This window comes from Lepus europaeus, chromosome 5 (assembly GCF_033115175.1).
Source record: "Lepus europaeus isolate LE1 chromosome 5, mLepTim1.pri, whole genome shotgun sequence".
Taxonomy (NCBI): domain Eukaryota; kingdom Metazoa; phylum Chordata; class Mammalia; order Lagomorpha; family Leporidae; genus Lepus; species Lepus europaeus.
Window position 1 is genome coordinate 152481459 of NC_084831.1, and position 142092 is coordinate 152623550.

Consider the following 142092-nt stretch of genomic DNA (forward strand, 5'->3'; position numbering starts at 1 on the left):
GGACGAAAGTGAGGTTAGCTCCGGGTGGAAGGTGACCGAGGCGACTCCAGCCCAGGCAGCCTGGCTCCAGGGAACCGGCCCGCAAGTGCTGTGCCTGAGGGGGGCGCTACAGAGCCTGCATACCGTCTCCAGACGCGCTGGGCGGACGGACTAAAAGATGGTGAGTGGCAGCCACGGTCAGCCATGTCCACTAGGGCCGCATGAGTGGTGTGCAACTAGACTGCTTTATTTACTGGCCATTTGTATGGAGGACCCGCGATGACTATGCTCGGTACTCCCTAGCCCTAGGGCAGCTCCTTGAATAATGGAGTGCAACAACGTGCGTGCTGGGGTTGGGGGGACAGAGGGGTTCCATTTCCCGGGGGCTCAAGATGAGAGCTTTGGGAAGAGACAGAGGAAAGACCTGGGCTGTGCTTGTCACGGTCTTCCGCACGCTGCCACGCCCTTCTCCACCCTGTGTGTGTTTTTAACCTGGGTGCCGAGAGGTAGCACTGTGCAATGGCAGCGGCCTCGGTGGGAGGCTGGTCTAACCCAGCCCAGCTCTCAGGCAGAAGGCTGGCCAGGGTAAGGCTCCTACTTGCATTGTTGTGTCTGTCGTACAAGCCACCACCCCCATGCTTTACAAACAAACCCAGGCGGCACAGCTGGAGAGCCAGCCAGTCCGCCCCCTCGGCCACAGAGTGGCAGTCTCTGCTTTGGCACCTGTTCCCCCACCCCCCCCCCCCCCATCTGCTGAGGTCTGCAGGCAGGAGCTGCGAGCCCAGGGAGGCCAGTGCAGAGTCCTGGCCGCGGCCGCCTCCCACTGGCTTTTCCCAGCTCGCTGGTGCACCTGGTGTGGTTCCCACGAGAGCGGCGGCTGGGAGCCACGGTGCCCCTCCCGTAGCGCGCAGGTCCCCCCTCGGCCCAGTCTTGGTCTGGGCCCTCACGGCAGGAAGTAGTGAATTCTCTGGGAAACAGACTTGCAGCCCTGGGCCGAGAAGCGCTGCTCCTCCTTGGGGACGTAGACCATGAGCCGGGCGACTCTGTCCAGGGCCTCCTCCGTGTACGCGAGCCCTTGGCTCAGGAAAGCGTCGCGCGCGCATAGCCGCACATGGTCGAACTCCAGGGGCAGGAAGGGGACGAAGGCGTCAATCAGGTTTTCCTTCACCAGGCGGCTGGCGCCGAAGCCGCTGTCTGAAACCAAGACGCAGAGTTACGTGCGGGCGCTGGACCCCGGGCCCAGGCATGATCTTGGTCTCCTGCCTGCTCCCGGGCTGGTGGCTGCGAGGGCCAGGAACTGTGCAGCTGTGTGCATCCCCTGCAGGCAGGGCGGCCAGGAGGTGGAGCACGCCTGGGGCCGAGCCTGGGGCCTCAGCAGCCATGCTCGTATTCTGAGCAGCTCGGGCTGACCATGTGGGCTCCTTGTGACCACCCGTGCCTGCACCCCTCTGGCTCCCTCCAGCCCTGGGTCACTCACCCGTGGACGCCGCGACCTCGGCCCGGAGCTGGGGCTCCAGCTGCTCCGTCGTGATCTCCTCCCGGGCCCTGCCAGCCTGGAGCCACCCCAGGACCAGCTCGTTGATGACATTGCCCCCAAGGTTACTGAGAGAGACAGGAAGCGCCCGTTAACAACTCGGCTTTAAATCGAGCTTCCCAGAGCGTTACGGAAAGGACGGGGACGAGGCACGCTCTTCCCTCCCGGGAGCTGCTGTCGCAGCCCAGAGGCCACAGCCACACAGTAAGTCACGGCTGTGCTTTGCCGGCCACAGTCCTGTCCTTACTGCCACCTGCAAAACAGCGCCTGCGAGGGCTGCCGCCAGGGGGCGCGCTGCCTGCCCGGGCTGCTGTGTGCGGTGAGGGGCAACGTGGCCCCAGCCCCCTTCGTGGGAGCCAGGGGAGAGACCACAGTGCCTGGCTTTAGTAAGAGGAAAAGACACGCTGCAGAAGGGGGAAGGAGAGAGCGGCCCCCTACCCCCCTTCCTCCCGGCCCGAAGCAGCTGGATAACATGGGGAGAGCTGTCTCACTGCCTCATGGCCCACCCGAGCGTACAGCGAGGGACGGGAGAGGGAACCAGCACCTGCGCTTCAAACAGAGACCTTTCCCTGTGTAATAGCAGCCGGTACCGGACACGCCCCATGGTCCCTCGTCCCAGAGACCACCCCACCACCATCCCCCCAACCCCTGGAGGTAGCAGGTGCGTAAGCTCTGGGAGTGCCAGGCCCTCCGCGATGAGCCCCAGCACCAGATAAAGCCCAGAGACTCCCAGCACGGACCCCTGGGGCTGAGACTCAGGGGCGGCCTGACAGTGTCACCGATGCTGGAACTAAATCCAGCACCGGGCAGACCCTAACGGTGCTCTTGGCCCCGGGCCGCCACCTGCAGCACCCACGGCCCCAGTTGATAGATTCCTGACAGCACAGTGGCTGCTCAGTGACCCCGGGCCTGAGTCCACCCCAGTAGCAAGCAGTCCCTGTACTGCACTGTCCCCTGGCCGTAGGAAGCGGCTGCCCAGGATGAACCAGCCCCTTCTCCAGTTCATTCTGAAGAACATGCCCACTGCAGGTCTGGGGCAAACAGGCACGGGACCCCAGCAGTAACACACCACAGCAGGCGCGTGGCACGCACTGACAGGGCGCCGCTTAGTGCCGAAACAGCAAAAGTGAGAACCCAAGACTGCTTAGGATTTCTGCGACACCCACCCTGCATCCGAGTGTCTGGCTTTGCACCCTGGCTCCACCCCCGATTCCAGCTTCCTGCTCACGTGCGCCTGGGAGGCAGCAGGCGATGGCTCAAGTAGTTGGGTCCCTGCCCCCCACACGGGAGACATGGATTGAGGCCTGGGCTCCTGACTTGGGCCTACCCCAACTATTGTAGGCATCTGGGCAGTCACCTACCAGAAGTAAAATGTAATGAGAATGTTGGAGGGATTGGTGTGTGGTGGAGCAGGGTGAGCTGCCGCCGGCTCCCCTAGCTGAGTGCCGGTTCGAGTCCCAGCTGTTCTGTGTCTGATCCAGCGCCCTGCTAATGCTCCAGGGAAGGCGGCAGCAGATGACCCAAGGTGCTTTGTCCCCTGCCACCCCTGGGGAAAACCAGATGGAGTTCCTGGCTTCAGCCTGGCCCAGCCCCGATGGTTGTGGCCATTTTGGGAGTGAAGCAATGGCTGGAAGATCGATCTCTGTCACACTTTCAATAAATCTTAAAATATTTTTAAGCTCTATTTTTAGGAAATACCTGTCAAACTCGGTGAGCGGCAAGAGAACGTAGAAAAACGACTCTACTCACTCACAGAGACGGGGTTAATCTGAAAATCAAACCTTTCAGAAAGGAACACTAAGCAAAAAACTTCCAAGTATGGTAGAAGGTACCAAAACAAAATAGGTCAAAGGGAAGAGAGGAGGAGTGAGTTCCAGGCAGGCTATCTGGACAGACACAGCTGGAGGGGAAGAAACGAACCAAGAATGCAGACGGCTGGAGGGGAGTCGGGGAGTGGGTTCAGAGCAGGTATCTCTTACTGAGGGGCAAGAGGGCAAGAAGAAAAGCATGTTCCAAGAGAATATCGGGCCGGGGCCGGCGCTGTGGCGTAGCGGGTAAAGCCACCGCCCGCAGTGCCAGCATCCCACATGGGCGCTGGTGCAAGTCCTGGCTGTTCCACTTCCAATCCAGCTCCCTGCTATAGCCTGGGATAGCAGTAGAAGATGGCCCAAGTCCTTGGGTCCCTGCATCCACATGGGAGACCCGGAGGAAGCTCCTGGCTTCAGCTCAGCTCTGTCCGTTGCAGTCATTTGGGGACTGAACAGGTGGATGGAAGATCCATCTCTCTCTCTCCCTCTCTGGCTCTACCCTCCTCTGTAACTCTTTCAAATAATAATAAAAAAAATACCCAGAGGAAGTTTTCAAACTGATAGACACATGAGTCATAAGAAAACAAGAGAGGTAGAAAACTCACTGGTATGAGCAACAATACAAGTTCATAGTGATCTAAAATACAGCAACCATGATGCATAAGCCATTTAGTTAGAATACTCACTATGTTAAAAGACAGGCATTCTAGAAAAATATGAAATAGGACATCAAAAATTCAAAATCTGGGGACTGCAAGTGTACAGTTGATTTGTATTTCTCTACTTTTCATTTCTGTCTTTAAAAATAAGAGGATCATCATTTTAAAGATCCATTATTATTTATATAAAAGGCAGAGTGGGGACCAGTGTTGTGGTGGAGTGGGTTAAGCTGCCACGCGCAGTGCCGGCATCCCATATGGGCGCTGGCTCAAGTCCTGGCTGCTCCTCTTCCGATCCAGCTCTCTGCTGTGGCCTGGGAAAGCAGGAGAAGATGGCCCAAGTGCTTGGGCCCTGCACCCCTGTGGGAGACCCGGAGGAAGCTCCTGGCTCTGGCTTCAGCCTGGCCCAGCTTTGACTGTTGCTGCCATTTGGGGAGTGAACCAGCAGATGAAAAATTTCTTTCTCTGTTGCTCTGCTTTTCAAATTAAAAAAAAAAAAAAAAAAAAAAGGCAGAGTGACAGGGAGAGAAAAACCTTCCACCTGCTGGTTCATTTCCCAAATGCCTGCAGCAACCAGGGTTGGGCCAGACTGACGCAAGGAGTCGAACTCCATCTGGGTTTCCCCACGTGGGTGGCAGGAACTCAAGCATCTGGGTCATCTTCATCTGCTTCCATCCAAGACGTGTTAGCAAGAAGCTGGATTGGGAGTGGAGTAGCTGGGGACTTGAGTCAGCACTTAGATATAGGGTACAGGTGTCTCCAGCAGTAGTTTAACCTGTTACACCACATGCCTGCCCCTCTCTTCCACCTTTAGAATCAACGTCAAGTTGCTGTCAGTCTAAATAGTTTGTGATAACCACAAGCAGAAATTGCAATAGACTTTGCTTGTTTTGACTCTTAGCCAAAATATAGAACTAGGCCGGCGCTGTGGCTCACTTGGCTAATCCTCCGCCTATGGCGCCGGTAACCCAGGTTCTAGTCCCAGTTGGGGCACCAGATTCTGTCCCGGTTGCTCCTCTTCCAGTCCAGCTCTCTGCTGTGGCCCGGGAGGGTGGCCCAGGTGTTTGGGTCCCTGCACCCACGTGGGAGACCAGGAGGAGGTACCTGGCTTCGGATCGGTGCAGCGCCGGCCGTGGCAGCCACTGGGGGAGTAAACCAGCAGAAGGAAGACCTTTCTCTTTGTCTCTTTCACTGTCTAACTCTGCCTGGCCAAAAAAGTAAAAAATAAAATAAAATAAAACGAAAAACACAGAACTAGAGAAAAATCACAAAGCAGCAGAAGATGGCCCAAGTCCTTGGGCCCCTGCAACTGGGAGGAAGCTCCTGGCTCCTGGCTTTGGATTGGCACAGCTCTGCCAGTTGCAGCCAATTGGGGAATGAACCAGCGGACGGAAGACCTCTCTCTCTTTGCTTCTCCTTCTCTCTCTGTGTAACTCTGCCTTTCACATAAATCAATCTGAAAAAAATAGTGGCAAAATAGCAACAGTAAAACCTTACCTTAAATGTCAACAGATTAATTCTCCAATTAAAAGGCACAGCCGGAATGGAGTTAAAAAAAAAAAAACCTCAACTATTTGCTGCTTATAAGAAACTTCACCTCTAAAGACACACAGACTGAAAGTAGAAGAATGGGGCTCGGGCTGTGGCGTGGCAGCAAGCCACGGGGACACCAGTATCCCATATGGGCACAGGTTCCAGTCCCAGCTGCTCCACTTCCTGGCCAGCTCTCTGCTGTGGCCTGGGAAAGCAGTAGAAGATGGCCCAGGTCCTTGGGCCCTGCACCCATGTGGGAGACCCAGAAGAAGCTCCTGGCTCTGGCCTGGCACAGCCCTGGTGGTTGCTGCCATCTAGGGAGTAAACCAGAGGACAGAGGATTAATCTCTGTCGCTCCCCCCCCCCCTCAGTAACTCTTTCAAATAAATAACTGATTTTTAAGATCAAACAAAAAACTCTGTCCTGGATAATCAATGGGTCAAGGAAGAAATTGAGAAAAAATTTTAAATTCCTTAGATGAAAACATATAAAAACCTATGGGGTAGAACAAGAACATTATTAAGAGAGAAGTTTATAGCAATTTAGTAGACTAATGAAACAAGGCAGAAATAGATTAAAAATAAACACACACACACACACAAAATGAAAAGACTTGATTCTTTGAAGTAATAAAATTGAGAAACCCTTTCCTTGACTAAGAAAAAAATGTTTCAAGTAAATAAAACCAGACCTGAAAAGGGCGATCTTAAAACTAATACCATAGAAATACAGAGTATTATGAAGGAATTATGAATAATTATACACCAACCTAGGACAGATACACCGTATCAAGATGAAATCATAAAGAAATAGAATGTCTAGGCAGACCAGTAATGGGTAGGAAGGTTGGATAAGGAATTAGAGAGTCTCCATTGTAGAACAGCCAGTGGCTGCACTACTCAATTCTATCAAATGTATCAAGTACAATTAACACCTGGTCTTCTAAGTTATTCCCAAAAGCTGAGACGGTAGGATATTCTTTCAAACTTTGTATGAGGCTGGCACAACCCTGACATCAAAACCAGACGAGAAAACAGAGGACCGCTGCAGCCAAGTGTCCTGGGCGAAAAGCGAGCAAACGGAAGCCAGCAGCACGGTCACGTGGATTCAATCAAGAATGCAAGGATGGTTTAACAAATCCAAGTAAGCGTGCTATCCCACATCAACACTATGAAGGTCAGAAACCACATGGATGCAGAAACACCCAACGTCTGGTCACGATGAAGATTCTCAACAAGCTAGGTGCAGAAGGAATGGAACGCAGGCCATAAACAACACGTAGATGGCTAGCATACTGACTGGGGGAAGCTGAAGGATTTTTCTCTAGGATCTGCATTTCACTATTCAACATAATAAAGTATAATAAAATACTATCCAACGTAATACTAGGAGTCCTAACCATGGCAATTAGAGGGCATTCACATCATAAGGGGGAAGCACAGTGGGCACAGCACCTGCCTGCAACGCCAGTGTCCTGTAGGGGCACCCATTTGGTCCCAGCTGCCCCTCTAATGGATCCAGCTCTCTGCTAACGCACCTGGGAAGGCAGTGGAGGATGGCCCATGTGCTTGGGCCCCTGCACCCATGTGGGAGACCCAAAGCAGATGGAAGACTTCACTGTCTCTCCCTCGGTCTGTAATTCTACCTTGTAAGTAAATAAAATCTTAAAAAAAGAGAAAGTAAAGTTCTTACTGTTTGCAAATGACATGCATTTATATATATATATATATATATATATATGAAACTGCAAAGATTCCACCAAGAAACTATTACAATGAATAAACAAATTCAGCAAAATTGTAGGAAACAGCCAACATATAAAAATCATTAGCACTGTCATATGCCAGTAGCAAATGGTCTGAAAAAGTAATCAAGAAATTAATCTCACTTCCAGTAGCTCCAAAAACAATACTTAGGAATAAAATTAACCACAGAGGTGAAAGATATCTACAATGAAAACTATAAAACACTGCTAGAAGAAATTGAAGAGGACACACAGAAATGGAAAGATACCCCATGTTCATGGATGAAAAGAATCAATATTGTTACAATGTTCAATATCACCCAAACTGATGTATAGGTTCAATGCAATCCCTATCACAATACCAATGGCATTTTTCATAGACCTAGAAAAAAATACTACTCAAATTTGTATGAAATGACAAAAAGACCGTGAACAGCCAAGCCAATCAGTGAAAAGAACAATACAGGCGGCATCACACGAATTGGTTTTAAAACATACTAGAGGATCAGACGCTTTAGCCTGCTGGTTAAGATGCCTACGTGCCACATTGCAGACCTGGGTTTAACACTGCCCCCAGCTCCGGACTCTAGTGTCCTACAGATGCAGATTCTGGGAGGCCACAGTGATGGCTCAAGGAATCGAGTGCCTGACATACTGGTGGGAAACCTGGATTGAGTTCCTGCTACTAGCTTCACCCAACTCAGTCCCGACCATTGTAGGCACCTGGGGGGTGAACCAGTGGATGAGAGCTCGCTCTCTCTCTTGTGTGTGTGTGTGTCTCTACTCTGGCTAATTAAAAAAAAAATGTTTAAAATATATTAGACGTAACAGCAAAGATGCTATTTGATATGCCCATGCCCCACATCAGCGTGCCCGGGTTTGAGTCCTGGCCCATTCCTGATTCCAGATTCCTTCTCACGCACACTCTGGGGAAGTAGCAAGTGATGCCTCAAGTACCGTGTCCCTGCCACTCATGTGGGAGACACAGACTGAGTTCCTGGCTCCTGGCTGTGGCCTAGTCCAGGCCCCACTGTGACTGGCATTTGGGGAGTTAATCAATGGATGGGAGATCTCTATCTCTTTCTGCCTCTGCCTTTCAAATAAGGAAATTTAAATATATATATGTATATATATATATGTGTGTGTGTGTTTATGTGTGTGTGTGTGTTTATGTGTGTGTGTGTGTGTGTTTTCTTTAAGAGTCAGAGTTACAGAGACAGGGAGAGATCTTCCATCTGCTGGTTCACTCCCCAGATGGCTGCGAGAGCCAGGCCTGGGCCAGCCCAAAGCCAGGAGCTTCTTCTGGGTCTCCCACATGGGTGCAGGGGCCCAGGGACTTGGGCCATCCTCCGCTGCCTTCCAAGGCACATAAGCAGGGAGATGGGTCAGAAGTGGAGCAGCCAGGACACGAAGTGGTGCCCATCTGGGGATGCCAGCACGGCAGGTGATGGCTTTACCTGCTACACTACAACGCCAGCCCGCAAATAAGTTAATTTTTAAATATGAAAAAAATAAAATACATTAGAAAGCTCAGGCATTAAGACAGCATTGTGGCCGGCGCCACGGCTCACTAGGCTAATCCTCCGCCTTGCGGCACCAGCACACCGGGTTCTAGTCCCAGTCGGGGCGCTGGATTCTGTCCCGGTTGCCCCTCTTCCAGGCAACCTCTCTGCTGTAGCCAGGGAGTGCAGTGGAGGATGGCCCAAGCGCTTGGGCCCTGCACCCCAAGGGAGACCAGGATAAGCACCTGGCTCCTGCCATTGGATCAGCGCGGTGCGCCGGCCGCAGCGTGCCAGCCACGGTGGCCATTGGAGGGTGAACCAACGGCAAAGGAAGACCTTTCTCTGTCTCTCTCTCTCACTGTCCACTCTGCCTGTCAAAAACAAAAAAGACAGCATTGTACTGGCATAAACACACACACATAGGCCAACAGAACAGAACAGAGACTGGAAGTGACCACACATGGGCTGAGCCAACTGTTATAAGAACACCCATAGGTGTAGGACAGACTTGTCCATAAACGGTGCTGGGAAAACAGCTAGCCACACATGGAAGACTGAGCTTAGAGCCTAGCACCGGGTACACACATCAGCCCAAAATATATTCAAGACCCAAGTATAAGGCCTGGAACAAAGGGAGGGAAACAGCCAAAATGCTACGGGACTTTGGGACGGGCAAGGAATTTTTTGTTTTATCAGATCCCAAAAAGCAACGACAGTGATGTCATCAAACCCGAAGTCGTCTGTGGAACCAAGGAAGCAGAGTGAAGAGGGAACGTGGAGAATGGGAGACGACATGTGCAGGTGTACAGCTGACAAAGATCCCAACCAGAACACAGATGGAACTCAACAGCAAAAAACAACTAATCCAGTTTAAAAACAGGCAGTCTATCTAAACTGACATTTTTCTTTTTTATAATTTTTTTAAAGATTTATTTTATTTATTTGAAACAGAGTTAGAGAGGTCTTTAATCCACTGGTTCACTCTCCAGATGGCCACAACAGCCAGAGCTGCACCGATCCAAAGCCAGGAGCCAGGAGCTTCTTCTGAGACTCCCATGTTGGTGCAGGGGCCCAAGGACTTGGGCCATCTTCCACTGCTTTCCCAGGCCATAGCAGAGAGCTGGATCAGAAGAGGAACAGCTGGGCCTAGAACCAGCGCCCACATAGGATGCCGGCGCTGCAGGCCAGGGCTTTAACCTGCTGCACCACAGCACCAGCCCCTAAACTGACATTTTTCAAAGTCATAAAAATGGCCAGCAAGTACATTAAAAAATGCTCGTTTCTAGCACTGTGATGCAACAGGTTAAAGTCTTGGCCTGCAGTGCAGGCATCCCATAGGGGTGCTGGTTCAAGTCCTGGCTGCTCCACTTCCAATACAGCTCTCTGCTATGGCCTGGTAAAGCAGTAGAAGATGGCCCAAGTCCTTGGTCTCCCATGTGGGAGACCTGGAGGAAGCTCCTGGCTCCTGGCTTTGGGTTGGTGCAGCTCCAGCCGTTGCGGCCATCTGGGGAGTGAACCAACAGGTGGAGGACCTCTCTCTCTGTCTCTACCTCTCTCTGTCACTCTGCCTTTTTTTTTCTTCAAGATTTATTTTATTTATTTGAAAGAGTGACAGAAAGAGGTAGAGACAGAGAGAGAGGGGTCTTCCATCCGCTGGGTCACACCCCAGATGGCCGCAACGGCCAGAGCTGTGCTAATCTGAAGTCAGGAGCCAGGAGCCAGGAGCTTCCTCCAGGTCTCCCATTTGAGTGCAGGGGCCCAAGGACTTGGGCCATCCTCCACTGCTTTCCCAGGCCATAGCAGAGAGCTGGATCAGAAGAGGAGCAGCCGGGACTAGAACCGGCACCCATATGGGATGCTGGCACTTCGGGCCAGGGCTTTAACCCACTGTGCCACAATGCTGGCCCCAAATCAATAAAATAAATCAATTAAAAAATGATTTAAAAAATGCTCAATATCACTACTCAACAGGAAAATGCACATCAAAACTACAGTGAACCCCACTCCAGTCAGACTGGCTATCATCATTAAAGAGGCTAAAGATGGAGCTGGTGTTGTGGTAAAGTGGGTTAAACACCCACCTGCAGTGCCAGCCTCCCATATGGGCCCTGGTTTGAGTCCCAGCTGTTCCACTTCTAATCCAGCTCCCTGCTACTGTGACTGGGAAGACGGCCCAAGGCTTGGGCTCCTGCACTCCTGTGGGAGACCCATAAGATGCTCCTGGCTTCAATCTCACCCACCCCTGGCCATTGTGGCCAAGTGGGGGGTGAACCAGCAGATGGAAGACCTGTCTTTCACTTTCTGTAACTGCCGAATGAATGAATGAATGAATGAATATTGTTTAAGAAACAAAAGAAGCCGAAGGTCGGCAGCGTTCAGCCACTGGCTCTAGTACACGCATGTGAACCAGAGATTGTTGCAGAGGGAACAGGTCTATAGTCCCCACAGTCTTTGAGCCTGGTTGGGAGAGGTGGCTGGTGGCTAACTGCAGAGGCAGTAGCACCTGCAGCCTCCCAGAGTCAAAACGCCAAGGCAGCTCCGCCTCTCTGCTGATGGACAGACTGGCAGGGTGGAGAGGCACCTCTGGCCCCGGCGACTGTGCAACTATTGTGTACTGAGACCTGGGAGACTGGCAGTCACACGAGAAAGGGGAGGGTGCAGCTGGGTAGCAAGCTCTACCACATCCAACTTGGACGTTACCCTGGAAACCTGTCCCACCCTAGAACTCCCAGGCCACGCCCACCACCACCTCCTGGTACTCGCCGAAAAAGTAGACACTGACTGTGCCACAGAGGCTGAGCCCCAGGAAAACGGCACCAGAAGAAAAATCAAAACAAAACAACTCCACAGACACCTAAAAACAGAGCCAGAAATGGAGGAAACAAGAGTAAGGAACACAAGAACGTTCAGTATTAGAATGTGAAGATGAAGAGACTGAGGAAATAGCAGAAATGGAATTCAAAAAATTATTCATATGATTACTCAAAAGCAAAGAGAACCACATTTGCAAACTAAAAATAACCATGACATGAATGAAATTTTTCCACATGAAATTTCTGAAGAGAAATCAAAATGAAATATTAGAAATGAAGAATTCAATACACCAAATAAAAAACGTGGTGGAAGTCTTAACAGCAGACCCAGCAAGGCAGAGAAAGAATATCTGAACTAGAAGACAAATCATTGGAAATCTTAGAGAAAAAAAAAAAACAAGAAGAAAATAGAAAACTTAAAAACAGTTTTGGAGACCTATGGGATACTATTAAATGACTCAACATATGAGTCTTAGGGGTTTCTGAGGGTGCAGAGAGAGTGGACTAGAAAACCTATTTAGTGAAATAATAACAGAAAACTTCCCTATTTGGAGGAAGAAAGGGATATCTGCCGGCGCCGTGGCTCAACAGGCTAATCCTCCGCCTAGCAGCACCAGCACACTGGGTTCTAGTCCCGGTCGGGGCACCAGATTCTGTCCCGGTTGCCCCTCTTCCAGGCCAGCTCTCTGCTGTGGCCCGGGAGTGCAGTGGAGGATGGCTCAAGTGCTTGGGTCCCTGCACCCCATGGGAGACAGGAGAAGCACCTGGCTCCTGGCTTCGGATCAGCGCGGTGCGCTGGCCACAGTGCGCCAGCCGCGGTGGCGGCCATTGGAGGGTAAACCAATGGCAAAGGAAGACCTTTCTTTCTCTCTCTCACGGTCCACTCTGCCTGTCAAAAATAAAAAAAAATAAATAAATAAAAAAGAAAGGGCTATCCAAGTAGAGGAAGCACATAGAAACCCTAACAGACGAGAAAAGATCTTCACGCCATACTGTAGTCAAACTCTCCATAGTAAAACATAAAGATTCTAAAATGTTTATGAGAGAAATGCCACATTACTTTCAGAGGATCTCTAATTAGACTCACGGTTGACTTCTCACCAGAAACTCTACAGGCTATAAGGGAATGGCAAGATATAGACCAAGTCATAAAAGAAAAACTGTCAACCCAGAATACTAGAACCTGCAAAGCTCACATTCATGAATGAAGGTGAAATAAAGACCTTCCATAACAAACAGAAACTGAAAGAATTTGTCACCACTTGTCCAGCCTTACAAAAGATGCTTAGGGGAGTGCTACACACAGAAACACAGAAAAATAGCCATCATTACAAAAGAATGAGATGGCAGAAAACCCCCCAGTAGAAGCACAAAAGAAATCCAAAGTAAACAGTAGGAATATCTAGGGAAAAATGGCAGAGCCAAGTCATTACTTATCATAGTCACCTTGAATGTAAATGGCCTCTACTCTCCAGCTAAAAGATACAGCCTGGCGGAAGGGATTTAAAAACAAGACCCATCTATTTGCTGCTTACAAGAAACACGTCTCCTCAAGAAAGATACATGCAGACTGAAAGTGGAAGGATGAAAAAGACAGTCCATGCTAACAGAAACCAAAAAAGAGCTGGTGTTGCCATCCTAATACCAGATAAATTAGACTTTAACACTATGCACTACTAGACTTTAGCACTATGTAATGATTAAGGGATCAATTCAATAAGAGGATGCGATCATAATAAATGTATACACACACAACCACAGGACTCCTGGCTATTTAAAAGAAACATTAATGGACCTAAAGGAAGACAGAGACTCCAATACAATACTAACAGGGGTCTTCAATATCCCACTCTCAACAATGGACAGATCAACCACACAGCAAATCACCAAGGAAACAAAAGAGTTAATTGGCACTGCAGACCAAATGAGGCTAACAAATATCTACAGAACTTGTCACCCCACAGTGGCACAATACACACTCTTCTCGTTAGTGCATGGAACTTTCTCTAGGATAGACCACAGGCTAGGCCACAAAGCAAGTCTCAGCAAATTCAAAAAAATTTAAATCATTTGATATATCTTCTCTACCAGAATGGAATGAAGCTGGAAATCAACAACTCAAGAACCTCTGGATCATACAGAAACACATGGAGACTGAAAAACATGCTCTTGGGGCCCAGCGCCGTGGCTCACTTGGCTAATCCTCTGCCTGCGGCGCCAGCTTCCCACATGGGCGCCGGGTTCTAGTCCCAGTTGCTCCTCTTCCAGTCCAGCTCTCTGCTGTGGCCCGGGAAGGCAGTGGAGGATGGTCCAGGTGCTTGGGCCCTGCACCCGCATGGGAGACTAGGAGAAGCACCTGGCTCCTGGCTTCGGATAGGCGCAGCGCACCAGCCGTAGCAGCCATTTGAGGGGGTGAACCAACGGAAGCAAGACCTCTCTCTCTCTCTCTCTCTCTCTCTCTCTGTAACTCTACCTGTCAAATAAATAAAAAATGAAAAACATGCTCTTGAACGAACAATAGGTCAGAGAAAAAAATCAAAAAAATTTCTAGAAACAAAGATGACAACACATCATATGAAAATTTAAGGGATACAGCAAAAGCAGTGCTGAGAGGGGATTTTATAGCAACTGGTGCCTACATGAAGAAACTGGAAAGGCACCAAATAAATGAGCTGTCAGTGCATCTCAAGGACCTAGAAAAACAACAAGCCAAACCCAAAACTAGTAGGAGGAAATAAATAACTAGAAGTAGAGAATAAACAAATTTGAAACAAAAAAAAAATACAAGAAAAAGAGTGAAATGAAAAGCTGATTTTTTGAAAAAATAAAATTGATTAAATAACCAAAAAAATGGGAAAAGACCCAAATCACTAAAATCAGAGATGAAAAAGAAAATGTAACAACAGACACCACAGAAATAAAATGAATCATCATTACTACAAAGAGCTGTTTGCCAACAAATTAGGAAACCTAGAAGAAATGATAAATTCCTAGAAAAATACAATCTACCAAAACTGAGTCACGAAGGTACAGAGAACCTAAACAGACCCATAACCAAGACGGAAATGGGATCAGTGATAAAGGCCCTCCCAACAAAGAAAAGCCCAGGACCGGATGGCTTCACGGCTGAATTCTACCAGACATGTAAGAACTAACTCCAATTCTTGTCAAGCTACTCAAAACAACTGAAAGGGAAGAAATCCTCCCAAACTCCTTTTATGAAGCCCGCATCACCTTAACACCTAAACCTGGAAAAGATGCAACAGAGAAAGGGAACTAGACCCCAATATCCCTGATGAACACAGATGCAAAAATCCTCCCCAAAATTCTAGCTAACTCATCAGAAAGATCACTCATCTGGACCAAATGGGATTTATCCCTGGTACACAGGGATGGTTCAACATTCACAAATCAATGTGATACATCACATTAACAAATTTAGGAACAAAAACCATATGGTTACCTCAATCGATGCAGAGAAAGCATTTGATAAAATACAACACCTTTTCATGAAGAGAACCTTAAGCAAACTGGGTATAGAAGGAACATTCATCAACACAATCAGGCAATTTAGGACAAACCCACGGCCAGCATCCTACTGAATGGGAAAAAGCTGGAAGCGTTCCCACTGAGATCTGGTACCAGACAGGGATGCCCACTCTCATCAGTGCTATCCAGTGGAGTCCTGGAAGTTTTAGCCAGAGCCATTAGGCAAGACAAAGAAATCAAAGAGATACACACTGGAAAAGAGGAAATCAAACAGATGACATGATCCTCTATGTAGAGGATCCCAAAGACTCCACGGAGAGACTATTGGAACTCCTAGAAGAGTTTGGTAAAGTGGCAAGGATACAAAATCAACACAGAAAAATCAACAGCCTTTGTATACACAGACAACATCATGGCTGAGAAAGAGCTTTTAAGATCAGTCCCATTCACAATAGCTCCAAAAAGAATCAAATACTTTGGAATAAATTTAACTAAGGATGTCAAAGATCTCTATGATGAAAATTACAAAAGACTAAAGAAAGAAATGGAAGACATTAAAAAATGGAAACTCTACCATGTTCATGCATTGGAAGAATCAACATCATCAAAATGTCTATATTACCAAAAGCAATTTATAGATTCAGTGTGATCCCAATCAAAATACCAATGACATTCTTTGCAGATCTAGAGAAAACTATGCTGAAATTCATATGAAAACACAGGAGACTCCGAATAGCTAAAGCAATGTTATACAACAAAAACAAAATTAAAGGCATCACAATACCCGATTTCAAGACATACTACAGGGCAGTTATAATCAAAACAGCCTGGCCCTGGCACAAAAAGAGATGGATGGGGCCAGCGTTGTGGCACAGTGGGTTAGAGCCCCGGCCTGTGGCTCAGGCATCCCACATGGGCACCGGTTTGAGTCCTAGCTGCTCCTCTTCCAAGCCAGCTCTCTGCTACGGCCTAGGAAAGCAGTAGAGAATGGCCCAAGTCCTTAGGTCCCTGCACTCATGTGGGAAGACCGGGAAGAAGCTCCTGGCTCTGGATCAGTTCAGCTCTGGCCATTGCAGTCATTTGGGGAGTGAACCAGCAGATGGAAGACCTCTCGCTGTGGTTCTACCTCTCTCTGTAACTGTCTTTCAAATAAATAAAATAAATCTTAAAAAAAAAAAAAAACAGATAGATAGACCAATGGAACAGAATAGAAATGCCAGAATCAATCCATGCATGTATAGCAAACTTATCTTTGATAGAGGAGCTAAAATCAACCCATGGACAAGGACAGCGTCTCTAACAAATGGTGCTGGGAAAACTCGATCTCCATGCGCAGAAGTAGGAAACCAGACTCCTACCTTACAACTCACACAAAAAGCCACTCAAGATGGATCGAAGACCTAAATCTATGGCCCGGTACCACCAAATCATTAGAGAACATGGGGGAACTCTACAAGACATTGACATTAGGCAAAGACCTCTTGGAAAAGACCCCAGAAGTACAGGTAATCAAAGCCAAAATTGATCAATGGGATTATATCAAGCTGAGAAGCTTCTGTACAGCAAAACAAAACAAAACAACAAAGTGGAGAGATAACCAACAAAATGGGAAAAAATATTTGCCAATACACAACTGATAAAGGGTTAACATCCAGAATATGTAAAGAGCTCAAGAAATTCAACAACAAAACAAACAGTCCAGTAAAGAAATGAACAAAGGACTTAAACAACAAAAACAGGCATTTTTTCATAAGAGGAAATTCAAATGGCCTAGACCCTTGTGAAATGCTCAGGATCACTAACCGTAAGAGAAATGCAAACCAAAACCACAACAAGGCTTCACCACACTCTAGTGAGAATGGCTCGCGGACAGAAATCATCAAACAACAAACGCTGGCAAGAACGTGGGGAAAACGTACCCTAATCCACTGTTGGTGAGGATGTAAATTGGTGTGGAAGACAGTATGGAGACACCTCAGAAATCTGAATATAGACCTCCATGTGACCCAGCCATCCCAATCCTGGGAATCAGTATATGAGAGAGTTACCTGAATCCCCAATTTTAACTGCAGCACAAGTCACAATAGCTAAGATATGTAAACAACCTGGATGTCCATCAACTGTTGACTGGATAAAGAAATGATGGCATATACACACTATGGAGCACTATTCAGCCGTAAAAACAAATAAAACGCTGTCTTTCGCAACAAGCTTGTCGCAAATGAAAACCATCATATTTAGTGAAATAAGCCAGTCCCACAAAGACAGATAAGTTTTCCCTGATCCACTGTAACTAACAGAGTACTTGTCTGGACTAAAACAGACATCCTGAGATTCCATGATTGTTTATAGTCTTTGTCTCTTCCATAGAGGAACAGTGTTTTGTTCTGTGTTTTTTTCCTTCCTACTATTTGTTGAGCTCTATTACTTAATGCAGGGTTCACTACATGATCATTAAGTGTACTGAAAACAAGCGTGGTAAAGGGTAGGAGTGGGAATCCGAGAGGGAGGGGGAGGAGGGGCTGGAGCGGGGAGGAGTCCCACCAAGTTCCTAAATCTGTATACACGAAATACATGAAACTTGTACAACTTAAATAAAATAAAATAAAAGGCCAGAGACAACAAGGGCTGGCAAAGACGAGGGAAGAAGGGAACGGCCGCCTAGGTTGTTGAGAACGGAGCACAGCCATTGTGGGGAACAGTCCAGGGACCAAGCCACAGCCCTGCACGGGAACCAGGAGACAGCCACGTTACCGCAGCCCATCCACAACACCCAAGACCTGGAAACAACCTGTGTCCACCCACCGAGGCCTGGACAACGCGCCACAAATCACAACAGAGCCTCTTCAGCCACAAAAGGCAACGCTATCTTGTCATTTGGGCCCACACGGACGGAACTGGAGGTCATTACGTCATGCGAAAGATGGCAAGTCCCACGTGATCTCATTCATCCATGGGACGTAAAACAGCGACCCCATAGAAGCCGACAGCAGAATGGTTCACGCAAACCACGTCAGAGTCAGGTTCTACTGATTCTAGATGGTGATGATGCACTGTTTATGTCTGAAAAAAGCCGAAGGACTTTGAGAGTGTTCACAATGAAGCGAACTTAAATGTGGGAGGAGACAGGTGCGTTTGCCCCGATTTGAACAGCACACGGATCAGCACATCACATGGCGCCCCACGGGAACAAGGACAATGCTCATGTCACTTCTAAAAAGAAAGCCTGACATAAGATTTCGTTCAGGAGGCTCCCCGGACAGGAGCCTGGGCCGGGCACGGCAGGTGGGGCGCGGGGCCGGCAGCACTGTGGGGGTTTGCCTCTGGCTGCTGGCTGCTCCCCTCCCCACCATGACACAGGGGAGAGGAAAGCTTGGTCCTCACACTCCGGAGTGATTTTCACTTCCTGTGGGCTCTCCAGGGTTGGCGATAGCTTCAGGCAGCTGGAATAGTGAGCTGGAAGCACGGCAAAGAGGAAGGAGGATGGGCTGAGGAGATGAAACCATGGCGCCCCTACTGAGTCGGCCAGGGGCTGGTGCTGTTGCACAGCAGGTAAAGCCACCGCCTGCAGTGCCGGCATCCCATATGGACGCCAGTTCGAGTCCCGGCTGCTCCACTTCCCATCCAGCTCTCTGCTATGGCCTGGGAAAGCAGTGGAGGATGGCCCAAGTCCTTGGGCCCCTGCACCCACGTGGGAGACCTGGAAGAAGCTCCTGGCTCCTGGCTTTGGGTTGGTGCAGCTCCAGCCATTGTGGCCATCTGGGGAGTGAACCAGCAGATGGAAGACCTCTCTCTCTCTCTCTCTCCTTTCTCTGTGTAACTCTGGCTTTCAAATAAATAAATAAATCTTAAAAAAAAAAAAAAAAGCCAGGATTGGGGTGACAGAGACCTGAGGCTGGAGTGCCCCCTGCAAGGACCCCTCCCCCTGCCCCAGCTCCCTGCGCACGGCTCTTCCACCCCACCCACTGCACTCATCCCCTGCCCCCTTCAACAGCCCCAGCCCTGGCCCATCCCCTAGCTCTGCACATGCTCTTGCCCAGGCCCTGCAGAATGGGGGGGTCCATCAGCAGAACAGCGGGGGGAGACAGGTGGCGAGTAAGGAGTGCGGACCCCACACCTCCATCTCTGTCCTCACGAAGCCCTGAGTGCCTTTGACACGGCTGTGAGCACCTGGTGCATCCTGCGCCCGGATTCTATGGGGCTCCCGGGACCCAGAAGGGGAGCCGAGCCGGTGCTCTCGCAGCCTGCACAGCAGGCAGGGAGAGGCGGGGGTGGGGTGCGTCCTTCCTGGCTGAGCCGGGACTGCTGCGTGGTCCAGTGCCGCCTTCCCGGGGGGCTGGAATCTGCCCCCAGCTGCAGGGTTCCTGCAGGAGCAGGGCAGGTGCCGGGGGAGGGGCTGCCGCAGGGCCGCTGGGCTCCCAGTGACCCCGGCTCAGGCGAGACAGGAGATGGCCCCAAGCGACAGGGGCAGGCAGCCGCGTGTACACTGGCACGGGCTGTGGGGCCGGCCATCACGGGGAGGGGGAGCCGAGTGGGGCTCAGCCACCCAGGCCAGGGGCAACCACGGACTAAATGGATGTCTGCGTGTTTGTCAGCACCACCTCCAAGCCCCCTCCCTAGGGTGTCCCTGTCCCCTCCCCCAGCCAGCGCCTCCTCCTGTGCTGTTCCGGCTCTGCCTCACCAGGACATAACCTAGGCGCTCTCTCTCTCCACCACCCGCCCCTCCGTCCTCCTGGCCTCGCAGGACACCCGCGGCACGCTGGCCCCTTCCGGAGCCGGTGGTCACCAATGGCCCCCAGGAACACAGCCAGCCGCCGAGCACCTAGGCTTGCCCACAGAACACAGACTCCGTCATCCCTCTCCTGCGCCCGTTTGCAAAGACAGCTGGAGCAGATGACCCACAAGGCCCCGCGTGCAGTCGACAAACAGACCCTGGACGTTCCCGTGAATGGTTTACGTCCGGAGTTCTCTGACCGCCCTGCAGCCTGCCTGTCCCCCTCTCGCCGCCAGCTCGAAGCTCTTGGCTTCACAGCCCCAGCGGCAAGAGGACAAGCGGCTCTGATCTCTGGAGCTGCACGCGGTACAAATGGACGAGAGCTGCCCACGCTGATTTTTCCAGTAACCAGCCAGTGGCCCCTCGTGGCTCCAGCCCCAGATTAAGAACCTGCTCTGACCGTCACCCCCAGCTTTGGCTGCCGCCTCCTGCCTGCTCCTGCCATCCCACGCCACCAGGGGCAGGCCTGCAAAGCCCCGGGTGCATCATTTCACACAGGAGGCTTAGGGATGTTTTAGGATTAAACCCGGGCCTCACCCTAGGTCGCACTGACCTGTTGGACCAGCTGTGCTTTCCTTTCAAACACAAGAATCCTCCAGGGGGCCAGAGCTGTGGTAGGGTAGGCTAACCCTCCCCCTCGGTGCCGGCATCCCATATGGGCGCTGGTTCAAGTCCTAGCTGCTCTACTTCCGATCCAGCTCTCTGCTATGGCCTGGGAAAGCAGAAGATGGCCCAAGTGCTTGGGCCCCTGCACCCATGTGGGAGACCCGGAAGAAGCTCCTGCATTCGGATAGGCCCAGCTCCAGCTGTTGCAGCCATTTGGGGAGTGAACCAGCAGGTAGATCTCTCTCTCTCTCTCCCTAACTCTGCTTCTCAAATAAATAAATAAAGCTTAAAAAAGAAAAATCCTCCGGGCTGGTGCTGTAGCATAGTGGGTAAAGCCGCAGCCTGCAGCACTGGCATCCCATATGGGCACCGGTTCAATTCCCGGCTGCTCCACTTCCGTCCGATCCAGCTCCCTGCTAATGTGCGTGAGAAGGCAGCAGCAGATGGCCCAAGTGCTTGGACTCCTGCCACCTCAATGAAGCTCCTGGCTCCTGGTTTTGGCCTGGCCCAGCCCCAGCTGATGTGGGCACCTGGGGAGTGAACCAGTGGATGGAAGACCCCCGCCCCCTTCTGTAACTCTTTCAAATAAAATAAATCTATAATTTTTTTTTTAAAAAAGAAAGCCCACCACAGAGGGGCAATGAATTGGAGCTCAGCGTAGAAGTCCAGTCCAGAGACTCAGCGGTCTCCCCCAACCCATCAGAATACCTGTGACCCTCAGGGTCTGGGGGCAGCCACTTTGGGGCACCTGGGCCCGGAGTGGGAGGGGGGAGCATTGGTAGTCTCGGATGTGCATGGCCTGGGGTGGACTAGTGGACTACGACAACGCGACCTGGCGCAGGCCCACAGCGGAGTCCCTGGACCCCGAGGCCACATGTTTGTACATGGTCTTTCACGCCCGTCCCAGTTACACGGCTTCCTCCTCGAGGGCTCAGAGGCTCCCAAGGAGCAGACACGGCCTCTCCCCAGCAGACTCGGCCTGGGGAGGACCGTCCCAGGCCCTGCCCACACATCCTGAGACCTGAGAGCACACATTCCAGCGAGGCTGGGTCACTGGGGAAAGGGCAGGGCTGGCGTGGGGACAGCCCACAAAGCCTGAATACTACCAAGGCAAATATTTGCCCAGAGATGGCAGGGTCACCAGGTCACGCTGGGCAGCTGTGACCCAGACAAGGGTGTGGGTTTCCCAAGCGAAGCAGCAGGTGGGAGAGGCCAGCGGGGTGCAGAGTTGGGAGGAGGGGGCACGAGGGGAAGAAGACGCACAGGTGCAGAAGTAGAAGGGGTCTCTGCAAACGTGGGGGGCACCCCGAGCCGCTATCCCCATGCTGCACCCCCTCTGAGCAGTGGTTCAGAGGGGCCCCCAAACTCCCACCCATCAGCACCACACGGGAGGGCAGCAGTGGGGGAGCCAGGGGGTCACCTCCATTCAGCCACCTCTGCCTTTGGGCTCCTCCACTGAACTGGCTGCCCAGGGGCTCTGCCTTGGACAGTGGCCAGCAGCCCAGGGACAGGACTGAAGCCCGAAGCTCTGTTGTCCTCACCTACGGAAGGTGAGCACTCCGGTCAGGCCAGAAGGGAGCGCTCTGGTCCCTTGGGACCACTCTGGGCCACCCCGAGTCTCCCCCCCACACACCTGTATACACAGCAGGAGGCACCTGCCATGAGCACGTGGGAACCCAGCCCACCACTGTTCACACCTGCTCCGTGCACGCCAGGGCCACACCTGCCTTCTGATTGCCCTGAGCGGAACACTCTACACGTGCAACGTCCCCTAGAGACGGCGCTGAAGAAGTTCAAGTTCACATGCCCCAAAGCGTGGCCAGAACGACAGAAGCCCGGGAAGCCACAGCCAAGTCCCCAGGGGCAGACCCAGCGCAGCAGGTGCTCAGAGACGCACCCGTGCTCACTCGAGGTCAAGGTCAAGGCCGGCCACTTGCTTCAAGGCCTCCCGAGGCTGCAGGAGGAACCGGCTGCGCTGGCACTCAGAGTGGTGCTCCCTCCCCGAGCAGGCTCCTGTGCCTGGGGGTCTCAGCGACCCTAAGAGAACCCCTCCATCGCCCGCCCGCTGCCCCTCGGAGCTCACCTGAGAAAAACAAAGATGCTCCTCGGTGGCCTGGCGCTGGGGTCCTCGGGCGCCCGGCGCTCCAGGTGTGGCCCCAGGAGCTCCAGCAGCTCGGGGTGCAGCTTCTCAGCCTCATCGAAGATGAACAGGGTCTGGCCACAGCGCTGCTGAGTCTCCCGGATCTGGCCCATCAGCTGCTCCTACACGGGATGCCAGGAGCTACTGCGGGCCTAGGCGCACCTTCCCACCCGCCCAGCTTTCCCAGAGCATGCGCAAGAAACTCCTCGGGCGTGCGCTCCACGCCGGGGCAGGACGAGGACCCACGCATCTAACAAGCTTCCCAGGTGATTCTCCTGCGTCCCGGGCCTCCCCCAGCCCGGTTGTCAGAGCGGCCAGGGAGGGGAGGGCCAGCTCTCCTCTGGCCCTAAGCAGGTGCCACCTGCAGCGTGCAGGATTCGGGCTATACCAGGCGGGGGAAGCTGGCATCCCCAGCAGTGCCGCCACAGCTGAAGCCCACAGTTCTTCCTGGGAAGGCCCAGCTGAGCAGCCACTTGCTGGTAGGACAGCTGGGACTCAGGTCACCGAGTTCTCGCCCTCCAGGGCCACAGGGAAACCGCCAGGTGACCCGGCAGTCTGTGTCCTCAGGGGTTACACAGTCCTTCCGGTTGGCACACTTCAAGTACCAGGCGGAAAGCCAAAGCCAGGTGTCGTCACCTTGGCAAAGTCGGGAGGAGGGGCTGATCATCTGGCCGACTTTAAGGACTTGTCTCTGGGGCCGTGGTTAAGCTGTGCCCGCAACACCGGCATCCCACAGCAGAGTGCTGGCTGCAGTCCCCACTGCTCTACTTTTGGTCCAGCTCCCTGCTGATGTACCTGGGAAAGCAGCGGACAATGGCCCCAGTGCGTGGGCCCCTGCCACCCACATGGGAGACCCAGCTGGAGTTCCAGGCTCCTGGCTTCCATCCGGGGAGTGAACCAGCAGATGGAAGATCTCTCAATCTCTCTCTAACTCTGCCTTTCAAACAAATAAAAAAATCTTAAAAAAAAAAAGGACGGGCAGCGCTGTGGCATAGTAGGTTAATCCTCCACCTGTGGCGCCAGTTCTAGTCCCGGCTGCTCCACTTCCGATCCAGCTCTCTGCTGTGGCCTGGGAAGGCAGTATAAGATGGCCCAAGTCCTTGGGCCTCTGCACACTTGTGGGAGACCCGGAAGAAGCTCCTGGCTCCTGGCTTCGGATCGGCGCAGCTCCAAATGCAGCCATTTGGGAAGTGAACCTTGCTGTCTCTCCCTCTCTCTGTAACACTCTATCTCAAATAAATAAATCAATCTTAAAAAAAAAAAAAAAAAAAAAGATGGAGCTCAGGAGTGGTGTGGGACAAATCAGTCTTTCCCTGAGACACCGAGGGCCTCCTGGGTGAGTGCATGGAGCAGGCGTCTCTGTCCCAGGGGAGCCTCCCCCCAGCCCTGCAAGGAATGGCTGCTCTCAAGGGCCCACTCCCGGCTCGGCGGGCCTCACCTTGTACAGGTCCACGTACTTGGGGTGCGGGAAGTGGACTGTGGCGATGAGCATCCTGACACAGGCGCTCCTCTGCCCATCTCGATACAGGTTCTCAGCCAGCATCCGGGCCACGAAGTTCTTGCCGGTGCCCGACCAGCCGTGGAAGGACAGCGCCAGGGCCTTGTCGGGCCGGGGCACTTCCAGGTAGCCCTTCACTGTGCGCAGGACCAGCTCCCGGGCCAGATGCTGGCCGTGCAGCCGTCCACTCAGGTCCGAATCTAAGCCTGGGGAGAGCAGGCCACGTGAGCCACACCCTCAGCAGCTCCCTCCTCCCCCCCAGCACCCCTGGACTCCTCCAAGGGGGTCAGCTGTTCACTCTGGCTGCCTCACAATGACAGGCCACGGGCAGGACTTCGGGGCTATTCTCAGAAGAGTTTGAACCCAAGGAGGGGCAGGTGTCTGGGGCTGTGGCTAGGTCCCTGCTTGGGATTCTCGTACATCCCCTATCTAGGGCCTGGGTGTAAATCCTGCCTCCACTTCCCACTACTGTGCACCCTGGGAAACAGAGGGTGATGGCTCAAGTACGTGGGTCCCCACCACCCACGTGGGACACCTGGATGGAGAGAGAAAAAGATTGAACTCCGCCAGGGTTGCAATTTAGCAAACATTGTTGAGAGCTGCTGTGGGACACGCCAAGCCCTCTGCCAGGCCTTACTTCCTCTTGGCATAAGGACAGGAGGGCTGTGTGGCCTGCTGGGGTGAGGGCCAGGCCGAGGACAAGTGACCCTGGGAGAGGCCTGCCCCGAGTCTGGCAGCCAGGGGGAGGCGAGACAAGGAGCCCAGCACAGGTGCACCTGTGCCCCAGCCAGAGCAATTTGGACATCCAAGCCCCCAGGGGAACAATGGGCATGCTTTGGGCAAAGCTCACCAGTCGGCTGACCGCCCACATCTTATCCTGAGTTGGCAGAAATCCTGACCCGTACCAGTTGATATTTTGTTCTGAGCCACACCATGGCCCCTAGATACACTGTTGTCATTGACATTAAATGACCATTTCTGTGGTTGTTAAAGATTTATTTTATTTGAAAGAGAGAGTTCGAGAGAGACAGAGAGTGAACCGCTGGTTCACTCCTCAAATGACTCCAATGGCTGGGGCTAGACCAGGCTAAAGCCAGGAGCCTGGAACACCATCCGGGTCTCCCACATGGGTCCAGAGGCCCAAGCACTTGGGCCATCCTCTGCTGCTTTCCCAGCTGCATTAGCAGGGAGCTGTTTTAGGAGTGGAGCAGCCAGGACCGAACTGGTGTCCTTGTGGGATGCTGGCAACACAGGTGGCGGCTTTACTCTGTTGTGCCGCAGCACCGGCCCAAATGACCTTTTTTCCCCCAAATAACCTTTATTTAGGGTGGCCCTCACTTAAATAAGAGACTGCTAGGAGTACACAGTTAGTCTAACGGTTACGACACCTGCGTCCACATGGAGGGCCCTGCTCAATCCCTCGTTCTAGTTCCTGATTAACTTCCTGCTAGTTCAGCCCTGGGAGACAGAGCTGATGGCTTGCTCTCTCTTCTCTAAAATAAATTTTAAAAAAAAGTTCTAGGCAAGAAACTTCCCCCTGGAAAAAGAGGAACCTTTTGCACAAGACTGAACCGATGGTTGCTTATCAGAATAAGAGCCAAGATGCAAATCAGCTGTCCTATGCAAATTAAACCACCTGAACTTAAATAAAACATGGGAAGAGGGCAGGTGCCGTGGTTCAGATGCCATCTGGGATGCCTGCAGGTGTCTGGGTTTCAGTCGCAGCTCTGCTTCCGACTCCAGCTTCCTGCCTGTGTACACCCAGGGAGGCAGCAGGTGATGGATGCAATAATTGAATCTCCGATGCCCAGGTGGGAGACCTGGATTGAATTCCTTCCTCTTGGGCATCTGGGGAGTGAACCAGCAGATGCGAGTTCTCTTTGCCTCTCAAATAATAAAGTAAAAACAGATATAGGGGCCAGCACTGTGGCACAGTGGGTTAACTCCCTGGCCTAAAGCGCTGGCATCCCATATGGGCACCGGTTCGAGACCCAGTTGCTCCTCTTCTGATCCAGCTCTCTGCTATGGCCTGGGGAAGCAGTAGAAGATGGCCCAAGTCCTTGGGCTCCTGCACCCACGTGGGAGACCCGGAAGAAGCTCCTGGCTCCGGATCGGCACAGCTCCGACCATTGCGGCCAATTGGGGAGTGAACCATCGGATGGAAGACCTCTCTCTCTTTCTCTCTCTCTCTGTGTAACTCTGACTTTCGAATAAATAATCTTTATATATATATATATATATTTTTTTTAAAACATGGGAGGGAGGCTGTTTAGTTGTGATGGACACGCAGCTGGATTGGAGGGGAGAAGGCACAGGTTCGCTGGTAAGGGCATTTTCAACCCAAGTGACGGCTAGTATTCTGAACTGGTTCATAATCAGAAACAACTTCCTGTTTCTCTCAGGGTGGAGAGCCGCAAGGCATCCTCACTGATTCCGGATAAGCCAGGAAAGCCACGTTTGCTGACTGAGGTCAGAAAGGGACACATCAGGCCGGCGCTGTAGCGCAGAGGGTTAACGCCCTGGCCTGAAGTGCCGGCATCCCACATGGGCGTTGGTTCTAGTCCCGGCTGCTCCTCTTCCACAGCTCTCTGCTGTGGCCTGGGAAACCAGCAGAAGATGGCTCAGGTCCTTGGGCCCCTGCACCCACGTGGGAGACCCGGAAGAAGCTCCTGGCTTCAGATCGGCGCAGCTCCAACCATTGTGGTCAATTGGGGAGTGAACCAGCAAATGCAAGACCTCTCTCTCTGTCTCTACCTCTCTCTATAACTCTCTTTCAAATAAATAAATCTTTAAAATATATATATAAATAAAGGGACACTTCTCATCAGAACCCAGGCTGCCAATCAGTGGTCTCACCTGATACTCCAACCACCCTCTGAGGGTGGCGTTCCCAGGTACGGGGAGATGAGGTGCTCTGGCCTGACCCTGAAAGGTTACCGGCTACAGACTCATCCCTGCCAAAACTCCCAGCACGTCCCTGCACACAGTAGGGGCTTAATAGATGCCAGCTCTTCCTCTTCCATGCCCCCAGGGATGGCAGGACGCAGCGAGGGAACAGGTGGCTGGGGTGGAACCAGTCAGTCCGGGTGACAACCCAGTCTGCCCTCCACCCAGCTATTTCCTCTCCAGCCCGTGCCCTAGCTGGGGGGCGGGGTAGCAATTGCTGCTGGAGGGTGCTTGGCCCAGAGGATGGATGGGCGCCTGCACCCTCACATTTCCGCTGGTCTCCCCAGCTCCCTGAGGTCACAGGGGTCCCACCTGTGAAGTTGTTGGAGATCCTGCAGTCCCCGGTGTCGCAGCAGGTCTGGACGCTGCAGTACCACGTGGCCAGGATCTCCAGGTACTGCTGGCCCAACACAGGGAGGCTCCAGCCTGGAAAAGGAGCTGCTGTGAGATGGGGGGACGGGACCCCCTGGCCCATGACCGGGAGGCGACCACCCTGCCAGCCGGTGTGCCGAAGCCAGACCCCCAAGTCAGCTCCCGGGCGCAGCGCGAGCGCACACCCGGCCTCCCGAGGCCGCAGCCGGGCAGGCACCGTCGCGTCCATGGCTTCGAAGCCATCAAGGCGGACGACGAGCAGCACCTTAGCCCCCGGGCGCCAGGTCTGCCGGGGTCACGGCCGGCCGGGGGTCCGGAGGGGCTGCGACTCCGCTGGGCTCCGGCCGGGGCCTGGCACCGGCTCTTACCCGGGGGCGCCGCGGCAGCCTCGGCCTCCTCGCAGTCGCCGGGCCACACGCGGCAGCTGAAGAGCGCCCAGTACCGCCTGGAGAGGGCCCGGGCCGCCCCCAGCCGCTCGGGCAGGCGCTGGAGGCCCCGCCAGAGCCACGCCGAGCCCGGCTCCTCCGCGGCGCCGGGGCCCTCGGGCGCGCCGGGCAGCGCCAGCAGCAGAAGCAGCAGCACCTGCGGGAGGCCTCGGCCGAGCGGGCGCCGCGGGCCGCCAGGCATGGCCGGGCCGGGGAGCAGTGAGCGCCGGCCGGGCGGGGCGCGCACTTCCCGGGCGGGCGCGGGCGGCGATTGGTGCGCGGGGCACAGGGCTATTCCGGGGTGGTGCCGCTGCCCTGGGGCAGGCTAGGCGAGCTGGCGCCGGGGGTGGCCCCTGCCGGGCCCCCGCTGCCCCTCTGGGGCTCATCGGACGCGCCATGCCTGTGAGCGCACGGGATCCGGCTGGCTGGGCCCGGGGCGCAGCTCGGACCCTGTCTGGGCGTGGCCGGGCGGCTGCCCTGCGCATGGGGAAGCCCGGGCTCCACGGCTGCAGCAGCTGAGCTCCACGCCGGCTACTCGGCTTTGGAAACCCCGGAGTCACGGGGAAATCACAAGGTTTCCCGTCAGTGAGACTCTGTTATGGGGAAACTGTTAGCTCGGTTCTTTGTCTCACTCGGAATTAGAATTCCCTAGCGGACAAGCAGAGAGATTCAAAGGTTTAGTAAGAGTCAAAGGCCCCCAGCCAGAGCCACATGGAGGTGGGCTTCCAAGAGAGGGAACCCCCAAAGGACCTGTAGCACTGGGGTTTTTAAGTACAATTTCAGAGGGGAAAAAAAACAAACTTGACAATCAGACTTGAATACCCATCAAAAGACCTGATTTGCAATTCCTTACCCTATCTGGCTTGCACTGGAGCAAACAAAAACCCTCCAGAAGGGTGGGCTAGGTGACTTGCTTTCACAATAAGCTGTGAGCTCAGGAAGATGGACATCACCAACCCCTTGCTATGCTCATGGAGCATGTGGAGGGCGGCCTGTTTGTTCCCCCCTTTTTGGGGGGAAAGAAGCAAGTATTTTACTCCCCAAATTCCATCGGGACTGATAGCTTTGGGACCCACAAGGAGGGAAGGCCTACACTTCCGGGAATGGAGAGGCCTACTTCCGGGGAAGAAAGTCCTTGTCAAGGTCCCTGCGGGTGCCTGAAGGTCAACCAACGAGGGTCAGACCCGCCTCAACCGTTAACCCCCATGCCCTGAATCTGTAAAAGGAGCTCTCCCAATCTCTGACATGCGACTTCCCCGGCCCCCCGCTCTGTTGCTCTGTTGGGACCAGGGAACCTCGCCCAGGAGCGGAACCCAATAAAAGCCTGTGAATGAATCGATCCGTCTGCCTGGGAAGATCTGTTACGCGCCGGATACCTTACAGGGACCACCCGACTACCTGTTTATCCAGAATTCTATCTCGTGAAAAGGAAGTTAGGGTGGCACTGTGAGCACTTTCTTGACTGGGCCTGCCGCTTGCTCGTGCAAGCCCAGCGGAAGCTACAGGCAAAGGACTTCAGGGCCTCCTTGCCTTGGAGTCCCTTATCTTAAAAAAAAAAAAAATCATTAAAAAGGCAGAGTGACCGAGAGAGAGATCTTCATCCGCTGGTACACTTCCCAAAGGGCCACCACTGGGGCTGGAGTCAGGAAGTCCACCCAGGTCTCCCCCATGGGTGGCAGGGACCACTTGGGGCCATCTTCCGCTGCTCTCCCAGGCCCGTTAGCAGGGAGCTGGATTGGAAGCAGAGCAGCCTGGATTTGAACCCGTACGGGACGCCTGTGTCCCAAGTGGCGGCTTCACCTGCTCCGCCACAAGGCTGGTCCGCACAGTGCCTTTTTCCAGAACGCGGAGCGTGGGACAAGACTGTCAGAAAATCGTCAGTTACTGACGTCAAGGGCCGGCGTGTCCTAGACGGGCACAGCTGATGCAGGGCACGTGCCTCAGGACCTCTAGTGGCTTTAAGGGTGGGTGCGCCAGCCGGTCAGAGGCATCCTAGGGCCAGGTCTCACAAGCACCACCGGCTCATGTGACTCGTAGCTTGCAGTCACGTGCAGGGAGCAGCACAGTTATCCCTGTTAACAGGGCTAACGTCTCAGTGGTGGCCTCGGATTCACCCGTCGCTCCTACAGCTAACAGCCTCGTTTTACGTATGTATTTATTTTTCTGGGATCTCAGAGGCCTGCACGCACTTAGCCTCTCATCCCTCAGCTCCGAACTCCAGGATTCACTGCCTTTACTCCCCGGGAGGTCTGGGACCCCAGTGACAGCGGCCCAGCCCCCTGCTCGGTGCACTGCAATACCTAGTCTTTTCTACCCGCCTCATGCAATTCATTGATTGGCTTCCTGCACGCTGGGTTAAACAGCAGCTCCTCCCGTCGGATACGGCTGGGTAGGCAGCAGCTAGCGAGCGGCAAAGGGCTGAGGACTGCCAACGCCTAAGCCGCCTGCACAGAACTGTTACCGCCTGTGCGATCCAACATGGCTGAGGGTTCTTTCAGCACACCTGCTCCTCTCCATGCAGCTAAGCCCTGCCTTCCACCTGGAACTTCCTGGAGATCAGGATCACTGCATGCAGCCCCCCCCCCCCACCTATTTTTAACATTCAAGCACCACCCCTTATCCTACGGGTAGGGACAGTTTTCTCTATTGAGGTTGTATCAAGTCTTGGTACTATCCCTTTGCCTTTTTCTTAAGATTTATTTTATTTATCTGAAAGGTAGAGTTACAGAGAGGTAGAGACAGAGAGAGAGAGGTCTTCCATCCGCAGGTTCACTGCCCAAATGGTCACACTGGCTAGAGCTGAGCCGATCTGAAGCCAGGAGCCAGGAGCTTTTTCCAGGTCTCCCACGTGGGTGCAGGGGCCCAAGTACTTGCGCCATCCTCCGTTGCTTTCCCAGGCGAATTATCAGGGAGCTGGATCAGAAGTGGAGCAGCCAGGACTTGAACCAGGGCCCACATGGGATGCTGGTGCTGCAGGCTAGGCCTTTAACCAGCTGCATCACAGCACCGCACCCCTCCCTTTGCCTTTTAATAAATTCTGCTGTCCTCCTTGCTTTCATCTACGTCTCCTGGGTGTGTTCCTACACACAGGAAGACAAGAACCTAAGTCTAGACGGGCTGCCTGACCCTTAGGGCATACTTCAGGGGTCCCAGTGGTCACCACGGTCTCTTCTTCACATCTGGCGACGTAGGGATAGGGGAATATCGGCAGGGATAGGTGTGCTCCGGGAAGAACCTGGCTTTGTTCTCCCACTCCTCCGATTAAGGCCTCCCACTCGGCAACCCGGCTCTTTCCTTATTTGTGTAGTAAAAGAAATCAAGCATCAGGTCGCACTCGCCTGCCCCCATAATGCCAGGTCCACCCCACCATCAGCCCCTAATTTACAACCTCCTTTGTTCAGACCACCACAGAAACCCCACTAGCGCCTCTGCCAGGACGTCCTGAGAGTTCAGCTGAATGTTATTTATGTATATTGCGCCTTAGCCACTCGCAGCGATGTCAGAGTTAAACCCTGGGATGGGAGCGTGCTTAGCAGGTAGACACCTATGTCCGACCTCATGGTGCCGGGGTTCAATGCCTGGCTCCAGGCCCTGCCTCCAGCTTCCTGCAGGTGTAGACCCTGGGAGGCAGCCGTGATGGCTCAGGCAGCTGTGGGAGACCTAGACTGAGTTCCCCAGCTCCCAGGTTCAGCCCTGGCCCGGCCCCAGCTGTTCAAGGCCAGAGGGCTTCCCCTCTCAACCTCTCCCTCTATCTGCCTCTCGATTTTCTTTTCAGTTTGTAGAAAATGGAATTAGAAGGACATGTGTGTTTCCACAAACTAAACAACACAAGGAGCCCACACCGTCCAGGGCAGCAGCCATGGCACAGGCGCACACTCTGTGCACCCAAGGTCACGGACGCCCTCAGGACAGAGACGTAAGCTATGAACACACCACTATGCTGATCTGCAAGTTGAAGACACGAACTCGGTCACCAACAGAGCATGAATGGCAACCCAGCATACCGAAGAGTCGCAGGGCCCTACCGTCCCATCTGTGTGACCTTGGGTGTGACTCAGCTGCCCTGGGCCTGCTTCCTCAACTATAAAATGGGTAACACAGTCACCTCAGAGGTGGTGCACTGCACACACACGTGTTTATATTTTATATCCTTGGGCGACCTTGGATGGCTATCGTTTGTGTACAGGTGAACTTATGGTAATGAAATTACTAATAATGAGCCGCGTCACCGTGTACGTGGAAGGCCAGCGGCAGTGAAATCTGTGGACTGGGCATGACGGACTGGGCTGGAATGAGGAAGTCTCTCGCAGGCAGAATGAACTGCACCTGGCCGCGGCTCTGCTGAGCCTGTCCTTCAAGTTCAACTCTGATACAACGACCCAGCGTGAAGCCACAGGAGCTGGACACGGCCAGGACTCCAAGCTGCTGGTGCTTCAGCTGTGACATTCCCCTGCCTGAACAAGCTAATGTCAACTCAACAACTCAATCCGCCCAATGAATTATGGATCTGGAAACAAAAGTGCTAATAGGGAAAAAAGCTTATGAAAGCCACACCAGTTCAACCACTTTGTTGGGAGAAGTCTCTCTCCTGGGAGCAGTCACGGACGACTAACTGCTAATGTCTATAGCACTCCGACGTGGACTTAGCACTTCATGGTAATGGGTACTTGGGAAGTTCTTACACAGCCAACGTGATCTCAAGGAAATGTTTCCCTGATATAAATTTCTTTTTCCCCACCAAAGTCAGTTCCACAGAGAAACGACAAAGCCAAACACCAGTCTCTCATTTCAATAAACTCCAGCTTTGGAGGCTGCTGGTTGTAAGCCTCCCAGGAGCAGGATCCTCTTGGGTGATGGGGACATCTAGAGGCTGACTGTGAAAACTACAGGCAGCTACTCCAGTGTGGTCCAAGGACCCACAGCACTGGTACCTCCCAGGAACTTGTTAGAAATGCAAAACTCTTGGGCCTACTGAGTCGTGCAAACCTGCGTGTTAACGAGTCTTCCTAAGGGAGAATGGGCACACGGCACCTTCACTGAGGTCACACAGGCAGGTCCTAGCTTTACAAGGCATCTTCCCGGCCCCGCTGAAGGCAGGCGGAACCATCTGCTGTGAAAACAATCCTTGGGCAAAACTCAGAACCAACGAATGCACAAACAGACCTTGCATGTAAAAGGACGAGCTCTGAAAATGTGACGTGTGCTTCCCAGCGCCTCCCTGCCCCGGGCTCCCTTAACACCTGTGCCACCTCTCCCTCCTCAGGGTCGGTCCTGCCTACCACTCCCCCGCCGCCCCGGCCCATGACTCGGCGCCACTGTCGTCAAATTACATCGCTCTGGCAATGGTGCCTCTCCGGCAGTCCTCTGTCACCAGGGCCAGCCTACAGGCCCTGAGAGGGGACAGCTACCACCGCCCTGGCGGCACCCACAGTCACAGCACGCTCGGCCGTCTCACGTGCTGAGACTCACCCCACTCACGGAAACCCAGGGCGTAGACCCACTGCCGTCTGGTTTACAAAGTAAGGGCTGTGAAATCTGTGTCACAGGGAGCGCCACCCTCCCCACCAACAACCGCTTTCTTCAAGCTGACACGAGTCCTTCAGACTCTCTTGAAAAGCCGACGGACGCCGCAATCTCGCCCGGAAAAGGACTTCTAGATGGTGAGTCGGCGAGGAGTGCACACGGCTCTACCTTCCCACACATATCCAAGTGCACGAAAAAACTGGCACAAATATGCTGCCAACCACGTAGAAAGCTTTAGCATTTTGCCGTTTCCGGGTTGCGATTTATGATGCTGAGTTTCCATTTTAAAAGTTAAAAACTTGGGACCAGCAAAGTGATGTGGAGGGTAAAGCCGCTGCCCGCCGTGCCGGCATCACATATGGGCACTGGTTCCTGTCCTGGCTTCTCCACTCCGATCCAGCCCCCTGCTTATGGCTGGGAAAGCAGTGGGTATCTGCACCCAGTGGGAGACCTGGATGGAGTTCCTGGCCCAGCCCTTGGCCACTGTGGCCCCCTGGGCAATGAACCAGCAGATGGAAGCTCTCCCGTCTCTCCCGGTTAGTCTTTCAAATAATAATCTAAAAAAAAAAGTTACATGTGGGTGTTGTGAGAACTGTAGTAAAGTAACTGAACTTCTCTTCCTACCTCCAGTTGTATGCTGACAAGCGCTCCAGGATTCAAAATTCTTTACCACTAAGCAGCTACAAGGGGCCGGTGTGGTGGCGCAGGTTACACCACCACTCACGACCCGGCTGCTTCCAATGCTGCTCCCTGCTAAGGAGCCTGGGCAGCAGCGGATGACGGTCCAAGTACGTCCGTCCCTGCCACTCCTGTGGGAGACCTGGAGGGAGTTCCTGGACCCTTGCTGCAACCTGCCCCAGCCCCAGCCGTCGAGGGCATTTGGGGAGTGAACCAGCAGATGGAAGATTTCCGTTGCTTGGTCTTTCGATCAGTTCTGGAGGGCGGGGGGAAGCAGCTATGAGCTTGGAGTGAACTGCTACATACGGAGGACGCTGTGGGAGGTTTTGGTAGGGTACGACCGGGGAGAGTTCAAGGTCTCCTCCCTCGAATACTGTGACGCAATCCCCGTGGGAGTGCGTGCAATATGCAGTCTTCTGCCCCTGAGAACACAGGTAGAATGAGGCGTCCCACCCTTCCGATGGCTCTGTTACCACGAGCAAGCCACGCAGGGCGAATAGGATGACCAATCAGGTCTTTGGGTGGGTCTGTCCCTGCCTTGTAACTGAACGTCACACTGACAAGTTTTCTTCTTCCCCAAAATTGTGCTTAAAAACCCCAGAACCACCAAAAACCTTTGGGTTTTGCCTCTTGAAGCCCCCTCCATGCCACTCTGGCTGGAGGTCTCTAACTTAGATAAATCTTGCTTTTAAACCCTAAAAAAACAAACAAACAAAAAAACCATAGGAAACTAGAATGGGCAACAGTGGGAATACCCTGAGAAGCAGAGAGAGGGTGGGGTGGAGACGGAGAGGAAGAGATACACCCGTGTTTATTAAAATCTTTATTCGTTTTTGTCAGAATCGGAACCCCTGGAACACATTAGAAATTTAGGGTCACATTTGTCCCCTCTGGGGTCTCACCAAGTCCAACCTCTGCTTGTGCAGAAGCTCCCAGAGGGAGTCCTTGGCGGATCAGAACAGAGGGCAGTGGTTCCTACACTCCCCGTAAGCAAATAAGTTAGCTTCCCAGTAAGCTCTTCCCAGTCCCCCGACATTCTGTTCGTGAGGAGCGCCTCGGTTCTCAAAACCCGGTGGCAGCACAGCGTCCAGCCCCTACCTTTCCACCGAGACGGTGCAGTCGAGGGAGGACGGCTGCCGCCCCGGAGAAGCGGCTCCGCAGTCGGGCCCAGCCGGCTCGCGGGCCAGGGCTGGCGCAGTGGGCTCACTCCAGGCGTGTCTGCGGGATGCACCGTCGTTCTGTCCCTCAGGGTCCGCGCCCAGGGACTGAGAAGAGAGCCTCTTACCAGCGACGTAAGGTCAGTGTTTCCCTGTGTCAAAATAAATACATTTTTCCCGCGAGAACACATACATGACTATATACACACACGCGCCTTTAGTGCTGCTGCCTGCGGCCCCGGCAGGCTGCTTTACCCTCAAAACAGAATACAGGGAGCACACACAAGAGAGGCTGCAGGGGAGGCCAGGGCTTGCCTTCGTTTCTTTAAAGAACAGAGGGATTTCTTTAGAAAACAACGCTGCTATCCGGTGACACTGAGCAACTGTTTCGGATGGGATTCAACTTGCCCAAAACGATGCGCAAAGGAATCCACCTGAAGTTTCTTCTTTAACTTCAACTTCCCTTGACATTAACCCCGGCACAAACAGGGAGAAATGCCTTACTGACACATCACTGGACAATCCTCTGAGCAAGGACGACGCCATTGTCTGGAATTCCTTGTGCCCCTCCCGGCCCACACTGCAGCCTCAAACCAGCCAACAGCTTTAGAAGGAAACCCCTGTAACTAACCTTCCTTGTCCAAGTGTCAGAGCTGACCCCTACCCTCCAACGACCTGCCTGTGATGGCCTTAGATCCTGATGACTAACTCACAGAGGACAGGATCACAGAACGTTGTAAAAAGGTGTCTTCCCTCTTTTTCCAAATAGAACTCTGTGTCTGTGAATTTTTAGGGTTATCAGCTTTCCTCCCCCCAAGATTTGCCTACATAGAGTCTTCCAGCTTAAGCCAATTCTGACTGAAGACATACATTTCTACGTCCAGCATCGTGCCGCACCACTCTAACTTTAACCACTTTTAGCATCATCAGTTAGGACGCTGTAGGGACATGAACGATATAAATTTTCTGCAAATGCGCTGAGGAAATGAGGAGACATTTTGCAAGGCAGAGCGTTCCCTCCTGCCTTTAGCTTAGCAGCATCGGCCGCTTGCAGGGTGATGAAGGGAGTTCCCAGTTGGAGGACACTGGTTCACTTCAGCGTGGCATTCCGAAGGCCTTAGGTCTGAAAGGCCACCAGGCCCTACCGAGTTCAGCGAGCACTTACTAGGGAGAGCAGAGCCGCCGTCTCTCCTCTCCTCCGGCCACCCAGCAGCTGGTCCCCAGCACTCTGCAGTAACCACTACCCTAGATGTGCTTGAACTGAACTGTGTGTGCTGATCGCTATCAGCTCATCTCAGAAATTAAAGGAAAAAAAGTTTAATTTCATGCTGCTTAAAGTAGTTACAGGCTACTCATTTTTCTTTCAAAGTGAGAAAATTGGGGCCCAAGTGTTAGTGCTGTTTTTGAAGGGGTGGCTGCCTACAACTGGTCTCCCACGGCTGGCACAAACAAGGAGGGCAGAGATCACAGGCAGCCGGACAGGCAGCCTGCCCAAGTCTTACTTCAGTCGGCTTTGGTAGCCTGGGAGAGGTTTGCTTGCTTTAGGCAAAAAGAAAAAGAAATGAGTTTCCCTAAGAGATTCACGTTGGGCCCTAACAATGTTTTCTTGAGATAAATTTTTGGGTGAATTTGGGTTCAACTGTGGAAAGAGCAGCGGAAGCAGATGCAAAGTCATGTTTGGTGTTTCTACACCGCTAAGATCTGGAACAGAACCTGTTTTTCGCCAGCTGAATCGCTTCCATCCTGGTTCTACCAAGTGGATCTCTCCTCCCCTTCCTAAATGACTGCTCAGTCACAGAAAGCTGACCACCCTCCTGCTTGTGCCTCCCCTCCGATTCTATCCAGTTCTACCCCTTCGACAGAGCATGCTGTTCTGGCTCGACAGAACCCAGGTTTTATTTGCCACCGCTCCATAGGAGGCAGTAAGCTTTCCAATTTGACTTGTTAAAAAAAAAAAAAAAAAAAAAAGATGCAAGAGATTGCAAAGTGTTTCCATGAAACCCACAGGCGTGGACACAGAACTGCCAAGGTCAAACTAACAACACACACTCCAATCCCAGAGCAGTTCCCGCATCCGCCTATCCCCACGCCACACCTCGGTTTGTCCTTTGCCACGGAGCGAGGACTGACCAGCGCTGAGGCCCACTGCTGGGCGGGGTGATGCAGGGGCCGGCAGGCGGTGACTCGGCCAGAAGCTCGCCGTGCTCCGCCCCCTGTGCTCTCTGCCGCCGCTTGTACTGCACAGATGCCACAGATGCCCAAGGCCACCCTGACCCCGGCACGGAACTTGCTGCTGGCCACGTCCAATCCGTCTCGGCCCACGTGGAATTGATTGTGCTCTTTCTCTATCTTTGTATAAAGAAGTTTCCACTTGTTTCGTGTGGAGGATTACAAGTGGGAGAGAGGCATCCTGTCTTCCACCAGCACAGTGTCCATGCCAAACTGGTCAGTGCACTGCTTCACGGTGGCCAAGATGCTGAGGAGCCGCTGGTCCATGGCGTCCAGGTGAGGCTCGGACAGCACTGGGGAGATGGGGTCGTGCGCCATGGCAGACTGTAAGGCAGACTTCAGCACGCCATTCTTCAGGTAGTTCAGTCTGTTCCAGGTGGAAACCCGAACGCTGGAACAAAGGTTCACGACACGTTACACAGACCTCACCTCAGATGGGCTAAAACAACAGAGAAATCTACGTAAAGTATTCTAAGTCAAACAAAACTGTTTTCAGCTACGTCTCTACTACGAGTAGCCACACTGCTACAGTTTGGTATTTGGGGGAGGAGGGTGATTAATCAGACACATATATACATATTTGCGCATGGTCACTGTAGTGTTATTTATGATGCAAAATGTGAAACTACCTGAGTGTGCAACAGTCAGTTGGCAAATACTTAAATTATAGTTCACCCACTCAAAGGAAGCCCGGGAAGCCGGTAATAACCGGTCTGAAGGGCAGATGTCGTGCACAGTAGTCACGCTGCCACGTAGAACGCTGCCGTCCGTATCCAAGTGCCTGGAAGAGTCTGCTACACCTTGACCCAGCTTCCTGCTAATGCACCTGGGAGGCAGCAGACGATGGCCCCAGCACTTAGGTCTCTGCCATCCACGAGAGGGACATGGAGGGAGCTGCTGGCTTCCAGCTGGCCCACCCCGGATGCTGCAGGCAGTCAGAAGTGAGCCAGCAGAGAGAAGAGCCCTTGGTCTCATTCTCTGTCACTCTGCCTTCCAAAAAAATATAAGTGAATAAACATTTTTAAAAACCAGTTTTGGAGCTAGCACTGTGGCATAGTGGGTAAAGCCACCGCCTGCGATGCCAGCATCTCATATGGGTACCAGGTCGAGTACTGGCTGCTTCACTTCTGATCCAGCTCCCTGCTAATGGTCTGGGAAAGCAGTAGAAGATGGCCCAAATGCTTGGACCCCTGCACCCCTGTGGGAGACCCAGATGGAACTCCTCACTCCTGGCTTCGGTCTGGTCCAGCCCTGGCAGTTTGGCCCATTTGGGAAGTAAACCAGCAGATGGAAGATCTCTCTCTCTCTCTAATTGTGTATGTGTGTGTGTGTGTGTGTCTTCCTTTCTCCGTAACTCTGCCTTTCAAATAAAATAAAATAAAGTTTTAAAAAAATTTAAAAAGACACACAGCACCCTGTTTTGAGGAGCAGGCACCAGCTAGTTCATGCTGAACTGTAACTGCCACTCCATGGTGTTAAGAGGTGTTGAGAGGTGGGATCTTAAGAGATGGTTAGGCCAGGAGGCTGGCTCTGCCCTCATAGGTGGAATTGGTGCTCCTGCGCCAAGGCCAGCTCAGTGCCCCCTGTGCTCGCTCTCTCGCTCGCTCTTTCTCTCTGCCTTTCTGCCTCCCACCTTGTGATGATGTAGCAGCAACGCCTTCATCAGACGCCAGCTCCTTGGTCCCGGACGTCCTGGCCTCCAGAACTGTGAGCCCGTACATTCCCGTTCATTTTAAATGACCCATTCTGGATATTCGGACAGAGGCACAAACACCAGCCATGGCCGTTGCTGGGGCACAGTGGGTTAGGCTGCCACCTGTGAAGCCAGCACCCCATACAGGCGCCAGTTCACGTCCCAGCTGCTCCACTTCCCATCCAGCTCCCTACTAATGCACCTGGGAAAGCAGCAGAAGATGGCACAAGCGTTTGGGCCACTGCCACCCATGAGAGAGACCTGGGTGAAGCTCCTGGCTCCTGACTTTGGTATGACCCAGCCCTGGCTTTTGTGGCCATTTGGGGAGTGAACCGGTGGACAGAGGATCTCTCCCTTTCTCTCTCTGTACTCTGCCTTTCAAATAAAAATAAGTGAATTTATATATATATATATATATATATAGATAGATAGATATACATATATATGTAGATATATATAGATAGATGTAGATATATATAGATAGATATATGTATATCTATATCTATATATCTATATATATATATAAACACCAACTGAAGGTAAAAAATCTCTTACCTTCCTGAGGGCTCTGTGGAAAGGACTAGGTATGCGGAAATGTCTGACTCTGCAAGAGGGAGCCTGTTCTGCAACTATCTAAGAAGTAAGGAAGGAGCCGGCGCTGTGGCGCAGCGGGTTAACACCCTGGCCTGCAGCGCTGGCTTCCCATATGGGTGCCGATTCGAGAACCGGCTGCTCCACTTTCCATCCAGCTCTCTGTTATGGCCTGGGAAAGCAGTAGAGAATGGCCCAAGTCCTTGGGCCCCTGCACACACGTGGGAGACCTGGAAGAAGCTCCTGGCTCCTGGCTTCAGATCAGCGCGGCTCCGGCTGTTGCGGCCAATTGGGGAGTGAACCAGAGGATGGAAGACCTCCCTCTCTCTCTGTCTCTCTCTCCCTCTCTCTGCCTCTCCTCTCTCTGTGTGACTCTGACATTCAAATAAATAAATCTTAAAAAAAAAAAAAAAAAAGGAAGATCCATCTTTGCATCAAGCATTCTGAAAACTGCTACAAAGCCCAGAACATCGGAGCTTCCTGTGTGACCGAGTTATTGCTTACTGCACATCAGCTCCAAATTCACTCTTACACAGACACTGCCTCACACAGACACTGCCACACACAGACACTGCCACACACAGACACTCTGCAAGAACAGAATTCCTCTAAGCACGTCCCCTCCTGAGCTTTCCAAGTAGAGGATGCTGGAGGGACACGACAAGAGGAAGGTGCAGAGAGCTTCCGGCCCCGACAGTAGGTCTGTGGTGTGGAGGCAGGTCATCCAGTGGAGCTCTTACCAGCCACAGTCCCAGGAGGTGCAGGCCCTGGGAGATCCTCAAGCCTCAGGGTGGCCTGGTAATAACATCCTACAGCCTTCTCAACAGGGAGATGCGAGCCTAAAAGGCCGTTTGCCCAGGCCGTACCCCAAGTCCCTCTGCAGAGCCCCAGGCAGCCTTGCCTGGAGCCCAGAGGATTCCGAGCGAGTACCTAAGCTCTCCGACCATGACAGTATCTGCTGAGTGACCGAACCCCACCTGCAAACTCCTCTTATCTTCTCCGTCCTGGGGACCAGACCCTACCTTCTCCACTGAGGCCCAGACTCTAGCCTCGGGTAATCCCCTTCACCCCTGGTTTTCTTTTCTTCTTCTTTTGTTTTTTCAAAGATTTTGTTTACTTATTTGAAAGGTGGAGTTTCAGGCAGAGAGAGAGAGAGAAAGATCTTCCATCTGCTGGTTCACTCCCCAAATGGCCACAGTGGCTGGAGCTGGTCTGATCCAAAGCCAAGAGCTTCTTCCGGGTTTCCCATGTGGGTGCAGGGGCCCAAGGACTTGGGCCATCTTCTACTGCTATCCCAGGCCATAGCAGAGAGCTGGATCGGAAGAGGAGCAGCCGGGGCTCAAACCGGTGCCCACATGGGATGCCAGCTCTGTAGGCGACGGCTTTACCCACTACACCACAGCGCCACTCCTCCTGGTTTTCTTTTAGACCCCTCTTAGGTTAGAATTTAGTAATTCTTTAGATATTAAACTTTCCTATATAATATGCTACGCCTCTTCTGTTTATTGATTGGACCAGACTGTTAACACTGACGATCAAAACAAAAACATTTTCCTTCAAAGATACACAGAATTATTTAATTGTATGTATCACTGCTTTCCAATATTAATGAGGACAATTAAGGGTTGCCTGGGTAAACTCTTAATTTCTTCAGAATTTTGCTGCTATCTTAAAAAGAAAAGAAACCCATTTCTAGGAGGGGAAGTCTCACGTGGTGTTCGTGGGAGTTGAACAGTCCTAAGTGGCGCTCCTGGCTTGCTTTGTTTTTCTGTGCACTCCAGAAAGGTGGGCCCCAGCTTTCCTGATGTGCATGTTTAAAAGTACAGTATGAGGGGCAGGAGTTCGGCACAGCACGGAAGATGCTGCGTGGGATGCCAGCATCTCCATCAGAGTGCCTTGTTCAGGTCCCGGTTCACGTTCCGGCTCCTCCCCTTCCAGTCTGGCCTCCTACTGACAAGCACCCTGAAGAGGCAGCTGACAGCCCCAGGACCTGGGTCCCTGACACCCAACTGGACACCTGAACGGAATTCCAGACTCCCTGCTTCGGCCTGGCCTGACCCCAGCTGTTGTGGGCATCTGGGGAGTGAACCAGTGGATGGAAGATCTCTCTGCCTCTCAAAGAATAATAAAATCAAATTAACTTTAAATTATATTTAAAAAATTCCACCGAGAATGATGGTCTGAGAAGCTGGTCCTTACAGCCTTCTTTATTTCATTTTCTTGACTTACTTTTCAATTTCTTTCTCTAATACGGACTTTAAAAAAATTAACTATTATACCTTGGGAAAAAGTTACTTTCGATTTAGACAATTTCAAACCAAGACGTGCAAATTCCAGGTGGTGTGTGATAGGTGAGAGGAAAACCAGATGCAGCAACCAAGGTCGCAGGTTTTACTGGAAGATTTTTTTTGGTAGGAAGATGGGGGATAATCAATGTTAAATCAAATATGGGTAAGTATTACCGAAAGATTACAAACTTCTACCCATACAGGATTCAACACTGCCTCTGGGCTGTGGTTCCCTGCCTCCGTCTCAGGGTCTCCAGGGGCTCTGGTTGGAGCAGGGTAAGAAGCAGTCCCAGCACCAGCAGGGTCTAAGGCCAAGGAAATGGCCGTGCGCTCCCCGAGCCTGGGCAGGCCCCGTATTTTCTGTGCATAACTTACATGCAGCACTGATAGAGAGGGGCAAGGATGCTTCTCTCATCCAGCGAAGGGTTCCCAAAGCTGAAAATTAAATCAAGACGCAGTCAGTCAGAGGGAAGTGCCAGTGCCCCCCTAGCAGCAACACAACAGCCAATTCTCTACCAAACCCAAACATGATCCTGGACAAAGTCAGGCTCTAGCAGCTCCAGAAACTTACAATCAGAAACACCAATCAGATTTAGAATCCCTCCAGCCGACACTGAAGCATCAAACAGCAAACCCCCTCCGCTTCCAGGACCCCTTGCCTGCCAACATACTGCAAGGTGCGCACTTCACCACGGTGGCCTGTGGCGTTCCCAGAGCAAGGGAGACCCTGAGGACCCCAAACCTGAACGGCCTCAGGGCAGGAGGACAACAAAGGTTTCCCTGCCAGCAGGGAGCTATTACTAGAAAAACAAGTCAGGCACGTTCTTCTCCTAAACTACCAATATCCCAGTCTCTAAAAGTAAGCTTTCAGACAAGATTCAACTTGGAAAAATCGCTCAGGGACCAGATACAAAAATGATCTCAGCGGTAATTCAGTCAGAATAGGAGAGCTGAAGTGGCTCCCGTTCTTTCCCTGGAAGCTCACCTTAGCAGCTAAGGACTCTGGGAGCCCTTGGTGCCACGCCGATGCTCCACTAAGAAAAGGCAAAGGCAAACGCCATGTCTGAATATTTGTGTCCCCAAAACATTAACATGCCGAGACCCAGTCACCTCACGGCAGTACTGGGAGTGGAGCCTTGGGAAGTGCGTACGTCACGACGGCAGACTCTCTGCCAGCATTAGAGCCTACAGAGGAGGCCAGAGGAAGCTTGTCCACCTTTTCCACCATGTGAGGACACGGAGAAGGCATGTTCATGAGAAACGGGCCCTCACTGGACACCGAGTCTGCCAGCGCCTTGTTCTTGGACTCAGGTCTCCAGAACTGCCTGCAGTTCGCCCACTGTTCAGAAATCACTGTCTGAGGTGCTCTGTTGTGGACCCGGCATGGACTAAAACAGTGACGATTCTGATACACACGTGGGACATCATGTGTACTGCAGCACATCGGATCTTCTTCTCTAAGAAAGATCCTTTTTCACAAGCAAAGTTGAAGGTTTTCAGGAACACACGCACTACTGTCCACCACCTGCTCTGCTGTGACAGGGTGGAGGGATGCTGCTGGAGCACAAGGTGCCTGAGGTTCAGTACAAGACGGTGGCACCTTCTGCGAGTGCTGCCCAAGCATTCTGTGCTGAGGAGCTGTCTCGGCTGATTCCGGGCAGCCAAGGTTGACACAGGGCCTTCTGCCTGGCCAGTTTGGGGCACTAAGGAATCACTATTTAGCAAACACTTATTAAGAACAGCAAAACATGTGATAATGAATTGGCCACCACGTAGAATGCAGAAGACAAAATGGAAACACGATGTGCTCTCCAAATAGCTCAGGCTTAAATAAACAAGGATATTCTATTTATTCAAAAATAAATCAAGTTCTGGGGTTGGTACTATAGCGTAGAAGGTTTGACCTTATGCAGTGCCAGCATCCCCTAAGGGTGCCAATTTGAGTACCGGCTGCTCCACTTCCAATCTCTGTTAATGGCCTGCAAAAGCAGTGGAGGATAGTCCAAGTCCTTGGGCCCCTGCACCCATGTGGGAGACCTGGAAGAAACTCCTGGCTCTGTCCTGGCCCAGCCCTAGCCACTGCAGCCATTTGGGAAGTAAACCAGTGGATGGAAGATCTCTCTCTCTCTCCCTCTGCCTTTCAAATAAATAAATCTTAAAAAAAAAAAAAAGTCTGTCTTATTTAAGATAAAAGCAGTTTGTCTTTATATGTAATCAGTAAGTGCCCACTCTTCTTTCCAAGGGTAGCAGAAGTCTTGGTCTAACCTGCCATAAAACTAGCAAAACATCCTATCAAGTGAATTAACATTTAAAAATGGACAGAATAGATTTAACTGGAAAACAGTTTCATGTTCTACTAAATCTGTACTTGTCAAGATTCTAAACATCATGGCTAAGAAAGAATGATGACTGTCGTGACAAATTAAAAACCCAGGTTTCCAGTCGTCTCTGAAGAGGACAAGTTCTACATTTTTCAAAGTCCTGAGACCCTTGCGGAGAGAGGAAAGGACTCCCGGGGAGAAGGAAGGCCGCCTCTTCTCGGCTGCGCCCTGGTGCCGTCCGTGACCTCCCAGAACGTGTCCTCACACAGAGGGCCGTCCGTGACCTCCCAGAATGTGTCCTCACACAGAGGGCCGTCCGTGACCTCCCAGAACGTGTCCTCACACAGAGCCGTCCGTGACCTCCCAGAACGTGTCCTCACACACAGAGCCGTCCGTGACCTCCCAGAACGTGTCCTCACACAGAGCCGTCCGTGACCTCCCAGAATGTGTCCTCACACAGAGGGCCGTCCGTGACCTCCCAGAACGTGTCCTCACACAGAGAGCCGTCCGTGACCTCCCAGAATGTGTCCTCACACAGAGCCGTCCGTGACCTCCCAGAACGTGTCCTCACGCAGAGGGCCGTCCGTGACCTCCCAGAACGTGTCCTCACACAGAGGGCCGTCCGTGACCTCCCAGAACGTGTCCTCACACAGAGGGCCGTCCGTGACCTCCCAGAACGTGTCCTCACACAGAGGGCCGTCCGTGACCTCCCAGAACGTGTCCTCACACAGAGCCGTCCGTGACCTCCCAGATTGTGTCCTCACACAGAGCCGTCCGTGACCTCCCAGAACGTGTCCTCACACAGAGCCGTCCGTGACCTCCCAGAACGTGTCCTCACACAGAGCCGTCCGTGACCTCCCAGAACGTGTCCTCACACAGAGCCGTCCGTGACCTCCCAGAACGTGTCCTCACACACACACAGAGCCGTCCGTGACCTCCCAGAACGTGTCCTCACACAGAGGGCCGTCCGTGACCTCCCAGAATGTGTCCTCACACAGAGGGCCGTCCATGACCTCCCAGAACGTGTCCTCACACAGAGGGCAGTCCGTGACCTCCCAGAACGTGTCCTCACACAGAGCCGTCCGTGACCTCCCAGAACGTGTCCTCACACAGAGCCGTCCGTGACCTCCCAGAACGTGTCCTCACACAGAGCCGTCCGTGACCTCCCAGAACGTGTCCTCACACAGAGCCGTCCGTGACCTCCCAGAACGTGTCCTCACACAGAGGGCCATCCGTGACCTCCCAGAACGTGTCCTCACACAGAGCCGTCCGTGACCTCCCAGAATGTGTCCTCACACAGAGGGCCGTCCGTGACCTCCCAGAACGTGTCCTCACACACACACAGAGCCGTCCGTGACCTCCCAGAACGTGTCCTCACACAGAGCCGTCCGTGACCTCCCAGAACGTGTCCTCACACAGAGCCGTCCGTGACCTCCCAGAACGTGTCCTCACACACACACAGAGCCGTCCGTGACCTCCCAGAACGTGTCCTCACACAGAGGGCCGTCCGTGACCTCCCAGAATGTGTCCTCACACAGAGGGCCGTCCATGACCTCCCAGAACGTGTCCTCACACAGAGGGCAGTCCGTGACCTCCCAGAACGTGTCCTCACACAGAGCCGTCCGTGACCTCCCAGAACGTGTCCTCACACAGAGCCGTCCGTGACCTCCCAGAACGTGTCCTCACACAGAGGGCAGTCCGTGACCTCCCAGAACGTGTCCTCACACACACACAGAGCCGTCCGTGACCTCCCAGAATGTGTCCTCACGCAGAGGGCAGTCCGTGACCTCCCAGAACGTGTACTCACACAGAGCCGTCCGTGACCTCCCAGAACGTGTCCTCACACAGAGGGCCGTCCGTCACCTCCCAGAACGTGTCCTCACACACACACAGAGGGCCGTCCGTCACCTCCCAGAACGTGTCCTCACACACACACAGAGGGCCGTCCGTCACCTCCCAGAATGTGTCCTCACACAGAGAGCCATCCGTGACCTCCCAGAACGTGTCCTCACACACACACAGAGGGCCGTCCGTGTCCTCCCAGAACGTGTCCTCACACAGAGCCGTCCGTGACCTCCCAGAACGTGTCCTCACACAGAGCCGTCCGTGACCTCCCAGAATGTGTCCTCACACAGAGGGCCGTCCGTGACCTCCCAGAATGTGTCCTCACATAGAGGGCCGTCCATGACCTCCCAGAACGTGTCCTCACGCAGAGGGCAGTCCGTGACCTCCCAGAACGTGTCCTCACACAGAGGGCCGTCCGTGACCTCCCAGAACGTGTCCTCACACAGAGCCGTCCGTGACCTCCCAGAACGTGTCCTCACACAGAGGGCCGTCCGTGACCTCCCAGAACGTGTCCTCACGCAGAGGGCAGTCCGTGACCTCCCAGAACGTGTCCTCACACAGAGGGCCATCCGTGACCTCCCAGAACGTGTCCTCACATAGAGCCGTCCGTGACCTCCCAGAATGTGTCCTCACACAGAGCCGTCTGTGACCTTCCAGAACGTGTCCTCACACACACACAGAGGGCCGTCCGTGACCGCCCAGAACGTGTCCTCACACAGAGCCGTCCGTGACCTCCCAGAACGTGTCCTCACACAGAGCCGTCCGTGACCTCCCAGAATGTGTCCTCACACAGAGGGCCGTCCGTGACCTCCCAGAGCGTGTCCTCACATAGAGGGCTGTCCGTGACCTCCTAGAACGTGTCCTCACACAGAGAGCCACCGTGACCTCCCAGAACGTGTCCTCAGAGAGCCCCACCTGCCAAGGCGGCGCCGCCGGCCTTACCTTTTGGCATTGTCGAGAAGGATAAGCATACTAGCGCCCTCGTCGTCCTGAAAGCTCTCGTAGTGATGGCGGTCGGCATTGCCAATCAGGTAATCAAAGATGGCTGTGTCAATGATGTCCAGGAGGCGCGGGCCAGAGTCGTAAGGGGACGTCTTCTTCACAGCATCACAGTAGCTCTCATCGTATTCCCACCTGGAGGCCAGCGGCACCAACAGCGTGACTGAGTGCCCACGTTTTACCTGGCACTGTTACAAGGCCAAGATACAGCCCCTGCCCAGTGAGTCTGGCCCCACCCTGCCCTTCTTTTCATTCCTGCACGGAGCTTCGGGCTCCCATAGGCTTGGCACCTGGCCTGGCTCTGGGGAGGGTTAAGAAGTGGCTCACGGCAGCATTACCTGGCCAATTTGCCTTCTCGATAGGTTCTGCCCCATGGGTGTCTGTGTTTCTGCAGAGGCCACACGTCCGGAAGCCACAGGGTCACAGACCCTTCCATCATGTCTCCGTCGGCACAGGCTGGCTCAGTTTCTCGGCAGTAGTAACACTTCCCATAGAAACAAGTATTGTTCCCTGAAGGACGAAAAGACACGTTCAAGGAACAAAGGCGATTCCCAAATTCTCCCCAAGCACTCTAGAGGAGAGCAGCTACGTAAACAGGGACTGCGAGAACAAAGATCTTCAACTTCATCATATCTCTAACAGTTACTCTCCTGTACAGGTGATGAAGTACACGTTGAAAACCTGTAAGAAGTGCCAACGAGTCATATTCTAAGAAGTACACCCCCTTTTCCTTCTGTGTCCTTGTGTCCTCGTCTTCCTTTACAATGCTGATTCTGGTCAGAACGTCCAGGGTGGGGGGGGATGAGGCCCGTACTGCTGCTTTTCCCAGGCCATTAGAAGGGGGCTGGGTCAGAAGTGCGGCAGCCAGAACTTTAACCCAGTGCCCTATGGGAAGCCAGCGTGGCGGACGGCACCTTAACCCGTTACACCGCAATGCCGGCCTGGGAGATACGGACATTTTAAGAAAGCCTTAGACAGTAATGAGACAGTCACACCTGTAACCTGCTCTCAAACGGCTCAGCGGTGTTACCGGGGAGGGAGCTGCAGGCCTCTGGAGACTGGTAAATTTAAATGACTTCAAAATAGAAAAAATTTTAAGTAAAAAATATTAAATGATAAATAATGCTTCTGTTTGTCCCCCTACCCCTGTGAAATAGTCATCAGATAAGCTAACTCCCTGTACCTAGAATATCCCACACACTCCTTAGTGCTATTTGTCCCCCTATCCCTGTGAAATACAGTCATCAGATAAGCTAACTCCCTGTACCTAAGATATCTCACACACTCCTCTAGTGACTGCTTTATATTCTTATGAGTGGGTTCCTTCAGAAAACTAGCAAGATTCCAACTTATTCCTATTTCCAGCCTCTGGCGCAGTACACAATCAACAGAACCTAACCAACCACACGGCTACTCACAGAGCTGATCACCCCACTTTTCTTCACTGTAGCAACTCTCTTAGATCAAGAACTGAACTAGCCGAAAGATATACACATTTATAATGTTTACATTCATCAAAATATAACATTATAAATTTTATCCGATGCCACCAAAATAATGGAAGATCTTTTAGAATGTAACTAGACAGAATTTTTTTGGAAAGGCAAACAGGAGAAAGAGAGAGAGATGTCTCTCATCTGCTGGCTCACTCCCACAAATGCCTGCGTGGGAGATATTGAAGAAACTTCTGGCTCCTGTCTTCGGATCGGCCCAGCTCCAGCCTTTTGGTTTCTGCCGTGGGTGCAGGGGCCCAAGCACTTGGGTCATCTTCCACTGCTTTCCCAGGAGCATTAGCAGAGAGCTGGATCAGAAGTGGAGCAGCTGGGACTGGAACCAGAGCCTGTATGAGATGCGGGTGTACAGGCTGTGGCTTAACCTGCTGTGTCACAGAGCCACCCTTCATGCGCTCTTGGCTATGGTCTCCTGAGCAGGTCCCGCTCTGCCCCCACTTCCATCACCTCGCTCATGTCTGTTCCCCACCTGTGGCAGCGTTAACTCGGGCCTGAGAACTGAACAGAAATAAAGCTGCTTCTTTATTTTCAATAACCTTAACCTGAAATTTAACACTCTTTTCCATCAGAATGGCAGGGAACAGACTACAGTATTAGCATTGCCTGTGACTGCCATCAAAGGAAGTCACAGATATTTCATACTTTATTATTATAATTATTTGCAGATATCCCTAAATACCTAACTTATAATTCTTTTTTTTTTTTTTTGAAAAAAGATGTATTTATTTATTTGAACTACAGTTACAAAAGGAGAGAAGGAGAGTCAAAGAGAGAGATCTTCCATCTACTAGTTCACTCCCCAGATGGCTACAATGACTGGGGCTGGGCCAGGCTGAAGCCAAGAGCCAAGAGCTTCTTCTGGGTCTCCCACATGGGTGCAGGGACCCAAGCACTCGCACCATCCTCCACTGTTTTCCCAAGTGCATTAGCAGGGGGGAGCTGGATCAGAAGTGGAACAGCCAGAACTCAAACTGGTGCCATATGGGATGCTGGCACTGCAGGCTGTGGCTTAAGCTGTTGTGCCACGACGCCAGCCGTCTAACTTATACTTCTAGTCTGAAATTATCCAGATCTCTGCTAGAACTTACTTAATGTGTGAAGTAACAAAGCACATGTTATTATATCATAAATTTCCCTTTTCCAAATTCTGATAAGGAAAGTATATAACATTATTGGCTTCATTTCATTTTATGTATTTAAAAACATTATTTTGAGAAAGGCTCCATAAGCTTACCCAGACTGCCAAAGTAGTCTATAGCACAAACAATGCTGAGCCCAAGCCTAGAACGTTCACTTCCATCAGGGACTGCGACCCTCCCTTTGAGACTGGATTAACATATCTGAAAATATTCACATCACTTTCACCAGTGAAGCCCTCACCACTCTAGTGTCTGGCTCCCCCATTAGACAAAATCCCTTGAGGACAGGAAGGTCAGTCAGCACCTAGTTCACAGCCTGGGATACAGAAGTGAAACCAACTTGTGTTGAATAAATGACTATATATCAAAGAACATAAGCAGATGAAAAATTGGGGGCCTTAGAATCTGGGTTTGAGCCCTGGCTCACAGTTAGCAGCTCTGTGACTCCGGGAAGCTCCTTTAACTTTTCAAAGCCTCCTTTCTCAGGTATATGAAATGTGGGTAATACCTCCCTTACGCATTACTAACAAGAGGATCAATTAAGATAACAATGTGGAAGTGCTTTGTTAAGTTCAAGGGCTACGTATCATTATACCAAATTACTTAGTTTAAAAACTTTTTTAAAATGTGGGGCCGGCACTGTGGCATAGTGGGTAAAGCTGCCGCCTGCAGTGCCGGCATCCCATATGGGCGCTGGTTCAAGTCCTAGCTGCTCTACTTCCGATCCAGCTCTCTGCTGTGGCCCAGGAAGGCAGTGGAGGATGGCCCAAGTCCTTGGACTCCTGCACCCACATGGGAGACCCGGAAGAAGCTCCTGGCTCCTGGCTTCGGATCAGCATAGCTCTGGCTGTTGCGGCCAGCTGGGGAGTGAACCAGTGGATAGAAGACTTCTCTCTTTCTGCCTTTGCCTCTGCCTCTCTTTTCTAAGAGAATACTATTCCTTTCAAATAAATAAATAAATATTTTTAAAAATTTTAAAAAATGTATAAGGGGCTGCTGTTGTGGCAAAGCAGGTTAAGCTGCTGCCTGAGGCACTGGCATCCCATATGGGTGCCAGTTCCAGTCCCGGGTACTCTGCTTCCGATCCAGCTCCCTGCTAACGCACCTGGGAAAGCAGTGGAAGATGGCACAAATGCTTGGGCCCCTGCACCCATGTGGGAGACCGGGAAGAAGCTCCTGGCTTTGGCCTGGCCCAGCCCTGGCTGCTGAGGCCATTTGGGGAGTGAGCCAGAGGAAGGAGGTTCTCTCTCTGCCTCTGCCACACCTTCTCTGTAATCTGCCTTTCAAATAAGTAATTTTTAAAAAAGTATCAAGAAAATGAGAAGACAAGTCACAGAGTGGGAGAAAGTGTTTGCAAAAGACACATCTGACAAAGGACTATCACCCTAAATATGCCAAGAACTCTGAAATTCGAACAATCGGGGCGGGCGTTTGGTCTGTTATGAAATTGACTGGGATGTCTGCATCCCACGCCGGAGTCCCTGCTTCACTACCCGCCCCAGCTTCCTGGTAATGTGCACCCTGGGAGGCGGCAGGGACGGCTCAGTGGTTGGGTCTCTGCCTCGCACATGGTGATCTGCATCGAGCTCTTGCCTCCAGCTATGGCTTGGCTCGGCCTGGCTAGTACAGACATTGGGGGAGCCCTCTGTCTGCCTCTCAAAAGAAAACCAGAAAAAAATTAAAGAAATAAAAAAAACCAAACTCAACAGTAAGAAAACTGGCAACCTGAAGATTTTTAGGGCAGTGAAAATAGTCTGTGATACTATAATGAAGTATACCTGCCGTTATGTATCTGAGCACACGCACAGGAATGTGCAACATTGAGTGAACCCAAACTCAACTGTAGAGTTTGGGTGACTATGATCCGTCTCAGTTAACGACGACACCACTCTGATGTGGGCTGTTGATAACGGGGGGGGGCCAGGCCTGTGTGGGGACAGGAGGCATTTGGGAAATTCCTGCACTTTCCTTCAATTTTGCTGTGAATCTAGAAAAACAGAGCACCACCACCACCAAAGGTTGCACTGGTATTTATCATTAACAGAAACCTCACTTCCAGCCAAACCTCTCCACCCGCCTATGCTGGAGGAGTACCCAGAAACCGGTCCTCCCCCAATGCACCGACCTGTGTGACTCTCAGACCTTCCTACCTGGCTCCCTTTACTACTGCCTATCATTCCGCCCAGCGTCCTCCCTCTCTGCTGCCTGGGTAACTTGTTCTGATTCCTCGATATTTAGCCCAAGTGCTAAGAACTTCCTCTACAAACATTTCTCTGGCCTCTCTGTGCCCTACACTTTACACAGGGTACGAGAGTGAACTTTCTGGAAGTCCTTGAAGAGCAGGGACCCTGCCTTGTTCTTCCTGTTTTCTCTCCCGCCCTTCCCTCCCTCCATCCCATCACCTGCCAGAAACTCAAGGCTGCCAAGCATAAAACTGAACAACCGAAGGTGACTGAAAAAATAACAGAGACACCGTATGCCTCTGGTTATCTGTAAGAAAGGCACGGCCTGAGCACTGCAAGTTTAAATTCTGAATGCTGAATCCCACACAAGTCCTTTAAATATTCAGTTTTACCCCATTCTAAATGTAAATCCTTTCACTCTAGCAGAAAGCAAGGTGAAGTTCACCTTGCAATGTCTGTTTCGACAGTCACACCACCATGTACAGCGCTGTGTCACTGAAAATGAGTCACTATGAAAAGGCTGAGACAAGGGACCACAGGATCCCTGCATTCTTCTCATGCCTGTGAGGAGAACAGGACCGAGGAGTTCGGGTCAGGTCCCTTATCTCAGAGGGGATCATGGAAAACAGAGGCCAGAGGCACCATGGCCAGTCTGCGCAGTGAGCTACGGGCTGGCCCCTGCAGAGGTGAGAGGCACTGCAGATCTTCCAGGCCCAGTGCGCGGCTACAGGGGAATCTCTGACCCTTTTACAGAACTGCCTTAGGGTTTCCTCAGTTCTCAGAAGACAGGAAGACAGTTCCAAGAAAGCACACTTGTATAAAAAAGTCCCCAGGAAAATGAACGGTATGCGAGACAGCAACTGATTTCGGCCAAGTTCTGAGTCTGGGGATTAGCAGAAGGGGCCAGCAGAAGGCAATGCAGTGCCAGCCTGCTTGCCCTGGCAGCCACTGACTTTCCAGGCCAACAGAGTGCGCGCCGGGAAACCTGCTCTGCCCTTCCCTCTACCTCTACAGCCACTTCCCTCTGCAACCTGGACCCTCAAAGTCAGAAGCCAGCTAGTCAGTGAGGGCCTCCCCCCTCCCCCGGCGGTGAACTGCTCCCCAGCTAACCTGTAACCTCACCTGCAGTGAGGAAGGTGCTCAGCAGCTGCTCCGTGGCCACAGGCTTGATCTCTGTCCGCAGATTGACAAACCTGCCAACCACCAACGGCGCTCGGCGGAAACCCAGGATCCTGGATGGAAGGTTGAAAACAAGGGGAAAATCTCCAGGGATATATTTTAAGCAACAGTCTCAAAATTATGGTTAATCATTTAAAACGTGTACAGGTATTGCAGCAAGGCAAGTAAACGTCATTTCTTAGAGGTGCAACCATTTAGGAGTTCAACGTTAGGATGTGGAAAATCCACCGTGCACGTCAGCAGAAACAATGAAGCAAATCTGGCAAAACAGGAACCACTGTTAAATCTAGGAATCGGGCACATGGGCTCACTGTACTATTCTCTCCACTTTCATTAGACATTTTCATAATATAAATGAAAAAATCAATATTAACAAAGCATTAGAAAAAATGGGCCTCAACACAAACACGGGTTCGCAGCTCTGCACAAAACAGCACACTACACAATGACACAGACTGATCTGAAGGAAGAAACCCTCGGTGTGACTTAAAAACACACACATTTGAAGATTGGTCTCTCACTCTAATGGTTTGAAAGCACTACCTCACAGTTACAAACGATCACTTTTAAATGAATTTTCATGGCTAAAAAATACACACAGAAGAAAATTTGGAGGGCCAGAGTCTGGAACACCCAGAAAATTTATAGTGAAGAAATAAAGATCATCTATAACCACACAGAAATAACTGCTGGCATCTGGCATATAAGCATTTTTTAAAAAATTTAGTTATTGGCTGGAACTGTGGCGTAGCAGGTAAAGCTGCATTCCATATGGGAGCTGGTTCGGGACCCGGCTGCTCCACTTCCGATCCAGCTCTCTGCTGTGGCCTGGGAAAGCAGTGGAAGATGGCCCAGGTACTTAGGACCCTGCATCTGCGTGGGAGACCTGGATGAGTCTCCTGACTCCTGGTTTCGGATCAGCACAGCTCTGGCTGTTGCGGCCAACTGGGGAATGAACCAGTGGATGGAAGACCTCTCTCTCTCTCTCTTTTAAAAAATTTATTTATTTGAAAATCAGAGCTACAACAAGAGAGAGAGAGAGACAGATCTTCCATTTGCTGGTTCACTTCCCAGATGGCTGCAAGAGCCAGGGCTGGGCTAGGCCAAAGCCAGGAGCCAGGAGCCAGGCACCAGGTGCCAAGAGCTTCATCCAGGTCTCCTTCATAGGTACATGGGCCCCAAGCACCTGGGCATTCTCTGCTGCTTTCCCAGACACAACAGCAGAGAGCTGGATAGGAAGTGGAGCAACTGGGACACAAAATGGTACCCATAGCAGATGCCGGCATCATAGGTGACTGCTCAGGCCACGACACTGGCCCCCAGGAAGTCTTTAAAGATGGCTATCTTGCAGAGCAGTGCTCCATATCAGAGTACCTGGGTTCAATGCCAGCCTCCGGCCCCTGACTCTAGCTACCTACTAAGTGCAGACACTCAGAGGCAGCAGTAACGGCTCAGTAGGGTTCCTGCCCCCAAGTGGGAGACCTGGATTGGGTTCCCAGCTCCCAGTGTAGCCCAGCCATCATGGGCATCTGGAGTAAACTAGTAAACTAGTGGGTGCAAGCTCTGTTCTCTCTCTTTGCCTCTCAATAAATAAATAAAAATTTTTAACAAAATGAAAACGACCATGTAGTAAGTTATCCATTGCTTATAGCTGCTGATTCTGCCCTACACCTAACTGCAGCAAAGCCACACTAGCAAGGAAATCAATAGATCTGTCAAAACAACATAAAAATTGAGAGAGAAACCCCACAAGAGAAGGGGATTAAGTCTGACTGTAATAAAGAACAACCCAGAGCAGCAAAGTGTCAGGGACCACGGATGGAAAACAATGTTGAGGGGCTGGCGCTGTGGCATAGCAGGTAAAGCTGCCGCCTGTAGCGCCGGCATCCCAAACGGGTGCCGGTTCATGTCCTGGCTGTTCCACTTCCATCCAGCTCTCTGCTGTGGCCTGGGAAAGCAGCAGAAGATGGCCCAAGCCCTTGGGCCCCTGCACCCACGTGGGAGACTCAGAAGAAGCTCCTGGCTCCTGGCTTCGGATCAGAGCAGCTGCGGCCGTTGCGGCCATCTGGGGAGTAAACCATCTGAGGGAAGACCTCTCTCTTTCTCTCTCTCTCTCTGCCTCTCCTTCTCTCTCTGTGTAACTCTGACTTTCAAATAAATAAATAAATCTTAAAAAAAAAGAAAAAGAATGTTGAGAAGTATTTTTTCTCCCTGCTGACTACTGCTAGGTCAAAGAACAGTCACTTGAGCGCTGAGAGTCAGTGTTATGGTGGCACCTGAGCCCAGCTACAGTGGCAGTTAACAAATGAGGGAGGGGGACTGGCTGGAGGGTGTCATACTTGGAGGGAGGGAGGGAGGGAGGGACTTCTCAGTACCAGACCTCTGAAGCTCAAGTCATAAGCACTACGTAATTCACATCACAAGTAATTATTTTTGTATAAAGAATACTTCACTCTATAGTTAGCCACAGGTGTTCTGCTATGTAGAGCTAAAGTTTGCCAGCAACTGAGGAAATATAAAATAACAACTGGATAGCATTTACATATATTATGCTAACAAAAACTAGAGTGTTGGATACTATAAAAAACTGAGCTAGAAATGGAAAAATCAGGATCTTCATGTCCAAGTGGTGTCCAACAAACTGAAAACAGGATAGGGTTGAGGCTGAAGAAAATAGGCAAACAGGAACCAAGGTCTCGGAAAGCCTGGTTCCAGTCACTGAGGGCAGGGCTTTTCCAAGGTATGAAGAGGCAGCAAAAATCCATGGCACTGTAAGGCCAAGACACTGCTCAGGACACCAGCAACCCCCACCAGAGTTCCTGGGAGCCCTAACTCTGTCTGGCCCCAGCGCCCTCCTGAGCCGTACCCCGGCAAGCAGCAGGTGATGGCACAAGGGGTTGGTCCCTGCTACCCAGATTCAGTTCCTGACTCCCAGCTTTGGCCTGGCCAAGCCACTGCCTGCACAGCAGATGGGAGACTCCACCCTCCTACCTCAAACAAGTAAAATAAATAATTTTAAAAACTCCTGGGTATTTTAAACATCTATTTAACCATGTCCTTATCAGTAGTCTGCTACCAGTTTTTCACTACTCAAAGTGTTACAGCTAAAATGGTTGCACATATACCTTTGAATTTTTACTTCTTTAGGGTAATTCCTAGAAATATCTTACATATGTGCATAAAAATGCAGTTACTTGGCCGGCGCCACGGCTCACTAGGCTAATCCTCTGCCTTGCGGCGCCGGCACACAGGGTTCTAGTCCAGGTCGGGGTGCCGGATTCTGTCCCGGTTGCCCCTCTTCCAGGCCAGCTCTCTGCTGTGGCCAGGGAGTGCAGTGGAGGATGGCCCAAGTGCTTGGGCCCTGCACCCCATGGGAGACCAGAAGCACCTGGCTCCTGCCATCGGATCACCACGGTGCGCTGGCCGCAGCGCGCCAGCCGCGATGGCCATTGGAGGGTGAACCAACGGCAAAGGAAGAACTTTCTCTCTGTCTCTCTCTCTCACCGTCCACTCTGCCTGTCAAAAATAAATAAATAAATAAATAAATAAATAAATGCAGTTACTTGTTCAAAGGTTAGGAACATTAAGGTTTCTGATACGTAATAGAGTTAACAGGAAGACTGAACCAATTAACAATGCCATAGCATTGATTTATTATTTATTTTATTTTATTTATTTATTTTTTTTACAGGCAGAGTGGACAGTGAGAGAGAGAGAGACAGAGAGAACGGTCTTCCTTTGCCGTTGGTTCACCCTCCAATGGCCGTCGCGGCCGGCACACTGTGCTGATCCGAAGGCAGGAGCCAGGGGCTTCTCCTGGTCTCCCATGGGGTGCAGGGCCCAAGCACTTGGGCCATCCTCCACTGCATTCCTAGGCCACAGCAGAGAGCTGGACTGGAAGAGGGGCAACCGGGATAGGATCCGGCGCCCCAACTGGGACTAGAACCCAGTGTTCCGGCGCCGCAAGGCGGAGGATTAGCCTGTTAAGCCACGGCGCCGGCCATGATGTTATAATATATATCCAATGGCCCTTGGTGGAAAGTTTCCCCAGTTTAGCAGGCCACAAGTCCTCTTCAAGAGAGATTTTCAAGAGAAAACAAAATGAACCCAGCATGGTGATCGCACATACCTGTCCAAATGAAAGGCTGCCACCTCTGCGTTGTGCCTATCGTAACCGGCGTATGGTTCCCCCTCCACCACATGGTCTCGGCTGTACCTGCAAAGGGAGCGGGAAGCACACACAGACGTGAGCTACGGCGGTGCGGAGGGAATGGCAGCAGGCGCAGATTATAGACTGCGGCCAGCCCGATGCTGTCCTACAGACGCCTTTTCTGCGGGCCCTTGGCACAGCTGCGGCTCTGCAGGAATCACCGGTGGGCGGCGTGAAGGCGAGGTGGAGACGGAGACCAGAACTCTCCAGGTGCCTCAGCAACATCCCATGAATAAACATGGGAGATGTCATTTTTACCCCTCTAAAGGGCTTTTAATGTAGCTTTTAAACCCAATTACAAGGTCATTTTCTAGATGATAAGGATCATTTTTGTACCGCCAACAGTGTTAAGGTACAGTTGGTACTTAATAAATGCCTACTAAATTGTTTACTAAACTGAAGTGAGGCAATGAAGGAAAACGTGCTATAAAAACTTCTGCTTACCAGATGGCTGTGCTAAGGTTCAGAACAGAAGTTTCAGTTTCTTGGGAAAACAAGTCTTGATATTCCTCAGTTTTTGTAATGTGAAGGAAAGGATAGTTTGAAAAAAATTCCCATTCTAGTTTTATCGTAAGTTTATAATGAGCAGTGGAAGGAAATCCTAGACTGGCATCGACCACTGAGTGGGCTCTGCCATTACCCGACAGAGTCACCTGGAGAAAACCCCTCTCTTCTCTGGGTCTCAGATTCTTTTTCTATTTATTTATTTATTTGAAAGGCAGAGTTAAAGAGAGAGAGAGAGAGAGACAGAGAGAGTGGAAGAGATCTTCCACCTGCTGGTTCACTCCCCAAATGGTGGAGATGGGCAGGCCAGGGTCAGGCCAAAGCCGGAGCCAGAAGCTCTATCTGGGTCTCCCACGCAGGTGGCAGGAAGACTTTTCTCTCTGTCTCTCTCTCTTTCACTAACTCTGTCAAATAAATTAAGAAAAAAAAAAAACCATAATTTAGGGGCATTGTGGCACAGTGGGTTAAGCTACCTCTTGGGCTGCCTACCTCTCATACCGGATTGCCTGGGATGGAGTCCCACCTCCACTTCCCATCTAACTTCCTGATAATACACCCGGGAGGCAGCAGATGATGGCACAAATACTTGGGTTCCTGGATGGAATTCCTGGCTCCTGATTTGGCCTCTCCCAGCCCTTGCCATTGGGAAGTAAACCAGCAGATTTACTCTGTCGCTGTCCCTCTCTTTCTGAGTCACTCTACCTTTCAAATATTTTTTTTTAAAGATACAACTTAAGTCTGCTAATTGTAAAGAGGAAAAAACCAAACCAAACCTCAGTCCACCTGTGATGTCCACTGCTCAGCTGTATTTCTTGAATGAAAGGAGACCTACTGGGCTGTACAAGGGAACCATGGAACAGAAATAAACCAAGACGGAAGCCAGAGGAGCAGCTCCACTGAGGACATGTAGGGTGAAGTGAAAACAATATAGAAGAAGGGGTCTTTGGGGCCGGCACAGTGGTGCAGCGGGTTAAAGCCCTGGCCTGAAGCACCAGCATCCCATATGGGTGCCAGTTCTAGTCCCAGCTGCTCCACTTCCGATTCAGCTCTCTGCTGTGGTCTGGGATAGGTAGCAGAAGATGGCCCAAGTCCTTGGGCTCCTGCACCCGCGTGGGAGACCTGGAGGAAGCTCCTGGCTCCTGGCTTTGGATCGGCACAGCTCTGGCCGTTGCGGCCATCTAGGGAGTGAACCAGCGGATGGAAGACCTCTCTGTCTGTCTCTACCTCTCTCTGTAACTCTTTCAAATAAATAAAATAAATCTTTAAAGACCTTAGGATACAAAGGAAAATCATGTACAGAAAATGTATCTTCAAAGCAAAACAATACGGTATTCGTGGTAGAAGACAGCCATCATCATCTGGTTGGGTACCAGTTTCTTCTTAGCACAGCCAGTATCTTCAGATGTAGTCTAATTCCTAGCGCAAAGCCTAGGCTTTCCAGGCTTATACTAGCTACCTCTAAATTAAAGGCGATTTTTAAATACTGCAGCAAAAACGAACAGAACTCCAGCATCTTCCCCCCACTGCAGGGGTGGGCTCTCTGTGAAGCGGAGGGCAGTCCTTGTCTGTTCCGGGCTCAGGACTTCAGGGAAACCACGGAGGACAGCGTGAGGATGATGGGCTGAATGCTACCTTCAGGGCGGCGTTAGAGATTTCCAGTACAGCTAAAGGCTGCTCAGAGTGAAACGTAAAACCCTACACGAGTCTGGAACTCTGGACGTGGGCTGGAGCGGGAGGGAGGGAAGGAAAGGAACGCGGTGAGAATCACCATCACTGAACGGCACCGCAGTCAGGTCTGAACCCTCAGCTCACGCTACGGCTGTGTGGAAATACGGAAAGCCAGGATTCTGGATCTCCTTCTCGCCTGTAACACAAGCAGCCGGCTAGAGAATGTTCATGGACCCTTTGAGCACATCCTAAGATCATTCATGCACTTCTACCTACTCCTAGGACCCTGACTCCTTGCTCCTTTTCCACCATAACTCCAGTTTTTGCCTGTGAAAATCAATTTACTTCCAGGACAGACTTGGCTACATTGGAAAAGAATAATTTTTATAAGGTAAGATAAACTGTGTTAATAAAAGTGTAGAGGCCAGCGCCATGGCGCAGTAGGTTAATCTTCCGCTTGCAGTGCCAGCATCCCATATGGGTGCCGGTTCTAGTCCCGGATGCTTCTCTTCCTATCCAGCTCTCTGCTATGGCCCGAGAAACCAGTAGAAGATGGCCCAAGTGCTTGGGCCCTGCACCCGCGTGGGACACCTGGAGGAAGCACCTGGCTTTGGATCGGCGTAGCTCTGGCCGTTGTGGCCATTTGGGGAGTGAATCTACAGAAGGAAGACCTCTCACTGTCTGTAATTCTACCTCTCAAATAAATAAAATCTTAAATAAAATAAAAGCGTCACTGCGCCCCTATGTATGTCACTCCCTATACATACCGTCTACCTCTGAGAGCAGGACGTGGACAGCCAGGCTGCAAAAGCGCTGCAACCACAAGTGGCTATCACAGGAAGGCGCTGTCTTAGCTGGGGAGTGAGGTCACAGATCCTCCTCTTGGCGAACTGATTCATGCTAAGGCACCCACGGAGCAGCAAAACTCACACAGTAACTGCCAATAAGTCAGCCCCAACCTCTGGTGAAGGACATCGGAGTCTGACCACGGACATTAATCTGCACTTACACCAGGACTAAGCAGCCTCTGAGGCCCTGGGGGTCAGAATAGCATTGTGCTGGGTGTTACGGACTGGAATCAATTTCCGACATCCAGCTTCCCCAGCCTGGAACGGTGCCTGATACAACACAGCACAGGTCAGTGTGTGCGTGCTAAGAGTGAACACCCACTGACTGCAGGGGCCTGTCCGCCCTGCTGGGGTGAGGAGAATACCCTGGAGCTGAGAGTGGGCAGAGGTATTCAGGAGACGTGGGGTGGGGCCAGTTTGACACAAAGAGCAAACGCAGGTTAAAGCCAGGTAGAGAGATGAGGCCCGCCGGTGAGGGGCCTGACCATCAGGCCCTGGAGTGAGCAGTGGGAAGTCCCTAGATGTTTTGAAGCTGGGGGCACCATGGTTTTCAGGACGGTCTAGAAAGGGCAGGAAATGGAGAGGCTGCAGTGGTACTAAGAGATCTGAAAGGAAGCAAGTAGTGACTAAGGTTTAGGCACCATCTGTCGCTACTTCCCGTACGCATCAGTCGGGCTTCTCCTTCCTCCTCCTCCTGTACCTTTTCCAAACACCAAAAGCCTACCCACAGAGCACCCAGTCTACCACCGCACCTCTCAGGAATAGTTGCCATGTGACACTGCAGCTGTCCCACCTCACCCTAAGCTCCCGACCTACAAGCGGGAAGTGCTGGTTCAACTTCCAACCCAGCTTCCTGCTAATGGCCCCGGCAAGGCAGCAGATGATGATCCAAGTACTCGGGCCCCTGCCACTCATGGGGGAGACCAGGATGGAGCTCCTGGCTTAGGTCTGGACCAGCCCTCAACTGTTGTGGCCTTGTGTGGGAGTGAACCACTGGATGGAAGATCTCCACCACTCTGCCTTTCAAATAAACAAATCTTAAAAAGAAAGAAACAAGAGACACTACCACATTCCTGTTAGAATGACCACCATCCAAACACTGACATCAAATCCTGGTGAGGAAGTGGAGCACCAGGAACTCTCACTCAGAGGGGGCTGCAGTGTAAAAGGGCACAGCCACTCTGCAAGAGGCTTTGGCCGGTTCTTACAGAACTACACAGGCTCTTACCACATGACTGGCCCATCGGGCTTCTTTGGTATTTCCTCAAACACCAAAGCTGAAACCATGTCCACACACAACCTGCTCATGGATGTCTAACACAGCTTTATTCACAACTGCCAAAATGTGGGGGCAACCCAGAGATCCTTCAGTAAATGAAGTGATGACCTGTGGCCATCTAGACAATGGGCTGTTATTCAGTGACAGCCATTAACAACCATCATTGTGTCAATACCACACTAACAGAAGATGTTAAACAACAGGGGAGGCTAGGGGGAGGTAGGAGAATTCTCTGTACTTTCCTCTCAACTTTTTGGGAAACCTAAAACTGCTCCCCAAAATATTAATCAATAAAACAAAACCAAGAAACAAAAACCCGGGCAACAGAATCAGTGCTTCGGCACAGAAAGGGCCTTTGTCGTCCATCCCAGCTTCAGGTGACATCTCCTCCACAGCACCCGCACGTGCAGGAGTTACCCAAGAACTGTACATTTTTGGTGACAGGGTACTTACGCCCTACCCAGTCCGTTTTGTGTCTCTGCCACATGGCACACGGTAGAGGCCTGATAAACCAGGAGTCAGGACAGCTCTCCCAAATAGCTCAGTCTCATAGGGAAAGAAGATGGGTCCTATAAACCCCTCTTACTGAAAGCAGCACAGGACGCTGGGAGCCAGCAGGGAGCCAGGCAGACTTCCCTGGTCTACCTCTCATTTTACGGGAAAGAAAACCAAGAGCAGTGGGTGAACACTCTGATACAAACCCCAACCCAGAGGCAGGCAGAGCTTCCACGATGAAGACTTACCGCTTAGGTTTGAACACAACCTTCTGGCCTCCTTCAAGGATCAGTAAGGCCTTCAGCTGTGTCCCCTTATAACCCACGTCAGCTTTAATGATTTTCTTGGTGGCCATGGCATGCATGATTGCCCCAAGCTCTGGTGTCTCTTCCGGGTACACTTCCCGGGGAACCACCCACTGGGCTGCAATCTCCCAGGGGGACTGCAAGGTGTGGTCCAGCTTGGGTGTCAGCTCCACCCGCAAGCCAGCCATCATTCGGTGAAAAGCCCTCTGGTCCTCCCGGTTGGCAGCTGATGTGTCTAAGTTGTCAATCAGGAAGACTTTGGTGAAGATAAAGATGACGAGGAGAACTGCTAACAGCACGACGCGCTGCTTCAGCTTCATGTTGACCTCGTTTCCCTCTCGCTGACCCCTCTCTCGCCCACTAGCTAGGAGAGTAGGTGCTGACGGCTAGCAAGGAGATTCCATGATTGCACACGCACCAGTCCGTCCGTTTCTTCACGGAAGCACCTCCCACACTTCCTGCAAACCCAAGTAGAAAGCAAAATTTGATCAGAGATTCTGTCCAACCACCCTTGAATCTTTTACAAAGCTCCAATACATTACTTACCCTTTTAAGCCTTGCTAAATTTTAAGCTTGAGAAGATGCAATAATTTAAAATTAACTACTCTGTAGACGGACCCAGCAAGTAAGCATCAGGACACCGAAAATCTTCCAGCAAATATCCCTGTTTTAATTGGGATGCAGAGCAATCTAGGAGCCATTTGGCTGGCTACTCATACACAGTAACCAAAACAACATATTAAGAGAGAAAGATTAAGATAGGCATATTTATTAGCTTTCTATTTTACCTTTTAAAACCCACAAAGGTTTTAAAACCACTAGTGCTTTGTAATTTTCCAGTAATTACCTTCTCCAAATATGCTTTATGACACCTTGCAAGATAGAAGTCCTAAAAATGCCAAAAAGCATGTAGAGGAGAATAACTCCTTCTCCGATCCAAACACCCAGAAACCTTGGACACGTCTATAAGCTACTCACGTACTGAAACACAACACCCTGACACATATCTCTACTTGACCAGTCCTCTAGTAATTATTTTTCAAAATTAAAATCCCTATAAAACACTGATAACCAAATCCGTGTAAATTAGGTAAGTGAAAAACATGCCCCACATCATCTGGTTACGAGTAGAACGTGACCAGAAGACGAATGAAAGCTGGCCCTACAGCAACACTGCTAGGCTGCAACGGTAAGGTGAACAAGGCCATTCCGCCACAGGCCTAAGGCAGCGCTGCTTCCAGGGCGGAAGTGACCACGCCCCGGGTAATTCTAGAACTAGAAGATTCCAAACACAAGATTTTTGCAAGGGTGTCAAGAACATACAATTCGGTCTCATTTGCATGCTGAGGCTTTGGCTCCCCCCATGCACAGGGCCACTTAAAAACACGTTCACGCTTGCTTTGCTCTATGTACAGCATCAAGGTAAGATGACAAGAAGATATAACAGGGTGCTGCTTCACTCCCCAGTTCATTTAACAACTCAAACCATTAATCGGAGACACAAAACCAATACAGAAGACAGGGCAAACAATTCAGGCTGAGACACTCCCACCCAAACTTGAGGCTGCTCCCTTGCTGACAGCTGCAAACATATTAGAATCCAGATTCAGAGCAAAGATGTGTTCCAAGGGCAACAGCTGGCCACATTGAAGTGCATTCTCGATGATTCTACTCTTTTCCTAGCCATTTTCATGAAGGAAGCAGAAGCTGAGAGTTAAACTCAAATTCTAATTATCCCAGCCACCTGCTTTGCTTCATCATCACCTCCCGGGGAGGACAGAACACTGTTAGTGGAAACAAAGACAATTCAAGTGCATTTAAAACATAATTGTGATGGTATTAAATTTGGTGTGGAACCCAGTAAAACAGTTCCCTGTGAATACTGATAACAACACTGTTCCAAGAGTCAATTCGGAAATTTTTGCTAGTCTTAAGCCACAGAATTTTTTCAATTAGTTGTTGAACGGTACACATCTCAGACTGTGGGGCTAAAGGCTGTGGGGAAGTATAGCCGTAGCAGCACTCACTTCCTGAACCCCTCAGGTGCACTACAATTCTGGTTCAAAGGTTGGCTTACCAGGCATCCTTCAGGACTAAAGTCTGGTTAACCCACAAACTCCTAATGACGTTCACTTCCATTAGAATGAAGATAATCCTCTCTCATGCTATATAAACACATCCTATCCAAACATTTAGCACAAAGGTTGAAGGTTAAAGCTGTGGGTTTGCTTAATTACCGCTGCAATAGGAAGTTGTAGCAGCTCCAAAACTCAAACGGTACAATCCTGCAACCCTAGCTTGTGTGCTTTAAGTTTGGAAATTTCATCACCTTTGGAAGAACACATGCATCAGTCCAGAGCCTCAAACAACCCACTTAGCTAGGCTAAAAGTTGGTATCGAAGGAATTCAGGGGATCAGTCGTTATCTTATCTCACTATTTACCTCTCCTAGCAAGGGCAGGTTGAAAAAGAGGCGGAAGGAGTTCTCCTGTTTGTGATGAGTCACCACATCCTGGTAAGCGCCAGGCAGACCAGGATCTGGCACTGGTCTTTTACAACTGCCTTTCACCACCACAGCCGTGAGCTGACTTCCACCATTCGTGCCCTCCTATCAGGACAGAGCCCAAACCAACTGCTTGGGCCTCCTGGTTCTCCTACCCAGTCTGGAGGGTGCAGCCACAATCAGATTCTCGCCACTCAGCCACCTCTGGCCACACGTTCTTGAGCACAGCACCACAGCACGGCAGTCCCCGCTTCTCCTAAAACGCACCAGCTGAACGTGCTCCGTCCTCCCGAGGGGGAGCTGCCTCCGCCTCTGTCACTACTCCCACTCAGCTCCCTCAAACTTCCTCTTTGTCTTACCCTTTCTTCTGGTCCTTTCAAGGCCAGCTTCAAGGCCATTCTGGTCTCTCCTCACCCTCCACAGTGACTTCTCCTTCCTTCTGACTGGTGCGTAACTGCACTCTGCCTCGGCCGGAACCTCCCTGTACGCAGTTCTTCACTCCGCTCTCGGAATGAGGCTCCGAGGCTCCGGAGAATGATGCCCTTTGTCCCCTCACCTGCAGAAGACGCAAGAACATTCCAGACTCCACGCTCTACTGCTGCTCTTCTCACTTTAGACAAGCAGCCCACTGTATACTCTGAAAACCAACGCAAGACCACTGTTCACGAAACCCTCACCAGCTTTGCCAGAGTGCGCCTGCTCTGTTTCCCCGCCTCCTGTAAATGCTTCAAACACGCAGCTCTGTCCAGTTACATGACGGTCATTTATTTTAATGTTTCTGTTACGTGCAACAGCCCATCTCAAAGAACAAATAGATTCAAAGTAGTATCCTAACTCAAAAAATGTGACATATACACAAGGCAGTGCATGTGTTAACAGTCCTCACATGAACAGCTGCCATAAACTCTCAGACTGGAGTTCTGGAAAGGAGACCTTTTTAAGGAATTTTCCCACCGAAGCCTGGTTTCACGCTCAGCTGCACCAGCCACATGGGGCCTGCTACAGAGGCTCATTTACTGTTGTTCTTCATACAACAGTATGTGGATGCGCCACCACTCTGCTTGCTTGATAAGTGTTTCTTAAGGACAAATATATGACAGTAAGGCTGTCTTGGAAGAAGAGACATGGCACACAAACGAGTGAGGGCCTGGTAGAAAGTCCTGTTCTAGAATCTGGCGGATGCTGGAGAACACATGTAGACAAGCATGCTGGTGCAGAGGTCTCTAAGCCATGTCAGCACTATCTTCCTTCCTGCGGGGTCTGACAAGCCACCAGTGAGGTTCTATGCCCCATGAGTACAGTGTCCTGATTCAGTTGACACCTTACCCAAGTCCTGCCACTTCGGAGGTTACAGAGAAGAAATCTCAAACTTTGCTCATAGCTACAGAAAGTTTCAAAGTAGGCAAAAATTTTGCATCTCAATCAATAGTTAAAACAGGTTTTTTTTTTTTTTAAAAGATGTTATTCATTTGAAAAGCAGAGAATGAGAGACAGAGAATGTGCTATCAATCTTCCATCTGTTAGTTCATTCCCACAAGTGGTTGCAGCGGCAGGGGCTGGACCTGGCCGAAGCCAGGAGCTGCATCTGGGTCTTCCACGTGGGTACAAGGGCCCAAGGACTTGGGCCATCTTCCACTGTTCTCCCAGCATTAGCAGCGAGATGGATCAGAAGTGGAGCAGTCAGATTTTGAACCAGCACCCACATGGGATGACAGCATTACAGGTGGTAGCTTGACCTGTTATGCCACAACGCCAGTCCCAAAACAGATTCTTAACATGTAAGAATGTGAAATGCCCTGTGGGTGTGAAGCTTCAGTACAAACATTTCATGCAGAGGACCAGCGACAGAGATATGCTGCAAAGGCGGTGGGACTTACTAAACACTGGTGAACAAGGGAGTATCACAGACATTTCCGAGGAGGGACAGGACTTAGCCTCGTGTTTAAGACACCCACACTTATATCAGAGTCCTTGGGATTAGATTCCCAGCTCCAGCTTCTGACTCCAGCTTCCTGATAATGCAGACCCCGGGAGGCAGGGCTCATGGAAGTGGGTCCCTGTCACCCACATGGGAGACACGGACTGCGTGCCTGGCTCCTGGCTTCAGTCCTAGTCACCATGGCTATTTGGGCAATGAACCAATGGATGGGACTTCTCTGTGTCGGTCTCTCTGTCGCTCCCCCACCCCCCAAAAAAAAAGTTTATAGAAAAATGGAATTAAAACACAAGCTAGGGGCTGGCATATGGGTAAAGACAATGCCTGCAATGTTGGCATCCCATATGAGCCCCAGTTCAGGTCCGGTTGCTCCACTTCTGATCCAGTTCCCTGCTAACAGTCTGGGAAAAGCAGCAGAAGATGGCCCAAGCCTGGAGACCCCTGTACCCATGTGGGTGACCCAGATAAAGCTCCTGGCTCCTGGCTTCAGGCTGGCCTCGTCCTGGTTGTTGTGGTCATATGGGGAGTGAACCAGCGAATGGAAGCTCTCTCTCTTTCTCTTTTTCCCTCTTTCTCTATAACTCTCACTTTCAAAATAAATAAATCTTTAAAAACAAAAAAAGAGAGAGCAAGCGAGCACTAGGATTATTTCAGTGCAAATATTTTTGAAATCCATGCATAGTTTTTCACAATATGCATGCATTTCAAATTTTTTTGTACCAAAAAAAGCTCATCTTTTATTTATTTTTTATTTTTTATTTTTTTGACAGGCAAAGTGGACAGTGAGAGAAAGAGACAGAGAGAAAGGTCTTGGCCGGCGCCATGGCTCAACAGGTTAATCCTCCGCCTTGCGGCGCCGGCACACCGGGTTCTAGTCCCGGTCGGGGCACCGATCCTGTCCCGGTTGCCCCTCTTCCAGCCCAGCTCTCTGCTGTGGCCAGGGAGTGCAGTGGAGGATGGCCCAAGTTCTTGGGCTCTGCACCCCATGGGAGACCAGGATAAGCACCTGGCTCCTGCCATCGGAACAGCGCGGTGCGCCGGCCGCAGCGCACTACCGCGGCGGCCATTGGAGGGTGAACCAACGGCAAAAGGAAGACCTTTCTCTCTGTCTCTCTCTCACTGTCCACTCTACCTGTCAAAAATAAAAAAAAAAATAAAAATAAAAAAAGAAAGGTCTTCCTTTTTCCATTGGTTCACCCCACAATGGCCACTGCAGCCAGCGCACCGTGCTGATCTGAAGCCAGGAGCCAGGTGCTTCCCCTGGTCTCCCATGTGGGTGCAGGGCCAAGCACTTGGGCCATCCTCTACTGCACTCCGGGCCATAGCAGAAGGCTGGATAGGAAGAGGAGCAACCGGGACAGAATCCGGCGCCCCAACCAGGACTAGAACCCGGTGGGCCAGCGCCGCAGGAGGAGGATTAGCCTATTGAGCCACGGCGTCGGCCAAGCTCATCTTTTAATTACATTTTTTCATCAGTGTTCTGAAGTACCCTCGTATAATCATATTTATATATTCAATCTTTCCTGACAAGAAACTGTAAGGACCCTTATCGTAAACTTCTTCTCTGGTAACTGCTGGTTTTAGTAAAACTCTGAAGATCTGGTACATGTAAGAAGAGGTGGGAAGGCCGGCGCCGCGGCTCACTAGGCTAATCCTCCGCCTTGCGGCGCCAGCACGCCGGGTTCTAGTCCCGGTCGGGGCACCAATCCTGTCCCAGTTGCCCCTCTTCCAGGCCAGCTCTCTGCTGTGGCCAGGGAGTGCAGAGGAGGATGGTCCAAAGTCCTTGGGCCCTGCACCCCATGGGAGACCAGGATAAGCCCCTGGCTCCTGCCATCGGATCAGCGCAGTGCGCCGGCCGCAGCGCGCCTACCGCGGCGGCCATTGGAGGGTGAACCAACGGCAAAAGGAAGACCTTTCTCTCTGTCTCTCTCTCACTGTCCACTCTGCCTGTCAATAAAAAAAAAAAAAAAAAAAGAAGAGGTGGGACCCGAATTTAATTAATTTTTGTTGTTGTTGACTGTCTACAAAGGAAGATACCAACAATTCCCCCCATCACCCATCAAGAGCTAGAGTCTAGAATTCCTCCCAGTCTGGACCGGCTCTGTAGCTCTGAGAAAGAGGATGCTGTGGAAGCAACTGTTTGCCAGTGCTGGGCAAACACCTTAAGAAATCTGGCAGATGCTGACTGAACTCTATTGGGACCTAGCCACCACATGGAGCCACATCATCAAATGAGTGACCTACACGGAGACAGAGGCCTGGCCAGCCTGTCGCTGTTCTGGCCACCCCTTGTTAAGCAAAGCTGTCAAGGGCACTCTGGTTCTAGTTGAGCTATCAGCTGAACACAGACACACACATGACCCGGGTCTATACCATGTGGGCAGGAACCAAACAGCTGAAATCAGCTGACCTGTAGGAAATAACAGGGCTGGCATCGTGGCTCAGTGGGTTAAGTCACCTGCAGTGCCAGCATCCCATATCGCAGTACCAGTTCAAGTCCCAGCTGCTCTGCTTCTGATCCAGCTCCTTGCTATTACACCTAAGAAAGCAGTGGAAGGTGGCCAAACTGCTTGGATCCGGCCACCCACGTGGGAGACCTGCATGGAGTTCATGGCTCCTGGCTTCAGCTTGGACCAGCTCTGCTTGTTCCTGACATTTGGGGAATGAACCAGATGATAGAAGGGCTCTCATTCTGTCTCTTCCTCTCTATTGCTCTGCTTCTCAAAATAAATAAATCTTTAAAAAAAAAAGGGGGGGGGGGGGCGCGGCGCTGTGGCACAGCAGGTAAAACTGCTGCCTGCAGTGCCGGCATCCCGTACGGGTGCTGGTTTGAGTCCCAGCTGCTCCACTTTTTAATCCCGCTCTCTGCTATGGCCTGGGAAAGCAGAAAATGGCCTAAGTCCTTGGGCCCCTGCACCCACATGAGAGGCCCAGAAAAAGCTCCTGGCTCCTGGCTCCAGATGGGCGCAGCTCCAGCTGTTGCAGCCAATTGGGGAGTGAACCAGTGGATAGAAGACCTCTCTCTCTCTGCCTCTCCTTCTCTCTTTGTGTAATTCTTTCAAATAAAAAAATAAATCTTAAAAAAAGAAAAAAATTAACAAATCATTATCTTAGGCCTCTGTATTTTGGGGTAACTTATAAAGCCCAACATTTTCACATCTGTCCTACCCCTATCGACTCTTTCGGGGGTGCCAGGGGGAAGGGTATAGGGTAATAAATTATGTGATTAAAATCAATTCTCTCAGGGAGGGAGGACATTAAGTTAGCTACTAGGTAGAAATAAACGTTGAACTGATGAATCATTAGGTCCTATTTGTAAGCCACTATTAACACCTTCTGTGGGGCAGCGTACTCACTGTGAGGGTTATATACCATTTCTATTTCTTTTCTGCCATCACTGTTGATGTTTAGGAAGACACACAATTAAGAAAGTCACTTAAAAGTAACACAAAGAGGAACAGATTCTTAATTAGGCTTCTACTAAAATCCACTTACATACTTTAGGATCCTCACGCGTGAGGCTAACCTCACGCATTTGCAGGACCGTACACACCCCGTTTACAAAGCCTAACCTTTGTATTTCAATCAAAGTCTAAACATCAGCAAAAATCGCAACCCTTTGGCACACACCCTTTCACCCTGGGCTAAGTGTGACACACGGCCCTTTCTGATTGGCAGTAACAGCAGAGCACGGTGCTGCACTGTCATCAGCCGATAGGCGCGCACAGCCCTCGCCTCCCACAAGTCAGTGTGGTCTCTCCTGATGGTTAGCGGTCGTGACTGTCAGTAAAATCAAGAGCATTCAGAAACCTTCCCACTTACCATTGTGCCCTGCCATCCAGGAAGTCAAAACCATTATCCTGAACAGTAGCAAGTGTTACTGCTGGCACAAATGCACACATCACCCAGAAAACCGGCCCACTCCTGCTCGGCCGCCTGCTGCCGGCCACAGCGGCACATTATTCTCCCTTTTCACCTTCAAATGGGGGTCTTCAACTAAAAATAAAAACTAATTCCCCATAATGTCATGAAAGAGCACCCACAGACACTGCTCCTTCCTCTGCTGCAGAAACAGTGTCTCAGTGCACCCTCTTACACTAAACACACGCGCTCCCGAGCAGGAGTTAGGAGCTCTGGGTTCACTAAGCCTGGGCCTGAATGCCTGCCTTACCACCCAATAAGGGACCTGCAGAGGACACTAGCCCCAAGCTCTCTGCGCCTCAGTCTCTGCATTAGAGAAATGGAACAAGCACGCTAACGCACAGGGTTGTTGAAAATGAAGGCGTGCTCCACGGAGGACACTCACGTCAGGGACTGGACAACCCACACACGGTCAGTACAATCGCTTGTTGGTCACTATCGCCATGTCAAACACCCAAAGGGGACCTCCTGAGCAGAGAAAGAATGACACAGAAAACGACGCTCACTGGAGTCAGTATCCTGGAATATTGTCTTCTCAGTCACATACACAGTGGCTAAATACCCACACTGCATCACTAAGCTTGCCAGCAGGGAGTAGTTCTGTATCCCCGAACCACAGCCTTTTCTAAATCAGACTGTAAAAGCAGAGATTTGAGTATCATGTGACACCAAAGACTGAGGCCATGTCACCAATCTGACCAACCTACTTCTCTTCTCCGCAAAATTTGTTCTGCCACTTCCAATGTAATTGAAACAGACGGGAAAGATAGACTTTCTTTTTTTTTTTTCTTAAGGCTGAAATAATACAACTTTCCCAACAGTCTTCAGTTTGAAAAATTAGTTCTGGGTCCAGCACTGTGATATAGCAGGTAAAGCTGCCACCTGCAACACGGGCATCCCATATGGGTACTCACTGGAGTTCTGGTTGCTCCACTTCCAATCCAGTTCCCTGCTGATGTGCCTGGGAAAGCAGTGGAAGATGGCCCAAGTCCCTGGGCCCCTGCACCCACATGGGAGACCTGGGAGAAGTTCTAGACTCCTGGCTTCAGCCTGGCCCAGACCCTGCCTTTATAACCATTTGGGGAGTGAACTAGCAGATGGAAGACATCTCTCTTTGTGTCTTTCCTTCTCTTTTTGCAACTCTGCATTTCAAATAAACAAGCAAGTCTTAAAAAAGAAAGAGGCCAGCGCCGTGGCTCACTTTGTTAATCCTCTGCCTGTGGCGCCATCATCCCATATGGCACCAGGTTCTAGTCCCGGTTGCTCCTCTTCCATTCTAGCTCTCTGCTGTGGCCCGGGAAGGCAGTGGAGGATGGCCCAAGTGCTTGGGTCCCTGCACCCGCGTGGGAGACCAGGAAGGGTACCTGGCTCCTGGCTTTGGATCAGCACAGCGCCGGCCATAGTGGCCATTTGGGGGGGTGAACCAACAGAAGGAAGATCTTTCTCTCTGTCTCTCTCTCTCTGTTTAACTCTGTCTAACAAAAAGAGAGAGAGAGAGAGAGAGAAAGATTAGTTCTGTTTTTTTTTTTTTGCTAAATGCATATTCACTTTTTATCTTTTTTTTTTTTTTAAGATTTATTTTATTTATTTGAAAGACAAGAGTTACACAAAGAGGGAGAGAGAAAGAGAGAGAGAGAGGTCTTCCATCTGTTGGTTCACTCTCCAAATGGCCAGAGCTGAGCTGATCCCAAGCCAGGAGCTTCTTCAGGGTCTCCCACATGGATTCAGGGGCCCAAGAACTTGGGCCATCTCCCACTGATTTCCCAGGCCATCAGCACAGAGCTGTACTGGAAGTAGAGCAGCCGGGACTCAAACTGGTGCCCATATGGGATGCTGGTGCCGTAAGCGGATACTTAATCTACTACATCACAGTACCGGCCCAGTTCATTATTTTCAAGGACAACTTGGTATGTCCTCAAGAACTAAGATAAGCCTTAAGAGTACCTTAAAGTTACAGGTATAGAAAATCAAATTCCCATATAGTCCAAATTAGTCCTAGCGTTAAATTTCCCTTACTGTTTCCATTTTCACTTAAACTTTTATTCCTATAGTATCTGTAACTCAGATTCCCTATGTGAACTCCTCTAACAGTTCCCTGTGAAGGAAGCCAACTAAAATAATCACTAGACATTAATGGAGCCTTAATGTAGCCTTTCTTCCTGTGTGTGGGAGCAAAAATGAAACCGGCAAAAGTATTCCTTTGAAAATTACTGGATTTCTGCAACCTGTCCTATTTAAACTTTGATTTAAGGCAACCCTTTCAACCTCTTCCTCGAAAAAGGAAAGGGAAAACATTTTAGCATATAACCACTAGCAGGATTTGTCCTAAAAAAAAATGAACACAGGCAGTGTTCCCTGATCTACACACTTTGTGGAAACGCATACGAATCTGCATGAATCTAATGAAGATTCCCAAGTTCCAGGTACTCCATCACTCAACCATCTGTATGGAAGCACTACTTCATTCCCCGATCACACAGAAATATGAAACTTCAAATAACTGACATTTGCCTTCAGCTCTTCATATACTTTGCATCTTTACTGTCCAATTCACTACAGTTCTTAGAGTGGCATATAAGTTTATGTAACAACAGCTCTGTACGCCTGTACCCTTATGTCCTAGGATGCGTCAAGCTGACAGCCACAGGAAATCACTCTCAGAAATAACAGAACCTCAAACAGGCCTGTGCTGAAACACCAGCCAAGGGGCGCCAGCCATGGCCCTGTGTTACAGTATGAACACACAAACAGAGCGCCATAGCTGCCTCTCCTATTCTGAGAGTTCTCAGGACAGGGAACACGTGTTGCTGTGACCTCCAACTACTGTAGTGCAGTGTTGGGCATGTGAGAGACACGGGATAAACGTCTGCTGAGTAAAAAGGACAAAGAACAAGGGAGAAAGATCTCGATGGTTTTTGAACTGGCAACTCCTTGGCTTAAAGATGGCTTCTCTTACACAGGGGAAATAAGATAAGATAGCTAAAAATGTTAAGATAGTTATCGTACAGTGAAAACTGCAGAAATATCGACTACATATCCCGACTTAACACACCCGATTTTAACGCATGGTCTCCTGGATATCCTGCTTCCACATGTCAAGGCCACTGCTATTGCTAGCCTGGTTCATGATTCTGGCTGAGACAGGAGTAAAGACAACCTGGAAACACAAGAGGAAAAATGGAGATGGTCCAAGACACTGCCCCAGAATGAGACAAGACAGAGCTGGAACCAGATCGTCAAGTATGACTGGCAATGTTTTCTGAAACAAGAACCAGCACTAGTACATCCATGGTATTTTCTTTTACCTACAGGAACACAAACGCACTTGTATGACATGCATGTTCACTATCTACAAGAAACAAGAAATGAACTAAAAAACTCTCTGGACAGTCCAAACAGTGGCTACCGAGGTCACGCACTAATACCCAGAGAAGAGCTGGCAGAAGCTAAGTCTAGTTAGTTAGCTGTTCCGTACTCAATTCCAGAACACAGAGTGATGAAGCTGAGAGCTTGCAGAGGACAGCAGCCGACAGTAACAGCACAACAGCGTAGCCTTCCCACCACGGAGCAGAGAGACAGACCGAATACCAAAGGCAGGTTCAACAATTCCGAAAGCATGGGGGCGAGCAGCCTACATTTTCAATCACCTCAAAACCGCACTGGACCACTGGCAGTGAGGGACACCAATAATAACTTTTTATTATTTAAAAGGAAACAAACAAACAAACAAATATATATATAATTCATTATAAAATTCTTTCCCCAAAAAAATATAGCTAAAATGGGAATTTTCCACCCTGTGTAATTCTGTATTTGCCAGCAACACTACATGTGTGAGGAGACAGTGCCATACCCATAAAGCAGACAGTTGACAGCACAGTGGGGTGGACTTCACTGCCTTCCCTGAACTTGGGGCTGTCCTCCTTACACATTTCGTCACTTCGTATTCCTGACCTCCGTCTGCAATGTACCTAAGTTAGCACCCTTGCCTCTAGTGGGGGTGTGACCTCAAACACGCACCAAAGCCTGAGGTCTCCCTTCTGCATCGCCCACTTTCCATCTCATGCTGGGGTGCCCGATGCGCCTCCCAGACTCAAGGCAGACACAGGCCTTGCTGCTTCTGGTTTTGGTGAGAGACAAGATCGGAGGTGAGATCTCTGTGTCAGTCTCTTCGGGGCAGCTCTGGTAGTCCTGCCGACACCGGAAGTTGGCCAGAGGCTGGCTTCTACTGCACGCTCAGTCCTCTTCTGTACCTCAGGCCCATGCTAAAGAAGTCATCCGTCCCTGGGATTGCACACGCAGCCAAGGTCGGAAGAGAGGGAGGCTTCTATTTAGGTGTACACGGAGAAGCTGCTGGAGGACTTCGGAGGGATAACGCCCGTCTCCCACCCCTAGTGTCAGGGACGGGGACAGTCAGGGTCAGTACTCCAGGCACAGGCATTACCAAGGACACCGAATTTTTCAGCTAATACAGAAACACTGCCTACCAATCCAACTGTTCTGAGAGCGTAGCCAGAGCAGACGGAGAAGCAAGGCCAGGACACACCTGGCCCGGGCCTGTGGAGGCTGCTCCCAGGCTGCAGGTGGCTACACCACCATCCGATCCCAGAACTGGATCCCAAGGCAGCTCCAGCAAGTAAAAGATGCCCTTCACAGAATATTGAAACATGAACAGGAATATTTTTCTTGGCTTTTATTTTCTTGTGACAAAGAGGAACGAAACAGTTTATAGTACGTGTACTAGAATACTTTTGCTTTCCTCATACTGTTTTCCTTCCTTCATTCCGCCAGCAAATATTTCCTGCACACCTGCTAAGCACTAGGCACCGTTAAGTGTAGAGAGAAAAGTACACCGATGACAACTACTGGGCCTCACTGTAACTGTATTCTCCACCTCCATCCGCAAAGCCACCGGGCACTAGGCTCAGGGACCTGACATCCGCTTCGGAAGACTGTCTCCTTTACTGTTTGCGTCTAGGACCACAGACGGCAAAGAGCAGCCTCCTGCTTCTATTCTGAGATCGTAGCAATCACCAAGTGGCCATGACTGTGGTTAGCTATTTTAAAAAGTTCGCAGTTCAGGAGCCGCAGGATCCAGCTTCAGGGTTCACAGCACTGAACTGACAGCCACACCACGTAAGGGAAACTTCAATCTGCCCTGACAGCGAAGGAAACAAGGAAAATCTCCCTCAAAATTCAAAATTCAGAGCTGTGCCAAAGAGCTGGAATCTGCGAATGGAAGTCAAAAGAATGGACCAACAGGCAAGACTTAGCCACTTCACATAGAGAATCCTGTGATATAAAGTATTATGGAAAATGAAATACATCAACTGTGATGTGTCTGTTCCCAGGAAGAAAAGCAGGGCCCGTGTTCTCCTTCCTTCACCAAAATGCGGCTAGGGCTCTTGGCAGATCCGTGTGTGCCATTTTCATCAGGCAACAGAGATGGAAAGCCGCCAATCCCACCGGTTCCTGGTCATCTCTTACTATCACCCGTATCGACCACTGCGCTTTATTGTGGTGAGACTGATTGCTGGCCGTGCCCTTGGCCTCTCCTTTGACAAGCAACTTCCAATGTGGAAGGGCCTCCTGTCCACGGACTTCACTGGGTGGTTCTAGAAGCCACACTTCCACATCTTCAGAAACTTAGAAAAGTTCCTGGCGAAATACAGAACATTAATTTTAAATGGATCTTAGAAGGGCTCTGAGCGCAGGCATAGGATTTAGCGCCTTCAACATCTGCACCTCAGTTTCTCAGACGCGTTGGGCCATCCGCATCCTACATCAAGCTCCCGGGTTTGAGTCTCGGCTCCTCCCCTTCAGACCCGGCTTCCAGCTAAGGCTCCCCTGGGAGGGCAGCAGGTGACGGCTCAAGTGCTGGGGTCCCTGCCACCCACCTGGGAGACCCAGAACAGGATCCCAGCTCCTGCCTTCCACCTGGCCCGGCAATGTTTCCCATACACGTGCGCGCCGGGATCTGGAGCCCACAACTTTGAAGAAATCACCCCGGGGTCAAACTGACCCATGGTGCTCAACCCAAGGATGATAGGCCATGGTTAATAATCGTCACTTCGCCGGGTTCCAGACGTACACACAGTCCTGCAGTGTAAAAGCCAACACGGCGCCACACGGCGACTTTCCGAGGGGAGCAATCACACCTCCAGGAGGAGGCCGGCTGGGCGGGGGCCACGCTGACCCGGGGCCCCAGCCCCCAGGCGCGGCAGCAGGCGTCGTCGCTCTTTTCCCAAAACCATCAACTCCCGGCCCACCCCCCCCATCACGGAGACCCGGACCCTGGCGCCCCCTCCCCGCCTACCCGGGGAGCCCGGCCGCTGCGAGCGCATCTCCTGTCAGCCCGCGCGACCAAGGACGCGGCGTGACAGGCGCCCCACGAGTCATCCACGGCCACGCTCCGGCTCTGGCACACCCGGAAACGGAATCCGCGGGCGCGGCCCCACTTCACGACCCCAGCGCTTCCTCAGGCGCCCCCACCGCGGGCCCCCGGGCGCCGCCGTCCGCGCCTCCCGCCTCGGGCCTGCAGGTCACTCGCGGCGGCCCCGGGTGTGGGGGGCGCCCGGCCGGACACGGGGGCGCCCCCGCGGCTCCCTCACGTCGACCTCCGGCGGCGCCCGCGTCCCCTCAGCCGCAACCCCCGGCGGGCACGCGCCGCGAAGGGCCCCGCGCAGGGCAGCGGGGAGGCGCCGCGCTCCGGGCCCGCCCGCCCGCACTTTCCCGCCCGCCGGGGGCCCGCGCCCTCCTCCGCCCCCCACGCCGCTCACCTGTCGGGCCCTAGGCTCGCTCCATGGCCGCCCGCACGGTGCGGTGCGGCGCGGCCCCGGCCGCCCCCGCCGCCTCCGGGGAGGGGCAGCCCCACGCCGCGCTCACCGCCCCCAGCCGCCGCCGCCGCCGCCACTGCGGCTCCCGCCCACCCCCGCTCCGGCCATTCCCTGGCCACCTCTCCCCGCGCACAGCCGGCCGTCCCACACCCGCCCCCCCCCGCCTCCGCAGGCCGCGGCTGTTGGTACGGTCCTAGCGTAACGCCTTCCCCGGGGCCAATCCGAGGGCTCGCTCGGCGCGGCCCCGCCCCACTGTGGGCGGGCCCTACCGGACTCGCTCCGGACCGCCCCCTTAACTCCTTTGGTTCCGGCCGGCCCAGCTTAACTCTATCGGCGCCGGCTCTTATTTCCGCTCCTGCCTGCCTGCTGCGCTGCTCCATCCCGTTGCCATAAACCGGCCTCTGGCTTCGTCTCTCTTGCCCTCGCTTTTTCTTTGCTGCTTTTTCTGGACAGAGAAGCAGCCAGGCAGCAGGACTGGCGTTTGCAATGCTCCAGGTCAAGGAGATGGAAGGTCCTCCCTAAGTTGTCCTGCTTGGAGACAGTGGGTCCCTGCCTTGCCCCACACTGGCCAGCGTTCCCAGCACGGAGCCAAAGCGCTCTTGCTCCGGACCAGAGCGCAGCTCCCTGCCAGTACGGTTCAGTGAGTGGAAAGCTCAGATGCCCAGCACCCAGCAGGCTCCGGGTAACCTAGGAAAGCGCCTCCCTCCCCTTGGCTCGCTCACTTTTTACCCTGGCTAGGGTTTAACAAACGCACCCGTGCATTCATTCACCCTATACTAAGCTGGGACTTAGCTGCCCTGCCCCTGAAATGGACAGCAGGCTGCCCGAGGAGCTAAGACAAGTGATGGGGAAAGGTTGACACCTTAAGGACCCAGCTGACCGTCTCCAGGCCACCTGGTCCATTTCAACAGCAAAGGGTGGCAGGCCACGTGGCCAGCCCAGCAAGGTCAGAGGTCATCATGGGACTACATATACTGGTGAGGGTTAAATTCGGAAAGGTAGGGGAAAGTCCTCCCAGATGGCTGGGTGTCGTCGGTTGCTATCGGAGTGTGTATTTAGTGAGCACTTACTTTCAGGAGATCCTGGAGAAATTCCTGGGCTAGACACCCACCCAGAGCAGTCTGGCTGGGAGGCAGAGCTAATCCCGCAGGAAGCACTAGTCACCGCATGCAGGAGGCGTCTGCCAGCCTTGCACTGATGTCGCTGAGCCGGTTTGAGGGTCGCTGTGAGAGCGCGGGATCTGGGATTGCTGGGAGGCGATGGTGTGAGAATCTACGCCATTTCTGCACACAGGTATGTGGTGGGGTGCCGGCGGCTAATCTCCCTGAGGCTTATTCTCTGCGGCAATAGACCGCAAAGCACCCATGGGCGCCCCCTCGAAGAGGCTTTCTTCCAAAGGACTCCTTTCTTCCCTGGAACTCGACCGTGAGGGTGGGCTCTCCATGTGTCACTGCTAGGGAAAAGGCCGGCTCGTTCTGCAGCCTCGGCTTCCGGAACAGAGGATCCCCCTGTGTTGAAGGGCTTTGGGGCCGGCGCTGTGGTGTAGTGGGCTAAGTCTCCACCTGCGGTGCCAGCATCCCATATGGACCCTGGTTCGAGTCCTGGCTGTTCCACTTCCCATCCAGCTCTCTGCTATGGCCTGGGAAAGCAGTAGAAGATGGCCAAGTCCTTGGGCTCCTGCACCCATGTTGGAGACCCAGAAGAAGCTCCTGGCTCCTGGCTTTGGATCGGCACAGCTACGGCTGTTGCAGCCATTTGGGGAGTGAACCAACAGATGGAAACATTTTCTACCTCACGAGTAAATAAAAAAATTCTTAAACAAAAGACTTTCACAGAAGGGAGTCCATGGCCTCTCTGGACAAACCAACCCTGTGTTAAACTTCACATCCAGGCCGGCGCCGTGGCTTAACAGGCTAATCCTCCGCCTTGCGGTGCCGGCACACCGGGTTCTAGTCCTGGTTAGGGCGCCGGATTCTGTCCCGGTTGCCCCTCTTCCAGGCCAGCTCTCTGCTATGGCCCAGGAAGGCAGTGGAGGATGGCCCAAGTCCTTGGGCCCTGCACCTGCATGGGAGACCAGGAGAAGCACCTGGCTCCTGGCTTCGGATCAGCACAATGCGCCGGCCGCAGCGGCCATTGGAGGGTGAACCAACGGCAAAAAGGAAGACCTTTCTCTCTGTCTCTCTCTCTCACTATCCACTCTACCTGTCAAAATAAATTAAAAAAAAAAAAAACAAAAACAAAAACAAAAAAAACTTCACATCCATGGCACACACACTTCTTCTTCCCCTGCCATCAAACACGGCAAGGCCGTGGGGCTCAGGGTCAGGCTTTCTGACAGCCCCAAGTCATCCTGCCCCAGGTTCCCTTCGCCAAGATCCATCGCCCAGCCACAGCACCACCCGACCAATCAACAGCCCATCCAGTCTCAGTGTTGTGAGAGCTGCAACCATTCAAGACGGGAATTTACATGACTGTCACAAAGGAAGCAGCTGCGAGGAACACTCTGGGTCCAGGAAGCCAGCGTGGGCTGGGACCAGGAAGGGAGGGTTGAGGTGAGCCAGACACAGGAGGGAGAAGACAGCAACCGCAGGCTCACAGCGCTCTGTGAACCGGAGGCCTGGGACTGCCCGGTCTCCCAGCCAGGCAGACACCTAGAACACCTGGTCCCCAGCCTGCGCCAGGGCCCCGTCAGGCCGATCTGAGTGCTTTGCCAAGATGCCGGGACACTCCTTGCTCCCCTCTCGTCCTGCCCAGGGGCTCCAGGTGCCTCTCCTCCCCTCCCTCCCCAAAGACATAGGACATGACTGTGTTCCTCCTGTGGAGTGCCCCTTGCAAAATACCTTCTCTGCACTGATGGGTGGAAGCCATGCATCCTCCTCCAGCCAAGGAAGTAGATGTCAGCTGGTTATTAGCTTGGGGTGGGGGCGGCAGGGGGACACTCCCACAGGATCCAACAGCACCTCTCAGCCTGGCCTCCAGGCCCATGCTCTGCTGGTTCCTTATCTTCTGCCCCCTCGAGGTCACTTGCTCTCCTCCTCCTGCCCCAGAGGTGTGATCCTCCGGACCCCCACCTGTAAAAGTGCCGGATGTGCGTCTCTGTCAATGCCACCTGTTCAACAGCCTTTCCAATCCGTGGTTCTGAGGCCCGCGCTCTGTGCCTGCCTCTCCAGTGGCAGGGTCTGTCTGGAACTTTTGTGGGGGGGTGTCTGACCCTGTTCCCCTGGACCTTAAAGGCTTTGACAACAGTGTGGCCTCCCGCTGTGCAGGGGACATGGCAGGCAAACAACCCTGGAAAGAGAAGTGGGAGGAGAACGGGGTTTTGTGCTGGCTGGGAGGCGGCACCAGAGGCTCATAGCTTGGCCCCGTATCAGTGTCAGCATTTTCCCTAAGCTGGTTCAGAATCCCCGACTCTGGGCTGAAGCCCCAGGACCCCAGTGGCAGCCGTGCAATCCCAAGGCCAGTACTGTCTCCCAGTGCCTGCATCCAGGCAGGCCACACACACATACAAGCTCTTAACCCAATGATGGGGCCTCCCGAAACTAGGTGAATTTGACGTCCAGCCAGGTGGGCACAGCCCAAGGGAAGGTGCCGTAGCCAGGACAGGGACAGAGAAGGACAGTGAGTGAAGGGGCGCACCCGTCCCTCCATCCTGGCCCGGGGCCTGTACCTGCGGTAGCTGCCTCCCAGGCAGGTGTGTGCTCCGGGCACAGCTAAGTCTGCGTTTCTTTCCCAAAAGGGGGCACATTCCTTTCTTTCATTTTGCCACAGCTCTGTGGCTCTCCCCTGCTTACAGCACCGAGTACCCTCTTAACCCTGCGCGTGGCACCTCTGTCCACGCCGTGCGAACCAGCCATGCCTGTCCCAGGGACAGCATGACAAAACACAGACACAGCACACAGCTCCCAGCCCGGACACGCCGGCTCTGTGTTCCGAAAGTAGTAGAAAACTTCCCAAAGTTTTTTCCTTTCAAGCAATTTTTTGCATTAAAAATATTTATTTATTTGAAAGAGTTATAGAGAGAGAGACACACACACACATACACATACACACACACAGAGAGAGAGACAGAGAGAGAGAGAGAGAGAGAGAGAGATCTCCCATCTGCTGGTTCACTACTCAAATGGCTGCAATGACAGGGGCTGGGCCAGGGCAAAGCCAGAAGCTCCAGGTCGCCCACGTGGGTGCAGGGGCCCAGGCACTTGGGCCATCTTCCATTGCCTTCCCCGGGCCATAGCAGGGAGCTAGATCAGAAGCGGAGCAGCCAGGACTCTCACAGGCGCTTACATGGGATGCCAGTGTCTCAGGCCGTGGCTTAACCACAAAGCCAGCCCCTCTAGTATATTTTTTTAAAGAGCAGCTTTTATTGGGATATAACTTGCATACCAGGAAACTCATTTGCTTATAATGTACAATTTGGGGCCAGCACAATGGCTAGCAGGTAGAGCCACCGCCTGTGATGCCAGCATCCCATAAGGGCGCTGGTTCAAGTCCTGGCTGCTCCACTTCTAAACCAGCTCCCTGATAATGTCTGGAAAAAGCAGCAGAAGATGGTCCAAAGGTCATCCCACATGGGAGACCTGTATAAAGCTCCTAGCTTCTGGCTTCTGGCTGGCCGAGCCCTGACCATTGGCGGCTAAATGGGAAGTGAATCAGTGGACAGGAGATCTCTCTTTCTACCTCTCTCTCTTTCTGCAGCTCTGCCTTTCAAATAAATCAATAATATTTTTAAAAAATAAAGTACAATTCAATGCCTTTAAGGGCACCTCAAAAAGTTCATCGGGAATAGAATTAAAAGATGATTACTTCAGTGCAAGAAATGTGAAATTTATGCATATTTTTCATAATATATATTTTCCATGATTTTTGAAGATCCCTTCCATGCACTGATTTCAAGATTTTTTGCACAAAAATGAATGTATCTTCTAAACAATTTATTTTCATTTTACTTTTAAGGGAGAGAGAGAGAGAGCGCTTTCATCCACTGGTTCATTCCCCAAATGTTCCCAGTATCCAGAGCTGGTCCAGACCAGAGGGAGATTCAAACTGAGTTCTGAGCTCCTGGTTTCAACCTGGCCCAGTCCTGGCTATTGTGGGCATTTGGGGAGTGAGCTAGCACATGGGAGATCTCTTTCTATCTATGCCTATCAAATAAATAAAATTTTAGGGCCTAGCGCCGTGGCTCACTTGGTTAATCCTCCACCTGCGTCGCCGGCATCCCATATGGGCACCAGGTTCTAGTCCCGGTTGCTCCTCTTCCAGTCCAGCTCTCTGCTGTGGTCTGGGAAGGCAGTGGAGGAGGGCCCAAGTGCTTGGGCCCCTGCACCCGCGTGGGAGACCCGGAAGAGGCACCTGGCTCCTGGCTTCGGATCAGAGCAGATCTGGCTGTGGCAGCCTTCTGGGGAGTGAACCAATGGAAGGAAGACCTTTCTCTCTGTCTCTCTCTCTCAGTGTCTATAACTCTGTCAAAAAAAAATTAACACACATTAAGACTGGGGCTGGCGCTGTGGCATAGCAGGTAAAGCTGCCACCTGTAGTGCCAGCATCCCATATGGGCGCTGGTTTGGGGTCCGGCTGCTTCACTTCTGATCCAGCTCCCTGCTAATGCACCTGGGAAAGCAGGGGAAGATGGCCCAAGTGCCTGGGCTCTGCACCCATGTGGAGATAGGGAAGAAGCTTCTGGCTCCTGGCTTCCGATTGGCCCAGCTCCCGCAGTTATGGCCATTTGGGGGAGTGAACCAGCAGATGGAAGGTCTGTCTCTCTCTGTCTCTCCCTCTTTTTTTCTCTGTAACTTTGCCCTTCAAAAAATAAATGAATCTTTAAAAAAAAATGTTAAGGGGGAAAGTTCAGCTTCTTGAAACACTAAAAATGCAGTGGAATTATGGCTCTCAAAACTGTTAAATGTATGCATATAGTAATTTTCAAAAAAGATTTGTTTATTTAAATTTGAAAGAGTTACACAGAGAGGAAAGGAGAGGCAGAGAGAGAGAGAGAGAGAGAGAGGTCTTCCATTTGCTGGTTCACTGCCCAGTTGGCCGCATAACGGCTGGAGCTGCACCGATCTGAAGCCAGGAGCCAGGAGCTTCTTGCGGGTCTCCCACATGGGTGCAGGGGCCCAAGGACTTGGGCCATCTTCTACTGCTTTCCCAGGCTACAGCAGAAAGCTGGATTGGAAGTGGAGCAGCCAGGGCTCGAACTGTTGCCCATATGGGATGCTGGCACTGCAGGCGGCAGCTTTACCTACTGTGCCACACTGCTGGACCCTGCATATAATAATTTAATTAATCACTCCAAGTTGTGCCCTTTCTTCAACAAGTGTCCATGCCATATATTTGCACATTTTCCACTTTGTTATGTTTTTCTCTAATGCTACATATGGTTCTTAATGGGTTGGGCAGAGACAATATTTTTTGTGGATCGCAGAGCGTTAATTCCCACAAAACAGTAATTTGGTAATATACGTAGGATGGTGCTGCCTGCACATGGGTAGTTAATGTATCTTTTTTTTTTTAATGTGATGGCAGCTCTTTACATTTTTTTTTAAAGATTTATTTTATTTATTTGAAAGATAGAGTTACAGAGAGAGGTAGAGACAGAGAGAGAGGTCTTCCATCCACTGGTTCACTCCCCAGATGGCTGCAACAGCCAGAGCTGAGCCAATCCGAAGCCAGGAGCCAGGAGCTTCTTCCGGGTCTCCCATGTGGGTGCAGGGGCCCAAGCCCTTGGGCCATCTTCTACTGCTATCTATCCCAGGCCACAGCAGAGAGCTGGATCAGAAGTGGAGCAGCTGGGACTCGAACCGGCACCCAATAACTTTTATTGATATAATGCACGAAGGTGTTGCATTAATTACTGTGTGAAATAACTGCAATCATATGGAGGTTCTGGGTTCTTCGAGCTTCTCTTTGCTCATGCTCCAGCTCAAAAAGCCCGGGGGCTTCCCGCCTCGATGGAGACGGTGGTGGGCAGTCCAGCAGAGCGCTCTCTGAGGCTGCCTCAGGGCTCACCCGGGGATGGACTCCCACTGCAGCGCTGGGGCCGGCTGCCAATGAAGTTTTACGCCAGCTGATGGCTCCAGTGGCAGCTGGGTCCCTGTCATCCACGCGGGAGACGGGGATCAAGTTCCTGGCCCTTGACTTTAGCCTGGCGCAGCCCCAACTGTTGCAGAGATGTGTGGAGTCAACCAGGAGACGGGAGCCTTCTCTTTCCCTCTCTCTTCTTCTCCCTTTCCTTCTGTCTCTCATACAAGTAAATGAATGAATGCTCTTTTAAAAGATAAAAAGCTATTTTGCTGTGTAAATTTTTTATAACCCAATGCATAGTTTTTTAATAATAATATACATTTCCCATGGAGTTTTTTGAAGACCACTGGTATACATAGATTTCAAAATTTTTTACGCCAAATGAACTTATGTTTTCATTCCATTTCCCTGAACTAAAATGGCCCTCGGTCCTGTGGCTCGTGACCCCATCCTGTGCACTCAGAACTGTGGGACCCCTCACTGCCATGCCTTAGGTGCCCCCAGGGGCTCATGGGAGACGTGGGGGGGCATGACACCCGGGCAGGGAGCACAGGGGCCCCACAGAGGGAGCATGCAAGGAGTTTCAGGGACGTTAGCGGTGCCTTGGCAGAAAGGCCAATAGGGGGCTGCCGTGTCTGCCATGAGAGGGGTGGGGAGAGACAGGTGCTCCCCCCCGTGCGTCCACCACATGCTGCTTCTCATTTAGTGCAAGTCCCTCTCACCCAGACCACAGGCACCTGCTGTTCTCATGTACCCTCCTCACCGCACCTCCGACCCGTGCCCTGTGCTGCCCACTGTGGCTCCTCTCCTCCAGCCACGCCCCCGCCCCCAAGCAAGCCCCTGCTTGTGTCCAGGAGCCACACGTTCCCCCTGTCACATAAACCTGACAGCGGTTAGGTTTATGTGACAATTTGACTGGGCCATGCGGTGCCAGCTATATGGCTAAATGTTGTTTCTGGGTGAGGATGCTTCTGGAAAAGTATTTTTAAAACATGATCAATTTTATTTATTTGAGAGGCAGAGGAAGAGAAAGAGAGAGCAAGAGAGAGTACTCCCATCAGCTGGTTTATTCCCCAACTGCTTGCAATGTCCTGGCCTGGGCCAGGCAGAAGTCAGGAGCCAGGAATTCAAGCCAGGTCTCCTGCATGGTGGCAGGGACCTAGGTACCTAGCCATCACTTACTGCCCCCCTGGGAAACTGGAGTCAGCGGCCGGAGGCAGGTATTGAACCCAGGTACTACAATGTGGGAGGCAGCATCTCAAGCAGTGCCTTGGCCGCTAGGTCAAATGCCTGCCCCAAGTTCAGCATCTGTCTTTGTGCACCGAGGGGAGCAGGTTGGCCTCTACAGTGTGTGTGGGCGTGATCCAGTGTACTGAGCATCTCAAGGGGACAATACTACCCCTTATATGGGGTAGTATGTACAATATAGCTTCTACACGATCTCTCCTTTACTTTAAATCATTTCAATTGGCCAGCATTGTGGCACAGCAGGTAAAACTGATTCGAGTCCCAGCTGCTCCACTTCTGATCCAGCTCTTTGCTAATGTGCCTGGGAAAGCAGTAGAAGGTGGCCCAAGTGCTTGGGTCCCTGTACCCACGTGGGAGAGCTGGAAAAATGGCTCCTGACCCAGCTCTGGCCATTGTAGCCAACTGGAGGAGTGAACCAGTAGATGGAAGACCTCTCTCTCTCTTTCTCTCTGTTTAATTCTGCCTTTCAAACAAGTAAAATAAATATTTAAAAAAATCTCTAGATTACTTATAATCACTAATACAATATAAATGCTATGTAAATAGTTAACTATGCTATATTGTTTAGGGAATAACAATGATAGGAAAAAATGTATGTTTTCAGGATGGAGGGAATTTTTTTATGCATGTCTCCCATCTGTGAGTGGTTGAATCTTTGGATATGGACACTATAAAAGCCACAGCTGGCTGAGACGGGGCACCTTCTGAGTTCGTCCTTAGAGGGCGCCAGAGAGTCACTGCAGGAGAAGTGGCTTTTCCTATTGGCTCTGACTTCTCTTCTTCAAGGGTCTGCGCTCAGGGCCTCCAGCACCTGACGGGGCAGCGGCCAGGGCTTCCCCCAGCACCGGCCTTCCTGCCCCTGGCGAGTGTCTCCCTAGCATCCTAGAGAGGGGAGTCTCTTTAAAAAAAGGTGTGGGTTTTAGGATTGTTTAGAATTGGAATTGTCGGGGGCAGGGACCCCACTTGGGCCATCACCGGCTGCCTCCTTAGGGAGCTGGACTCAGAAGTGAAGCTGGGACTGGAACCCAGGCCCTCTGTTCCCTGTGGGGTGTGGGCGTCTTGACCACTGAGCCAAACGCCCCGCCTGGGGGTGGATTTTGCGCATGTTTAGAGACTTCCAGCAAGTTCTGGCACTTTGGCACCACGGCCCGACCAGGACTGTGCTGTCTTGGGCCGTGTCTGCAGCTCAGCAGGGTTTCCTGGGCCCTGGATCTCAGCCTATAGAGGTGCTGGCCGCTCCTTCCACCTGCAGTTCTTGCATCCTGCAGCGTGCCCATCACCTTTTACTAATGCCTCCTTACTCCAACCACCACGATCGTCAGCAGTGCCTGATACTAGACAGTCTCTGTTCAAATCACTGTGTTTTCCCCATTCCTGGTACTCCCCTGATTAATACTCTTTTTCTGACAACCTTTATCGGCCTTAGTTCTTTTTAGTTTATAGTCGTTTTTCTTATTTCACTTGTGTCGTCTTCTGTTGATGTTATTTCAATCCAAAAATCTCTGCTGGTGGACAATAGCTCCTTTGTAAAAATTTGAGCCTGTTAGCTATTCTAACAGCTTCACCTTCTCTGGCAAGTCTCTTCTGAGAACTTCCTGGCTCACCCCCACACTCTCGCTTGCCCTTTATGCCACGTACGACCCCCCAACCTGGGCTCTGCCTTCCACGTTGTGTTGGGAGTCTCCTTGGACTCCCTCCTGTTGGATCCCTCATCCACGCGCTCCATGCATTTTTTCATTTTGGCTTCTCCTCCCTGCCTTTGCAGGTGTATGCCTTATGAAAATATCCTTTGGGATGGGCATCTGGCCTGGCCATTGAGACGTTTTATCCCGTATCACAGCGCTTGGGTTCCATTCTTGGCTTCAGCTCCTGGCTCCAGCTTCCTGCTAGTGTAGACGCTGGGAGGCCATGGTGATGACTTGAGTAACTGGGTTCCTGCCACCCACGTGGGAGACCTGGATTGAGTTCCTGGCTCCCAGCTTTGGCCCAGGACCATTGTGGCATTTGGGAAGTGAGTCAGTGAATGTGAGCTCCCTCCCTCCCTCCCTCCCTCCCTCCCTCCCTCCCTCTCTCTCTCGCCCTCTCCATCTCCGTCTCTCCCTCTCTTTCCTCCCCTCAGTCCCACTCCATCTCAAATAAGACTTTTCTAAAAATTAAAAAATATATATCATTTGAAATCCGAGGTACAGGTTCAGGTTTATGTTTATTTAGTCTTACTTTAAAGCACGTTTTTATTTACTTGTTATACCTTATAAAGAATACACATATATTAATATCACTGCTAAGATTCCAGCAGAGAGCTTAAAAATAAGGAAAAAAATCCTTTAGTTGTTGTACTGGGGTTTTGTATGGTACCATCCCTTTCCTGAACTCAATGTGTAGATCTTGTTGAAATCTACTTTTTATTTTTATATCAGGAACAACTTCCCATATTATTACATCTTCTCGTATGCTTAATTATTACGTAGTCATTTACACCTATTACATATTCTTTCACACATATTCTCGACATTTTCTTTAAGTCACTACAACATTTTAATGGAGTTTTGGTATTCTATAGCACAGACCTCATAAATCCTCAGACAGTTCCTCGAAGTGCATATCATGAGAAATCCGTACATGGACTTCAGACATGTCCTGGGCCCAAATAAACTCGTGCTAACTTGTTGTCACGTGTCTGGACAGGACGTAGTTTCAGGCAGTGAGAAGACTCCCATTTGAAAAGGGCTCTCATCAGAACACCAGGAGTTCTGCCTAAACTGGAGCCAGGGGAAACATCAGATTTCTAGGGAAGCTTGGGTGGAAGAATCATGAAATCGTTGACATTTTACAAAAAGTTCATGGGGACAATGCTCTATAGAAGTCAGCAATTTGTAAATGGGGTGGGGGGGAGACATGTTGAAGGTGAAGCCCACCCCCCCCCCCCCATGTCAGTCTGCAAGGAATCCCCTCACCTTGCTCACAGCCTCCTGAGGAGGAGGGCCGACGATTAAACAGCAGCCGGCACCAGAGCCGTCCCGGCCGGCACAGCTGACGCCATGCTGACCGCTGCTCTCTGGTTACCCAAGCTGTCGTGCCCAGATCAGCTTCCTTGGAATGACAGGATGGCGTGGGACACAAAGACCATCGCAGCGATGGTCAGCAAGAGCTGGAAGTGGTCCCGTGAAAGCGGAAGCAGACCGGTCAAGAGCAAGGTCATGGCGATGGGTTTTTTTGGGCCGCTCGATGGCTTTCTGGAAAGCCAAAGAAGGAGGAAGGTGCAAAGCACTAGCAGGAAAGTGTCCACGTCCAGACAGCTTCCCAGAGTGGCCCCCACCGTCACAGTGCGCCTGCTCGTTTCTTTCATCCAAGAACAGCGACTCTGCATGAGCTTAACAGGTGTCATTACATTCGCACCTTATGGTCTTGGTTTGACTTAAAGTCCTTGACTTCTTTCCTTTCCTTTTTTTTTTTTTTTTTTTTTTTTGACAGGCAGAGTTAGACAGTGAGAGAGAGAGACAGAGAGAAAGGTCTTCCTTCCATTGGTTCACCCCCCAAATGGCCGCCAAGGCCGACGCGCTGCACAGATCCAAAGCCAGGAGCCAGGTGCTTCCTCCTGATCTCCCATGCGGGTACAGGAGCCCAAGCATTTGGGCCATCCTCCACTGCCCTCCCAGGCCACAGCAGAGAGCTGGACTGGAAGAGGAGCAACCGAGATAGAACTGGTGCCCCAACCGGGACTAGAACCTGGAGTACCAGGGCCGCAGGTGGAGAATTAGCCTAGTGAGCCATGGCGCCAGCCTCTTTCCTTGCCTAAACTTAAAACATCTCTAATGGCATGCATTTTTCTTCGGTGAATAATGTAATATAAAAGAAGGCTGCACTGATATGAAATGCCAAGGGCTTCAGTTCTATGGAGATGGACTGAACAACTGGTGCCATCGAGTGTCTTGAACTTGATGGATTCTATGTTGAGAAATAAAGTTTCTCTTTTAATTTCATTCTTCTACACACTTTTTAAAGTCCCTTTGAATGACAACATATGTAGCTCGTTTCCTTTTATGGGATATACAGGTGGTTAGTGTGGACTTGCTGTTGAAGAAGCTTTTTTTTTTTTTTTTAAATATTACTTATTTGAAAGAGTTACAGAGAAAGAAGGAGACACACACACACACACACAAAGAAAAAGACAGAGAGAGAGAGAGAGAGAGAGAGAGAGAATCATTCATCTATAAGTTCACTCCCCCAGATGGCTACAATGGCCAGGGCTGATCAAGGCTACAGGCAGGAGCCAGGAGCTTCTTCCGGGTCTCCCATGTGGGTGTAGGGGCCCGCGGACTTGGGCCATCCTCCACTGCCCTCCCGGGCCACAGCAGAGAGCTCGATCGGAAGTGGAGCAGCCAGGACTTGAATGAGGGCTGGTATAGGATGCCGGTGTCACGGGTGCCGCCCCCTGCAAGAACTTTTATGAAGGGCAGACCTGCTCAGTGGAGGCAAAGGTAACCTCCCAGGACCCCAGGACCCAGAGGCAGCTTGTCACGTGAACAGCACAGCTCCCCTCCATGTCTTCTGCACGATCCATACACGGAATGGCCTATGTGTTAACCACACAGCTGCCCAGGGCAGAGCACCCTGCTGCCATCTTAGCTAGCTGCCTGCCAATCAGCCACTCACCCACAAAAAGGCCCGGTGGATTGTTTCCAGGCCATCTACAGTCTCTCTCTCTCTCTCTCCCTCCCTCCCTCCCTTCTCCTCTTTTTCGTATTTGCCTCCTATTTCTGCCTTGGATCTGTGCATTGAGTCTGTGACTGGCGTCCTTGTCTCCGAGTGAACAGTGTGCTGAAGATGAATGGGGTGCGCCTGCGCCAGCCCGGGACACCGCCACCCACACTGCTTACCCTGGATTACTTTCTTTGGGTGGATCAGGCGCCACCGAGCTTCTGGTGGGCACTGTTGGCTCCGGCACATAAGGCGAAGGGAGGCAGCTCTCAGCACCTCAGGTTATAAAACGCACCAAAGAATGACATCATAACCCACACAGAAACAGAGAGTGCTCAGTGCAAGGCTAGGGCTGGGGGAAACTCCCCCGGCAAGTGAACATAATTTCAGCACCTCCAGCCTGTAACCCCACTCCATGCACAAAAACAGACAGGCGATTCATAAGCAGATGCAAGGCTTTCAACACCCCACGGTCTGTAGCTAGCACGGAAAGCAGAGTCCCAAGTCCAGCCCTTCACACAGTGCCTCTCCTTGTCCTTTCTCAAAGCTCCCAGAGACCAAGGCAACAGCCCCCTCCCGAGTGGAAACCCACAGGACCGAGGCTGCCCCGGGACAGTGCGCGTCTGTGAGCCGGTTGGCAGCACCGGGCTTGGTCGCCGGCCGACCACACCTTTGCCTGCTGCTGCAGGCCCGGGCCTGGGGAGGGGGGGGATCGCTGACCTCCAGGGGGCGCTAGGGGCTGAGCTTTGGGACTAGCCTTCCATTGTGGGATGCACACTGGAGTCTTCATGTCCAGGGTGCATTCCACCCACGGTCCCTGCCACGCCTGGGACGACACAGGGTGTCACGCTGGCCCAGGCCAGCAGGGAGAAGCCACCGGGTCGCAGAATCCCAATCCGGGCTTTCACGCCACTTGCTTGATGGACAAGCACCTACCCAACGGCTGTGGGTGCCAACTCGGCCACTCGGACAGAGGCGGCTTAGGAGAGCCCACGTTTTTGGCAGCTAGATGCAAGCAGTGTTTTCTTAGATTGCACGCTGCAGACTGTACATAGAGCAACGTTTTCCAAGGATGCTTCTCCTCCAGTACATCTCCCCTTCCCAGAGGGGATGAATGCCAAGACCCTCAGGGGCTGGGTGGAAGCAGAGAGAGAGAACTGAACCCCACGTACGTGGTACCCTGCATTTTCCTGTATGCCCTGAGCATTGCCACCACCTCCTACCAGCACTCACCTGCGCTTGCGTGTGTTCCGGGCTGGGCTCCCCTGCTCCTTGGGCCCAGTGTTAAGTAAAACAGGGGTTACTTGGACAAGCATTGCAATCCCACAGCGGTTGATGAGATAACCAAGATGGCTACTGAGCGGCAGGGGAGCAGGGTGTCTGGCATGGACACACGGGTCAAGGGGCGGGACAGAGACTTCATCATGCTCCTCTGAACGGCACACGATTTAAAATTTATGAACTGGTGGGGTGAGCGTTTGGCACAGAGGCTAAGACTGCTCAGGACACTGACACGCTGTATCACACTGCCTGGATTCGAGTCCCAGCTTTGCTTCCAATTCGCGTGGGAGCCATGGGCCGGGTCCTGGGCTCCTGGTCTCAGCCTTGCCCAGCCCTGGCTGTTGCAGTCATTTGGAGGGTGAACCAGCAGATAGAGCTCTGTCTCTGTTTTTCAGATTTAAAAAAAGTTTTTCAGACGGCCCTTGGCTGGGGGAACAGAAATGGTGGAGAGCAGAAACTTCATGTAAGGCAGGGGGACCACGAAACGGGCGGGAGCCTGAGAACTTGTCAGTTTCCCGTGTCGCTGCCTGAAACTGTTTTTCTGACTTTACTATTCCTGAAGGCGGTCCGGTGGGCACTGAGAGAGACAGGGAGAGCAGCAGCTCCTCCCCGGCCAGCCCCGGGCTGCCTCTAGCAGGCAGAGAGTGGCACGTAGCACCGTGAGCACGAAGCGGGCAAGCACAGGTGCAGGCCAGGTGGCGGGTGCTGTGCCCTGGACCCTGTGTGTGCTCATCCTCTGAACCCACAGGGTGTGACGTCCTCTGTCCTCCGTCCTCCAGTCCTCCGTTAGGGTTGCCTGATAAAGCACAGGCCCCTGGGTCAGATTTCAGCTTCATGCAAACATTGGACAGGTGTTTTTTTTTTTTTTTTTTTTTTTTTAAGTAGGAGCAAAGCTCATACACTATTTTTACTTGCTCAGTCTGGCCAGCCTACCTAGGAGGGACCATGAAGGCAGGCCAGGGCTCCCTCAGCCCTCTGCTTAAGTGGCATCCTCACAAGGAAGCCTCCCTGGCCGTCTTCTTAAACTTTCATTATTTGGGAGAGAGAAAGAGATAGACAAACAGAGCTCCCATCTGCTGCCCGCAATGCCCAGGGCTGGGCCAGGCAGAAGCCAGGAGCTGGGAACACAGTCCACGTCTCTGATGTGGGTGGCAGGGACCCACGCACTGGAGCTGTGCTCCTATCTCCCTAGGTGTGGATTAGCAGAAAAGTGGAATCAAGAGAGGAGGCAGGTGCTCCCGTACAGGAGACGGGCATCGATCGTAATCGCTAGGCCAGTGCCCTCCCCTCCATGGCCCTTCCCCTTGAAATCCCAGGATGCATCTGTGTGATTATAGCCTGTCTCACCCAGGGCTGTGCAGGCCCCTCAGGGCCAGGGTCCTTATCTATGCCATTGTCTGTCCTAGGTGAGCCGCAAGTGTCTACCGATGGAGTGTGTGTTCCTGGGGCAGATGGAGAGGCTATGGCATGGCCAGGGACAATGTTATGGAGGAGGTAGCATTGGAGTAGGACCTTAAAGAAAATTACAGTGGGTTGCTAGGTGGACAGAGGGCTGAGAAGGAAGCTCCAGGCAGAGGGATGGGTGTGAGCAGTCGTGGAAGAGTGGGAGAGCAGGTGGCCGGGTTGAACGGGAAGGTGGGGATGTGTCTGCACAGAGCTGTGGATTGGGAACAGCAGCAGGGGCCTGGCCTCAAAGCTTCGTGTGCACCCACCAAGCTGGGGTGGGGAGCCCAGGGAGAAGGCAGAATTAGAGAAGTGTGGGATCAGGCAGAGAGGGTGGCTGGAGGCTCTCTCCGCCCCAGGACAGCTCAGCGGGGAGGCTGAGGGTCTGAACCAGGCCATGACAGTGTGGGGAAGGGCAGGCCAGCAGTGGGTTTGTAGGAGAACCAGTGAGACCAGCGTATCCCAAGGGCTGGGAGACGAGGCCCAAGAGGCTGCCTGTTGGGGTAGAGGGTGGGATTTTAGTAAGACTGAACACCCCAGGAGGGCGGGCAAGGCCTTGGGGGGTGGGGGTCCAGGCAAGCAGCGTGTGCATATGAGCCAAGGGTGATTAATTTATTTACTTGAAAGGCAGAGTTACAGGGAGAGGGAGAGGGAAAATGAGAGGAAAGGAGAGGGGAGAGAGAGATCTTCCATCTCTGGTTCACTCCCCAAATGGATGTAATGATTAGGGCTGGGCCCCAACTGGTACTCACATGGGATGCCGGCATTGCAGGAGGAGGCTTAACCTGCTGTGCCACAGCACTGCCGTGCTCCTGTGGAGGCCTGGTGGGCATTCTGTGGGACCAGGCTAACCACCCGGGAAGGCTCGGCCCCACGCTTCCCTCCATGGGTGTGACACGTGGAGCAGCTCGATGTTTCGGCAGGGGGGTGGAGGCAAGCTCCAAGGGTTAAAAAGCAAGCACATGGAGATGGACAGGGAGGTAAGTGTCTCACAGGGCATGTCACTCCTGGGCCACGAGAACAGTAGGGTAAGAACTTGAGCTCACAGGGGCAGGCATTTGTCACGGTGGCTTAGACGCCAGCTGGGTGCCATCAGAGTACTGGGTTTGGTTCCCAGCACGGCGCCTGACCCCAGCTTCCTGGTAACGCACACCCTGCAAGGCTGCAGTGACGGCTCAAGCACTCAGTCCCTGCCCTCCCTCCGTGTGGGAGACCCATGGCGAGTTCCTGGCTCCAGGCTGCTGTGGGTATAACCAGAGGACAGAATCTCTATCTGTTCATACAGGAGCTCAGAGGAGAGGCTAGTCAACAAGGAGGGGCAGGGTGTGGGTGTGGCTCTTATGTTTCAAAAAATCTCATTTGCATACAGTGAAATGAGCTTTTGGTGCACTTTATACCCATGTGACTGCTGGAAACCACCAGGGGGCAGCACACGGAACAGTTCTATCATTGTTCTCTGTGGGTGGTTCCTTTGTGTCCTGACCTTTCCCTCATCCGTGAACTGTGATAGCTACTGATCTGCTCTCTGCTCTGTAATGCTATCTTTTCCAGGATGTCACAAACATGGAGTCATGCAGTACAAAGCATTTTGGGAGTGTTCTGCAGTCAGGAGAACACATTTGAGATTTGTCCACCTGGTGCGCAGATCAATAGCTCATTCCTTCTCATTACTGAGTAGCATGCCATTGTGCGGAAGAAACAGTTTACCCCTCACCCACTGAAAAACATCTGGGTTATTTCCAGCCTGGGGCGAGTGTGAACAATGCTGGTATAAGAGTGTTTCAATATATTGATTCATTCCTGAAACGGACATTTGAGATGAACCCAGTATTTTTACAAGAAATTTTAAATGTCATCTTCACTTTTTAATTTATTTATGTTCCTTTTTATTTGAAAGGCAGCAAGATGGATAAAGAGATAGATGGAGAGAGATAGATGGAGAGAGCTGGCCCAGGCTGAAGCCAGGAGCCTGGAACTCCATCCAGGCCTTCCACATGGGTAACAGGGGCCCAACAGCTTGATCCATCATCTGCTGCCTCCCAGGGTACTGTTTGGTAAAAAGCTGGCCTGGAAGCAAAGCCAGGACTCAAGCCATGCTTTCTAATATGGGGAAGCAGTACCTTAACCTCGGTGCCAAATACCCACTCCTGAATCCAGTTTTTGGCTATTAGGAATAAAACTGCTATGAACATTCTTTTCTATAGGTTTCTATACATTTCTGGTGGACCCAGCACCCATTTCTCTTGGGTATATACCTAGGAACAGAATGGGTGGCTATGTTTAGCTATAGTAGATACTTCCACAGTTTTCCAACTGTGTCCAATTTTAGGTCCAGCAGCAACATGGCAGGTGTACAATAGCTGTGCATCCCAACACTTGAGTCCAGAGCGCTGTATTGTCAATTCTTTTCATGTTAGCTCTTGTGGTCAAAGTCTAGTGGTCTCTCATCATGGTATTAATCTTCATTTCCCTGCTGAATAATGCTGTTGGGCATCTTTTTATATGGTTATTGGCCAGATCCAGCCTCATGGACAAGGATCAGCAAAGGCTGTGAGGAGGATGGTGCTGGCCTAGGTGTGGGCTCCCGTGTGTGCTGGCCGACGGTGTGCATTCCTGTGTGTGCTGGCTGTGGTGTGCGTTCCCGTGTGTTTGCACTTCCGCTTCTCCCCCCACACCCACACACTCACACACACGAGCCTGCTGTGGGGAGCAGAGCGGACACCATGCCTCCCACTCGGTGATTTCTCCGACATGGACTCACGCGTGCTTGTCCAACAGTGCACTAGAGACCCGGCCTACAGAAATGGGGAAGCTGCTGGACTAAGCCTGTGGCCTAGTGGACTCAGCTGGCCACCTTCAGACACAGGCTCACAGCACATACACAGTTTGCCCCTCCAGGTCAAGGACGCGCCATCCTAGACCTCAGTCCTTTCCGACTGTCGCCCACAGCGGTTCTGAACTTGCCGTGACACATCTCACTTCCCGGAATCTCTAGCTCTCCTCACTGCAGCTCAGCTGGCTTTGGTGAACCTGTTTGTAGCTTCAGCCTCTGGTCCTGCTTGGTAGGGACATGAGGCCTGGAGTCTTGCTCCTTGGGGCTGACCCAAGCCTATCTCTATCACATACATGGGTCTGGTGAGCCATCTCTGTGGGTAAACTCACTGGCTTCCCTGGGAGCTTGCTCCTCCCATGGTATTTTCCATGCCTTTGAGTGGCACCAACACGGACCCCATTGTTCAAGCCAGAAAACCCAAGGGATGCTTCTCTCCTCCCTGGAGTGTCACAGCAGCCCTGGGCTACAGAACACAGGGGTGGACGTGGGAGTGCAAAGGAGGCACCCATGACGCCTGGGCTCTTGCAGTTGCCTCGCACTGTCACTGTGCTAATGCCCAGGGTCCTACCAAGATAGCACCAAAGCCTCCAGCCTTTTTTTCTTAGCAAGTAACTTGGTGGCTTTATTCCTCCATCTTTAGGGGCCTTGGCATCAGCAACCAGATGGGAAGTCTACAGTGAAGTCAAACTGATTCTGCTCCAGCCACAGCTCCGGAAGCTCATTGGCCCGGTCCAGTCCCAGTCCCTCCACATCAGCATCTCCTCATCCACTGGGCCAGAATCCATGACAGCAGGGCTCTGGGCACCGGCATCAGCAGGAGAGTGACTCCACTCCTCCTGCCTGAGCCTCACAGCCCCAGTTTTGCAGGGCCCCTGCCTCCCCAGGTTGGCCCGGAGTGGTGGCAGCCACCCTATGATACTGGCTAGCAAGTGAGGGACGGGGTGCACATTGAAGGGTAGGGGCTTAGAGGGAGGGGTGGCAGTAGGAGAACCCACTGGAAATGGGGATCCCGAGGAACCAGTGGGAGCCCCACTGGCCTTGGTTCCATTTGAGCCCCCCCCCCCCTGGGGTAGTGCAGGATGGCCACTGCTTTGTGATCTTTCACTCCCAGGTCAGAGTAGGCCTGCAAGTTCATCTCAGGGTGGGCACCCTCCTTCACAGGTGAGGCGCCACCCCTGACACCCAGTGCAGGCCTTGACATAGGTGGCATTTCAGAGCCTTGGCAGAGCTGGATAAACCGGCCCAAGGTGGTACTGCCAGCTGGAGCCGTTGTGCCAAGGTCACAGTACTAGAAAAGTGGTAGAAGCAGAGATTCGCAGCCAGGTCTGTCTGCCTCCAAGTCTGGCGCTCCGCGAGGCAGGACTCCCACCTCCAGCCTACCTCACCCCGTTAGTCCCCCTGGGACGGAGCCGAGCTATGTCACCATCCCTTCCACTACCCCACGCCTTCTCTTTTTGGGAATCCTTGGACAAGACAACATCCTTCCACCTTCTCTCACTGCCAAAAGAAAAAAAAAAAAAAAAAAGCACTGTGTCTTTGATTTGATCAGCAGACATAAGCTTCCATCCCTACCGGCCCATGTCGTGGCGTTTTTTTGGGACAGAAGTGACTAAATGGCCAAAAATCTGAAGTTCAGACAAAGAACTAATATTTGATGATTAAATGAGTGAACTTCTACTATCTAGGTGCCAACAGCTTTGACTCACACACCCATTCATCCTTCTCCCTTACACTTCGAAGCCTGAATTTGTTTCAATGTAACCATTTAAATTGGTTTTCTCCAGCACCATTGTGGTGCAGTGAGTAGAGCCACTGCCTGCAACACCAGCATCCCAAATATGGGTGCCTGTTCATGTCCTGGTTGCTCCATTTCCAATCCAGCTCCCTGCTCATGTGCCTGGGAAAAGCAGTGTCACCCATGTCATCTATACGGGAGACCCAGATGAAGCTCCTGGCTCTTGGCTTTGGCTTGGCCCAGCCCTGTCTACTGTGGCCATTTAGGGAATGAATAAGTGGATGGAAGACCTCTCTCTCTCTCTCTCTCTCTCTCTCTCTCTCTCTCTCTCTCTCTCCATCGCTCTATGTATCTCTGACTTTCAAATTTTTTTAAAAAATTAAAAGAACATTCCCAAACAGCTGTATAGGGAAAAGATACACTCCTTTAGACAAGGGGGAAATAGCAGAAAAAGAGCGGGGGGAGTGCATTCTCAGGGGGAGAGCTGGGAGAAATTTGAGTGGAAACTCTACAGAAGGAAGAAGGATGCTGTGGATCGGTGTGGAAGGTGCGGAAGTGCAGCAGCGAGTGTGGACGCCACACACGACCCCCGCAGAGCGAGTGTGGACGCCACACACGACCCCCGCAGAGCGAGTGTGGACGCCACACACAACCCCTGCAGAGCAAGTGTGGATGCCACACATGACCCCCGCAGCTGGGAAGTGGAGGACACGCTAGCTTTGGGTGCATGGAGCTCTCTCTAGGACAGATCATATGCTAAAGCCATAAAGCAAATCTCAATGAATTGAAAAAAGTTGAAATCATACCATGCATCTTCTCTGACCACAATGGAATGAAGCTGGAAATGAACAACTCAAGAATCTCTAGAGCATATGCAAACACATGGAGACTGAACAACACGCTCCTGAATGAACAGTGGGTCACAGAGCAATCAAAAGGGAAATAAAAAATTCTTGGAAATGAATGAAGCTGGTAACACAACACATCCAAAGTTATGGAATACTGCAAAAGTGGTGTGAAGAGGGAAGTTTATAGCAATTGGTGCCAACATCAAGAAATTGGAAAGGGATCAAATAAATGAGCTATTAATGCAACTCAAAAACCTAGAAAAACAAAAGCAGGGCTGGTGCTGTGGCACAGCTGGTAAAGCCGTCATCTGCCAGGCTGGCATCCCATATGGGCACCAGTTGGTGTCCTGGTTGCTCCACTTCCTTGGCCCCTGCGCTCATGTGGGACACCTGGTAGAAGATCCTGGCTCCCGACTTTGGAGCGGCACAGCTCTGGTTGTTACAGCTATTTGGGGAGCAGACCCACGGATGGAAGACCCCTCTCTCTCTCCCTGTCTGCCTCTACCTCTCTGTGATCTGCCTTTTAAATAAATGTCTTGTTTTTTTAAAAAAAGTATCACTGATAAATATAGATGCAAAAGTTCTCAAAAAAATACTAGGTAATTGAATCCAACAACACATTAGAAAGATCATTCACCTGGACCAAGTGGGATTTATTCCTGGTATGTAGCGATGGTTCAACATACACAAATCAATAAATGTGATACATCACATTAACAAATTAAAGAGTAAAACCCATATTGTAGCCGGCGCTGCAGGCTCACTAGGCTAATCCTCCGCCTTCGGCGCCGGCACACCGGGTTCTAGTCCCGGTCAGGGCGCTGGATTCTGTCCCGGTTGCCCCTCTTCCAGGCCAGCTCTCTGCTGTGGCCCAGGAGTGCAGTGGAGGATGGCCCAAGTGCTTGGACCCTGCACCCACATGGGAGACCAGGAGAGGCACCTGGCTCCTGCCTTCGGATCAGCGCGGTGCGCCGGCTGCAGCGCGCCTACCGCAGCAGCCATTGAAGGGTGAACCAACGGTAAAGGAAGACCTTTCTCTCTGTCTCTCTCTCTCTCTCACTGTCCACTCTGCCTGTCAAAAAAAGTATAATAAAAACACATATTGTTATCTCAATAGATGCAGAGAAACATTTGATAAAATACATCATCCTGAGGCCAGCACTGTGGTGTAGCAGGTTAAAGTCCCAGCCTGCAGCGCCGGCATACTACATGGGCCCTGGTTCGAGTCCCAGCTGCTCCACTTCTGATCCAGCTCTCTGCTATATGGCCTGGGAAAGCAGTGGAAAATGGCCCAAGTCCTTGGGCCCCTGCACCCACATGGGAGACCCAGAAGAAGCTCCTGGCTTCAGATCAGCTCAGCTCTAGCTGTTGTGGCCATTTAGGGAGTGAGCCAGTGGGTGGAAGACTTCTCTCTGGTTCTACCTCTATCTGTAACTGACTTTCAAATAAATAAAATAAATCTTTAAAAAATCATTGTTTCATGATGAAAACTTTAAGCAAATTGGGAGTAAAAGGACTATTCCTGAACACAATCAAGGCAATTTATGTCAAACCCACAGCCAGCATCTTATTGAAAGGGAAAAAGTTGAAGCATTTCTACAAAGATCTCAAATCAGACAGGAATGCCCACTCTCATCACTGCTATTCAATATAGTCCTGGAAGTTTTAGCCAGAGCCATTAGGGAAAAAAAAAAAAAAAAGAAATCAAAGGGATACAAATTGGAAAGGAGGAAGTTAAATTATCCCTATTTGCAGATAATGTGATTCTATTTATAGGGGAACCAAAAGATTATGGGAATTCATAAAAGAGTTTGGAGAAATTGCAGGATATAAAATTAACATACAAAAATCAATAGACTTTGTATACATAGACAATGCCACAGCTGAGAAAGAACTTCTAAGATCAATCCCAGTCACAATAGCTACCAAAAAAATACCTTGGGATAATTTTAACCAAGAAGGTAAAGATCTCTATGATGAAAATTTAAAAACATTAAAGAAAGAAATAGAAGAAGACACAAAATAAATGGAAAAATCTTCCATGTTTGTGGATTAGAAGGATTAACATAATCAAAATGTCCATATTACTAAAGCAACATACAGGTTCAATGTGATCCCCATCAAAATACCAACAACATTCTTCTCAGATCTAGAAAAAAAGATGCTAAAATTCATGTGGAAACATGAGATCCTGAACAGCTAAAGCAATCTTAAACAACAAAAACAAAGTCAGAGACATCACAATACCAGATTTAAGACATACTACAGGGCAGTTATAATCAAAACAGCCTGGTACTGGCATAAAAATACACATGTAGACCACTGGAACACAGCAGAAACCTCAGAAACCGATCCACAAAGCTACAGCTAATTCTTGGCAAAGGCTAAATTCAGTCCCTGGAGAAAGGACAGTGTCTCCAACAAATGGTCATGGGAAATTGGATCTATGCATGCAGAAGTGTGAAACTAGAGCCCTACCTTACACCTTTACAAAAATCAACTCAAGGGGCTGGCACTGTGGCATAGTGGGTAAAGCCACCGCCTGCAGTGCCGGCATCCCATATGAGAGTCAGTTCAAGTCCCTGCTGCTCCACTTCTGATTCAGCTCCCTGCTAGGGCCTGGGAAAGCAGTTAAGGATGGTCCAAGTCCTTGGGCTCCTGCAACCACCTGGGAGACCCAGAAGAAGCTCCTGGCTCCTGGCTTCGGATCGGCATACCCCTGGCCACTGTGATCATTTGGGGAGTAAACCAGTGGATGGAAGACCCTCCACCTGCCGCCTCTCCTTCTCTCTCTAACTCTGACTTTCAAAAAAATAAATAAATCTTTAAAAAAATCAGCTCAAAATCTATCAATGATCTAAATCTATGACCCGATATCATCAAATTACTAAAAGAGAACATTCAGGAAACTCTGACAGACATTGGCATAGGCAAAGACTTCTTGGAAAAGACCTCAGAAGTACAGGCAAAGCCAAAATCGACAAACGGGATCACATCAAACAGAGGAGCTTCTGCACTGCCAAAGAAACACTCAGCAAAGTGAAGAGGCAACTGACAGAATGGGAGAAAATATTTGCAAACTATGACACTGATAAAGGGTTAACATCCAAAGATTAACCTACCAACAAAATAAACAATCCAGTTAAGAAAGGGGCAAAGGACTTGGACAAGCATTTATCAAGAGAGGAGATTCAAATGGCCAACAGACACATGGAAAATGCTCAGGATCACTAGCTGTCAGGGAATTGCAAATCAAAACCACAATAAGTTTTACCGCAGCCCAGGTAGAATGGCTCTCATATAGAAATCAACAAACAATATATGCTGATGAGAATGTGGGGAAAAAAGGACCCTAATCCACTGTTGGTGGGAATGTAAACTACTACAGCCACTGTGAAAGACAGTATAGAGATTCCTTAGAAATCTGAATGTAGGCCGGCGCCGCGGCTCACTAGGCTAATCCTCCGCCTTGCGGCGCCGGCACACCGGGTTCTAGTCCCGGTCGGGGCACCGATCCTGTCCCGGTTACCCCTCTTCCAGGCCAGCTCTCTGCTGTGGCCAGGGAGTGCAGTGGAGGATGGCCCAAGTGATTGGGCCCTGCACCCCATGGGAGACCAGGAGAGGCACCTGGCTCCTGCCATCGGATCAGCGCAGTGTGCCGGCCGCAGCGCACCTACCATGGTGGCCATTGGAGGGTGAACCAACGGCAAAAGGAAGACCTTTCTCTCTGTCTCTCTCTCACTGTCCACTCTGCCTGTCAAAAAAAAAAAAAAAAGAAAAAAAAGAAATCTGAATGTAGACCTACCATGTGATCCAACAATTCTACTCTTGTGAATTTACCCAAATGAAATCAAATCAGCGTATCAAAGAGTTATCTGTACCCCCAGGTTTGTTGCAGCTCAATTCACTATAGCTAAGACATGGAATCAACCCAGATGTCCATCAATTGACAACTGGATAAAGAAATTATGGTATAAACACACTATGGAGTACCACTCAGCTGTAAAAAAAGAATGAAATTCTGCCTTTTGCAACAAAATGGGTGCAACTGGAAACCATTCTACTTAGTGAAATAAGCCAGTCCTAAAAAGACAAATGCCATGTGTTTTCCCTGATCTGTGATAATAGAGACCAAAAAATGTAATATGTAGGAGTGAAATGACATTTTGAGATTTGATGGATTGTTTACAGCTCTCGTCTCTACTGTTGAGGAACAGTGATATCTTTTCTTCTATTTTTTTGAACTTTTTACTTAGAGCGGGGTTAATCTTATAAAGCATAAAATAAACTGAAAGCAGATCATTGTGAAAATTGAGAGGGAACAAGAGAGAAAGGAGGAGGAAGATCATTGTGAACATTGAGAGGGAACAAGAGAGAAAGGAGGAGGAAGGGGGGGATTGTGGGCAGGAGGGAGGGTAGGGTGGGAAGTATCACCATGTTCCTAAATCTGTATACAAGAAATACATGAAATTTGTTTACCTAATAAAAATTAAAAATGAATTGATCCCCTCATGCGCCATTAAATCTTGGGAAGCATGAACCTCACAGAGGGCTCCAGGTGCAGGCACAGCACAGCTCTACCGAAGGCAGAACAACGTGTGTCGTTTTGTTCCAATGCGTATTTTCAACGATTTGCTTCTTTTCTGCCAGCTGACATAGCCTGGCAGGATTTTCCTCCAATTGTTCCATAAAAATATGTTGAGAATTTACTCTGTGCCAAGTACTGCACTAGAGGTTGGTGCACAAAGGTGAACAAAACACAAGACAATCTCAGCCCTGGGGAATTCTACAGCTCCCAGTGCAGTGCCACAGGTGCTAGGGTGGATGTGAGCTGGGGGCAGGCAGGGACATGGGCGATGCATCCATCTGAAAAGTACCCCCATCAGGGCACCAAGGAGTCTTGTAAAAAATAAAAATTTTTATGATTTATTTTTCATTTGTTTGAAAGGCAGAGTTACACACACACACACAGGGAGGGAGGGAGGGAGGGAGGGAGAGAGAGGGAGAGAGAGAGAGAGAGAGAATCTTCCATCTGCTGGTTCACTCCTCAAGTGGCTGCAATGGTCGGGGCTGTGCCAGCAGCTTCTTCCAGGTCTCCCACATGGGCGCAGGGGCCCAAGCACTTGGGCCATCTTCTGCTGCTTTCCCAGGCCACAGCAGAGAGCTGGATTGGAAGTGGAGCAGCCGGGACGCCCACTGGCACCCACACAGGATGCTGTCCCTGCAGGCAGCAGCTCAATCAGCCACCACGGTACAGCCCCCTTTCTGAGTATATTAACACAAATCCCATTGCTGCCTGCATCTCTTCCATACAAGGCACGCTGCACACTTCCAGGCGTGCTTCCTGGGAGCAGTGGCGCCTGAGTGGGGATGAGGAGGAAGAGGGAAAGCCTCCGGTGGGACAGTTTGTGCAGAGGTCAAGGGCAAGGGGAACACGGCTCCTCACTCACCTGTGGTCTGTGGCCGGCAGAAGTGGCATCACCCGGGAGCTTGCCAAATTTCCTGGGCCTGGAGCCCCCATTCCCTGGCCTAGTGATTCAGAACTGGTATTTTGCCAAAACACCCATGCAACTTGTTTGCACACCCAGGCCCGAGAACCTGGCAGGGTGGGGAAGTGCCTGTGGCTCCGGGCTGTGGGAGAGAATGGAGAGAAGTGGGGCTAGAGCGAGGGTGAGGGCTGGAAGCTCTGCACAGCTGGCGCAAATGGCCCATCTCCCTCCAGACGCCAGCCTGGAGCCACTGAAGGGTTTGTGCCGGGGCAGTGGGACCTGTCTGCCTGTAGAGAGCTGCTCTGAGGCAGGGGGAGGCAGGAGCTGGGCAGGCTTTGGCCCCCATAGCGGCTGCAGGGGGCTGGGCATGGACTCTGCAGCCCAGACCTTGTCTGTGCTGGATTTTTAAAAATTTGCGTTATTTTTATTTTATTTGAAAGGCAAGAGAGAGAGACAGAGATATTTCATCTGCTGGTTCACTCCCTAAATACCTTCAACACCAGGGCAAGGCCAAGCTGAAGCCAGGAGCCTGGGGCAGAGTCCGGGCCCCCATGTGAGTGACGGGGACATCACCACTTGGGCCATCAGCTGCTGCTTCCGAGGAGGGGCGTGGACTGGACACAGGCGGGGCTGGGTCTCAGGCACTCCAGTATGGCGTGCGGGTGTTCCAAGCAGCGACTCAAAACTGCTCTAAACGCCTGCCCCCGCTGGGTGTTTTAATTGCATTGTTCAAACCCCAGCTTGGCTTCTTATGAACCATTGGCTGACCCGAGACGGACCGCTCTGGCCCTCCATCCCAGGCACTGGCTCTTTCTTTCTCTGAGGGTCTCAAGTGGGTACGACCTTCAACAGGGTAGGAATTCAAATGGACTCAGAAGTACCACAGCTGTCCAACTCTATCCTGACCCCTCCCACTACCCTAGACGGCAAGGTTCAGGCCCTTTCTCTTCCACGGCTCAGGGAGAGAGCTGAGACTTAAGGCTAGGGACTCGCCTTCTAGAAACTTCTAGAAACAGCTGCCTAACCTGCAGCCCCTGCCCTCCATGCAGGTGACATCCTGCACCGGGCAGCCAGGTGCACAGGAGTCTGTCCATTGCCTCTGTTAAGGGGGGGCTCTCTGTGCTCGGTGCTCGGGGGCCTGAGGAGTGGGAAGAAACCACACAGAGACCCTTCCCCTCTGCCTTCAAAACCCACGGTGCTCTTGGAGCTCAGCTCACGGCTGCTCCCTCACCCCCGGAGCCAAGGTCCAGGGAACCCAATGGCTTCAGAGGAGCTGGGGGGACCTGGGGCGGTGTGTCACCGGAGCAGAAGGCCCCAAGGGAGGCGTCCTGTGCTACGAGCAGGGACAGCATGAGGCCAGGGATGACCTCAAGGGGTCACTTAGTTGAGACCACAGGACCGCAACAGGGCGTCTCTGCTTCCTCCCCAAGCTGCACCTCCACATGCGGCCACACGGGGTCAGTGTCCTTTCAGGCTTGGCTTAGCCTGGCTTGGCTTAGCCTGGCTTGGCTTAGCCTGGCTTGGCTTAGCCTGGCTTGGCATAGCCCAGGAGCCCACAGCTCTCTTTCTGCAGAGCTGGGGCTAATTGTGCTCCACTCGTCCCAAGCCTGGGGGCGAGGTGGCCCTTTAGGCCAGAGGACCGCCCGGTCAGGATGAGGGGGGTAGCAGGTTATTTCCAGAAGTCACCTTGCTCCCTGGGAAGAGCTGCCTGGGCCCTGCCCAGACGCCCTGGCCCTGGTGGCCCAAGCGCTCAGAGGCTAACGAGGGTCATTCAGGAGGAGCATTGGGACCAATGCTGGTGGGCAGGAAGGTCTGTATCACAGGCAGACGTCTGAGCGGTCAGTCTGCCCCAAGGGCTATCCAGTGCACCACTCCAGGGCAGACCATGCCTGGGTCCTGCTTTTAATGACTACTGGACGCTCAGGCCTGGCTCACCTTGAACTTACTAACAGGCGGCAGATGCTGAGCCCATGGCCAACCAACCTGCCCCGGGTCCAGCCCAGCGGCAGCATTGTCTCATGGCCTCACCTCCTCAGCCTCCGGGGCCTGCGAGGTGAGGGCTGGGCTGGGGACCCTGGGGAGGAGTAGGCTGTAAGCCCGGGGAAGTCCCAGGGCCAGGACTGGCACCACCCCCGGGCTGGGGCATGGATCTAAGTTTTGTGAAGTTTGTAGCTTGTGGTTTGGAGAGCTCTTTTAAAAAACATAAAATTACAAACACAAAATCAGGCATTGCAGTCCATGTGTATTTAGAACGAGAAAATAGATTACATCAAATTATAAATTTTTAAAGGCTGACAAATACCAGAAACATCACAGAATCCAGAAAAATAACATGTTTATTAGCTGTCAGACCCACCTCTGTAATATTTTCCCAAGTGTTGCTGGCTGCATATTCTGGGGTAACCACTTCATGTGCCAACAATTTTGTAAATCAGCTTCTATAGGAAAAACAGAGAGATAATTCAGTTTTTCCTTTAGGAGGGTTGATTAAAATTTCGTGTAATATCACCATAGGTTTTTCCTGAGAACACACAAGCATCAGATATATTCGATTTGGTCAGCCTCAACACATAGGACAAAAAAAAAAAAAAAAGTATGGAGTGCTTTATAATTGTGTGAGAGTCCTTCGAAAGGTTTGTGGGAAAATGGGATGAAAAGATAAGCTTACTTTGGTGCAAAACCAGTTTTGAAATCCATGCATAGTTTTTTCACGATGCACATTTCCATGATCTTTTTGGCGCTCCCTCACATGTTGCTGCATTAAAGTGGTATTCCTGATTAAGAGCATAATCCAGAGGAAGCAAACCTGAGGAGCCATTAACAAGAATCGACCCTGCCTTTTACAATGACAAATGAGCTTCTGAACCAGGTTTCTCTTAGGCTGCCCACCTACTTCCGGTCCCGTGTCAAAGGTCACATCCGCATCACAATACAACCTTGGATCCTAAGTCTCCCTGGTGGGTGGACAGAAATGACAACAAATTGGCTTTTACAGGGGATTCTTGACTCAGGGAACCCTTAGAGGCCGCACAGGTTCAGAGAACTCAGGGGCGGCCGCGTGATCAGACAACAGAACCCGCACCTATGTTCCAACTGCCCTTGCTTGGTTGGAGTCACCTGGCCACTAACGACCCCAGACTCAGCCATTGGTTAGGAGAGCGCCTGTGCCCCCACCCCCCACCCCGCCCCAGCTCCCTTTTGCACCCAGGTGGGCTGCGACTTGTGGCAGAAGGACCCAAGGCCAGAGGCAGCCTTCGGCCCAATTTCAGTTACTTAGCGGAAGTCTCTGCACATCCATGGATCATTGCACACCCTCAAATCAATCTCCCTTTAGCCAGATCCTAAAAATGCTCACAGCCATGCCAAACACCAGCCGGCAGGGAAGGATGTCGGCATGGGAAAGACTGAAGTTGTCATCGCTGTGTTTAATGCAAGAGGGCATCCGAAAGCTTGAGAAGGGGCCGGCGCTGTGGCATAGAAGGTTAAGCCTCCACCTGCAGTGCCAGCATCCCATATGCACACTGGCTTAAGTCCCAGCTGCTCCACTTCTGACCCAGCTCCCTGCTACTGCACCTGGGAAAGCAGTGGGCGATGGCCCAAGTGCTTGGGCCTCTGCACCCAATGGAGACCTGGAAGAAACCCCTCTCCTGGCTTCGGCCTGGCCCAGCCCCAGCTGTGTGGCCACTGAGGGAGTGAACCAGCAAATGGAAGACCTCTACCTACCTTTGTCTGTCTGTCTGTCTGTCTGTCTCTCTCTGCCTCTGGTTCTCCTTCTCTGTAGCTCTGACTTGCAAATAAATAAGTAAATCTTTAGAAAAAGCAAAAAGATTGTGGAAAATGCATATTATAAAAAAACTATACATGGATTTCCATTTTTTTGCACTAAAATAAACATAACTCTATTTCTCCAGGAACTCTTTGAAGGACCCCCCTACATTATGCTTTCCCAACTTTAAACCAGGTGCTGGGGTCTCTCCCAGGACCCTGGAAGGGTCCTTGCCAGGGAGGGTCCTGAGGCTTAGGCTTCCTTAGCTGCTCGCCAGGGCCCCAGCATGCCCCGCCCACGCCCTCCTGGGACTGGCCTGCCTTCCGCACCCTCTGCCCTGGGGATGCTTCTGCCCCGGGCCGGCCGATGGAAGCCGGAGCCGCGCTCAGTCCTCAGCCCTTCCACGCTTTCTGCTGGTTCCACAGCCAGAGCCAGAGGGACAGGGGCTACAGCAGGTTCTTCGAACGTGCCTCTCCCTGCTTTCCACTGGGTGCTGCAGCTACCCGCAGACGTAGGCGGTGTGTTTTTAGCTGCGGCCAGGGCTGACATGAGCCCTCGTGTTTCACAGGAAACAGGTTTGGATTCGCTGGGCCTCTCATCCCGGGCATGGGGTCTGAAGCTGCAGGCTGACGAAGCCGAGGCTGGAGTCTGCCTCTCTCCCCGTCGGTCCCGCCAGATCCCTTCTAGGTTGTTCCTCGGACAGGGCACCGTCTGCTGGGGACATGGGTTGTGTCTTATCCATCTCCATGTGCCCTGCACCTAGCTTAGTTCTTGGTACACAGCTGGGTTTGAAGAGCAGAATGGGGTCCAAGGGACCGGCTGCTCCCAGGAGGCCCCTGGGGGAAGAATCGTGGGCCGCATGGTGCCTGGATGGCTGGGGGTGTTTGAGGGCTTGGAGACGGTCCCAGGCTGGCAGCAGCCAGGGCCGCACCCACAACCCCTTGCATGCTCTGCTTTGGGGATGCTCTACTGCTTAACACGATTCTTCCTCGAGCAGTCAAAGACCAACAGCAGCCTAGCATTTCCACGCAGGAATTTCTGTCATGAGTGTGTTTGTGGCAGTATCTAGTGCTCTGAGTTACTATCGCAAATCTAATAAATAGGTTTATACGTGTACACTTTTTACAAGCCCTATGAATGGTAGTCCAAGAAATAACAAGTTTTGAAAGCACAAACAAGTCCCTAAATTGACAATTCCATGATTCTGTGTAGTGCAGGTCAGCTTGTCAAAGATCTGGATGCTATATTACCCAAATGCCATCCAACAACTTTTACTAGAGTTTTCTGGTGTTCACATATCTCTATGGGCAGTTGTTCTTTGTAATTGTCACTGAATATTTCTTATACATTAATCAAGATTAAGATGTACATGATGAGGGGAAGGCGCTGTGGCATAGTAGATAAAGCCACATGGGTGCCAGTTTGAGTCCCAGCTGTTCCACTTCCAATCCAGCTCCCTGCTAATGCACCTGGGAAAGCAGCAGAGGATAGCCCAAGTGCTTGGACCCCTGCACCCATATGGGAGACCCGGAGGAAGCTCCTGGATCCTGGCTTTGGATTGGTCAAGCTCTGGCCATTGCAGCCATTTGAGGAGTGAACCAGTGGATGGAAGATCTCTCTCTCTCTCTGCCCCTGCCTCTCTGTAACTCTGCCTTTCAAATAATAAATCTCTCTCTCTCTCTCTTTTTTTTTTTTTTGACAGGCAGAGTGGACAGTGAGAGAGAGACAGAGAGAAAGGTCTTCCTTTTTTGCCGTTGGTTCACCCTCCAATGGCCGCCATGGTAGGCGCGCTGCGGCCGGCGCACTGCACTGATCCGATGGCAGGAGCCAGGTACTTATCCTGGTCTCCCATGGGGTGCAGGGCCCAAGGACTTGGGCCATCCTCCACTGCACTCCCTGGCCACAGCAGAGAGCTGGCCTGGAAGAGGGGCAACCGGGACAGGATTGGTGCCCCGACCGGGACTAGAACCCGGTGTGCCGGCGCCGCAAGGCGGAGGATTAGCCTATTGAGCCGCGGCGCTGGCCTCAAATAATAAATCTCTTAAAAAAGAAAAAGGTGTGTATGATGAGTAGAGAGTATAAAGAATGTGTGAATTATCTCGAGAATAACTTATGACTTGAGGAATTAAAAAAAAAAAACATTTATTTACTTGAGAGGCAGAGTTACAGGCAGAGGGAGAGACAGAGAGGTCTTCCACCTGCTGGTTCACTCCACAAATGGCTGCAATGGCCGGAGCTGGTCCAATCTGAAGCCAGGAGCATCTTCCAGGTCTCCCATGTGGGCGCAGGGGCCCACGGACTTAGGTCATCCTCCACTGCCCTCCTGGGCCACAGCAGAGAGCTGGATTGGAAGAGGAGCAATCGGGACAGGAACTGGTGCCCATAGGGGATGCCGGCGCCACAGGTGAAGGCTTAGCCTACTGGGCCACAGCGCCGGCCTGACTCGGGGAATCCCTAAGAACTCCCAGGAATTTCCATTTCGTGTTCCCGAATCCCAAAGGCAAACGCCTGTCAGGAATTTGGAAACATGACTCCAGCCTGGAGAGGCCCCGACTCTGAATCAGGGGACCGGGCAAATCACGGTTTTTGGGCTGGGGGATGGTGAGGCTGCGCCAGGGTCTCCTGGAGGGTAATTCGAGGCTGACACCTCAGCGTGGAGTGCACGTGGGCATTTGGGTTGGTGGCGACAAGGTCACTGCGTGAGGGAATTCTGAATGGGAAGACGTCGTAGTGGTCATCTGCTGGCCTCGACATCTAGGGGACGTCCAGAGCCCCCACAAGCAGGGGTCGCACAGCCACTGCTTCCTTCCCTCACGGCCCCAGCTTCCCCGCTGCCCTCGCGGGGACCCTGGGCCCCTCGGCTCTGAGCACCCCAGCTGCTACCCTCCAGCTGGGAGATGGATAGATTCTTCTCCGTAAAACCTAGACAGCCCAGAGCAAAATCCTACAGCCACTGGCATTTGGATTCTTCCCACAGAACAAGCAGGTCACCCAACCTCCCTCACTTAAGGGCCATAGGACCCCCAGGACTTCCTCCCCTTTTGCTGAGACCCTCGGCGCAGGAACCAAGCTCAACCTCCCCGGACTCCTTGTAAGCAGCTGGCAAAACAGAGAAGCCACAGAGGGCAGCCTGTGAAACAGGAAAGAGGAAGTTTCCAGCGGCTTCCAAAAGCCCCCCACGCCCCACTTCCTGCCATCTGTAAGCCCCCATCTCCCCACCTTCAGCCGGGTAAAAACCCAGCCCTGCAGTGCCCCGTGAGCGGTCTCTTCCCAAGAACAGACTGTTGCCCCCTCTTTGCTTCAATAAAGCAACCTGTCTGTTGAGGTCAGTCTGTCTCTTTTCTGGGGGTACAAGGCCAGAACCCCGAGTTTATTTGAACCTAACACTCTGTCCTCAGGCTCAGAGCAATCTCACGCGACCACTCAGCAGCGTGGGAGAAAAGCCTTAGTAAAGAAACAGGCAGACACACCCTTTGCCCTGTGTCCAGGTTCCAGGGAAAATGTTCGAAACCAACCAGCATTCTGCGGCCCTGGATGGAGGACAAGCAGAGTCGCCGCCATCCACTAGGGGGCGTGCACTGAACTCCGGGAACCGCGTTCTCCAGGATGTGCGATGCATGGAATTATTCAAATGAGGTTTCAGAAACCTGGTAACTAATTCAAGAACAGGGGTGTTTCCTGTGTGTCTCTCACCTTAAATTTTAATGCCAATGAAGTTTCTTACTTACTATCCCCTGGGGTCCAGGAGCTTCTCAGAAAATACAGTTTAGAGCAAAAATGCACATTGACTCAAGACTTTTAATTTTATATTTATGAATTTACCTGACAAAGCATTTTACTGGGGAAATAAAGACTTACTGTTTTTTCATTAAAGGGGGAGCTTAAATATCTTTTTAAAAAAGATTTATTTACTTTTTAGAAAGGCAGAGAGAGAGAGAGAGAGAGAGAGAGACAGAGAGAGAGAGAGAGAGAGAGAGAGAGAGGGCTCAACAGCCAGATTTGAGTCAGGTGGAAGCCAGGAGCCCTATCTAGGTCTCCCCCATGGGTGACAGGGGCCTAAGGACCTGGGTCATTATCTGACCTTCACAGGGGCTGGATCAGAAGTGGAGTAGCTGGGATGCCAGCATTGCAAGCAGTTATTTTAAATTTTTTTCTAAAGGAAAGCTTATTTGTACTTTGGTTTTGTTTTTGTTTATGTATTTTTCATCCATATCAGAACAGTCCTTAATATTAAATACAGTAACCAAAACAACAAGCAAAAGACAGAAAAAAAAAAAAAACAAAACAGGAATACTGGAAACAAAACTAATGGAAGGCCCAGAAGAAAATTTTAAATCATTCATGGTGATCCTCAGAGAGATCAAAAGCCATAAAAAGAGATGCATTTTTTTACAAAAGGGACATTCAGAGAACAAGGTAGACCTCTTAGAATTAAAACTACGAGAGTGTAAATTCAATAGGAGGGGGGCTGGTGCTGTGCTGTAGCGGGTAAAGCCATTGTCTATAGCACCATCATCCCACATGGACGCCAGTTCTAGTCCCGCTGCTTCTCTTCTGATCCAGCTCTCTGTTATGGCCTGGGAAAGCAGTAGATGATGGCCCAAGTCCTTGGGCCCCTGCACCCGTGTGGGAGACCCGGAGGAAGCTCCTGGCTCTTGACTTCGGATCAGCTCAGCTCTGGCTGTTGCAGCTATTTGGGGAGTGAACTAGCAGATGGAAGACCTTTCTGTCTCTCCCTCTGTCTGTAACTCTACCTATCAAATAAATTTTTAAAAAATGATTAAAAGGGGGGGGAGGGGCAGCCAGCATTGTGGTGTAGCGAGTAAAGCCACCGCCTGCAGTGCTGGCATCCCGTATGGGCGCCGGTTTGAGTCCCGGCCGCTCCACTTCCAATCCAGCTCTCTGCTATGGCCTGGGAAAGCTGTAGAAGATGGCACAAGTCCTTGGGCCCCCTGCACCCACGTGGGAGACCTGGAAGAAGCTCCTGGCTTTGGATTGGCTCAGCTCTGGCTGTTGTGGCCATTTGGGGATTGAACAAGAGGATGGAAAACTTCTCTTTCACCTCTGCCTCTTTGTAACTCTGCCCTTCAAATAAATAAATAAATAAATAATCAATCTTTAAAAAATATTCGGTAGGAGAGTTGAAATATAAATTTGTGCGAATCTCCCAGGAAGTAGATATGACGACACAGAAGGGTTACAGTGCTACTCTGAGACCCACATCCCATATCAGAGTGCCTGGGTTGGAGTCCCAGCCCTGCTTCCAGCTCCAGCCTCCTGCTAATGTGTACCTCGGGAGGCAGCAGGTGATGGCTCAAGTAGTTGGGTCCCTGCCACCCACATGGATGACATCTTTCACATAAATATTTAAAAAAAAAAGAGATAGAAAATAAGATCAAATTCATAGTAAAAGAAGTTTTGATATGGGTCTGTGTATCTTAATTTTTATTCCGGGTCGTTGCCCCCACAGAGATAAGTACTCAAAGCAGAGGCATCGGGGCAGGTGCTGTGGTTTAGCTGGTAAAGCCGCCCCTGCAATGCCAGCATCCCATATAGGTGCCGGTTCGTGTCCTGTCCTGGCTGCTCCTCTTCCAGTCCAGCTCTCTGCTGTGGCCTGGGGAAGCAGTGGAAGATGTCCCAAGTGCTTGGGCCCCTGCACCTGCGTGGGAGACCTAGAGGAAGCTCCTAGCTTCAGCCTGGCCATTGAGGCTATCTGAGGAGTGAACCAGTGGATGGATGGTCTCTTTATCTGTAATTCTAACTTTCAAATATATAAATAAATATTTTAAATAAAAAAATCAAAGCAGAGGCATCTATTGCACAAGTGAGAACAGGATTTACCTAACAGTGAGAGAACAAACGCATTCATAAGTGAGTGTGGGCCATCCCATATGGAGAAACACCCGCCATGAGTGGGCCAGAGGGTTGTCCGTGAAGGAGGAAAAGCGAGCACCACCTCCAAGCGTGGTCCGTGGCCCAAAGAGACCTCTCCCTACTCTCAGTCTCTGTACGGGGTGTGTATGGAGGGTGGAGCCTTCATGAGACAAACAAGCCAGGTCTGGTCTTAGCATAGGTCCCTGTCCCGGATCAGACAGGTGCATCCCATGACGATGGGCGTAGGAAGCTGACGGCTAAAGACATGAGGTTATACCACAGCACTGCAAGAATTCCAGCCCGCCTAGACTCAATAAACTGCCTAGACACACAGTATCAGGCTCAGTGGGAGAGACCAGGCAATGTGAAGTGAGGACATTGTTAAAAAAGCAACACAAGAGGCCGGCGCCATAGCTTAACAGGCTAATCCTCCGCCTTGCAGTGCCGGCACACTGGGTTCTAGTCCTGGATGGGGCGCCGGATTCTATCCTGGCTGCCCCTCTTCCAGGCCAGCTCTCTGCTATGGCCCGGGAAGGCAGTGGAGGATGGCCCAAGTCCTTGGGCCCTGCACCCGCATGAGAGACCAGGAAAAGAACCTGGCTCCTGGCTTCGGATCAGCGTGATGCGCCGGCTGCAGCGGCCATTGGAGGGTGAACCAATGGCAAAGGAAGACCTTCCTCTCTGTCTCTTTCTCTCACTATCCACTCTGCCTGTCAAAAAAAAAAAAAAAAAGCAACACAAGAAACATACCCAGCACTGGAGGCTCAGTTACCAGTTTGGAAGGACCCAGGGTATCCAGCAAGATGGTGAAAAACCACACACAGAAGCCCTTAATCTCCGACTGTTTGCACGGACAGAGAGGCGGTACTTACAGCTTGGGGAGGTCAGGGCAAGTCCCAGGCACCGAGCAGGAGGGAGGCCAGTGCCGGGTTCCTGCCTGCAGCGCTGGCGGCTGGAAGACAGGGAACAGAACCTTCAACATGATGGGAGAAACCTCTTCTGACACAGACAGGGAGAAGGAAACCCAGGAGAGGGACAGGAACCTCCAGGAACAGGGTAAAGGGCAATCCTGGGACAGCAGCCGTCTCGGGTCCTGTAAGGGCGGAGGCTGCGGGGGGGGGGGCAGGAGCAGTGTCTCAGAGGAGACACAAAGGCACCCACTGCCTGGTGTGGGGTCACAGGTGGCAGGGGAGGCTTGGAGAAAGATGAGTGATAGGCACAGAGAGAATAAAGCAACCACCCCCCCCCCCCCCCCCCCGAGGTTATTCTGGGGCTGGAGCAGGGGTTCTGGATGGGAAAGGAAATGTAATCTAACAAGACTCAGCTAGGGAGCAGGTGCCGGTGCTGTGGTGCCGTGGGTAACGTCACCACACAAGTGCAGGTTCAAGTCCCGGCTGCCCCACTTCCGGTCAGCTCCCTGCTAATGCAGCTGGGAAAGCAGTGGAAGATGACCCGAGTGCTTGGGCCCCTGCGCCCACCTGGGGGACCCGAGTGGACTTCTCTCTCTGTGTCTTTGCCTCTTTGTCACTCTGCCTTTCAAATAAATAAAGAATAAAATCCTTTAAGACAATAGATTTTATTTTTAAAAGATTCAGAATAATATTTCAGACTCAGGAATAAGAAAAACACTGAGCACTGACCTTGAAAAATATTATTTATTTGGAAGGCAGAGTGACAGAGAGAGAGAGAGAGAGACAGATCTTTCATCCACTGGTTCACTCCCCAGATGGCCACAATGGCTGGGTTTGGTCCGGTCAGGAGCGCCATCCCGTTCTCCCACCTGCTGGCTTCCCAGGTGCATGTATTAGCGGGAACCTGGATTGGGAAGAGTCGCCTGGACTGAGCCTGTGCTCAGCTATGGTGTCACACGGAGCAGCCACCAAGCACTGACATTTCAATACTGTCCTACAACTTGCTGTGACGAGGGAGAGAAGGTATTTGTGAGGGGAAAAACCCTTCTCTTCCGTCAAGAACCAGAACCAGCCCTTTCAAAGTGGAGGTGACACTTTTTTTTTTCTTGACAGGCAGAGTGGACAGTGAGAGAGAGAGAGACAGAGAGAAAGGTCTTCCTTTGCCGTTGGTTCACCCTCCAATGGCCGCCGCCGCGGCCGGCGCACTGCACTGATCCGAAGGCAGGAGCCAGGTGCCTCTCCTGGTCTCCCATGTGGGTGCAGGGTCCAAGCACTTGGGCCATCCTCCACTGCACTCCTGGGCCACAGCAGAGAGCTGGCCTGGAAGAGGGGTAACTGGAACAGAATCCAGCGCCCTGACCGGGACTAGAACCCGGTGTGCTGGCGCTGTAGGCAGAGGATTAGCCTGGTGAGCTGCGGCGCCGGCCGGAGGTGACACTTTGTCAATAGCTGAGCACAGACACAGTTGCGCCCAGGGCAGGGCAGGGCTGGGCTGGGCTGGGCTGGGCATGGCGAGGCTGGCTGGTTTGCTTCTAGGCCTGGAGGTCATATTTAGCTTTGAAAAAGTTGGAAGGGGGGCTGGCGCCGTGGCTCACTTGGTTAGTCCTCCGCCTGCGGTGCCGGCATCCCATATGGGCGCCGGGTTCTAGTCCTGGTTGCTCCTCTTCCAGTCCAGCTCTCTGCTGAGGCCCGGGAGGGCAGTGGAGGATGCCCAGGTGTTTGGGCCCTGCACCCGCATGGGAGACCAGGAGGAAGCGCCTGGCTCTTGGCTTCAGATCGGCATAGCTCTGGCCGTAGTGGCCACTTGGGGAGTGAACCAACGGAAGGAAGACCTTTCTCTCTCTCTCTCTCTCCCTCATTATCTATCTGTCAAACAAAAAAAAAATTTAAATAAAAAAAAAAGTTGGAAGGGTCCTGTGTTATTATGCTAAAAAACAAAAAATGAGAGGCAGTCCTTCCAAATTCTGCCCAGGCACAGGACCCAGAAACCAGGTCCTCGGCGTCTAAGGAGGCCTCCAACCCCCAGAGCCCTCAGAGCCCCCGGGGACGGAAAGCAGCTCCTATACTCCCTCCTAAGCCAGAGCAGGCCAACAGCTCACCCCCGAGTCAAACTCAGCACCTACTCCCTCAGCCTCCTCCTAAACGCCAGGGCTCCCTTGAGGCTCGGTTCTCTCCTGAGTCAAAGCCGCAAACCTCCCATCTCCTGCCTCACTCCCCGCCCCCCCGCCGCAGCCCCAGCTCATTCACGCCAGAGCAGCCCGCGGAGTGGAGGTGCAGGCACACCCCTCCCACCGCGGAGTGGAGGTGCAGGCACACCCCTCCCACCGGAGAGGAGGTGCAGGCACACCCCTCCCACTGCGGAGTGGAGGTGCAGGCACACCCCTCCCACCGCGGAGTGGAGGTGCACGCACACCCCTCCCACCGCGGAGTGGAGGTGCACGCACACCCCTCCCACCGCGGAGTGGAGGTGCACGCACACCCCTCCCATCGCGGAGTGGAGGTGCACGCACACCCCTCCCACCGCGGAGTGGAGGTGCACGCACACCCCTCCCACCGGAGTGCAGGTGCACGCACACCCCTCCCACCGGAGTGGAGGTGCAGGCACACCCCTCCCACCGCGGAGTGGAGGTGCACGCACACCCCTCCCACCGCGGAGTGGAGGTGCACGCACACCCCTCCCACCGGAGTGGAGGTGCAGGCACACCCCTCCCACCGCGGAGTGGAGGTGCACGCACACCCCTCCCACCGCGGAGTGGAGGTGCACGCACACCCCTCCCACCGGAGTGGAGGTGCAGGCACACCCCTCCCACCGCGGAGTGGAGGTGCACGCACACCCCTCCCACCGCGGAGTGGAGGTGCACGCACACCCCTCCCACCGGAGTGGAGGTGCATGCACACCCCTCCCACCGCGGAGTGGAGGTGCACGCACACCCCTCACGCCCGAGGCGTCTTGCCTCGCTCTTGTCCTCCGGAGAGGCGCTGGACGGACGGGCAGCCCTGGGAGAGCACACGGATGGGAAGCTCATTAGAGACCTGAGCTGCAGAGGCAGAGGGACCCGCGGAGACCCACACGTGGCAGGCGTTTGGGGGTGTTCACAGGTTGCCTGGAAACCAGAGCCCAAATACCAAACAGGAAGCCCCGGGGGAGGGGGGGGGAGAGGCTGAAATATTTGAGCAGGGGTGAGGCTGCTCGCCAGGCCGGAGAGCAGCTCCGGTCCTTCCTCCTCCAGCCTCAGCTCTCACAGCCCCTGCCCCACCGCACTGTGCACCTCGCAGGAATGGAGGGAGGCAGGCTGCACACGCACACAGACTCGGGCACGCGCACGCACACACAACTAACGCTCCAACAGAAGTGTCTCCCACCTGCAGGTTCCCTGCGGCTGCCGTGGCTGCCTGCACAGGGCACCGGTGCACCGACTCCCCTGTGTCACCAGGGTGAGGCTGGGTGTGCCTGGGCACCCGGGGAGCCCCGAGCAGGAGGCTTGAATGACCTCCACCCTGGGAGCCCCCCCTGGAATGGACTGTGGCGTCTTGCTCCAGGGCACACGCAGGCCTGCCCACACAAGTTCCCCTCAGTAGCTCCTCTGGGTCCCTGCCCCTCACACCCTTGTCGGAGTCTCTCTCAGTCACTCCAAACCCACACAGAGGCCCTGCTTTCCACTGGAGACCTCTGGGGTCCTGGGCTCACCATCCCTGCACACCCTGCACTTGTGCCCTAGATCACCTGGAGGTGTGTGTGGCATGAACTTCAGGGTTAGATGTTGCTGTCCTTCACCAGCTGGAGTTGGGGCAACTCTAGCCTAGTCTTTGTCAGTGTCTTCATCTAGAAAAACATGATCAATTCTTTCTTCTCTGGGTCTCCCACGTGGGTGCAGGGGTCCAAGGATTAGGGCCATCCTCTACCGCTTTCCTAGGCCATAGCAGAGAGCTGGATTGGAAGTGGAGCAGCCGGGTCTCGAACCAGCACCCACACGGATGCTGGCACTGCAGATGGTGGCCCCAACTGCCATGCTACAGTGCTGGTCCCTTTTTTTTTTTTTTTTTTTAAGATTTATTGATTTGAAAGAGAGAGGAAGAGACAGAGAGAAAAACAGAGACAGAGAGACAGATATCTAACCACTGTCCACTACCCAAATGCTTGCAGTGGCGGGGTCTAGGCCAGGAGCCTGGAACTTGATGCAGGTCTCCCACATGGGTGCAGGGACTCAAGGACTTGGGCCATCCTCCACTGCTTTCCCAGGCACATCAGCAGGGAGCTGGATCAGAAGTGGAGCAGCTGGGACTCGAACCAGTGCCAACATGGAATGGCAGCACGGCAGGCAGCAGCTTAACCTGCTGTGCCACAATGTCAGCACCAAGATTTCATCACACTACCCAGAACAGCATCTAATTTAAAACTTAGGAATTGGGGGCCTATGTTGTAGCTTAGCAGGTTAAGCTGTGGCATCCCACATGGGAGTTGGTGTTCGCCCCAGCTGCTCCACTTCCAGTCCATCTCCCTGCCGATGTACCTAGGAAAGCAGTGGAAGATGACCCAAATAGCTGGGCCCCTGAACCCACTTGGGAGACCCAGAGGATGCTCCCTATCCCAGCTTTGGCCTGGCCCAGTCCTGGCTCATGCGGCCACTTGGGAAGTGGACCAGAGGGTGGAAGATCTCTGTTTCTGTCTCTGCTTCTCTCTGTAACTCTGGTTTTAAAGTAAATAAATAAAATTTTTAAAAGATTATTTTATTTGAAAGTCAGAGTTACAGACAGAGAGGAGTGGCAGAGAGAGAGAGAGAGAGAGAGAGAGAGAGAGAGAGAGACAGGTCTTCCATCCGCTGGTTCACTCCCCACATGGCCACAACAGCCAGAGCTGTGCCGATCTGAAGCCAGGAACCAGGAGTTTCTTCCAGGTCTCTCACAGGTGTGCAGGGGCCCAAGGACTTAGACTATCTCCCATGGCTTTCCCAGGCCACAGCAGAGAGCTGGATTGGAAGTGGAGCAGCTGGGACTCGAACTGGCACCCACATGGGATGCTGGCACTGCAGACAGCAGCTTTACCTGCTGCGCCACAGTGCTGGCCCCAATAATTAAATCTTTAAAAAGAAATTTATAGGGACTGGCGCTGTGGTGCAACAGGTAAAGCTGCCACCTGCAGCGCCGGCTTCCCATATGGGTGCCTGATTGAGTCCCAGCTGCTCTACTTCCCATCCAACTCCCTGCTGTGGCCTGGGAAAGCAGTGGAAGATGCCCAAGTCCTTGGGCCCCTGCACCTTCGTGGGAGACCCAGAAGAAGCTCCTGGCTCCTGGCTCTCCAGGGAGCCCCAGGCCTAGCCTGGATTCAAGGGGCAAGGGCTACACAACAGCTATTCTAGCTACAGCTAGAATCCTGGGAGGTGGGAGTCCTTGGGCCGTTTCTGTAGACGGCTCTCATGCTCAGCCTTCACGTCCTGGGGACCGTAACCTCCTCCCTTCTCCTACACCCACGTCTCAGGGGACCCAGCGGCTCCCTCTTCGTGGGTGTCTCACGTTGCAGGGTGGCACAGCCCCCATCCCCTAACGATGACCCCCTCCCCCTCCCCGCACCTCCTCCCCCACCTCTCAGTCACCGGAACTCGTGTGCCTGCCATCCTAAACTCCTCCACTGGTCCACAGCCCCGTTTCCATCCTACTCAAGGCCATCGTGGCCCCAGTGTGGGCCACCACAGCACCTCCTCCAGCCAGCTGCCCCCTATGGACACTTTCACCCTTGGTGGGTTCAGCCCAAAACATGAAATGGAAAATTCTAGAAGTCAACAATTCCGAAGGTGTAAACGTTGTTTACTACCGTCTGTCTTCCGATTGTTCTATTTTCCTGTTGGTTATTAATCTCCACCGTGCCTGCTGTGTAAACCTTAGGCACGTTCAGAGAAAAGTTGCACACAGCGATGGATTGCACCTGTGACGGCTGTCCCATAAGGCCCCGCGCTCAGTGATGTCCCTGTGTTTTAGGGTAAGCACACGCTGTGATGTCCACACAACAATAAAATCACCTCGAGAGGCACTGTCCAGCACATGCCCCCGTCTTCCGTGACACACGTGTCACACACATGACTGTATGAGGGCACTTCTAAAAGTCCGTAGAGGCCGGCGCCTTGGCTTAACAGGCTAATCCTCCGCCTTGCAGCGCCGGCACACCGGGTTCTAGTCCCGGTCGGGGTGCCGGATTCTATCTCGGTTGCCCCTCTTCCTGGCCAGCTCTCTGCTATGGCCCGGGAAGGCAGTGGAGGATGGCCCAAGTGCTTGGACCCTGCACCCACATGGGAGACCAGGAGAGGCACCTGGCTCCTGGCTTCGGATCAGCGAGATGCGCCGGCCGCAGCGGCCATTGGAGGGTGAACCAACGGCAAAGGAAGACCTTTCTCTCTGTCTCTCTCACTATCCACTCTGCCTGTCAAAAGAAAAAAAAAAAGTCCGTAGAAAAACGAAATTAAAGGATAGGTTTACTTTGGAGCAAAAGTTTGAAACTCGTGCACAGTTTTTCCATAACGCATGTTTTCCATGAATCTTTTTAATTTTTAAAATATGCATTTCAAATGGATGCCTGTCCTTCCCCGACTGGCAGGCATGTGGGCATGGCACACGGGTCACCGCCTCCCAGACGCCTTCCCTGCCTACTCGGGCTAAGGTGGCCCCCAGGAGCGCCCCACGTGAGGCAGCCTGGGGTCTGTGTCCCCTCGCTGCTTCTCATCACTCCCGACCTCCCTATTGCGCGTGCCCGTCCCACGACCCGCCCTCTCCCGGTGCTGCTCTGCCGTGCACTCCTCAGACTTGCTGGGGGGATCCTCAGGGCTCCCCTCTCCCGGGGCTGAACGGGCACGGAGTGACCCACACCCGACTTCATGAGCAAGGCAACGCGACTGCCGCTGGAGGGACGCCGTCTCGGCCAAGTCCCGGCGTGGGGTCTTCCCGGGTGGGTCATGTGCAGCCAGGACTTGGGGCAGGGTTTCAGAGGCGCTGCAGGGTCCCCAGGGCCAGCGAAGCCGTGGCCACCAGGGACAGTCACAGCGCTCCTCCCTGGCTCCTCACGCAAGGGAGCTGGCATCAGCGAGGTGTGGGTGCAGCCGGCCTCTAAGGGAGAAGGTGCATCCCCGCCTCTCCCGCAGCCCTGGGCTCGCGGCCCCACCCCATCTCCTAGGCCAGTGGTGGCCACGTCTTCCAGTGCGCCCCCTTGCTCCCCTCTTCAGGACCCTTGGGGTGACCCCCGGCCCCCGGGATGACCCCTGCTTTTCCAGGGCAGCTGATGAGGACCCCTAGTTCCAGCTGCAGCTTCGTGAATCGCACGACCCCAGCCACACACGGCACGTTCCCCCGTGGATTCCAAGAGGCGAGATGCGGACGCCTTAGGAGGCCGGCTCTGTCCACCAGAGTTTGGTTTGGAGGAAGAGTAGGGAGAAGCGTGCGTGAGGAAGGGGCGGACGCACTGCTTGGGGAAGGTGGCCATGGCCTTAGCCATGGGCACCTGCACAGACAGGACGGCCAGTCCTGCCCACTCCCACTTGGATGAGCGATGGCTGCTTTTCTTTCCCAGGCTCTGCTTCTTAAAATTAGCTCCTGGAAGGACTTCTGCCTCTTTTGCAGTTGTCATTCAACAAACTTATCATCAAGGGTGGGCGTTTGAGCTGGCAGCGAAGACATCCGTTAGGGTGCCCATGTCCCACCTTGGAGGACCTGGTGGACCCCAGCTCCTGACCCCGGGAGGCAGCAGTACTAGCTCAAGTAGTCGGGTTCCTGCCGCCCATGGAGGAAGGCTGGGATTGAGCTCTGAGCTCACAGCTTCAGCCCAGCATTGCAGGCACTGGGGGAGTGAACCAATGGGTGCTAGCACTGGCTCTTGGGAACACACAGCGAGGACCCAGCCGCCTACACCAGCCTGGGGAGCAGGGCACCTCAGTGACAAAACGCTCCTGTCCCCCAGGGGAGAACGTACCCTGCCCTGTTCAAATGGCTCAGAAGCATCCCCAAGCGAGCACCTGGGACCTGCACAGACCATGCCCCAGCTGCCGGCAGATGCTGAGTCAAACTTCTAAAAAGGGAAAAAGAGGTCGATCCCCAAACCAACAGAGGCAAACCTTGGCAAAGCCCTTTGTGGGGATGACTGCACGCTCAAGATGGGAGCCCTTCCGGGGGGGGGGGGATTCCCCTAGCACGAGCCAGGCCACCACTGGAGAACCGGCGGGAGGTTACAGCCCAGGAAACTCCGGGCTGGAGCTGGGACCTCAGCAGCCCCGCGTTCTGCCCCGCCCCTGGCTCACAGGGGAGCAAGGTCCCCGGATGACATTCGGTCTACTGGATCTTCGTTGGCTGGGCAGGTGTTCTTGGAGAGCATTTGTTACGGGGTGCGCAGGGGTCAGGGCGTGGAGGGTGGCGGTGGCCTGGCCTTGTCACATTCAACACGAACGAGCCATACGATGATGCTGGAGGCTCGTGGGTGACAGTGTAGCTCCCATGCCAGGCTGGGTGGGGACAAGGATGGCTCCCTGGCCGGATAATGGACCCCCGGCACCCAACCAGGCCCGTGAGGGGAGCTCAAGAAACACACCCCTCTCCCCACTGTGTGTCTCGGTTTAATGTCTTTGAAGTCACCATTTCTCGGCCTGGAATGGGGAGAGTTAAGGGCTCCTTGCAGAAGGAGGGCCGGGGCTACTGTGTGACCTACCATCCTGCAGGTGGGCGACGCTCCACGGGGTGCCGGGGGCTTTGGCGGCTCTCAGTGAGAAGCCAGGTGGAACAGAGACCCTGCTGCCGAGGGTGGACAAGGAGCCCTGGACAGGAAAGGAGCCATGTTGCTTTGACCTGCGTGTGGTTGGTTATGCCTGTCACTGCCTAGCTTATCCTGCCCCACACAGGAGTCGGGGGCTGTTGTGGTCATTTGGGGAGTGAACCAATGGATGGAAGATTGACATCTATTTCACCCTGTCTCTAATTCTGCCTTTCAAATAATTTTTTTTTAAAAAAGAAAGAAACAAAGAGGGAGGGAGGAGGAGGAGAAAAGAGAGGAAGACAGAAACAGCAAGATGCCATTCGCCAGTTTGCTTCCCAGTGGGTACTCAGCTCAGTTCTCCCACGTGGGTGGCAGGGACCCCACTACTTGGCCGTCACCTGCTGCCTCCCAGGGTCTGCATTAGCAGGAAGTGGGAGTCAGGAATTAAAGCCAGGCCCTCCGACGTGGGACGTGGGCGTCTTAACTGTTAGGCTGCATGTTCCCTCCTCCTTCTGCCATTTAAACATTTTTTAGAATTTACTTGACTCTTAGCCGGCGCCGCGGTTCACTAGGCTAATCCTCCGCCTTGCGGCGCCGGCACACCGGGTTCTAGTCCCGGTCGGGGCACCGATCCTGTCCCGGTTGCCCCTCTTCCAGGCCAGCTCTCTGCTGTGGCCAGGGAGTGCAGTGGAGGATGGCCCAAGTACTTGGGTCCTGCACCCCATGGGAGACCAGGAGAAGCACCTGGCTCCTGCCATTGGATCAGCGCGGTGTGCCAGCCGCAGCGGGCCTACCGCGGCGGCCATTGGAGGGTGAACCAACGGCAAAGGAAGACCTTTCTCTCTGTCTCTCTTTCTCACTGTCCACTCTGTCTGTCAAAAAAAAAATTAAAAAAAAAAAAGGAATTTATTTGACTCTTAACATTCTGGAGCACACAGTGGGCAAGCAGCACCCCCCGGAGCCCTGCACCGGCGGTGTCTGCCACCCTCGGGTCCATACTCAAGTCTCTGGGTGTGGAGCCAGCAGGAATGCGCGTTCCCACGCCGCGCGGGAGGGGCAGACCTGGGGGACTCTGCATCTGCTTAACATCTCAGGATGCTCTGCGTGCTTTGGCTGCCAGCAAAGTTCCCCACAATGTTCTTTGGGGGAAACACACCCCATCATCAGCAAAGCCCTCAACCCCTACCCTCGCCCTTACATTTTTAAATCCTTGTGAATTCTTCGGGCAAATTCAATCCATATGCTTCCCAGTCTTTTGTACATTTGAAGTATTTCCTAGGGAGTATCTGAATTCCAACCCACCCCCCTCTTTCCCTCTCCCTGTCTACGGCCGGACCCCATCTCTCCCAACACTTTGGAAGCAGGAATTTGCATTCTGGCAACAGCAACGCTTGGGGGCTACGCTCAGGCTGCAGCTGAATGGCTCTGAGCCCCCTGGGGTGCTGATGGGCACCCCCCATGCCGCTGGGAGCTGTGATTCATCCCGCACGCACCCCGTTCCTTCAGCACTACCCTTGGAACAGCCGATGCAGCTTGCAGGACCATGTCCTTATGTACTTGGAGTCCAGACAGCTGGACAACACAGAGATAGACGAGCCTGCTTCAAATGTTGCATGGAAAACTGGACTTAAAAGATAAGCTTATGTTCGTGCACAACATTTTAAACTGCAACGCATAGCTTCTTCTTCGGGCGCATTTTCCACACACTTTTCAAAGTCTCCTGTGTGAAACTGGGTGAGGATTCATCCACATTTTGTGGGCGCACTGGCCAAAGCTCCACCCTGCTGGTGGCTCTTCCTGTAGGCTGCATAGGGGCTTCCAGCCAAGCCCCGGGAGGTAGAAATATTACCAACGCCCGACATTTGCGCAACACTTCATAGGTCTAAGCGTGCTGTCAGCAGCCAGTGTGGCAAGCCAGAAAGCTTGGAGAGTTCATGGTCTTCGCTCCCCACCTTGGGGGCATCCTCACCACTTCTGAGCCTCTGGATTCATCTGGGAGGTGGGGACAATCACGACTCCTGCCGCACAGGCCAGGCACTGCTGCTGTCACACCTCGGAAGTGGAGCAGCCGGGACTCGAACCGGCGCCCATATGGGATGCCAGCACTGCAGGCGGCGGCCTTGCCTGCTATGCCACAGCGCCAGCCCCCTACGTTTTTCTTTATTCATTTGAAAGGCAGAGACAAACAGAGAGAGAGGGAGAGAGAGAAATCTTTCATCTGCTGGTTTACTCCCCGTACACCTGCGACAGCCAGGGCTGAGGGCTGGGTGGGGCTGAAGCTGGAAGCCCAGAGCCCAGTCTGGACCTCCCACATTGGTCGCAGGGACCCAGGTACCGGAACCATCACCTGCTGTCTTCTGGGGTGTGCATTAGCAGGGAGCTGGAAGAACCAGAACTTTGACCCAAACCCAGGCACTCTGACACCAGGTGTAGATGGCCCACAGCTCAACTGTTGACTCAAAACACCTGCACTCCTAAAAAGCAAAGGGAGGGGGGTGTGGCCAGCACTGTGGCATAGTGGGTAAAGCCACTGCCTGCAGTGCTAGCATCCCACATGGGTGCTGGTTCGAGTGCCGGCTGCTCCTCTTCCCAACCAACACTCTGCTAGGGCCTGGGAAAGCAGTAGAAGATGGCCAAGGTTCTTGGGCCCCTGCACCCGCATGGGAGACCCAGATGAAGCTCCTGGCCCAGCTCCAGCCGTTGCGGCCATCTGTGGAGTGAACCAGCAGATGGAAGACCTCTCTCTCTCTCTGTGTGTCTCTGCCTCTCTGTAACTCTGCCTTTCAAATAAATAAATAAAACTCTTAAAAAAAAAAAAAGCAAAGGGGACAGTGTCACTCACTGCTTCATCTCTCCTTGGTGTACCCACGGGTGGGTCCCAGGACTCTGGAGGCTCGGGCCCATTTCTCTTTTTTAAAATTTTATTTAAGTTACCCAAGTGTCATGTATTTCATATATACAGATTTAGAAACATAGTGATTCTTTCTCTCCTACCCTCCCTCCCACCCACACTCCAACCCTTCTCCCTTTCATATTCCCCACTCTTAATTTTTACAAACATCTATTTTCAGTTTATTTCATGATTGTATAGTTAACTCTACACTAAGTAAATACAACACCCTTTCATGATGGAAACTCTAAGTAAATTGGGTATAGAAGGAACATTCCTCAACACGAGGCAATTTATGACAAACCCATGGCCAGTATCCTACTGAATGGGGAAAAGCTGGAAGCATTTCCGCTAAGATCCAGAACCAGACAAGGATGCCCACTCTCACCACTGCTATTTAATGTAGTCCTGGAAGTTCTAGCCAGAGCCATTAGGGAAGGAAAAGAAACCAACGGATACAAATTGGGAAGGAGGAAGTCACACTATCCCTATTTGCAGATGACATGATTCTATATATATATACCGGAGCCAAAAGATTCCACCAAGAGATTATTGGAACTCATGAAAGAGTTTGGCAAAGTGGCAGGAAATAAAATCAACACAGAAAAATCAACAGCCTTTGTATACACAGACAACGCCATGGCTGAGAAAGAGCTTTTAAGATCAGTCCCCTTCACAGTAGCTCCAAAAAGAATCAAATACCTTGGAATAAATTTAACCAAGGATGTCAAAGTTCTCTATGATGAAAATTACAAAGCACTAAATAAAGAAATAGAAGGTATTAAAAATGAAAAAAAAATATTTAATGTTCATGGATTGGAAGAATCAACATCATCAAAATGTCCATATTACCAAAAGCAATTTACAGATTCAATGTGATCCCAATCAAAATACCAATGACATTCTTCTCAGATCTAGAAAAAAAAATGATGCTAGAATTCATATGGAAACACAAGGGACCCCGAATAGCTAAAGCAATCTTGTACAAGGAAAACAAAGCCGGAGGCATCACAATACCTGATTTCAAGACGTACTACAGGGCAGTATAACCAAGACAGCCTGGTACTGGCACAAAAACAGACGTATAGACCAATGGAACAGAAAAGAAACTCAAGAAATCTATCCACGCATATACAACCAACCAGTGCTTGACAAGGAGGCCGGCGCCCAATTCCAGCACATGTTGGGGGCAGAGGGCATAGGGCGGGGCTTGGGCTGTTGTCCCAGACAGAGTCCCCATTGAGCGGCCTTGCAGGAAGTGTCCCAGCACACAGCAGGCACCCCGGGGGCGCACGGGGTGGCCCAGCACAGAGCCCCACGGAGCGCCACCGCCCGCAACGCCTCAGTGGCCGTGCACAGTAGCAGCCCGGGGTCCCTTCCTGGGCTCCAGGAAGCACTTGGCCGAGGCCACCTCCACGGCCAGCAGCGGGAAGGCAGCGCAGCGGAAGGACGAGCCCACACTCCCGGCTCCCGCCCATGGGCACGTGCGGACACGCCCCCTCCTGCTTGTCCGTGGCTGTGACTCAGGCTCTGGGGAAGCTGGGTCACCAGGAAAGGGTCAAAGCCCTGAGCACGGCACCCGAGGCGGGGCTCGGTCCCTGCCTGCCATGGCCACCGTAGCCTCCTGGGTCTGCTGCCCGCTGCCCGCTGCCCGAGGTTCTCCCCACCCTTCCCCCTGCCCCCACCCTCAGGAAGAGGACCAGTGCGGGGCCCCCCATGGGCTCCAACTCTGCTGATGGCCTTTCCTGCAGTGTTCAAATGCCACCCCCCCCCTCCAAGAGGCCAACACGGCCCCAGCAGCTACACCTGGCCCCGGCTAAGCAGGGCCCGGGTCCAGCCCATCTCCTCCCCGGATGGAAAGCATGTCTGAAAAGGAATTGGTACCGGGGAGGGGGAGGGACTCACCCATGGTCACCAGTACTCATACCCAGACCCAACCCGGGTGCCCCGAGCCTGCACCGCTCCTGCCCTCCTGGCTTCTTGGGGCTGCTGCCCAGGGACCATGGCCACACACGGCCCCGCAGTCTGCCTCCAGCCAGCAGGCTCGCTCTCCCTGGGGCCGACGGAGCAGGAGGCACCCAACGGGCATTGCTACAGCTGGGCCCGTCTGCCTGTTTGCAGCGGCTTCAGCTTTGCTGGCTGCCCTGGGAGACACTGGCTGCTCTAGGTTCTGAGTCCCCGGGGTTCACAGGTGCCTCTTTTTTTGGGCAGAAAGCAAAGTCGGCCCGACCCCAGGTTGCAACTACCGCTGGTGCCTTGCAAGCCTGCTGGGGAGGTGCCCCAGGTGAGATGCGCTCTGTTGGGCATCTTAATCCACATCCCCAGGATTACCTGGGGAGCGGCGGCAACCACCAGGCCCTGGCTTCGCTCCACCCCAGTCAGTAGTCTCAGCATCTCTAGGGGCAGGACCCCAGACTCCTTAAAACTCCCCAGGGTGACCCCGGTGTGCGGCCACATTTGAAAGATAAAAGGGATCTAGGGAATTATTATTATTATTTTTTTTAAATTTTTGACAGGCAGAGTGGACAGTGAGAGAGAGACAGAGAGAAAGGTCTTCCTTTTGCCGTTGGTTCACCCTCCAATGGCCGCCGCGGAAGGCGCGCTGCGGCCGGCGCACCGCGCTGATCCAATGGCAGGAGCCAGGTGCTTCTCCTGGTCTCCCATGGGGTGCAGGGCCCAAGCACTTAGGCCATCCTCCACTGCACTCCCTGGCCACAGCAGAGAGCTGGCCTGGAAGAGGGGCAACCGGGACAGGATCGGTGCCCCGACTGGGACTAGAACCTGGTGTGCCGGTGCCACAAGGCGGAGGATTAGCCTAGTGAGCCGTGGCGCCGGCGGGATCTAGGGAATTCTTAAAGAAACTGATGTGCCCCAGCCTCAGAGCAATGAAGCCGGGCGTGGCCGGTGCCTGGGCCTCCTCTTGTTTGCCTGGGAGAGGCCTCCAGGTGACCCTACGGGGCTCTGATGAGCCCGGAGCCCTCACAGTGCAGCTCAGACAGCGCAAGGTGCTCCCCTGAGCCGCCAGCTCGCAGCCTCGCGTTCCTCTCTGGAGGCTGCGGAATGCCCTTGACTTTGTCAGAGAGTGCTGGCGTGGCGACTGGTCCGCTCCCCTTGACCTTAATCAAACCCAAAGGTCAAAGCGGTACAAGAAGATCTCGCCTGGTTCTGTGGGAGTAGATGCAGGGTTCCTGTGACAGACAGCAACACCGATGGTGATGATGAAATATGAACCGGTCCTGGGTGTGTGATGGGGGATGGTGTGGAGCTGGGAGAAAGAACAAACACTCCAGGGCTGGCGCTGTGGTGCAGCAGGTAAAAGCCCTGGCCTGAAGCGCCGGCATCCAATATGGGCACCGGTTCTAGTCCCGGCTGCTCCACTTCCTATCTAGCTCTGCTATGGCCTGGGAAAGCAGTGGAAGATGGCCCAAGTCCTTGGGCCCCTGCACCCACGTGGGAGACCCGGAGGAAGCTCCTGGCTCCTGGCCCCGGATTGGCACAGCTCCGGCCGTTGCGGCCATCTGGGGAGTGAACCAGCAGATGGAAGACCTCTCTCTCTGTGTCTCTCTGTGTCTACCTCTCTCTGTAACTGTCTTTCAAATAAATAAAATAAATTTAAAAAAACAAAACAACAGCAAAAAACGCTCTGAGGAATTTTCTGGAACGCATACACTCCGGGCTGCCCTGCAACCCTCCAGGGTTTCTCTGTCCCTTGTCCAGGCTCACAGGGCTCTCTCTGTCCCTCCCGGCGTGGGCTCCGTGGGAGCATCAGAGACTGGGACACGCGCTGCCGGGTTCCCTCCCCACTCCCCAACAACTAGTGCTGGAAACCAGCTCTGCTGGGTGCCTGCCGGGACACTCTGCAGGGGGGGAACTGTAAGTACCCACTTCACAGATGAGAAGTCCAAGGCCTGGGGAGACTGATCGCCCGCTCCAGGGCACCTGGTAGAAAGTGCTGGTGCTGGGAGCTACACGAGGCTGTGGAGTCCATGTCTTCTCTCCCGGAGCACCGTGAGCCCCAGCACGGGTCTCACACAGGGCACGTCTGTCACCTCGGGACCCTTTTTCCTCTGTCAGAATCCTCTGCCCCTTTGCAGACCCCACGGACACACACGGGCCTTCCTAGCCCACACCAGGGCGCCCGGCCGGAGCCCCAGGAACCAGGTGCCCGTGTAGCTGGCTCATGGGCAGAGCCTAGAAGGTGGTGGTTTCTAAGGGCCCCTGGAACCTGGGTGCCCCAGCCCGTGGGGGGACAGTCCCAGGCGCTGGGGCAGCAGAGACCTGCGTGTGCTATTCTGCCCGCCCACGCCTCGTCTCCAGGCGCCTCCTCTCCAATTTCAAGTCTCCTGCCCAGGAAACTTCTTCCAGAGCCCAACAGGCAAACCATGATTGTCTTCACGCGCACTTACTTGGGGTGGGTTTTCATTTGGTAGGACGCTCGTCTTACCAACTTTGCAATAACACTACAGGAAGGTAAAGGGCAAACACGCAGGCCATCAGCCTACCTGCTCTCGGTGCACAGTCGGTCCATTTAGCCACACTGCTCTCTGATCTTCAGCCAGAGGAACACACACTGTTTCACTTAGTTCTACCCGCAGCATTTATAAACAAGTGTGTGTTCTGCTTTTACTTAGAACAAGCGCATACATGTTTCCATTGTCTTGTCTTCATGTTGGCCTGATCTGCCATCTGGGCAATCTATCACGTTTGTGTGTGTGTGTGTGTGTGCCGTAAATTCTTCCCGAGAGCCGAAGGCTGAGGTCGTCTTAGAAACAGCCGAGGGATGCGCACCCTGGGGCAGACATCGCAGGAGCAGCGGGCCTGGGGGGCGGGTGGGAGACAGGGAAAGAGGTGTCACCTCTCCTCTCCCAGTTTTCCCTGTGCGGGCCCAGCTCACAGGAGGGTTCCTAGCCCTCATCCGCTGGGCAGCTGAGCCCCAGGCCCTGCACTTTCTGCGCTCTGCAAACCTGGCCCTGGTCCCTGCCTAGACTGATCGGGGCTCAGCCCGCCGTGGGCTTAGAGCTGAGGCTACAGACCAGGACGTGTGTCTACGTGCGCTGAAGAGTAGCGGCGGGGACACAGAACTCCCCAGTGTCCGGGTGGAGCGTACTGAGTACAGTGGTGCTAGCTCACACCTAAGGGATGAGCCTGTGTGCTGGACACTGTGGGCTTTGCCCACGGGGGCCCGAGACACGCAGAGGATGCACGCGCTCTCCAGGTGTGGGCAGGTGTCAACCGTGCGTTTGCACACCCTCGTGAGAAGGCAGCAAGACTTGGCCTCAGTTACCCCTTGTCAGCAACCTCAGGAAGCAGACGGAACTCCAGGCCCTGCTCCACCCTACACCTGCCCGGGCTGGAGGAGGGGCCAGGCTGGCTGCAGGGTGGTGAGGGGACAGTGAGGCGACAGGCACATGGCTAAGGCTCCTTGGTTTGCGCTCGGCACTGCGCTCCGCCTGTTGGAAGGTGTTGGAAGGCAGGCCCTGGGCCGCCCACACTCCATCTCCAGGGTGGGTGAGGCTGTGGGCTTAACTCAGGGGTGCGCAGGGTCCTGGTTACGCGGTGCAATGGGTAGGGCAACCCCAGCAGGTGAGGAAGACGGGCTCACGCCGGCAGGGGGCATTTGAGGGGGCCCCCTGGCGGGAGGAGACAGAACTCACCAGATTGGGTTCCTGCTGGGGACAGGTGAGGAATAGGCCGGAACCAGGGCCCCTGGCAGAGCCCTCCACCTGGGATGAGCCTTTTCCAGATTTTTCTCTGGCCCAGGCCAGGGAAGAGTGAGGGCGCTGATTGCATTTGGCACTTGCTTGCAATCAGGAACGAGGGGAAAATAACTCAACACTGGATTAGGTAAACAACGGAAATCCAAATGCCATGGCCAGACCCAGAGTGAAAACAGGCCGTGTGGCGCCCGGCTCAGGTCCAGCGGCGCCCCTCGGGGAGCAGAGAAGCCGCAGGAGGGACCCGGCCGAGGGCTGGGGGCTGGTGATTGCGCAGATGAGCCCGTGGCACCACCAGGATGGCCACGGGGGAGGTGCTGGTGCCCTTTTCTGTTCCTCACCTCTGCAGTCCATCCACAGGCACCTGAGCCCACCAGGGCTTGCTTTGTCCTTCGTTCCAGCTCTCCACCACCCTGCTACGTTGTTCTGCAGGTCTAGCCATGGAGAAGCGGCCGTCCCCTCTCTGGATCCCAGCCTCCTGCTCATTTTGTTTGGAACTCTGGTGTTAAGTCAAAGCATCGGGGATTCCTGGCGGCCTCTCAGACGAGATGAGAATTAGGAAAACAGAAGAGGCTCCAAGTCTTCCCAAGTGTTGAAGCAAACAGCCCATGCTGCTGGCGGCCTGTAGGGAACTGCCTGACCACAGGCCGCCCAGAGCCACCTGCCTGGGCTTGCCTGTGGCGCGCGTGACAAGTGCCAAGCCCCACAGTCCACTTGCTGCTGGCTCTTTCCATCTGAATGGAAACACCTCCCACCCAACAGGTCCGAGCCTCACTCAGCCCAGGCCCCTCGTGTGTCTGCAGCCCCAGTGCCACCACCTGCTGCACACTGGGACCAGACACAGGGCACACACCAGACCCTCCCCGGCCCCACAGCCTCCTCCATTCCGCTGCTGCTTTGGTTCGAGGCTCTCGTTCCGAACAAGAGTTGCAGCCAACTCTCCCATGGTCTTCCCGTCTTGGTCCAGTGGGTTCACAAAACCCCCTGAGACTCAGCAGCAACTAGGACACCCCCACCCCATCCAAAATACAGAGTGGACCTTGTGGCCCATCGCCTCTTCCCTTAGAAGGCACGCTGGAGAGAAAATGGCTACAAACCAAACCATCAACAGCAGCGCCTCTGTTTGTTTCTTCTTATTTACCTGGGAGGTGCAGAGTGAGCCCTATCCACTGGTTCACTCCCTACACGCTAGAAATGCTGGGGCTGGGCCAGGCTGGAATCCAGGAACGGAATCCAGGTCTCCTACGTGGGTGGCAGGGACGCGACTACTCGAGCTGTCACCTGCTGCCTCCCAGGGTGTGCAGTGGCAGGGAGTTGGAATTGGGAGCAGAGCCAGAACCAGGGCACTGCAATGTGGGCTGTGGCAGCCCGAGGGGCGTCTCAGCCACGGCACTGGGCGTTCCTGGGCAGCATCTTCCTGGTGGCACAGCTCCATCAGCAGACAAAGCTCTGTCCGGTTCCTCGTAGGTGACTGTTTATGACAGCGAGGGCTCACGGCTGTGAGAGAGGTGGGTGGGAGCCACAAGGCATGTGTGTTGAGTAGTACAAACACAGAGCCTTGGAAGCATATATTTTTCTGTTTCTGTCACCACCGAGGTAGCACCTTTGTCACCATCTCCCATCCCCCCCCCCCATGCCCCCTGGGCTGTGGCTTGAACACTGTTCTGCACTAAAGGGAGGGAGGAGTCCTTGGAGGGTGGAGGAGTCCGGCCTTGAGACAGGGAAAATCCAGGATGGGTCTGGAACATCTTGTCGTTGCCAGAAAGACAAGAACGTGTTCAAGAATGTTGGGGGCAGCAGCATGAAGATGGGGGAGCCAAACCACGGGGCCCCTGGGCCAAGCCTGGAGGATTTGGTCATTAACTGGGACAGGCTGAGCCAAAGAAAGACCATGGATTCGTTATAATACTTTGAAACCTTTATACAGAGAAGTGGCTGAGAGGATAAAGAGTAGGAATATAATTGAATGTGTTAATTTGTATTTTTTAAAAAGATTTATTTCTTAGTTTGAAAGGCAGAGTTACAGAGAGGCAGAGACAGAGGCAGAAAGAGAGAGAGAGAGAGAGGTCTTCTATCTGCTGGTTCATTCCCTAAATAGTCACAATGGCCAGAGCTGGGCCAATCCGAAGCCAGGGGTCTGGAGCTTCTTCCATGTCTCCCATGTGGGTGCAGGGGCCCAAGAGCTTGGGCCGTCTTCTACTGCTTTTTCAGGCCATAGCAGAGAGCTGGATCAGAAGTGGAGCAGCCGGGTCCTGAACTGGCGCCCATAAAGGATGCTGGTACTGCAGGTGGCAGCTTTACCAGCTACGCCACAGCGCCAGCCCCAATTTATAATGACTTTTAGAAGCAGAGCATTTTATATAAGCAGATCTTTTATTTTTCCTATTGATTATGTAATGCTTTAAAAATATTCATTTATTTCAGAGGCGAGAGAGAAGGAGAAAAGGAGAGAGGAGAGAGAGAGAGAGAGAGGGAGGGAGGGAGGGCGGGCAAGAGCTGGGAGCCAGGACCCAGTCACTTGGCCATCACCGCTACCTCCCAGAGTGCGCATCAGGACCAGAATCAGGAACTGGAGAGAGAATCAAACTCAGGCACTCAGCCGTGGCACGCGGGCGTCCTGACTGCCAGCTGCTTGCCTGCCCCTGCACAGCTGCCTATAAAGGATGCGTGTTTGCTCCTCGCTATCTGGAGAAGCACAGGAAAATAGATGCAAGTTGAGCTGGGCCCTGCCCGAGGACCGGGCTTCAGAGCCCTGGGGGACACACACGTGACCCCCGGGTCCAGGAGGGCCCCTCCTGTTCCACTACACAGACAGAGTGAGGAGCCTGTCTCACGGTCCCAGCAAACGCAGCACCAAGGACACACACACACGCCTTGTGCGTGCGAACAGCCCGGGCCGTGCATCACAGCGGCAGGGTAACAGGTTGTGTGGCATCGGCCGCGTGGGATGCGAGCACATCTCATTTCAGGGCCATTCAGTGTAGCCGAGCCCCTTCCTGAGAGATGGACTTGAGAAGTCTTAGGGAAGCCAGAAAGTTCCAGGAGGAAAGGAAGCTCCTCCTATCCGAGTCACCTTGGACTTGGCCATCGTCTCCTGACCTCGAGCCAATTGCTGAGCCCCACAGAGGCTGCATCCCTGGTTGTTTGAGGTGGTTCTCTTCTTGTGGTCTGCCAAGACGACTAGAGATGCTGCGAAGGTAAACACAGTACTTGGTAAAATCCTGGAACGTGTTAAAATGGGCACCTCCGGAAGGTGTGGAATTTAGGATAAGAAACAGAGAAAACCTCCACATTGCCACTTTCATAACTGGTGTTGGTGCGAGGGCACTAAACAGCTTGGGAATCGAGATTTTTGGGGTTTTGTGTGTTTAATGCATTTAGAGTATTTAAGAGGAACTGCCATTTATGCATTTAATTCAATGTTTGGAGGTCTTTCGTTCAAGTTTGCAGTCAGTGTGAAATGTGGAAATCCAACGTGCTCAATGCATGCATTTTTAATAGACTGCATTTCAGAGCAGCTCCAGGTTTACAGGGAAACAGAGAATACGGGAGTTCCCTGTACGCCCTGCCCACATCCTCCCAACCCTGTCCACTGTCAACTTCCCAGATCTCAGGGGCTCCCATCATCCCCTGGGCCCTGCTTTCTTTACATGAAGGCTCTTGGTGCTTTGTGTCCTACAGGCTTGGACCCATGTGGAATGACGGGAATCCACCAGCACTGTCCAGGGGAGACGCCCTGCCCTAAAAATCCTTGGAGCCCCTCCTGTCCCACCCCTCCCCCAGCTCTTCACTGTCTCCATGCTTCTGCCCTTGCTAGAATGTCATAGAGTCGAAACCGTACGGTGTTTACCCTGCTTAGATTGGCTTTTACCACTTAGTTGCATGCATTTAAATTTCTTCCATGTCTTTTCATGTGTTGAGAGCTCATTTCTTTGTTTTTTCAAAGACTTATTTATTTGAAAGACAGAGCTACAGAGAGGTAGAGGTATAGAGAGAGGAGAGAAAGAGATAGGTGTCTTCCAACCGCTGGTTCACTCCCTAAATGGTCGCAATGGCTGGCGCTAGGGCAATCCAAAACCAGGAGCCAGGAGCTTCCTCTGGGTCTCCCACGTGGGTGCAGGGACCCAAGGACTTGGGGCCATTTTCCACTGCTTTCCCAGGCCATAGCAGAGAGCTGGATTGGAAATGGAGCAGCCAGGACTCAAATTGTCACCCATATGGGATGCTGGCTCTGTAGGCGGCGGCTTTACCCACTACACCGCAGCGCCGGCCCTGAGAGTTCATTTCTTTCTAGCACGGACTACTGGCCCACGTCTGGCTGCACCAGAGTTTATTTTTCCACCCAGCTGCGGGACACCCTCCTGCGGGTCTCCCGGCGCTGACAATCACACGTAGGCTGCTATGGACATCTCCGTCTAGGTTTCCCTAAGGTTTCCGTTCACTGGGCTGAAACACCAGGAGCCAGAAGGCTGGATCCTCTGATAAGAGCACGTTCAGTTGGATAGAAGCTGCCGAACTGTCTTCCCACGTGGCGGCACCACGGTGCATTCCCACCATCCAGGAGCGAGAGTTCCTGCTGCTCCACCTCCCCAGCTCTTGCTGTATGGGTTTGGGGCCATTCTGCTCAGTGCGTCATGCTACGGGTTTGCTTTAAATGACTTTTCAATGTATGAGCTTGGATGGTGGCCTGTGCGAGGTTTAGCCTAACCAGTGCTGATTGTCACAGATGCACAAGACGAAGAAATGGGTGACAGCTGGTGCGAACAGGAGCTGGGATTCCTCTCCATAACCAAGGTCTTTCAGACCAGAAAGAACCACCCGTGGCCTTGGACGCACACAGAACAGTGCAGGATGGGGTGGGGGGGGCGGGGAGGGGCTGGGGGGGCAACTTCTCCTTGCTGGTAGAAGAGAGGGATTCTGAGGGGCACGTTAAGGGGACAGAGGGCCCCTCGAGGTTGGAGACCACTGGGGATGAAGCCATGTGGCAGAAGGCCTGAGCCCAGGGTGGTGGGAGCGGCCGAGGGGCAGTTCATCGTCATGCCGTGATGGGCGTGGCCTTCTGCAATTCACAGGTTGGGCGTCCACAGGTGCCTTCTGGCGGGTGGTTTCTGTGATCTCCCAGAAAAGAGACTGTGCTACACAGCCGTGCCCGCGAGGCGAGGGGACGAGGGGACGAGGGGCTGAGCCCGCTGGTGGCAGCTGGAAGTCACCTCACGGCAGTGGCTCTGTTCCTGCCAGGCCTGCGTGGGGAACTCTGGGACAGCGAAGGTGCCGATGGCCGATGGCGCCCATCTTACACTCCGCTGAGCTGGGCGTTAGACCAGGGGCAGGTTGAAATCCACCACGACCGGAGGGGGTGCACCTGAAGCAGTTTGCCACCAACCTCACAAATCAGCTCCCGCCACAGCCCCTGCCCACAGCCACTTGGCCAGCAGGGGTCAGACCATGGCTGCACGGGACCCTTTGCCACCTGGCCTCTCCTGGGGAGGGTCCACTCCCGGGCTGCTGCCGGCACAGAGGCCCTTGGCACGCTGTCCCCTCCACGGCGAGGCGGGCCTGCAGTCACTCACGTCCCACTCGGGAGAGCCGCGGGCGGCTGCAGAACTCGGCTTCAAGGACTGGCCAGGGGCAGGTGGCGCCTTCTTTGAAATCAGAGTGGACAGCGCCCAGGGTGAGACGAGGCGAGGCGAGGGACAGCAAAGCCGGGGCCTTGTGACCGGGACAGAAGACAGCGGCTCAGAGAGAATTCGCCTGCTGGGCGCTGGGGCCTGCGGCTTCACTCCCGGGCAGGAGCTCTGGCCTGCGGCCACCTCTGCTGGACAGAGGACCGGAGCCGGCAGCGAGCGCTGGTCCCCAGGCCCCCGGGCTGGCTCCCAGGTGTCAGTGCGCCAGGCCCAGGCTGGAGCTGCCCTCACAGCCAGGGCCACTTTTCCGCCTCGTCAGCAGAACTAGAGATGGTGACTTGAACAAAAAAGTTAAATTCAGGGCGCCAGAGAGAAGAGCCGCTCTGGGAGCTTTTACAAGGCTCTCTCTTCCTCAGAGGTGGTTTAAAAGGCATTCCTGGGGCGGGCATCCGGCACAGAGCTTAGGTCGTCATCTAGGGTACCTGCATCCCTACCTGGGTGTCAGCTGTGCTTCCGCACCCCGGGAAGGCAGCAGATGGGGGCTCAAGCGGCTGGGTGCTTGCCACCCACGGGAGATCAGGGTGGAGCTCCAGGCGCCTGGCTTCCACCTGACTGTTGTGGGCATATGAGGAGTGAACCAGTAGATGGGCGATCTCTCTCTCTCTCTCTCTCTCTCTCTGGCTTTCAAATAAAATGAAAACAACTAGAAGTGAAAACAAACCACAGTCCTGCCCTCCCCCCTTCCATTCTCGTTGGGGTAGAGGGTGAACAGCCAGGGCCCTGCACACACCCACCTCCCTCCCTGCAGGGAGGCGTGGCCGCTGGGCAGGTGGGTGAGCCAGCGGGCAGCCTCCCTCTGCCACGGTGTCTCAGTCCCAGAGCATAAACCCCCTTTTCTCTGTGCCGGTTCTCAGGGCCGTTGAACAATTCCTATGGACGATGACTTTAAAACCCAAAAGCTGTCTTCCTGATGGTGGTAACGGTGACCCTGCCCCAGCAGGCAGAGCGCGTGCTGGAAGGCTGGAGCCACGCCGGGGGAAGACTGCCCGCCCCGGCTGTCCTCACCCTGCAGAGCCTCACCTCTCTGGTTTCACATTTTCCTCAGCGTGGCCAAGAGACACTTTTCCTGGAAAGCCAAGCACCTGTTGTTCCAGAACCTTCGTTGTCCAAACCAGCCTGCCTTGCCGATAGCAACTGCTGCCTGCCTGGGAAGCCCTCCAGGGGTGGTGGACTTGGTACTGGGTGCAAACCAAGACTCCCGGCCAGGGCCAGGCTCGGTGGCCAGGAGAGAGCCAGGAGAGAGCCAGGAGGATGGCCGTGCAGCCGGCTTGCTGGCGGGGCCAGGTGCTGCGAGACCGTGTTGGAGCTCCTCTCCGGCTCCCTGTCATTTTGTCACTCTAGCCCGAGAAGCTCAACCCTCACCTCGTTTTCTGAGCCTTCTCCCCCACCTACCTCTAGACTAGTCCGCAGTCCCGCAAGGCATGGCCCCCGCGTGAAAGTAAACACACAAAGAACCAGCGAACGAACGAGTGAGTGAACTCCCTTTGTGACCTGTGGACGCGAGCTGCTCCCCCGGGGCTGGCCCTGGGCTCCAGCTGCACACAGCCGCTGGGTGCCGTGTGGGCCAGGTACCGTGCTCAGCCACGCGTGGGCACCACCCCGTTTAGTCTCAACACGCGAGCGAGGCAGGCGAGTGTCGTACTCTTCCCACTGCTCTGTGGGTGAGCAAAGCGAGGCACAGAAATGTATGGAGCTGGCCACACGGCTCGTACTTGGGGGGGCTGGGATGTCAACTTGAATCTTTGAGACTCGGCGGGCAAGCCCGCCTTCCTGTGATTTGTCCCTTCAGTCTGACTGCAAAGCTCAAAGTAACTCTGTAGCGGTCTCCAGGACATTCACACGCCTTGCAGTGTCAGGCCCCCTGGGAGACAGTCGGAAACACCACCCCTAAGAAATTCCTATCCATGCAGTATGAAATGGCTAAAACTTAGCCTAAAGTTTGCCAGCTGTCGCCAGACCCTGAATTCCTGCCCTGTTCTCTCTCTTAAAGATTTGTTCTTTTGAAAGTCAGAATTACAGAGAGAATCTTCCATCTGCTGGTTTACTCTCCAGATGGCTGCAATGGCCAGGGGCTGGGCTAGGCCAAAGCCAGGAGCCCAGAGCTTCTCCCAGGTCTCCCACGGGGGTGCAGGGGCCCCAGCACTTGGGCCATCCTCTGCTGCCTTCCCAGGCCATTAGCAAGGAGCTGGAATGGGAGATGAGCTGCCGGGATTGAACCGGCGCCCCATGGCCTCGCAGGCGGCAGCTTTCCCCACTTTGTCACAGCGCCGGCCCCCTGCCCTGTTATGCCTTCCGTCCTGTGTTCCCCCCACGTCCACACTGTACCTGGGAAGTGTTGCGTTCTGTACCTGAGATCGAGGTGTTGGGGGTCAAAGCCAGGAGAGATCAGCCGTCTCACGCGGCTGAGCCGAATCTCACACACGGCCACTTGAACAGCCTCTGCTGTGTCACCTCCCCCACCCATCCTTCCTGCCCAACCTGGACGACGCCTCTCCGGCTCGGAGTGAACCAAAGCACCAGGTGAGGCTGACTCCAGGGTGCAGAGTCCCGGGCTCCACCCTAGAGGAGCGTCTCAGAGCGTGAGGCGGAGCAGGCGGAGCTCCTGCCTCAGTTTCCCTTGCAGGCCGCGGGCTTGGCAGGCAGGTGGCTCTGCGTCCCGCCCCCTGCTGACCGTCTCCTGGGAAGGTTCCCCTGGCAGCCCTGGCCTCCCAGGCTTGATTAAAGTGGAAGGGATTAGTGAGTGGATAATTTCCTCCGGGAAGGTGCAAGCCACACGCATGCTTCCTGTCTCCGACTCGCAGATTGCAGAACACGGCGCAGCTTGGCTTAACCCAAGTCGAGCTGCGCCTTTCACTTGGGATCTCCAGCTTTGATAGCATGACTGGAAAACGGGTGCAGGCCAGGCCTGCAGCCGCTGGCAACCTCCTGGCACAGACACTGGGTGCGGCCCAGGGGAGGCAGCCTGTGGGGGAAGTGAGGTGGGGGCGTGGAGGGGGAGACACTCAGGCCGGCATGGACTTGCGGCTGGGGCAGCCGCCCTCTCTGCCCTCCCCAGATGTCCTGCACCCTTCTTTTTAATATTTATTTTATTTACTTGAAAGGCAGAGCTACAGAGAGAGGTAAGAGAGAAAGAAGTCTTCCATCTGCTGGTTCCCTCCCCAAATGATTGCAATGGCCAGAGCTGAGCTGATCCGAAGCCAGGAGCCAGGAGCCAGGAGCTTCTTCTGAGTATCCCGTGCAGGTGCAGGGGCCCAAGGACTTGGGCCATCTTCCACTGCTTTCCTAAGCCATAGCAGAGAGCTGGATCAGAAGTGGAGCAGCCGGGACTAGAACTGGCACCCATATGGGATGCTGGCACTGCAAGCCAGGGCTTTAACCACTGGGCCACAGCACCTGGGTGCTGGGGTGAGACTGCACAAGGGGCACAAGATCTAACTCCAAACACAAAGAGAAGGTTTTGAAAACTCATGAAGAGTTACATATTGGGCGGGGAACATCTTTAAAAAGTTCACAGAAATCACATTATTATGGAAAAATTATGCATGACGCAAACTTTTTTGCCCCCAAATGAATACCTTTTGACTCAAATTTTTCCCATGAACCTTTGTAGCTCCCCCCCGACATGCAAAGAACCCATATTTTCCATTTGCTCTTGATGCTCAGGGAAGTCAAAAGGCTGATGGGAGACGGACAGACAGACGGACATGCTAGACAGACAAGCACCAATACACTGGGTGTCACAGAGCAGGGCACAGGAAGAGAGGGTGGAGGTGGCGGCCCCTGGGCCTCCTGAGCTGCTGGAGTTAACCTGGGGTGGGCAGACAGGGCTGTTTGGGGGCCTCCAGCTGCTCCGTGTGGGCCAGGGACCAAGAGACCAGGCAGGGTGGCCCCATGGAGGGCTTTGTAAGCCACGCTGGATGCTCAGAGTATGTTCTGGAAGTCCCTGGAAGGTTTTTAAGGGGGTGGGTGGTGGAGCAGGTTTTTGGCACAGGGATCACCATAGGGGCAGGGTGCCCATGTGGTGGTGAGGAGCTGCCTCCATGAACAGGAGGCAGGGCATGGGAGGCCCAGATAGAGGGGTGGTGGGAGCGGCACCGTGTGAGCAGCGTGGAAGGGGCTGCACGTAGGGACTTGGCAGCAGCCGGATGAAGGGGTTCAGAGGATGGGCAGCCAGGATGCCTGCCACGGGCGGTGGGTGAGGATCCGTGCCAACCCCGGAACTGGGGGGGGGGTGCAGGAGGAAAATCAGGGCACAGAGAAAGAGGGGGAGC

At 52.7% G+C, this 142092-nt stretch overlaps 2 protein-coding genes and 1 pseudogene across 3 annotated transcripts; all 3 read right to left on the reverse strand.

Moving 5' to 3' along the window:
- Nucleotides 1-719: 719 nt before the first annotated feature.
- TOR3A (torsin family 3 member A) lies at nucleotides 720-28024 on the reverse strand. The gene is made up of 6 exons (XM_062190227.1): nucleotides 27766-28024; nucleotides 27338-27451; nucleotides 24020-24285; nucleotides 22525-22703; nucleotides 1457-1581; nucleotides 720-1173 (listed from the first exon to the last, which is right to left on the reverse strand). The coding sequence occupies exons 1-6, from the start codon at nucleotides 28022-28024 to the stop codon at nucleotides 923-925; spliced, it is 1194 nt and encodes a 397-aa protein (XP_062046211.1). The 3' UTR covers nucleotides 720-922.
- A 9105-nt stretch (nucleotides 28025-37129) lies between these two features.
- On the reverse strand, nucleotides 37130-77689 carry FAM20B (FAM20B glycosaminoglycan xylosylkinase). 2 transcript variants are annotated; one of them, XM_062192959.1, is made up of 8 exons: nucleotides 77606-77689; nucleotides 62411-62925; nucleotides 57288-57374; nucleotides 53102-53211; nucleotides 47485-47656; nucleotides 47090-47281; nucleotides 42357-42416; nucleotides 37130-37800 (listed from the first exon to the last, which is right to left on the reverse strand). In XM_062192959.1, the coding sequence occupies exons 2-8, from the start codon at nucleotides 62785-62787 to the stop codon at nucleotides 37569-37571; spliced, it is 1230 nt and encodes a 409-aa protein (XP_062048943.1). In that variant the 5' UTR covers nucleotides 62788-62925; nucleotides 77606-77689; the 3' UTR covers nucleotides 37130-37568. The 2 variants fall into 2 exon arrangements, with proteins under 2 accessions (XP_062048943.1, XP_062048942.1); XM_062192958.1 differs by having other exon boundaries at nucleotides 53090-53211.
- A 19147-nt stretch (nucleotides 77690-96836) lies between these two features.
- On the reverse strand, nucleotides 96837-97404 carry LOC133761179 (cbp/p300-interacting transactivator 1-like; annotated as a pseudogene).
- Between the last annotated feature and the right edge of the window lie 44688 nt (nucleotides 97405-142092).

Excerpts from the sequence above, each read along its gene's own strand:
- TOR3A (XM_062190227.1), bottom strand. The coding sequence starts at position 28,024 with ATGCCTGGCGGCCCGCGGCGCCCGCTCGGCCGAGGCCTCCCGCAGGTG. Across the intron at positions 27,452-27,765 it reads GGCTGCCGCGGCGCCCCCGG|GCTGGAGCCTCCCTGTGTTG; the intron begins GTAAGAGCCGGT and ends CTCCTTTTCCAG. Across the intron at positions 1,174-1,456 it reads CGAGGTCGCGGCGTCCACGG|ACAGCGGCTTCGGCGCCAGC; the intron begins GTGAGTGACCCA and ends TCTTGGTTTCAG.
- FAM20B (XM_062192958.1), bottom strand. The coding sequence starts at position 62,787 with ATGAAGCTGAAGCAGCGCGTCGTGCTGTTAGCAGTTCTCCTCGTCATC. Across the intron at positions 47,657-53,089 it reads CACTGCAGGTGAGGTTACAG|GGAACAATACTTGTTTCTAT; the intron begins GTTAGCTGGGGA and ends TTCGTCCTTCAG. Across the intron at positions 47,282-47,484 it reads CGAGAAGGCAAATTGGCCAG|GTGGGAATACGATGAGAGCT; the intron begins GTAATGCTGCCG and ends GCTGGCCTCCAG.